The following is a 127481-nucleotide window of genomic DNA, read 5'->3' as shown; positions in this document are numbered from 1 at the left end:
GGTGTAGGTTCTGGAGAGTTTTACAGGGATGGGGAGGTGTGTAGGGTCTGGAGAGTGTCACAGATGGGGAGGGGTGTAGGGTCTGGGGAGTGTCACAGAGATGGCGAGGGTGTAGGGTCCAGAGAGTGTCACAGAGATGGGGAGGGGTGTAGGGTCTGAGAGTGTCACAGAGATGGGGAGGGGTGTAGGGTCCAGAGAGTGTCACAGAGATGGGGAGGGGTGTAGGGTCTGGAGAGTGTTACAGAGATGGGGGAGGGTGTAGGGTCCAGAGAGTGTGACAGTGATGGGGAGGGTTGTAGGTTCTGAGAGTGTCACAGAGATGGTGGAGGGTGGAGGGTCTGGAGAGTGTTACAGAGATGGTGGAGGGAGTAGGGTCGGGAGAGTGTGACAGAGATGGGGCAAGTGTGTAGGGCTTGGAGAGTGTGACCGAGATGGGGAGGGTGTAGGGTCTGGAGACTGTGACAAACATGGAGTGGTTGTAGGGTCCAGAGAGTGTGACAGTGATGGGGAGGGTGTAGGTTCTGGAGAGTGTCACTGAGATGGTGGAGGATGGAGGGTCTGGAGAGTGTTACAGAGATGGTGGAGGCTGGACGGTCTGGAGATTGTGACAGAGATGGGGAGGGTGTAGGGTCGGGAGAGTGTGACAGAGATGGGGAGTGGTGTAGGGTCCTGAGAGTGTCACAGAGATGGGCAGGTGTAGGGTCTGGAGAGTGTTTACAGAGATGGGGGAGGGTGTAGGGTTTGGAGAGTGTGACATAGATGGAGAGGTTGTAGGGTCCTGGAGAGTGTCACAGATGGGGAGGGGTGTGGGGTCCGAGAGCATCACAGAGATGGGGAGGGTGTAGGGTCCAGAGAGTCTGACAGTGATGGGGAGGGTGTAGGTTCTGGAGAGTTTTACAGGGATGGGGAGGTGTGTAGGGTCTGGAGAGTGTCACAGATGGGGAGGGGTGTAGGGTCTGGGGAGTGTCACAGAGATGGCGAGGGTGTAGGGTCCAGAGAGTGTCACAGAGATGGGGAGGGGGTGTAGGGTCTGGAGAGTGTCACAGAGATGGGGAGGGGTGTAGGGTCCAGAGAGTGTCACAGAGATGGGGAGGGGTGTAGGGTCTGGAGAGTGTTACAGAGATGGGGGAGGGTGTAGGGTCCAGAGAGTGTGACAGTGATGGGGAGGGTGTAGGTTCTGGAGAGTGTCACAGAGATGGTGGAGGGTGGAGGGTCTGGAGAGTGTTACAGAGATGGTGGAGGGAGTAGGGTCGGGAGAGTGTGACAGAGATGGGGAAGTGTGTAGGGCTTGGAGAGTGTGACAGAGATGGGGAGGGTTGTAGGGTCTGGAGACTGTGACAAACATGGAGTGGTTGTAGGGTCCAGAGAGTGTGACATATGATGGGAGGGTGTAGGTTCTGGAAAGTGTCACAGAGATGAGGAGGGGTGTAGGGTGGTGGAGAGTGTCACACATGGGGAGGGGTGTAGAGTCCGGAGAGTTGTTTCAGATATGGGGGAGGGTGTAGGGTCTGGAGAGTGTTACAGAGATGGGGAGGGGTGTAGGGTCTGGAGAGTGTAACAGAGATGGGGGAGGTTGTAGGGTCTGGAGAGTGTCACAGAGATGGGGAGGGTTGTAGGGTCTGGAGAGTGTGACAGAGATGCGGAGGGGTGTAGGGTCTGGAGAGTGTTACAGAGATGGGGAGGGGTGTAGGGTCTGGAGAGTGTCACAGATGGGAAGGTGTGTCGGGTCCGGGAGAGAATCACCGAGATGGGGAGGGGTGTAGGGTCTGGAGAGTGTCACAGAGATGGGGAGGGGTGTAGGGTCCGGAGAGTGTTACAGAGATGGGGAGGAGGAGTAGGGTACGGAGAGTGTTACAGGGATGAGGAGGGGTGTAGGGTCCAGAGACTGTCACAGAGATGGGAAGGGGTGTAGGGTCGGGAGAGAGAGTGTCAATGGACATGGGAAGGGGTGTAGGTTCCACAGAGTGTCACAGAGATGGGTAGGGGAGTAGGGTCCGGAGAGTGTCACAGACATGGGGAGGGGTGTAGGGTCCAGAGAGTGTCACAGAGATGAGGAGGGGTGTAGAGTCTGGAGAGAGTGCCACAGAGATGGGAAGGGGTGTAGGGTCCGGAGAATGTCACAGACATGGGGAGGGGTGTAGGATCCAGAGAGTGCCACAGAGATGGGGAGGGGTGTAGGGCCTGGAGAGTGTCACAGAGATGGGGGAGGGTGTAGGGTCTGGAGAGTGTCACAGAGATGGGGAGGGGTGTAGGGCCGGAGAGTGTCACAGAGATGGGGAGGTGCAGCGTCCGGAGAGTGTCACAGAGATGGGAAGGGGTTTAGGTTCAGAGACTGTCCACAGAGATGGGAAGGGGTGTAGGGTCGGGAGAGAGAGTGTCACGGACATGGGGAGGGGTGTAGGTCTCACAGAGTGTCACAGAGATGGGTAGGGGAGTAGGGTCCGGAGAGTGTCACAGACATGGGGAGGAGTGTAGGGTCCAGAGAGTGTCACAGAGATGGGGAGGGGTGTAGAGTCTGGAGAGTGCCACAGAGATGGGAAGGGGTTGTAGGGTCCGGAGAATGTCACAGACATGGGGAGGGGTGTAGGATCCAGAGAGTGCCACAGAGATGGGGAGGGGTGTAGGGTCTGGAGAGTGTCACAGAGATGGGGGAGGGTGTAGGGTCTGGAGAGTGTCACAGAGATGGGGAGGGGTGTAGGGCCCGGAGAGTGTCACAGAGATGGGGAGGGTGCAGCGTCCGGAGAGTGTCACAGAGATGGGGAGGGTTTAGGTTCCACAGAGTGTCACAGAGATGGGGAGGTGTGTAGGGTCTGGAGAGTGTCACAGATGGGGAGGGGAGTAGGGTCTGGAGAGTGTCACAGAGATGGTGGAGAGTGGCGGGTCCGGAGAGTGTTACAGAGATGGGGGAGGGTGTAGGGTTTGGAAGAGTGTGACAGAGATGGAGAGGTTGTAGGGTCTGGAGAGTGTCACAGATGGGGAGGGGTGTGGGGTCCGGAGAGGGTCACAGAGATGGGGAGGGTGTAGGGGCCAGGAGAGTGTGACAATGATGAGGAGGGTGTAGGTTCTGGAAAGTGTGACAGAGATGAGGAGGGGTGTAGGGTCTGGAGAGTGTCACACATTGGGGAGGGGTGTAGAGTCCGGAGAGTGTTACAGATATGGGGGAGGGGTGTAAGGTCTGGACAGTGTTACAGAGATGGGGGAGGGTGTGGGGTCCGGAGAGTGTGACAGAGATGGGGAGGGTGTAGGGTACAGAGAGTGTGATAGAGTTGGGAAGGGGTGTAGGGTCCAGAGAGTGTCACAGAGATGGGAGGGGTGTAGGGTCTGGAGAGTGTTACAGAGATAGGGGAGGGTGTAGGGTCCAGAGAGTGTGACAGAGATGGGGAGGGTGTAGGGTACGGAGAGTGTGACAGAGTTGGGGAGGGATGTAGGGTCCGAGAGAGTGTCACAGAGATGGGGAGGGGTGTAGGGTCCGGAACGTGTTACAGAGATGGGGGAGGGTGTAGGGTCTGGAGAGGGTTACAGAGATGGGGGAGGGAGTAGGGTCCGGAGAGTGTGACAGAGATGGGGAGGGTGTAGGGTACGGAGAGTGTGACAGAGTTGGGGAGGGATGTAGGGTCCGGAGAGTGTCACAGAGTTGGGGAGGGTGTAGGGTCCGGAGCGTGTTACACAGATGTGGGAGGGTGTAGGGGTCTGGAGAGAGTTACAGAGATGGCGGAGGGTGTAGGGTCCGGAGAGTGTGACAGAGATGGGGAGGGTGTAGGGTCCAGAGAGTGTGACAGAGATGGGGAGGGTGTAGGGTCCGGAGAGTGTCACAGAGATGGGGAGGGGTGTAGGGTCCGGAGCGTGTTACACAGATGGGGGAGGGTGTAGGGTCTGGAGAGGGTTACAGAGATGGCGGAGGGTGTAGGGTCCGGAGAGTGTGACAGAGATGGGGAGGGTGTAGGGTACGGAGAGTGTGACAGAGTTGGGAGGGTCGAAGGGTCCGGAGAGTGTCACAGAGATGGGGAGGGGGGTAGGGTATGGAGGATGTCACAGAGATTGGGAGGTGTGTAGGGTCTGGAGAGTGTCACAGATGAAGAGATGTGTAGGGTCCAGAGAGTGTCACAGAGATGGGGAGGTGTGTAGGGTCTGGAGAGTGTCACAGAGATCGGAGGTGTGTAGAGTCTGGAGCGTGTCACAGATGGGGAGGTGTGTTGGGTCTGGAGAGTGTCACAGAGATGGGGAGGGTGTAGGGTCCAGAGAGTCTGACAGTGATGGGGAGGGTGTAGGTTCTGGAGAGTTTTACAGAGATGGGGAGGTGTTGTAGCGTCTGGAGAGTGTCACAGATGGGGAGGGGTGTAGGGTCTGGAGAGTGTCACAGAGATGGGGGAGGGTGTAGGGTCCAGAGAGTGTGACAGTGATGGGGAGGGTGTAGGTTCTGGAGAGTGTCACAGAGATGGTGGAGGATGGAGGGTCTGGAGAGTGTTACAGAGATGGTGGAGGCTGGACGGTCTGGAGATTGTGACAGAGATGGGGAGGGTGTAGGGTCGGGAGAGTGTGACAGAGATGGGGAGGGGTGTAGGGTCCTGAGAGTGTCACAGAGATGGGGAGGGTTGTAGGGTCTGGAGAGTGTTACAGAGATGGGGGAGGGTGTAGGGGTTTGGAGAGTGTGACATAGATGGAGAGGTTGTAGGGTCTGGAGAGTGTCACAGATGGGGAGGGGTGTAGGGTCCGGAGAGCGTCACAGAGATGGGGAGGGTGTAGGGTCCCAGAGAGTGTGACAATGATGGGGAGGGTGTAGGTTCTGGAAAGTGTCACAGAGATGAGGAGGGGTTGTAGGGTCTGGGAGAGTGTCACACATTGGGAGGGGTGTAGAGTCCCGGAGAGTGTTACAGATATGGGGGAGGGTGTAGGGTCTGGACAGTGTTACAGAGATGGGGAGGGTGTGGGGTCCGGAGAGTGTGACAGAGATGGGAGGGTGTAGGGTACAGAGAGAGTGATAGAGTTGGGGAGGGGTGTAGGGTCCGGAGCGTGTCACAGAGATGGGGAGGGGTGTAGGGTCTGGAGAGTTTCACAGAGATGGGGAGGGGTGTAGGGTCCAGAGAGTGTCCACAGAGATGGGGAGGGTGTAGGGTCTGGAGAGTGTTACAGAGATGGGAGAGGGTGTAGGGTCCAGAGAGTGTGACAGAGATGGGGAGGGTGTAGGGTACGGAGAGTGTGATAGAGTTGGGGGAGGGATGTAGGGTCCGGAGAGTGTCACAGAGATGAGCAGGGGTGTAGGGTCCGGAGCGTGTCACAGAGATGGGGGAGGGTGTAGGGTCTGGAGAGGGTTACAGAGATGGGGGAGGGTGTAGGGTCCGGAGAGTGTGACAGAGATGTAGAGGGTGTAGGGTACGGAGAGTGTGACAGAGTTGGGGAGGGGTGAAGGGTCCGGAGAGTGTCACAGAGATGGGGAGGGGTGTAGGGTCTGGAGAGTGTCCACAGAGATCGGGAGGTGTGTAGGGTCTGGAGAGTGTCACAGATGGGGAGGTGTGTAGGGTCTGGAGACTGTCACAGAAATGGGGAGGGGTGTAGGGTCCAGAGAGTGTCACAGAGATGGGAGGTGTGTAGGGTCTAGACAGTGTCACCAGGATGGGGAGGTGTGTAGGGTCTGGAGAGTGTCACAGAGATGGTGAGGGGTGTAGGGTCTGGAGAGTGTGACAGAGATGCGGAGGGGTGTAGGGTCTGGAGAGTGTTACAGAGATGGGGAGGGGTGTAGGGTCTGGAGAGTGTGACAGAGATGGGGAGGGGTGTAGGGTCCGGAGAGTGTCACAGATGAGGAGGTGTGTAGGGTCTGGAGAGTGTCACAGATGGGCAGGGTTGTAGGGTCCGGAGAGTGTCACAGAGATGGGGAGGGTGTAGGGTCGGGAGAGTGTGACAGAGATGGGGAGGGTGTAGGGTCGGGAGAGTGTGACAGAGATGGGGAGGGTGTAGGGTCGGGAGACTGTGACAGAGATAGGGAGGGTGGAGGTTCTGGAGAGTGTGACAGAGATGGTAGAGGCTGGAGGGTCTGGAGAGTGTCACAGAGATTGTGGAGCGTGGAGGGTCTGGAGAGTGTTACAGAGATTGTGGAGGGTGGAGGGGTCTGGAGAGTGTTACAGAGATGGTGGAGGGTGGAAGGACTGGAGAGAGTCACAGAGATGGGGAAGGGGTGTAGGGTCTGGAGAGTGTCACAGAGATGATGGAGGGTCGGGAGAGTGTTACAGAGATGTGGAAGGGTGTAGGGTCTGGAGAGTGTGACAGAGATGGATAGGGTGTAGGGTCCAGAGAGTGTGACAGTGATGGGGAGGGTGTAGGTTCTGGAAAGTGTCACAGAGATGAGGAGGGGTGTAGGGTCTGTAGAGTGTCACAGATGGGGAGGGGTGTAGGGTCCGGAGAGTGTTACAGAGATGGGGGAGGGTGTAGGGTCTGGATAGTGTTACAGAGATGGGGGAACGTGTAGGGTCCGGCGAGTGTGTCAGAGATGGGGAGGGTGTAGGGTACGGAGAGTGTGACAGAGTTGGGGAGGAGCGTAGGGTCCGGAGAGTGTCACAGAGATGGGGAGGGGTGTAGGGTCCGGAGCGTGTTAAAGAGATGGGGGAGGGTGTAAGGTCTGGAGAGAGTTACAGAGATGGGGAGGTGTGTAGGGTCTGGAGAGTGTCACAGATGGGGAGGGGTGTAGGGTCTGGAGAGTGTCACAGAGATGGGGAGGGTGTAGGGTCCAAAGAGTGTGACAGTGATGGGGAGGGTGTAGGGTCTGGAGAGTGTCACAGAGATGGGGAGGGGTGTAGTGTCTGGACAGTGTGACATAGATGGGGGAGGGTGTAAGGTCTGGAGAGAGTTACAGAGATGGGGAGGTGTGTAGGGTCTGGAGAGTGTCACAGATGGGGAGGGGTGTAGGGTCCGGAGAGAGTCACAGAGATGGGGAGGGGTGTAGGGTCTGGAGAGTGTTACAGAGATGGGGAGGGTTGTAGGGACTGGAGAGTGTGACAGAGATGGGGAGGGGTGTAGGGTACGGAGAGTGTCACAGATGGGGAGGGGTGTAGGGTCCGGAGTGAGTCACAGAGATGGGGAGGGGTGTAGGGTCTGGAGAGTGTCACAAAGATGGGGAGGGAGTAGGGTCCGGAGAGTGTCACAGAGATGGGGAGGGGTGTAGGTCCCGGAGAGTGTTACAGAGATGAGGAGGGGTGTAGGGTCCAGAGAGTGTCACAAAGATGGGAAGGGGTGTAGGGTCGGGTGAGTGTCACAGAGATGGGAAGGGGGGTAGGTTCCACAGAGTGTCGCAGAGATGGGGAGGGGAGTAGGGTCCGGAGAGTGTCACAGACTTGGGGAGGGGTGTAGGGTCCAGAGAGTGTCACAGAGATGGGGAGGGGTGTAGGGTCTGGAGAGTGCCACAGAGATGGGAAGGGGTGTAGGGTCCGGAGAGTGTCACAGACATGGGGAGGGGTGTAGGGTCCAGAGAGTGTCACAGAGATGGGGAGGGGTGTAGGGTCTGGAGAGTGTCACAGAGATGGGGGAGTGTGTTGGGTCTGGAGAGTGTCACAGAGATGGGGAGGGGTGTAGGGTCCGGAGAGTGTCACAGAGATGGGGAGGGTGCAGTGTCCGGAGAGTGTCACAGAGATGGGGAGGGGTGTAGGTTTCACAGAGTGTCACAGAGATGGGGAGGTGTGTAGGGTCTGGAGAGTGGCACAGACATGGGGAGGGGTGTAGGGTGCAGAGGGTGTCACAGAGATGGGGAGGGGTGTAGGGTCCGGAGAGTGTCACAGAGATAGGGAGGGGTGTAGGGTCCGGAAAGTGTCACAGAGATGGGGAGGGGTGTAGGGTCCGGAGAGTGTGACAGAGATGGTGGAGGGTGGAGGGTCTGGAGAGTGTTTCAACGATGGTGGAGGGTGGAGGGTCTGGAGAGAGTTACAGAGATGGGGAGTGGTGTAGGGTCTGGAGACTGTCACAGAGATGGTGGAGGGTGGCGGGTCGGGAGAGTGTTACAGAGATGGGGGAGGGTGTAGGGTCTGGAGAGTGTTACAGAGATGGGGGAGGGTGTAGGGTTTGGAGAGTGTGACAGAGATGGAGAGGTTGTAGGGTCTGGAGAGTGTCACAGGTGGGGAGGGGTGTAGGGTCCGGAGAGCGTCACAGAGATGGGGAGTGTGTAGGGTCCAGAGAGTGTGACAATGATGGGGAGGGTGTAGGTCATGGAAAGTGTCACAGAGATGAGGAGGGGTGTAGGGCCTGGAGAGTGTCACATGTGGGGAGGGGTGTAGAGTCCGGAGAGTGTTACAGTGATGGGGAGGGGTGTAGGTTCCACAGAGTGTCACAGAGATGGGGAGTGGAGTAGGGTCCGGAGAGTGTCACACACATGGGGAGGGGTGTAGGGTACAGAGGTGGTCACAGAGACAGCGAGGAGTGTAGGGACCAGGGGGTTTTTCACAGAGACGGGGAGGAATGTCATCACCGGGGGGGTCACAGAGACGAGGAGTGCAGGGACCAGAGGGAGCTCAGAGAGACGTGGATGGGCACAGGGCAGTGATGGTTATAGAGGTGCGGAGGGGTGTCGTGTCTCAGAAACAGCAAGGAGTTTATGGACCGGAAAGGCCAGAGGAAGGGAGAGGCAAAGGGACCACAGGGGGACAGAGACAGGGAGAAGTGTAGGGACCAGACGGGGTCAAGGATAGGCATAGGGACCAGTGGGAGACCGGGAGAGCCGGAAGGACCAGAGGGGGTCAGGGAGAGGTGTAGGGACCAGAGGGAGACCGGGAGTGTCGTAGGGACCAGAGGGAGACAGTAGGAGGTGTTGGAACCAGAGGGGGGCAGGGAGAGAGGTAGGGACCAGAGGGGGGCAGGGAGAGGCGTAGGGACCAGAGGGAGACAGGGAGAGGTGTAGGAAACAGAGGGAGATGGGGAGAGGCGTAGGGACCAGAGGGAGACAGGGAGAGGTGTAGGAAACAGAGGGAGACAGGGAGAGGCGTAGGGACCAGAGAGAGACAGTAGGAGGTGTTGGAACCAGAGGGGGGCAGGGAGAGAGGTAGGGACCAGAGGGGGGCAGGGAGAGGCGTAGGGACCAGAGGGAGACAGGGAGAGGCGTAGGGACCAGAGGGGACAGGGAGATGCATAGGGACCAGTGGGGCTCAGAGACAGGGTGAGGCATAGGGACCAGAGGGGTACCACAGCAATGCAAAGGAGTGTAGAGGGTGAGATTGGTCACAGGGACGGGGAAGGGTGTAGGGTGGGAGGGGGTCATAGTAATGGGGAGAGGTGTAGGAGACGGTGGGTGTTACAGAGATGGGGAGGGTGTAGTCACCGGTGGGGGTTATAACGAAGGGGAGGATTCTACAAGTCCGGACGAGTCACTGTGGGAGAGACGAGCCTCCCAATTCCTCTCACCTGCTGCTCGTGTATCCTGCGTGGTCACTGTCGTCACCTGAGTCGGTTCTGAGGACCCTGTGTAATGAATTGTGGAAAAAAAAAGTTAGAATGATCCCTGGATGTGTCTGGAAAATCTTCAGTTCTTGCTGAGGGATGGTTGGGGTTGTTAGGTAGGAGGAGATAACAGAGATTGGGTTGGGTGTAGGGTCCGGAGAGTGTGACAGAGATGGGGAGGGTGTAGGGTCCAGACATTGTGACAGAGATGGGGAGGGTGTAGGGTTCAGAGAGTGTGACAGAGATGGGGAGGGTGTAGTTGCCCGAGAGTGTGACAGAGATGGGGAGGGTCTAGGGGCTGTTGGAGGTCACAGAGACAGGGAGGTGTGTAAGGGCCAGGAGGTTTCCAGGGATGGGGTGTGTTCTAGGGGTCGGAGTGGTTACAGAAACAGGGGAGGGGGGCGTAGGATCCAGAATGGTTTCGAGTGATGCAGAGGGTGTTGCAGCCAGAGGGGGTTTCTGAGACAGGGAGGAGTTCAGGGGCCGGAGGTGTTGACAGTGATGGAGAGTGGAGTAGGGACTAGAGGAGTACATAGAGATGAAAAGGAATCTAGAGGCCGGGGGGGGGTCACAGAGATGGGAGGGGTGTTGGGTTTAGGGGGTTTTACAGACAGGAGCAGTGGTGTAGTGACCAGAGGGGGTCACATACGAGGAGGGGTGTAGGGGCCAGAGGGGGTTATACAGACGGGGAGGGGTGTTGTGGCCAGAGGGGATTACACAGATGGGGAGGGGTGTAGGAGCCAGAAATTCTACTCAAAAGGTTCAAAGGAACAACTAAACAAGCCTAATGCATTTTGGAAACAAGTCCTGTGGACTGACAAAGTTAAAAGAGAACTTTCTGGCCGCAATGAGCAAAGATATGTTTGGAGAAAATGGGGTGCAGAATTTCATGAAAGGAACCCCTCTCCAGCTGTTAAGCATGGGGGTGGATCGATCAAGCTTTGGGCTTGTGTTGCAGCCAGTGGCACGGGGAACATTTTGCTGGTAGAGGGAAGAATGAATTCAATTAAATACCAGCAAATTCTGGAAGCAAACATAGCTGAAGATGAAAAGAGGATAGCTTCTACAACAGGATAATGATCCTAAACACAGCTCAAAATTCACAATGGACTACCTCAAGAGGTGCAAGCTGAAGGTTTTGCCATGGCTCTCACAGTCCCTTGACCTAAACATCATCGAGAATCTGTGGATAGACCGCAAGAGAGCAGTGCATGCAAGATGGCCCAAGAATCTCACAGAACTAGAAGCCTTTTGCAAGGAAGAATGGGCGAAAATCCCCCAAACAAGAATTGAAAGAGTCTTAGCTGACTACAGAAAGCTGTGATACTTGCCAAAGGGAGTGTTACTGAGCACTGACCGTGCAGGGTACCCAAACTTTTGCTTCGGGCCCTTTACCTTTTTTGTTATTTTGAAACTGCAAAAGATGGAAATTGAAGCACCTTCAATTACTCCAAAAGACTGAGGTTTGGTAAAATACTGAAAGGCTTTTATTCGCTGTACAATACGACCTCCACAGTGAGTGTCTGCCCCCGGAGTGAGGGGGAGGGGCAAGGCGAACACCTTTATACAGGACTCTGTGGGAGGAGCCACAGGGGCAGTCAGCAGAGGGGTGTGTCCAGACAGGTAACCCAGTTACAACATATATACATGGTTTACCACATTCACCCCTCCTTTTTTTAAAAAGAGTCCCGCGGGGTGAAGTGACTGACAATATTTACGAGAAGTATATTTACAGGTTAAGTCTATCAGGCGGTCGAGTCCGTCGCTGTGACCTACGTAGCACCGGCGGTGATTGCACCGGCGATGGCGGTTGTGCTGGCTCCGGCCTGACTTCAGGTGCCAGCACGTTAGGCGTCGGTAATCCCTCGTGCGTGTGCGTCGCGCCCGGTATGGGAGTGTCGTGTGGTGTCTGTATAGGGTTTGGGGTGCACGGTGTGTCGTAGGTACATACATTGGTGGGTACAGGGTCAATAGTCACCACGGAGTGTTCAGGGTAGGGGCCCGGGGCCCGGAGCTCCTGCGGGCGCAAGGTCGCGGATGGAGACCGTGTCCTCCCGCCCATCAGGTAAAACCACGTAGGCATACTGGGGGTTCGCATGAAGTAAGTGAACCCTCTCGACCATCGGGGAGTATTTATTATTCCTCGCATGTTTCCGAAGCAGCACTGGCCCCGGAGACATCAGCCAAGTTGGTAGGGTGGTTCCAGTGGTCGACTTTCTGGGAAAAGAAAAGAGCCGCTCATGAGGGGTGGCGTTGGTGGCTGTGCATAACAGGGAGCGGATGGAGTGGAGTGCCTCGGGAAGGACCTCCTGCCAGCGGGAGACCGGCAGTCCCTTTGACCTGAGGGCTAAGAGTGTGGCTTTCCACACCATGCCATTCTCCTTCTCTACCTGTCCATTCCCCCGGGGATTATAGCTCGTGGTCCTACTGGTTGCAATTCCCCTAGTCGGTTGATATTGGCGCAGCTCATCACTCATAAACGAGGACCCTCTGTCACTGTGGATATAGCATGGGTATCCGAACAGAGTGAAGAGCTTGCGCAGGGCTTTTATAACTGACGTGGTAGTGGTGTTGGGGCAGGGGATGGCAAAGGGAAACCACGAGTACTCGTCAATTACATTAAGAAAGTACACATTGCCGTTGGTGGAGGGAAGGGGGCCCTTAAAGTCAACACTCAGTCGCTCAAAGGGGCGGGTGGCCTTGATGAGTGGTGCCTTTTCGGGTCGGTAGAAGTGCGGTTTGCACTCTGCGCAGACTTGGCAGTCCCTGGTCATCATCCTGATCTCCTCAAGGGAGTAAGGCAGGTTCCGGGCTTTCACGAAGTGGAAAAACCCGGTGATCCCTGGGTGGCAAAGGTCTACGTGTAGGGCATATAGCCGGTCAATCTGCGCGCTGGCACATGTTCCCCGGGATAGGGCATCGGAGGGCTCGTTGAGCTTCCCAGGCCTGTACATGATGTCATAGTTGTAGGTGGAGAGTTCGATTCTCCACCTCAGAATTTTATCATTTTTGATTTTGCTCCGCTGCTAATTATTAAACATGAATGCGACTGAGCGCTGGTCAGTTAGCAGGGTGAACCTTTTGCCGGCAAGATAGTGCCTCCAGTGCCTTATAGCTTCCACTATGGCCTGGGCCTCTTTCTCTACCGCAGAGTGCCGAATTTCAGGGCCTTGAAGGGTACGGGAGAAGAACGCCACTGGTCTTCCTGCCTGGTTGAGGGTAGCAGCCAGCGCAAAGTTGAGGCGTCACTCTCTACTTGGAAGGGAACGGCCTCATCCACCGCATGCATTGCTGCTTTGGCAATGTCCCCTTTTATGCGGTTGAAGGCCGTGTGGGCCTCGGCAGAGAGGGGGAATGTGGTGGACTTGACCAGGGGGCGGGCCTTGTCTGCATAGTTAGAGACCCATTGGGCGTGATATGAAAAGAAGCCCAGGCACCTTTTGAGGGCTCTGAGGGTATTGGGAAGAGGGAGTTCCAACAAGGGGCGCATATGGTCGGGGTCAGGGCCAATGACTCCATTCTCCATGACACACCCAAGGATAGCAAGTCGGGTGGTCCCAAATACACACTTGTCCTTGTTATAGGTGAGGTTGAAAGATTTGGCCTCTTGGAGAAATTTTTGGAGGTTGTTGTCGTGATCCTGCTGGTCGTGACCACAGATGGTGATGTTATCCAGATATGGGAACGTGGCCTTCAGTTGGCACTGGTCCACCATCCGGTCCATTGCCCTCTGGAAGACAGATACACCATTCGTGACACCAAAGGGGACGCGCAGGAATTGATAAAGCCTGCCGTCCGCCTCGAAGGCAGTGTAAGGGCGGTCCTCCACGCAGATGGGGAGCTGATGGTAAGCGGATTTTAGGTCTATGGTCAAGTACACCTTGTACTGTGCTATCAGATTGACCATATCCGCGATGCGGGGTAGAGGGTACACGTCGAGCTGCGTGAACCTATTGATGGTCTGGCTATAGTCCACGACCATCCTATTCTTCTCCCCGTTCTGAACAATGACCACCTGCGCCCTCCAAGGACTTGTGCTCGCCTCAATGACCCCCTCCCTGAGCAGCCGCTGCACCTCCGACTTAATGAAAGCTCTGTCCCCCGCACTGTACCTCCTGCTTTTAGTTGCCACAGGTTTACAGTCGGGGGTCAGGTTGGCGAACAGCGGTGGGGGAGGGATCCTGAGGGTGGAGAGACCGCAAGTGGTGTCGGTAGTGTGGCAGATGGCATGATGTTGGGTGGGATGCGCGGATCGGTGTGTGTGTGAGGTCAGTAGCGGGGTACGTGACATATCTCTACAAAACTGGGGATTTATGACAGTAATTGGCGGGAGGGGCCCATCATACTTCATTGTAACGCTTTTCAGGTGGCTCTGGAAGTCCAACCCCAACAGCACAGGGGCACACAGTTGAGGCAGGACCAGTAACGTAAAGTCCCGATATTCTGTGCCCTGCACCACTAGCGTCGCTACACAACCCCCCCGGATGTCTGTTGTATGTGACCCGGAGGCCATGGTGACCCTCTGACTTACCGGCCGTATCATGAGTCCACAATGCTGCACTGTGGCCGGGTGGATAAAACTCTCCGTGCTGCCTGTGTCAAACAGGCAGCTTGTCCTGTGCCCCTCCACCAGGATGTCCATCACTGACCTTGCGAGCTGGTGGGGAGTGCTTTGGTCAAGGGTCACGGAAGCCAGGGTGGGGTCACTGTCTTGGTCCGGCGTGCTGGGGTGCCCCGTGAGCACCCGTTGATTGTAGGCGGTGGGAGGTGGCGCCGACCAAGATGGCCGCCCCCATGTCTCGCACGTGGTGGTGGCATTCAGGGAAGATGGCAGACCCCCACGTCTCGCACGCGGCGCTGCTCGATCCCGCTCGCGGTTTTGACTTACAGACCTTGGCGAAGCGGCCCTTCTTTCCGCAGCTGGAGCAGGTAGCTTGTCGGGCCGGGCAGCGTTTCCGGGGGTGCTTCTCCAGGCCGCAGAAGTAGCACTTCGCGAACTCACTACTGGCGGCAGCCGAGGTCGATTCGCCGGCGGGCTGCGGGGTCTGCGGCGCCCACGAGGCCATCGGGGGATCGCGTGCCTAGAGAGCCTCGGAGTTATGCAGAGCGGCCTCCAACGTATCAGCCAGCTCCATCGCCGAATTTAGGGTAAGATTGGCTTTTTCCAGCAGCCGCTGGCGCACGTACACTGACCTGGTCCCCGTGACGAAGGCGTCTCTCACTAGGAGTTCTGCACGCTGCGCCGCCGTCAGCTCCTGGCAATTGCAGGCCCGCACGAGCATCCGTAGGGCCTGGACAAACTCAGCACTCGATTCCCCGGACTGTTGTTGCCGTGTCGCTAAGCGATGCCGAGCATAGACGCTGTTTATCAGCCGCAGGTATTGTCTTTTGAGTGCGTTCATCGCGCCGTCGTAGTTCGGCTGGTCTCTGATCAGCGAATAGACCCGTGGACTGACCCTGGAGAGTAGAACTCTGTGCTTCACTACGGGGTCGGTCGCTTTAATCTCCTCTAGATACGCTTCGAAGCAGGCCAGCCAGAGTTCGAAAGCGTTTCCAGCTTCAGGCATTTGCGGATCGAGGTCTAATTTTTCTGGTCTCAGGGACTGTTCCATGTTTGAAAACGTACAGCGAATAAAATTGAAGCACCTTCAATTACTCCAAAAGACTGAGGGTTGGTAAAATACTGAAAGGCTTTTATTCGCTGTACAATACGACCTCCACAGTGAGTGTCTGCCCCCGGACTGAGGGGGAGGGGCAAGGTGAACACCTTTATACAGGACTCTGTGGGAGGAGCCACAGGGGCAGTCAGCAGAGGGGTGTGTCCAGACAGGTAACCCAGTTACAACATATATACATGGTTTACCACAGAAATAAAAAAGTTTTCTTGCTTAAAAAATTAAAGAAATGAGTCATCTTTAACTTTATGTCTTTTGGAAATCAGGTCATCTTTTACTCGCTTAGCTATTCACAGTAACAGAAATTATGACCAGGGGTGCCCAAACTTTTGCATGCCACTGTATATACATGGTATGTGCAAGCTGTACCTCCTATTCACACATCTGCAGTAGTGGCTCCTCCTGGCCCCACCCATTTCAACTCTTGTCATCTACTTACAGGGTCGGGGCGGGGTTGCAGGGAGGCAGGGATATGTCCTAGTGCTCGCTGCTGGAGCTGGCTAAGTTATCTATCTGTGAGTCCTGGGTGTGGCAGCAAAGATTCTGACTGGGATGACTGCCTGGTGATGTTCCAGGGGTTCAGGCCTGGGTAACCAAGGATACGAACATATGGTGTCCATGGGTACCACAGAGGTATTCCTGCACCGTTGGAATCACAGGGGTCATCCTAGATGAGGATAGGAACATTTTAACTTCGTTTGGGTTAGTCTCTGATGTGTTCATTAAGACCATAAGATACAGGAACAGAAGTAGGCCATTCGGCCCATTGAGTCTGCTCCACCATTCAATCTTGGGCTGATCCAAATCTTTCAGTTATCCCGACTCCCCTGCCTTCTCCCCATACCCTATGATGCCCTGACTAATCAAGAACCTGTCTATCTCTGCCTTAAATACACCCAATGACTTGGCCTCCACAAATTCCATAGATTTACCACCCTCTGACTAATTTCTCCACAACTCTGTTTTAAATAGACATCCTTCAATCCTGAAGTCGTGCCCTCTTGTCCTATACTCCTCTACCATGGGAAATAACTTTGCCATATCTAATCTGTTCAGGCCTTTTAAAATTTGGAATGTTTCTATGAGATCCCCCCCTCATTCTCCTGATACGGCTCAAGAGATGCCAGACGTTCCTCATACAGTAACCTTTTCATTCCTGGAATCATTCTCATGAATCTTCTCTGAACCCTCTCCAATGTCAGTATATCCTTTCTAAAATAAGGAACCCAAAACTATACACAATACACACTCCAAGTGTGGTCTCACAAGTGCCTTATACAGCCTCAACATCACATCCCTGCACTTTATTCTATACCTCTAGAAATGAATGCCAACATTGCATTCGCCTTCTTCACCACCGACTCAACCTGGAGGTTAACCTTTAGGATATCTTGCACAAGGACTCGCAAGTCCCTTTGCATCTCTGCATTTTGAATTCTCTCCTCATCTAATTAATAGTCTGCCCATTTATTTCTTCCACCATACACTTTCGAACATTGTATTTCATTTGCCACTTCTTTGCCCATTCCCCTAAATTATCTAAGTCTCTCTGCAGGCTCTCTGTTTCCTCAACACAACCTGTTCCTCCACCTACCTTTGTATCATCGGCAAATTTAGCCACAAATTCATTAATCCCGTAGTCCAAATCATGGACATAAATCGTAAAAAGTAGCAGTCCCAACACCGACCCCTGTGGCACTCCACTGGTAACCGGCAGCCAGCCAGATATGTATTGCCCCAGTATTTAGTATTGAGGCACTATTACAGCTCAGGGTGTTGGAGTTCAGAGTTCATTTCTGGCCACTTTATTCTGTACACCTGTACATGCGCTAATGCAAATATCTAATCAGCCAATCATGTGGCAGCAACTCAATGCATAGAAGCATGCAGACATGGTCCAAGAGGTTCAGTTGTTGTTCAGACCAAACATCAGAACAGGGAACAAATGTGATCTGGGTGACTTTTGATTTAGGAATGACTGTTGGTGGCAGACAGGGTGGTCGGGTATCTCGGAAATGGGAGTTTACACAGGATGGTATGAAAAACATTTAAAAAAACAGTGAGCAGCAGTTCTGTTAATGAGAGAGGTCAGGGGAGAATAGTTGGATTGATTTAAACTGTGTAAAAGGTGACAGTAACTCAAATAACCACACATTGCAACAGTGGTGCACAGAAGAGCATCTCTGAATTCATAACACTCTGAACCTGGCTACTCCAGCTGAAAACCACAAACATACACTCCGTGGCCACTTGGTGTAAAGATTGTCTAAATGTGTACAAGAGACTAGGTCAGTCATAAAGAGTTGGGCTATCATGTCGAATGTGCTGGCGAGACTGCACTGGGAGTATTGTGTGCAGCATAGGAAGGGTGTCATGAAACTGGAGAGAGTGCAGGAAAGATTCACCAGGATGTCACCTGGACTGGAGGGTTTGAGTTATACGGAGAGACTGGACAGGCTGGGACTGTTTTCCCTGGAGTGAAGGAGGCTGAGGGGTGACCTTATAGATCTTTATAAAACCATGAGGGGCAGAGACAAGGCAGATGCTCACGGTCTTTCCCTCAGGGTAGGGGAGTCTAAATCTAGAGGGCACAGGTTAAAGGTGAGGGGCAAAGGTTTAAAAGGGCAAGCATTACACAAAGATGGTTGTGGGTATATGGAACGAACTGCTAGAGGAAGTAGTTTGCACAGGTACATTAACAACATTTAAAAATCATTTGGATAGGGTACATGGATAGGAAAGGTTCGGAGGGATATGGGACAAACGAGCAAATGGGAGCTGGACTTTAGTCAGCAGAGACAAGTTGGTTTGAAGGGCAGTAGATCTCGATGCTCAATTGAATTGGTTAAGTAATGCTGGGAGGGAAATAATGTTGATGACACAAACACAAGAAAATCTGCAGGTGCTGGAAATCCAAGCAACACACACAAAATGTGAGAGAAACTCAGCAGGCCAGGCAGCGTCATTGGAAAAGAGTGAACAGTCAACAATTTGGGCCAAGACTCTTATTCAGGACTGGAAAGGAAGGGAGAAGTCAATGTAAGAAGATAGGGGAGGAGAGGAAGAAGCAGCTGGTGGTAGGTGATACTTGAAACTGCGAGGGGGGGAGGGGGTGAAGCAAAGAGCTGGGAAGTTGATGGGTGAAAGAGATAAAGAGCTGGATATAATACTAATGACAACATGTTTTTGTAAATCAACCCAATCTTCAAAGCAATAGAGTCAGATCACTGTAGGGTGGTACAGTATATACTCAGGCCCTTTGGCCTGGGATCAGACACAGAGTGAAGCTCCCTCCACACCGACCCATCACACACTCCCGTGGTCAGACACAGAGTGAATCTCCCTCCACACTGTCTCATCACACACTCCCAGGGTCAGACACAGAGTGAAGCTCCCTCCACACCGACCCATCACACACTCCCGGGGTCAGACACAGAGTGAAGCTCCCTCCACACCGTCCCATCACACACACTCCCAGGGTCAGAGACAGAGTGAAGCTCCCTCCACACCGTCCCATCACACACTCCTAGGCCACAGAATCTTACCTGCTCCCGTCAAAAGGGGAACGAACAGCATGAGGAACTGGGCAGGACCCCACAATACCATCTTGGCCACAGGTGTGGAGCGGCCCTCTAATTCCACAGCAAGGTCTGACCAAGATGCTCAGTCTCGCCCACACTTGTTGTGCCTCGGACGGACAAGAAGCCCCGCTAGCTCCAGAGGGTGGGACAGTTCTAAACAGATCTGTATTGGCAGAGGCCGGCACATGCTCATGGGTGGGTACGGTGATAACAGCAGCCGCCGCTTATCGCTTCTCTGCACGTTGCATGGACACAAGTGATAGGACGGTGTGGAGGGAACCTCACTCTGTGTCTGACCCCGGGAGTGTGTTAATTTACAACAGCTAGACCGGGGTTTCTCAACCGGGCTTCCGCGAGAGATCGTGATTAAAAAACACAGCTTTTTGAACTTCGCGCAACGCGGGATGCTGCCGCTCACGGTGACCAAGCAACCCCATCAGAGATGTCTCAGCCCAGTTTGGCAGTGCGCAGTAAGACCGTGTTTACTTGCTTGAGTTTATTCTCAGGTTTTGACGCGAGATAGGGGAGGTGGCCGATCATTGGTGAACACCGTATTGCACAGAGGGGAGGATGGTAGGCTGATGAGGGGCGTGGTGCGTTTTCCGAGCATTGAATAGACTCGCCCAATTTGGGCTGTGACTTCAGCTTCTCCCTCCCGAATTACCCCCCTCCCCCCACCTCCAACTTCCCCTTCTGAGGTAAGGAGACGCCGAAGAGAGGGCTTGATGGCAGGACATTGGAAGCGGGATATAGGAGGTGCCGGTAATGCACCATTAAGTTGGGTGCCAATCGTCGTAAAACAAGACCAAGAAGATGAAGAAGAACTTCCCCTTAAGCACTGCCGACCGACTTCTAGGAATGAACAACTCGTAATGAAAGCTACTTATCAATGGGTTTCACATGGACTGGTGAGCAAAGTTGTCTTATTCCATTGTGCCTAGTCTGTGGCCAACAACTTACAAATGCAGCAATGGCTGCAGCAAAATTGAAAAGACACTTAACTACAAATCGCAGCCATATGACACGTAAAAGTGCTGATTATTTTAAACAATTCTCAAAACAAACAGATTAAAGCTTTTGAAAATAAAGTCAGTCAGTAAAAAAGTAGGAGAAACAAGTTATTTAGTACTTTTAAGACCAGTGTCACAGAGATGTGGAGGGGTGTAGGGACCAGGGGGTTTTTCACAGACACGGGGAGGAGTGTCATCACCAGGGGGGGTCACAGAGACGAGGAGTGCAGGGACCAGAGGGAGGTCAGAGAGACGTGGAGGGGCACAGGGCAGTGATGGTTATAGAGGCGCGGAGGGGTGTCGGGTCTCAGAAACAGCAAGGAGTTTATGGACCGGAAAGGCCAGAGGAAGGGAGAGGTGTAGGGACCAGAGAGGGACAGGGAGCGGTGTAGGGATCAGAGGGGGACAGAGACAGAGAGAAGTGTAGGGACCAGACGGGGTCAGGGAGAGGCATAGGGACCAGAGGGATTCAGGGAGAGGCATAGGGAGCAGAGAGGGGCATGAGGAGGCGTAGGGACCAGAGGGGGACAAGAGGAGGCGTAAGGACCAGAGGGCGACAGGGAGAGGTGTAGGGACCAGAGGGGGACAGGGAGAGGCATAGGGACCAGAGGGGGCAGGGAGAGGCATAGGGACCAGAGGGATTCAAGGAGAGGCATAGGGACCAGAGAGGGGCATGAGGGGGCTTAGGGACCAGAGGGGGACAAGAGGAGGCGTAAGGACCAGAGGGGGTCAGGGAGAGGTGTAGCGACCAGAGGGGGACAGGGAGAGGTGTTGGAAACAGAGGGGGACAGGGAGAGGCGTAGGGACCAGAGGGGGGACAGGGAGAGGGGTAGAGACCAGAGGGGGGCAGAGACAGGGAGACACGTAGGGACCAGAGGGGGACCAGGAGAGTCGTAGGGACCACAAGGAGACCGGGAGAGACGTAGGGACCAGAGGGGGACAGGGGGAGGCATTGGGACCAGAGGGGGCAGAGACAGGGAAAAGAGTAGGGGCCAGAGGGGGTCAGGGAGAGGTGTAGGGACCAGAGGGAGACCGGGAGTGTCGTAGGGACCAGAGGGAGACCGGGAGAGGCGTAGGGACCAGAGAGAGACAGTAGGAGGTGTTGGAACCAGAGGGGGGCAGGGAGAGAGGTAGGGACCAGAGGGGGGCAGGGAGAGGCGTAGGGACCAGAGGGAGACAGGGAGAGGTGTAGGAAACAGAGGGAGATGGGGAGAGGCGTAGGGACCAGAGGGAGACAGGGAGAGGCGTAGGGACCAGAGGGGACAGGGAGATGCATAGGGACCAGTGGGGCTCAGAGACAGGGTGAGGCATAGGGACCAGAGGGGTACCACAGCAATGCAAAGGAGTGTAGAGGGTGAGATTGGTCACAGGGACGGGGAAGGGTGTAGGGTGGGAGGGGGTCATAGTAATGGGGAGAGGTGTAGGAGACGGTGGGTGTTACAGAGATGGGGAGGGTGTAGTCACCGGTGGGGGTTATAACGAAGGGGAGGATTCTACAAGTCCGGACGAGTCACTGTGGGAGAGACGAGCCTCCCAATTCCTCTCACCTGCTGCTCGTGTATCCTGCGTGGTCACTGTCGTCACCTGAGTCGGTTCTGAGGACCCTGTGTAATGAATTGTGGAAAAAAAAAGTTAGAATGATCCCTGGATGTGTCTGGAAAATCTTCAGTTCTTGCTGAGGGATGGTTGGGGTTGTTAGGTAGGAGGAGATAACAGAGATTGGGTTGGGTGTAGGGTCCGGAGAGTGTGACAGAGATGGGGAGGGTGTAGGGTCCAGACATTGTGACAGAGATGGGGAGGGTGTAGGGTTCAGAGAGTGTGACAGAGATGGGGAGGGTGTAGTTGCCCGAGAGTGTGACAGAGATGGGGAGGGTCTAGGGGCTGTTGGAGGTCACAGAGACAGGGAGGTGTGTAAGGGCCAGGAGGTTTCCAGGGATGGGGTGTGTTCTAGGGGTCGGAGTGGTTACAGAAACAGGGGAGGGGGGCGTAGGATCCAGAATGGTTTCGAGTGATGCAGAGGGTGTTGCAGCCAGAGGGGGTTTCTGAGACAGGGAGGAGTTCAGGGGCCGGAGGTGTTGACAGTGATGGAGAGTGGAGTAGGGACTAGAGGAGTACATAGAGATGAAAAGGAATCTAGAGGCCAGGGGGGGTCACAGAGATGGGAGGGGTGTTGGATTTAGGGGGTTTTACAGACAGGAGCAGTGGTGTAGTGACCAGAGGGGGTCACATACGAGGAGGGGTGTAGGGGCCAGAGGGGGTTATACAGACGGGGAGGGGTGTTGTGGCCAGAGGGGATTACACAGATGGGGAGGGTTTTGCCAGGATCAGACAGTCACTGAGGGAGGGAGTAATTCCCAACATCTCTCATCTGCTGTCAGTAAACTCGGAGTGGTCGCATCAGGCTGATGTGAGGTCTGCGGGGAAGCTAATGTGGAAAGAAAAGTCAGTGAGAACAATCCCTGTACTGTGTCTGGAAATTCCTCCCTTCCTGTTGGAAATACCCAGCAGGTCAGTCAGTGTCTGCGGAGGGAAGAACATAGGGTAGAATGGGACAGAGGGAGTGAGGGTGAGAGGTACTCCGCAGGAGAAAGATTGAAGGGAGTGAGCGAGTGCGAGAATAGGAGTGAGGAGAGGTGTGTGAGTAAGAGCGTGTGAGGGGGCAAGTGAAAGAAAGGGAGGGAGTGAGAAAGTGGGAGTGAAAGAAAAGGAGAGACAGAGATGGTGAGGGGTCAGATGGGAACATAAGAGCAGGGAGGAGTGTAGGGGCTGGAGAGGAGCACAGAGAAGGGGAGGCGTTGTGGGACCAGAGGGGAGTCACAGAGACAGGGTGGGGTGCAAGGGCCAGAGGAGGTCACAGAGATGACCGGTGTAGGGGCTGGAGCAGGTTACAGACATGGGGAGGGCATTAGGTCCAGAGAGTATCACAAAGATGGTGAGAGGTGTAGGGACTGGTGGAGGTCACAGAGACAGGGAGGTGTGTATGGGCCAGGGGGTTTCCGAAAATGGGGTGTGTTCAAGTGGCCGGAGTGGTTACAGAAACAGGAGTGGGGGTGTAGGATCCAGAATGGCTTACAGTGATCCAGTGGGTGTCGGAGCCAGAGGGGGTTATACAGACGGGGAGGGGTGTAGGGGCTGGAGGAGGTCACAGATGGGGAGGGGTGTAGGAGCCAGAAATTCTACTCAAAAGGTTCAAAGGAACAACTAAACAAGCCTGATGCATTTTGGAAACAAGTCCTGTGGACTGACCAAGTTAAAAGAGAACTTTCTGGCCGCAATGAGCAAAGATATGTTTGGAGAAAATGGGGTGCAGAATTTCATGAAAGGAACCCCTCTCCAGCTGTTAAGCATGGGGGTGGATCGATCAAGCTTTGGGCTTGTGTTGCAGCCAGTGGCACGGGGAACATTTTGCTGGTAGAGGGAAGAATGAATTCAATTAAATACCAGCAAATTCTGGAAGCAAACATAGCTGAAGATGAAAAGAGGATAGCTTCTACAACAGGATAATGATCCTAAACACAGCTCAAAATTCACAATGGACTACCTCAAGAGGTGCAAGCTGAAGGTTTTGCCATGGCTCTCACAGTCCCTTGACCTAAACATCATCGAGAATCTGTGGATAGACCTCAAAAGAGCAGTGCATGCAAGATGGCCCAAGAATCTCACAGAACTAGAAGCCTTTTGCAAGGAAGAATGGGCGAAAATCCCCCAAACAAGAATTGAAAGAGTCTTAGCTGACTACAGAAAGCTGTGATACTTGCCAAAGGGAGTGTTACTGAGCACTGACCGTGCAGGGTACCCAAACTTTTGCTTCGGGCCCTTTACCTTTTTTGTTATTTTGAAACTGCAAAAGATGGAAATTGAAGCACCTTCAATTACTCCAAAAGACTGAGGTTTGGTAAAATACTGAAAGGCTTTTATTCGCTGTACAATACGACCTCCACGGTGAGTGTCTGCCCCCAGACTGAGGGGGAGGGGCAAGGCCAACACCTTTATACAGGACTCTGTGGGAGGAGCCACAGGGGCAGTCAGCAGAGGGGTGTGTCCAGACAGGTAACCCAGTTACAACATATATACATGGTTTACCACATTCACCCCTCCTTTTTTTAAAAAGAGTCCCGCGGGGTGAAGTGACTGACAATATTTACGAGAAGTATATTTACAGGTTAAGTCTATCAGGCGGTCGAGTCCGTCGCTGTGACCTACGTAGCACCGGCGGTGATTGCACCGGCGATGGCGGTTGTGCTGGCTCCGGCCTGACTTCAGGTGCCAGCACGTTAGGCGTCGGTAATCCCTCGTGCGTGTGCGTCGCGCCCGGTATGGGAGTGTCGTGTGGTGTCTGTATAGGGTTTGGGGTGCACGGTGTGTCGTAGGTACATACATTGGTGGGTACGGGGTCAATAGTCACCACGGAGTGTTCAGGGTAGGGGCCCGGGGCCCGGGGCCCGGAGCTCCTGCGGGCGCCAGGTCGCGGATGGAGACCGTGTCCTCCCGCCCATCAGGTAAAACCACGTAGGCATACTGGGGGTTCGCATGAAGTAAGTGAACCCTCTCGACCATCGGGGAGTATTTATTATTCCTCGCATGTTTCCGAAGCAGCACTGGCCCCGGAGACATCAGCCAAGTTGGTAGGGTGGTTCCAGTGGTCGACTTTCTGGGAAAAGAAAAGAGCCGCTCATGAGGGGTGGCGTTGGTGGCTGTGCATAACAGGGAGCGGATGGAGTGGAGTGCCTCGGGAAGGACCTCCTGCCAGCGGGAGACCGGCAGTCCCTTTGACCTGAGGGCTAAGAGTGTGGCTTTCCACACCATGCCATTCTCCTTCTCTACCTGTCCATTCCCCCGGGGATTATAGCTCGTGGTCCTACTGGTTGCAATTCCCCTAGTCGGTTGATATTGGCGCAGCTCATCACTCATAAACGAGGACCCTCTGTCACTGTGGATATAGCATGGGTATCCGAACAGAGTGAAGAGCTTGCGCAGGGCTTTTATAACTGACGTGGTAGTGGTGTTGGGGCAGGGGATGGCAAAGGGAAACCACGAGTACTCGTCAATTACATTAAGAAAGTACACATTGCCGTTGGTGGAGGGAAGGGGGCCCTTAAAGTCAACACTCAGTCGCTCAAAGGGGCGGGTGGCCTTGATGAGTGGTGCCTTTTCGGGTCGGTAGAAGTGCGGTTTGCACTCTGCGCAGACTTGGCAGTCCCTGGTCATCATCCTGATCTCCTCAAGGGAGTAAGGCAGGTTCCGGGCTTTCACGAAGTGGAAAAACCCGGTGATCCCTGGGTGGCAAAGGTCTACGTGTAGGGCATATAGCCGGTCAATCTGCGCGCTGGCACATGTTCCCCGGGATAGGGCATCGGAGGGCTCGTTGAGCTTCCCAGGCCTGTACATGATGTCATAGTTGTAGGTGGAGAGTTCGATTCTCCACCTCAGAATTTTATCATTTTTGATTTTGCTCCGCTGCTAATTATTAAACATGAATGCGACTGAGCGCTGGTCAGTTAGCAGGGTGAACCTTTTGCCGGCAAGATAGTGCCTCCAGTGCCTTATAGCTTCCACTATGGCCTGGGCCTCTTTCTCTACCGCAGAGTGCCGAATTTCAGGGCCTTGAAGGGTACGGGAGAAGAACGCCACTGGTCTTCCTGCCTGGTTGAGGGTAGCAGCCAGCGCAAAGTTGAGGCGTCACTCTCTACTTGGAAGGGAACGGCCTCATCCACCGCATGCATTGCTGCTTTGGCAATGTCCCCTTTTATGCGGTTGAAGGCCGTGTGGGCCTCGGCAGAGAGGGGGAATGTGGTGGACTTGACCAGGGGGCGGGCCTTGTCTGCATAGTTAGAGACCCATTGGGCGTGATATGAAAAGAAGCCCAGGCACCTTTTGAGGGCTCTGAGGGTATTGGGAAGAGGGAGTTCCAACAAGGGGCGCATATGGTCGGGGTCAGGGCCAATGACTCCATTCTCCATGACACACCCAAGGATAGCAAGTCGGGTGGTCCCAAATACACACTTGTCCTTGTTATAGGTGAGGTTGAAAGATTTGGCCTCTTGGAGAAATTTTTGGAGGTTGTTGTCGTGATCCTGCTGGTCGTGACCACAGATGGTGATGTTATCCAGATATGGGAACGTGGCCTTCAGTTGGCACTGGTCCACCATCCGGTCCATTGCCCTCTGGAAGACAGATACACCATTCGTGACACCAAAGGGGACGCGCAGGAATTGATAAGGCCTGCCGTCCGCCTCGAAGGCAGTGTAAGGGCGGTCCTCCTGGCAGATGGGGAGCTGATGGTAAGCGGATTTTAGGTCTATGGTCAAGTACACCTTGTACTGTGCTATCAGATTGACCATATCCGCGATGCGGGGTAGAGGGTACACGTCGAGCTGCGTGAACCTATTGATGGTCTGGCTATAGTCCACGACCATCCTATTCTTCTCCCCGTTCTGAACAACGACCACCTGCGCCCTCCAAGGACTTGTGCTCGCCTCAATGACCCCCTCCCTGAGCAGCCGCTGCACCTCCGACTTAATGAAAGCTCTGTCCCCCGCACTGTACCTCCTGCTTTTAGTTGCCACAGGTTTACAGTCGGGGGTCAGGTTGGCGAACAGCGGTGGGGGAGGGATCCTGAGGGTGGAGAGACCGCAAGTGGTGTCGGTAGTGTGGCAGATGGCATGATGTTGGGTGGAATGCGCGGATCGGTGTGTGTGTGAGGTCAGTAGCGGGGTACGTGACATATCTCTACAAAACTGGGGATTTATGACAGTAATTGGCGGGAGGGGCCCATCATACTTCATTGTCACGCTTTTCAGGTGGCTCTGGAAGTCCAACCCCAACAGCACAGGGGCACACAGTTGAGGCAAGACCAGTAACATAAAGACCCGATATTCTGTGCCCTGCACCACTAGCGTCGCTACACAACCCCCCCGGATGTCTGTTGTATGTGACCCGGAGGCCATGGTGACCCTCTGACTTACCGGCCGTATCATGAGTCCACAATGCTGCACTGTGGCCGGGTGGATAAAACTCTCCGTGCTGCCTGTGTCAAACAGGCAGCTTGTCCTGTGCCCCTCCACCAGGATGTCCATCACTGACCTTGCGAGCTGGTGGGGAGTGCTTTGGTCAAGGGTCACGGAAGCCAGGGTGGGGTCACTGTCTTGGTCCGGCGTGGTGGGGTGCCCCGTGAGCACCCGTTGATTGTAGGCGGTGGGAGGTGGCGCCGACCAAGATGGCCGCCCCCATGTCTCGCACGTGGTGGTGGCATTCAGGGAAGATGGCGACCCCCACGTCTCGCACGCGGCGCTGCTCGATCCCGCTCGCGGTTTTGACTTACAGACCTTGGCGAAGCGGCCCTTCTTTCCGCAGCTGGAGCAGGTAGCTTGTCGGGCCGGGCAGCGTTTCCAGGGGTGCTTCTCCAGTCCGCAGAAGTAGCACTTTGCGAACTCACTACTGGCGGCAGCCGAGGTCGATTCGCCGGCGGGCTGCGGGGTCTGCGGCGCCCACGAGGCCATCGGGGGATCGCGTGCCTGGAGAGCCTCGGAGTTATGCAGAGCGGCCTCCAACGTATCAGCCAGCTCCATCGCCGAATTTAGGGTAAGATCGCTTTTTCCAGCAGCCGCTGGCGCACGTACACTGACCTGGTCCCCGTGACGAAGGCGTCTCTCACTAGGAGTTCTGCACGCTGCGCCGCCGTCAGCTCCTGGCAATCGCAGGCTCGCACGAGCATCCGTAGGGCCTGGACGAACTCAGCACTCGATTCCCCGGGGCGTTGTTGTCGTGTCGCTAAGCGATGCCGAGCATACACGCTGTTTATCGGCCGCAGGTATTGTCTTTTGAGTGCGTTCATCGCGCCGTCGTAGTTCGGCTGGTCTCTGATCAGCGAATAGACCCGTGGACTGACCCTGGAGAGTAGAACTCTGTGCTTCACTACGGGGTCGGTCGCTTTAATCTCCTCTAGATACGCTTCGAAGCAGGCCAGCCAGAGTTCGAAAGCGTTTCCAGCTTCAGGCATTTGCGGATCGAGGTCTAATTTGTCTGGTCTCAGGGACTGTTCCATGTTTGAAAACGTACAGCGAATAAAATTGAAGCACCTTCAATTACTCCAAAAGACTGAGGGTTGGTAAAATACTGAAAGGCTTTTATTCGCTGTACAATACGACCTCCACAGTGAGTGTCTGCCCCCGGACTGAGGGGGAGGGGCAAGGCGAACACCTTTATACAGGACTCTGTGGGAGGAGCCACAGGGGCAGTCAGCAGAGGGGTGTGTCCAGACAGGTAACCCAGTTACAACATATATACATGGTTTACCACAGAAATAAAAAAGTTTTCTTGCTTAAAAAATTAAAGAAATGAGTCATCTTTAACTTTATGTCTTTTGGAAATCAGGTCATCTTTTACTCGCTTAGCTATTCACAGTAACAGAAATTATGACCAGGGGTGCCCAAACTTTTGCATGCCACTGTATATACATGGTATGTGCAAGCTGTACCTCCTATTCACACATCTGCAGTAGTGGCTCCTCCTGGCCCCACCCATTTCAACTCTTGTCATCTACTTACAGGGTCGGGGCGGGGTTGCAGGGAGGCAGGGATATGTCCTAGTGCTCGCTGCTGGAGCTGGCTAAGTTATCTATCTGTGAGTCCTGGGTGTGGCAGCAAAGATTCTGACTGGGATGACTGCCTGGTGATGTTCCAGGGGTTCAGGCCTGGGTAACCAAGGATACGAACATATGGTGTCCATGGGTACCACAGAGGTATTCCTGCACCGTTGGAATCACAGGGGTCATCCTAGATGAGGATAGGAACATTTTAACTTCGTTTGGGTTAGTCTCTGATGTGTTCATTAAGACCATAAGATACAGGAACAGAAGTAGGCCATTCGGCCCATTGAGTCTGCTCCACCATTCAATCTTGGGCTGATCCAAATCTTTCAGTTATCCCGACTCCCCTGCCTTCTCCCCATACCCTATGATGCCCTGACTAATCAAGAACCTGTCTATCTCTGCCTTAAATACACCCAATGACTTGGCCTCCACAAATTCCATAGATTTACCACCCTCTGACTAATTTCTCCACAACTCTGTTTTAAATAGACATCCTTCAATCCTGAAGTCGTGCCCTCTTGTCCTATACTCCTCTACCATGGGAAATAACTTTGCCATATCTAATCTGTTCAGGCCTTTTAAAATTTGGAATGTTTCTATGAGATCCCCCCCTCATTCTCCTGATACGGCTCAAGAGATGCCAGACGTTCCTCATACAGTAACCTTTTCATTCCTGGAATCATTCTCATGAATCTTCTCTGAACCCTCTCCAATGTCAGTATATCCTTTCTAAAATAAGGAACCCAAAACTATACACAATACACACTCCAAGTGTGGTCTCACAAGTGCCTTATACAGCCTCAACATCACATCCCTGCACTTTATTCTATACCTCTAGAAATGAATGCCAACATTGCATTCGCCTTCTTCACCACCGACTCAACCTGGAGGTTAACCTTTAGGATATCTTGCACAAGGACTCGCAAGTCCCTTTGCATCTCTGCATTTTGAATTCTCTCCTCATCTAATTAATAGTCTGCCCGTTTATTTCTTCCACCATACACTTTCGAACATTGTATTTCATTTGCCACTTCTTTGCCCATTCCCCTAAATTATCTAAGTCTCTCTGCAGGCTCTCTGTTTCCTCAACACAACCTGTTCCTCCACCTACCTTTGTATCATCGGCAAATTTAGCCACAAATTCATTAATCCCGTAGTCCAAATCATGGACATAAATCGTAAAAAGTAGCAGTCCCAACACCGACCCCTGTGGCACTCCACTGGTAACCGGCAGCCAGCCAGATATGTATTGCCCCAGTATTTAGTATTGAGGCACTATTACAGCTCAGGGTGTTGGAGTTCAGAGTTCATTTCTGGCCACTTTATTCTGTACACCTGTACATGCGCTAATGCAAATATCTAATCAGCCAATCATGTGGCAGCAACTCAATGCATAGAAGCATGCAGACATGGTCCAAGAGGTTCAGTTGTTGTTCAGACCAAACATCAGAACAGGGAACAAATGTGATCTGGGTGACTTTTGATTTAGGAATGACTGTTGGTGGCAGACAGGGTGGTCGGGTATCTCGGAAATGGGAGTTTACACAGGATGGTATGAAAAACATTTAAAAAAACAGTGAGCAGCAGTTCTGTTAATGAGAGAGGTCAGGGGAGAATAGTTGGATTGATTTAAACTGTGTAAAAGGTGACAGTAACTCAAATAACCACACATTGCAACAGTGGTGCACAGAAGAGCATCTCTGAATTCATAACACTCTGAACCTGGCTACTCCAGCTGAAAACCACAAACATACACTCCGTGGCCACTTGGTGTAAAGATTGTCTAAATGTGTACAAGAGACTAGGTCAGTCATAAAGAGTTGGGCTATCATGTCGAATGTGCTGGCGAGACTGCACTGGGAGTATTGTGTGCAGCATAGGAAGGGTGTCATGAAACTGGAGAGAGTGCAGGAAAGATTCACCAGGATGTCACCTGGACTGGAGGGTTTGAGTTATACGGAGAGACTGGACAGGCTGGGACTGTTTTCCCTGGAGTGAAGGAGGCTGAGGGGTGACCTTATAGATCTTTATAAAACCATGAGGGGCAGAGACAAGGCAGATGCTCACGGTCTTTCCCTCAGGGTAGGGGAGTCTAAATCTAGAGGGCACAGGTTAAAGGTGAGGGGCAAAGGTTTAAAAGGGCAAGCATTACACAAAGATGGTTGTGGGTATATGGAACGAACTGCTAGAGGAAGTAGTTTGCACAGGTACATTAACAACATTTAAAAATCATTTGGATAGGGTACATGGATAGGAAAGGTTCGGAGGGATATGGGACAAACGAGCAAATGGGAGCTGGACTTTAGTCAGCAGAGACAAGTTGGTTTGAAGGGCAGTAGATCTCGATGCTCAATTGAATTGGTTAAGTAATGCTGGGAGGGAAATAATGTTGATGACACAAACACAAGAAAATCTGCAGGTGCTGGAAATCCAAGCAACACACACAAAATGTGAGAGAAACTCAGCAGGCCAGGCAGCGTCATTGGAAAAGAGTGAACAGTCAACAATTTGGGCCAAGACTCTTATTCAGGACTGGAAAGGAAGGGAGAAGTCAATGTAAGAAGATAGGGGAGGAGAGGAAGAAGCAGCTGGTGGTAGGTGATACTTGAAACTGCGAGGGGGGGAGGGGGTGAAGCAAAGAGCTGGGAAGTTGATGGGTGAAAGAGATAAAGAGCTGGATATAATACTAATGACAACATGTTTTTGTAAATCAACCCAATCTTCAAAGCAATAGAGTCAGATCACTGTAGGGTGGTACAGTATATACTCAGGCCCTTTGGCCTGGGATCAGACACAGAGTGAAGCTCCCTCCACACCGACCCATCACACACTCCCGTGGTCAGACACAGAGTGAATCTCCCTCCACACTGTCTCATCACACACTCCCAGGGTCAGACACAGAGTGAAGCTCCCTCCACACCGACCCATCACACACTCCCGGGGTCAGACACAGAGTGAAGCTCCCTCCACACCGTCCCATCACACACACTCCCAGGGTCAGAGACAGAGTGAAGCTCCCTCCACACCGTCCCATCACACACTCCTAGGCCACAGAATCTTACCTGCTCCCGTCAAAAGGGGAACGAACAGCATGAGGAACTGGGCAGGACCCCACAATACCATCTTGGCCACAGGTGTGGAGCGGCCCTCTAATTCCACAGCAAGGTCTGACCAAGATGCTCAGTCTCGCCCACACTTGTTGTGCCTCGGACGGACAAGAAGCCCCGCTAGCTCCAGAGGGTGGGACAGTTCTAAACAGATCTGTATTGGCAGAGGCCGGCACATGCTCATGGGTGGGTACGGTGATAACAGCAGCCGCCGCTTATCGCTTCTCTGCACGTTGCATGGACACAAGTGATAGGACGGTGTGGAGGGAACCTCACTCTGTGTCTGACCCCGGGAGTGTGTTAATTTACAACAGCTAGACCGGGGTTTCTCAACCGGGCTTCCGCGAGAGATCGTGATTAAAAAACACAGCTTTTTGAACTTCGCGCAACGCGGGATGCTGCCGCTCACGGTGACCAAGCAACCCCATCAGAGATGTCTCAGCCCAGTTTGGCAGTGCGCAGTAAGACCGTGTTTACTTGCTTGAGTTTATTCTCAGGTTTTGACGCGAGATAGGGGAGGTGGCCGATCATTGGTGAACACCGTATTGCACAGAGGGGAGGATGGTAGGCTGATGAGGGGCGTGGTGCGTTTTCCGAGCATTGAATAGACTCGCCCAATTTGGGCTGTGACTTCAGCTTCTCCCTCCCGAATTACCCCCCTCCCCCCACCTCCAACTTCCCCTTCTGAGGTAAGGAGACGCCGAAGAGAGGGCTTGATGGCAGGACATTGGAAGCGGGATATAGGAGGTGCCGGTAATGCACCATTAAGTTGGGTGCCAATCGTCGTAAAACAAGACCAAGAAGACGATGAAGAACTTCCCCTTAAGCACTGCCGACCGACTTCTAGGAATGAACAACTCGTAATGAAAGCTACTTATCAATGGGTTTCACATGGACTGGTGAGCAAAGTTGTCTTATTCCATTGTGCCTAGTCTGTGGCCAACAACTTACAAATGCAGCAATGGCTGCAGCAAAATTGAAAAGACACTTAACTACAAATCGCAGCCATATGACACGTAAAAGTGCTGATTATTTTAAACAATTCTCAAAACAAACAGATTAAAGCTTTTGAAAATAAAGTCAGTCAGTAAAAAAGTAGGAGAAACAAGTTATTTAGTACTTTTAAGACCAGTGTCACAGAGATGTGGAGGGGTGTAGGGACCAGGGGGTTTTTCACAGAGATGGGGAGGAGTGTCATCACCAGGGGGGGTCACAGAGACGAGGAGTGCAGGGACCAGAGGGAGGTCAGAGAGACGTGGAGGGTCACAGGGCAGTGATGGTTATAGAGGCGCGGAGGGGTGTCGGGTCTCAGAAACAGCAAGGAGTTTATGGACCGGAAAGGCCAGAGGAAGGGAGAGGTGTAGGGACCAGAGAGGGACAGGGAGCGGTGTAGGGATCAGAGGGGGACAGAGACAGAGAGAAGTGTAGGGACCAGACGGGGTCAGGGAGAGGCATAGGGACCAGAGGGATTCAGGGAGAGGCATAGGGAGCAGAGAGGGGCATGAGGAGGCGTAGGGACCAGAGGGGGACAAGAGGAGGCGTAAGGACCAGAGGGCGACAGGGAGAGGTGTAGGGACCAGAGGGGGACAGGGAGAGGCATAGGGACCAGAGGGGGCAGGGAGAGGCATAGGGACCAGAAGGGGCAGGGAGATGCGTATGGACCAGAGGGAGACAAGGAGAGGCGTAGGGACCAGAGAGGGACAGGGAGAGGCGTAGGCACCAGAGGGATTCAGGGAGAGGCATAGGGACCAGAGAGGGGCATGAGGGGGCTTAGGGACCAGAGGGGGACAAGAGGAGGCGTAAGGACCAGAGGGGGTCAGGGAGAGGTGTAGCGACCAGAGGGGGACAGGGAGAGGTGTTGGAACCAGAGGGGGACAGGGAGAGGCGTAGGGACCAGAGGGGGGACAGGGAGAGGGGTAGAGACCAGAGGGGGGCAGAGACAGGGAGACACGTAGGGACCAGAGGGAGACCAGGAGAGTCGTAGGGACCACAAGGAGACCGGGAGAGACGTAGGGACCAGAGGGGGACAGGGGGAGGCATTGGGACCAGAGGGGGCAGAGACAGGGAAAAGAGTAGGGGCCAGAGGGGGTCAGGGAGAGGTGTAGGGACCAGAGGGAGACCGGGAGTGTCGTAGGGACCAGAGGGAGACAGGGAGAGGCGTAGGGACCAGAGAGAGACAGTAGGAGGTGTTGGAACCAGAGGGGGGCAGGGAGAGAGGTAGGGACCAGAGGGGGGCAGGGAGAGGCGTAGGGACCAGAGGGAGACAGGGAGAGGTGTAGGAAACAGAGGGAGATGGGGAGAGGCGTAGGGACCAGAGGGAGACAGGGAGAGGCGTAGGGACCAGAGGGGACAGGGAGATGCATAGGGACCAGTGGGGCTCAGAGACAGGGTGAGGCATAGGGACCAGAGGGGTACCACGCAAAGGAGTGTAGAGGGTGAGATTGGTCACAGGGACGGGGAAGGGTGTAGGGTGGGAGGGGGTCATAGTAATGGGGAGAGGTGTAGGAGACGGTGGGTGTTACAGAGATGGGGAGGGTGTAGTCACCGGTGGGGGTTATAACGAAGGGGAGGATTCTACAAGTCCGGACGAGTCACTGTGGGAGAGACGAGCCTCCCAATTCCTCTCACCTGCTGCTCGTGTATCCTGCGTGGTAACTGTCGTCACCTGAGTCGGTTCTGAGGACCCTGTGTAATGAATTGTGGAAAAAAAAAGTTAGAATGATCCCTGGATGTGTCTGGAAAATCTTCAGTTCTTGCTGAGGGATGGTTGGGGTTGTTAGGTAGGAGGAGATAACAGAGATTGGGTTGGGTGTAGGGTCCGGAGAGTGTGACAGAGATGGGGGAGGGTGTAGGGTCCAGACATTGTGACAGAGATGGGGAGGGTGTAGGGTTCAGAGAGTGTGACAGAGATGGGGAGGGTGTAGTTGCCCGAGAGTGTGACAGAGATGGGGAGGGTCTAGGGGCTGTTGGAGGTCACAGAGACAGGGAGGTGTGTAAGGGCCAGGAGGTTTCCAGGGATGGGGTGTGTTCTAGGGGTCGGAGTGGTTACAGAAACAGGGGAGGGGGGCGTAGGATCCAGAATGGTTTCGAGTGATGCAGAGGGTGGTTGCAGCCAGAGGGGGTTTCTGAGACAGGGAGGAGTTCAGGGGCCGGAGGTGTTGACAGTGATGGAGAGTGGAGTAGGGACTAGAGGAGTACATAGAGATGAAAAGGAATCTAGAGGCCGGGGGGGGGGGTCACAGAGATGGGAGGGGTGTTGGGTTTAGGGGGTTTTACAGACAGGAGCAGTGGTGTAGTGACCAGAGGGGGTCACATACGAGGAGGGGTGTAGGGGCCAGAGGGGGTTATACAGACGGGGAGGGGTGTTGTGGCCAGAGGGGATTACACAGATGGGGAGGGGTGTAGGAGCCAGAAATTCTACTCAAAAGGTTCAAAGGAACAACTAAACAAGCCTAATGCATTTTGGAAACAAGTCCTGTGGACTGACAAAGTTAAAAGAGAACTTTCTGGCCGCAATGAGCAAAGATATGTTTGGAGAAAATGGGGTGCAGAATTTCATGAAAGGAACCCCTCTCCAGCTGTTAAGCATGGGGGTGGATCGATCAAGCTTTGGGCTTGTGTTGCAGCCAGTGGCACGGGGAACATTTTGCTGGTAGAGGGAAGAATGAATTCAATTAAATACCAGCAAATTCTGGAAGCAAACATAGCTGAAGATGAAAAGAGGATAGCTTCTACAACAGGATAATGATCCTAAACACAGCTCAAAATTCACAATGGACTACCTCAAGAGGTGCAAGCTGAAGGTTTTGCCATGGCTCTCACAGTCCCTTGACCTAAACATCATCGAGAATCTGTGGATAGACCGCAAGAGAGCAGTGCATGCAAGATGGCCCAAGAATCTCACAGAACTAGAAGCCTTTTGCAAGGAAGAATGGGCGAAAATCCCCCAAACAAGAATTGAAAGAGTCTTAGCTGACTACAGAAAGCTGTGATACTTGCCAAAGGGAGTGTTACTGAGCACTGACCGTGCAGGGTACCCAAACTTTTGCTTCGGGCCCTTTACCTTTTTTGTTATTTTGAAACTGCAAAAGATGGAAATTGAAGCACCTTCAATTACTCCAAAAGACTGAGGTTTGGTAAAATACTGAAAGGCTTTTATTCGCTGTACAATACGACCTCCACAGTGAGTGTCTGCCCCCGGAGTGAGGGGGAGGGGCAAGGCGAACACCTTTATACAGGACTCTGTGGGAGGAGCCACAGGGGCAGTCAGCAGAGGGGTGTGTCCAGACAGGTAACCCAGTTACAACAATAGATACATGGTTTACCACATTCACCCCTCCTTTTTTTAAAAAGAGTCCCGCGGGGTGAAGTGACTGACAATATTTACGAGAAGTATATTTACAGGTTAAGTCTATCAGGCGGTCGAGTCCGTCGCTGTGACCTACGTAGCACCGGCGGTGATTGCACCGGCGATGGCGGTTGTGCTGGCTCCGGCCTGACTTCAGGTGCCAGCACGTTAGGCGTCGGTAATCCCTCGTGCGTGTGCGTCGCGCCCGGTATGGGAGTGTCGTGTGGTGTCTGTATAGGGTTTGGGGTGCACGGTGTGTCGTAGGTACATACATTGGTGGGTACAGGGTCAATAGTCACCACGGAGTGTTCAGGGTAGGGGCCCGGGGCCCGGGAGCTCCTGCGGGCGCAAGGTCGCGGATGGAGACCGTGTCCTCCCGCCCATCAGGTAAAACCACGTAGGCATACTGGGGGTTCGCATGAAGTAAGTGAACCCTCTCGACCATCGGGGAGTATTTATTATTCCTCGCATGTTTCCGAAGCAGCACTGGCCCCGGAGACATCAGCCAAGTTGGTAGGGTGGTTCCAGTGGTCGACTTTCTGGGAAAAGAAAAGAGCCGCTCATGAGGGGTGGCGTTGGTGGCTGTGCATAACAGGGAGCGGATGGAGTGGAGTGCCTCGGGAAGGACCTCCTGCCAGCGGGAGACCGGCAGTCCCTTTGACCTGAGGGCTAAGAGTGTGGCTTTCCACACCATGCCATTCTCCTTCTCTACCTGTCCATTCCCCCGGGGATTATAGCTCGTGGTCCTACTGGTTGCAATTCCCCTAGTCGGTTGATATTGGCGCAGCTCATCACTCATAAACGAGGACCCTCTGTCACTGTGGATATAGCATGGGTATCCGAACAGAGTGAAGAGCTTGCGCAGGGCTTTTATAACTGACGTGGGTAGTGGTGTTGGGGCAGGGGATGGCAAAGGGAAACCACGAGTACTCGTCAATTACATTAAGAAAGTACACATTGCCGTTGGTGGAGGGAAGGGGGCCCTTAAAGTCAACACTCAGTCGCTCAAAGGGGCGGGTGGCCTTGATGAGTGGTGCCTTTTCGGGTCGGTAGAAGTGCGGTTTGCACTCTGCGCAGACTTGGCAGTCCCTGGTCATCATCCTGATCTCCTCAAGGGAGTAAGGCAGGTTCCGGGCTTTCACGAAGTGGAAAAACCCGGTGATCCCTGGGTGGCAAAGGTCTACGTGTAGGGCATATAGCCGGTCAATCTGCGCGCTGGCACATGTTCCCCGGGATAGGGCATCGGAGGGCTCGTTGAGCTTCCCAGGCCTGTACATGATGTCATAGTTGTAGGTGGAGAGTTCGATTCTCCACCTCAGAATTTTATCATTTTTGATTTTGCTCCGCTGCTAATTATTAAACATGAATGCGACTGAGCGCTGGTCAGTTAGCAGGGTGAACCTTTTGCCGGCAAGATAGTGCCTCCAGTGCCTTATAGCTTCCACTATGGCCTGGGCCTCTTTCTCTACCGCAGAGTGCCGAATTTCAGGGCCTTGAAGGGTACGGGAGAAGAACGCCACTGGTCTTCCTGCCTGGTTGAGGGTAGCAGCCAGCGCAAAGTTGAGGCGTCACTCTCTACTTGGAAGGGAACGGCCTCATCCACCGCATGCATTGCTGCTTTGGCAATGTCCCCTTTTATGCGGTTGAAGGCCGTGTGGGCCTCGGCAGAGAGGGGGAATGTGGTGGACTTGACCAGGGGGCGGGCCTTGTCTGCATAGTTAGAGACCCATTGGGCGTGATATGAAAAGAAGCCCAGGCACCTTTTGAGGGCTCTGAGGGTATTGGGAAGAGGGAGTTCCAACAAGGGGCGCATATGGTCGGGGTCAGGGCCAATGACTCCATTCTCCATGACACACCCAAGGATAGCAAGTCGGGTGGTCCCAAATACACACTTGTCCTTGTTATAGGTGAGGTTGAAAGATTTGGCCTCTTGGAGAAATTTTTGGAGGTTGTTGTCGTGATCCTGCTGGTCGTGACCACAGATGGTGATGTTATCCAGATATGGGAACGTGGCCTTCAGTTGGCACTGGTCCACCATCCGGTCCATTGCCCTCTGGAAGACAGATACACCATTCGTGACACCAAAGGGGACGCGCAGGAATTGATAAGGCTTGCCGTCCGCCTCGAAGGCAGTGTAAGGGCGGTCCTCCACGCAGATGGGGAGCTGATGGTAAGCGGATTTTAGGTCTATGGTCAAGTACACCTTGTACTGTGCTATCAGATTGACCATATCCGCGATGCGGGGTAGAGGGTACACGTCGAGCTGCGTGAACCTATTGATGGTCTGGCTATAGTCCACGACCATCCTATTCTTCTCCCCGTTCTGAACAATGACCACCTGCGCCCTCCAAGGACTTGTGCTCGCCTCAATGACCCCCTCCCTGAGCAGCCGCTGCACCTCCGACTTAATGAAAGCTCTGTCCCCCGCACTGTACCTCCTGCTTTTAGTTGCCACAGGTTTACAGTCGGGGGTCAGGTTGGCGAACAGCGGTGGGGGAGGGATCCTGAGGGTGGAGAGACCGCAAGTGGTGTCGGTAGTGTGGCAGATGGCATGATGTTGGGTGGGATGCGCGGATCGGTGTGTGTGTGAGGTCAGTAGCGGGGTACGTGACATATCTCTACAAAACTGGGGATTTATGACAGTAATTGGCGGGAGGGGCCCATCATACTTCATTGTCACGCTTTTCAGGTGGCTCTGGAAGTCCAACCCCAACAGCACAGGGGCACACAGTTGAGGCAAGACCAGTAACGTAAAGTCCCGATATTCTGTGCCCTGCACCACTAGCGTCGCTACACAACCCCCCCGGATGTCTGTTGTATGTGACCCGGAGGCCATGGTGACCCTCTGACTTACCGGCCGTATCATGAGTCCACAATGCTGCACTGTGGCCGGGTGGATAAAACTCTCCGTGCTGCCTGTGTCAAACAGGCAGCTTGTCCTGTGCCCCTCCACCAGGATGTCCATCACTGACCTTGCGAGCTGGTGGGGAGTGCTTTGGTCAAGGGTCACGGAAGCCAGGGTGGGGTCACTGTCTTGGTCCGGCGTGGTGGGGTGCCCCGTGAGCACCCGTTGGTTGTAGGCGGTGGGAGGTGGCACCGACCAAGATGGCGGCCCCCATGTCTCGCACGTGGTGGTGGCATTCAGGGAAGATGGCGACCCCCACGTCTCGCACGCGGCGCTGCTCGATCCCGCTCGCGGTTTTGACTTACAGACCTTGGCGAAGTGGCCCTTCTTTCCGCAGCTGGAGCAGGTAGCTTGTCGGGCCGGGCAGCGTTTCCAGGGGTGCTTCTCCAGTCCGCAGAAGTAGCACTTCGCGGACTCACTACTGGCGGCAGCCGAGGTCGATTCGCCGGCGGGCTGCGGGGTCTGCGGCGCCCACGAGGCTATCGGGGGATCGCGTGCCTGGAGAGCCTCGGAGTTATGCAGAGCGGCCTCCAACGTATCAGCCAGCTCCATCGCCGAATTTAGGGTAAGATCGGCTTTTTCCAGCAGCCGCTGGCGCACGTACACTGACCTGGTCCCCGTGACGAAGGCGTCTCTCACTAGGAGTTCTGCACGCTGCGCCGCCGTCAGCTCCTGGCAATTGCAGGCTCGCACGAGTGTCTGTAGGGCCTGGACGAACTCAGCACTCGATTCCCCGGGGCGTTGTTGCTGTGTCGCTAAACGGTGCCGAGCATAGACGCTGTTTATCAGCCGCAGGTATTGTCTTTTGAGTGCGTTCATCGCGCCGTCGTAGTTCGGCTGGTCTCTGATCAGCGAATAGACCCGTGGACTGACCCTGGAGAGTAGAACTCTGTGCTTCACTACGGGGTCGGTCGCTTTAATCTCCTCTAGATACGCTTCGAAGCAGGCCAGCCAGAGTTCGAAAGCGTTTCCAGCTTCAGGCATTTGCGGATCGAGGTCTAATTTTTCTGGTCTCAGGGACTGTTCCATGTTTGAAAACGTACAGCGAATAAAATTGAAGCACCTTCAATTACTCCAAAAGACTGAGGGTTGGTAAAATACTGAAAGGCTTTTATTCGCTGTACAATACGACCTCCACAGTGAGTGTCTGCCCCTGGACTGAGGGGGGGGGGGGGGGCAAGGCGAACACCTTTATACAGGACTCTGTGGGAGGAGCCACAGGGGCAGTCAGCAGAGGGGTGTGTCCAGACAGGTAACCCAGTTACAACATATATACATGGTTTACCACAGAAATAAAAAAGTTTTCTTGCTTAAAATATTAAAGAAATGAGTCATCTTTAACTTTATGCCTTTTGGAAATCAGGTCATCTTTTACTCGCTTAGCTATTCACAGTAACAGAAATTATGACCAGGGGTGCCCAAACTTTTGCATGCCACTGCATATACATGGTATGTGCAAGCTGTACCTCCTATTCACACATCTGCAGTAGTGGCTCCTCCTGGCCCCACCCATTTCAACTCTTGTCATCTACTTACAGGGTCGGGGCGGGGTTGCAGGGAGGCAGGGATATGTCCTAGTGCTCGCTGCTGGAGCTGGCTAAGTTATCTATCTGTGAGTCCTGGGTGTGGCAGCAAAGATTCTGACTGGGATGACTGCCTGGTGATGTTCCAGGGGTTCAGGCCTGGGTAACCAAGGATACGAACATATGGTGTCCATGGGTACCACAGAGGTATTCCTGCACCGTTGGAATCACAGGGGTCATCCTAGATGAGGATAGGAACATTTTAACTTTGTTTGGGTTAGTCTCTGATGTGTTCATTAAGACCATAAGATACAGGAACAGAAGTAGGCCATTCGGCCCATTGAGTCTGCTCCACCATTCAATCTTGGGCTGATCCAAATCTTTCAGTTATCCCGACTCCCCTGCCTTCTCCCCATACCCTATGATGCCCTGACTAATCAAGAACCTGTCTATCTCTGCCTTAAATACACCCAATGACTTGGCCTCCACAAATTCCATAGATTTACCACCCTCTGACTAATTTCTCCACAACTCTGTTTTAAATAGACATCCTTCAATCCTGAAGTCGTGCCCTCTTGTCCTATACTCCTCTGCCATGGGAAATAACTTTGCCATATCTAATCTGTTCAGGCCTTTTAAAATTTGGAATGTTTCTATGAGATCCCCCCTCATTCTCCTGATACGGCTCAAGAGATGCCAGACGTTCCTCATACAGTAACCTTTTCATTCCTGGAATCATTCTCATGAATCTTCTCTGAACCCTCTCCAATGTCAGTATATCCTTTCTAAAATAAGGAACCCAAAACTATACACAATACACACTCCAAGTGTGGTCTCACAAGTGCCTTATACAGCCTCAACATCACATCCCTGCACTTTATTCTATACCTCTAGAAATGAATGCCAACATTGCATTCGCCTTCTTCACCACCGACTCAACCTGGAGGTTAACCTTTAGGATATCTTGCACAAGGACTCGCAAGTCCCTTTGCATCTCTGCATTTTGAATTCTCTCCTCATCTAATTAATAGTCTGCCCGTTTATTTCTTCCACCATACACTTTCGAACATTGTATTTCATTTGCCACTTCTTTGCCCATTCCCCTAAATTATCTAAGTCTCTCTGCAGGCTCTCTGTTTCCTCAACACAACCTGTTCCTCCACCTACCTTTGTATCATCGGCAAATTTAGCCACAAATTCATTAATCCCGTAGTCCAAATCATGGACATAAATCGTAAAAAGTAGCAGTCCCAACACCGACCCCTGTGGCACTCCACTGGTAACCGGCAGCCAGCCAGATATGTGTTGCCCCAGTATTTAGTATTGAGGCACTATTACAGCTCAGGGTGTTGGAGTTCAGAGTTCATTTCTGGCCACTTTATTCTGTACACCTGTACATGCGCTAATGCAAATATCTAATCAGCCAATCATGTGGCAGCAACTCAATGCATAGAAGCATGCAGACATGGTCCAAGAGGTTCAGTTGTTGTTCAGACCAAACATCAGAACAGGGAACAAATGTGATCTGGGTGACTTTTGATTTAGGAATGACTGTTGGTGGCAGACAGGGTGGTCGGGTATCTCGGAAATGGGAGTTTACACAGGATGGTATGAAAAACATTTAAAAAAACAGTGAGCAGCAGTTCTGTTAATGAGAGAGGTCAGGGGTGAATAGTTGGATTGATTTAAACTGTGTAAAAGGTGACAGTAACTCAAATAACCACACATTGCAACAGTGGGGCACAGAAGAGCATCTCTGAATTCATAACACTCTGAACCTGGCTACTCCAGCTGAAAACCACAAACATACACTCCGTGGCCACTTGGTGTAAAGATTGTCTAAATGTGTACAAGAGACTAGGTCAGTCATAAAGAGTTGGGCTATCATGTCGAATGTGCTGGCGAGACTGCACTGGGAGTATTGTGTGCAGCATAGGAAGGGTGTCATGAAACTGGAGAGAGTGCAGGAAAGATTCACCAGGATGTCACCTGGACTGGAGGGTTTGAGTTATACGGAGAGACTGGACAGGCTGGGACTGTTTTCCCTGGAGTGAAGGAGGCTGAAGGGTGACCTTATAGATCTTTATAAAACCATGAGGGGCAGAGACAAGGCAGATGCTCACGGTCTTTCCCTCAGGGTAGGGGAGTCTAAATCTAGAGGGCACAGGTTAAAGGTGAGGGGCAAAGGTTTAAAAGGGCAAGCATTACACAAAGATGGTTGTGGGTATATGGAACGAACTGCTAGAGGAAGTAGTTTGCACAGGTACATTAACAACATTTAAAAATCATTTGGATAGGGTACATGGATAGGAAAGGTTCGGAGGGATATGGGACAAACGAGCAAATGGGAGCTGGACTTTAGTCAGCAGAGACAAGTTGGTTTGAAGGGCAGTAGATCTCGATGCTCAATTGAATTGGTTAAGTAATGCTGGGAGGGAAATAATGTTGATGACACAAACACAAGAAAATCTGCAGGTGCTGGAAATCCAAGCAACACACACAAAATGTGAGAGAAATTCAGCAGGCCAGGCAGCGTCATTGGAAAAGAGTGAACAGTCAACAATTTGGGCCAAGACTCTTATGCAGGACTGGAAAGGAAGGGAGAAGTCAATGTAAGAAGATAGGGGAGGAGAGGAAGAAGCAGCTGGTGGTAGGTGATACTTGAAACTGCGAGGGGGGAGGGGGTGAAGCAAAGAGCTGGGAAGTTGATGGGTGAAAGAGATAAAGAGCTGGATATAATACTAATGACAACATGTTTTAGTAAATCAACCCAATCTTCAAAGCAATAGAGTCAGATCACTGTAGGGTGGTACAGTATATACTCAGGCCCTTTGGCCTGGGATCAGACACAGAGTGAATCTCCCTCCACACCGACCCATCACACACTCCCGGGGTCAGACACAGAGTGAAGCTCCCTCCACACCGTCCCATCACACACTCCCAGGGTCAGACACAGAGTGAATCTCCCTCCACACCGACCCATCACACACTCCCGGGGTCAGACACAGAGTGAATCTCCCTCCACACCGTCCCATCACACACTCCCAGGGTCAGACACAGAGTGAAGCTCCCTCCACACTGTCCCATCACACACTCCCGAGGTCAGTCACAAAGTGAAGCTCCCTCCACACCGTCCCATGACACAGTCCAAGGGTCAGACACAGAGTGAAGCTCCCTCCACACCGTCCCATCACACACTCCCGGGGTCAGACACAGAGTGAAGCTCCCTCCACACCGTCCCATGACACAGTCCAAGGGTAAGACACAGTGAGACTCCCCCCCCCCCCCAACTGTCTCATCACACACTCGCAGAGTCAGACACGGGGTGAAGCACTTTCCACGCCATCCCATCGCACACACCCGGGATCAGACACAGAGTGAAGCTCCCTCCACACCGTCCCATCGCACACACCCGGGATCAGACATAGAGTGAATCTCCCTCCACACCGACCCATCACACACTCCCGGGGTCAGACACAGAGTGAAGCTCCCTCCACACCGACCCATCACACACTCCCGGGGTCAGACACAGAGTGAAGCTCCCTCCACACCGACCCATCACACATTCCCAGGGTCAGACACAGAGTGAAGTTCCCTCCACACCGTCCCATCACACACACTCCCAGGGTCAGAGACAGAGTGAAGCTCCCTCCACACCGTCCCATCACACACTCCTAGGCCACAGAATCTTACCTGCTCCCGTCAAAAGGGGAACGAACAGCATGAGGAACTGGGCAGGACCCCACAATACCATCTTGGCCACAGGTGTGGAGCGGCCCTCTAATTCCACAGCAAGGTCTGACCAAGATGCTCAGTCTCGCCCACACTTGTTGTGCCTCGGACGGACAAGAAGCCCCGCTAGCTCCAGAGGGTGGGACAGTTCTAAACAGATCTGTATTGGCAGAGGCCGGCACATGCTCATGGGTGGGTACGGTGATAACAGCAGCCGCCGCTTATCGCTTCTCTGCACGTTGCATGGACACAAGTGATAGGACGGTGTGGAGGGAACCTCACTGTGTCTGACCCCGGGAGTGTGTTAATTTACAACAGCTAGACCGGGGTTTCTCAACCGGGCTTCCGCGAGAGATCGTGATTAAAAAACACAGCTTTTTGAACTTCGCGCAACGCGGGATGCTGCCGCTCACGGTGACCAAGCAACCCCATCAGAGATGTCTCAGCCCAGTTTGGCAGTGCGCAGTAAGACCGTGTTTACTTGCTTGAGTTTATTCTCAGGTTTTGACGCGAGATAGGGGAGGTGGTCGATCATTGGTGAACACCGTATTGCACAGAGGGGAGGATGGTAGGCTGATGAGGGGCGTGGTGCGTTTTCCGAGCATTGAATAGACTCGCCCAATTTGGGCTGTGACTTCAGCTTCTCCCTCCCGAATTACCCCCCACCTCCAACTTCCCCTTCTGAGGTAAGGAGACGCCGAAGAGAGGGCTTGATGGAAGGACATTGGAAGCGGGATATAGGAGGTGCCGGTAATGCACCATTAAGTTGGGTGCCAATCGTCGTAAAACAAGACCAAGAAGACGAAGAAGAACTTCCCCTTAAGCACTGCCGACCGACTTCTAGGAATGAACAACCCGTAATGAAAGCTACTTATCAATGGGTTTCACATGGACTGGTGAGCAAAGTTGTCTTATTCCATTGTGCCTAGTCTGTGGCCAACAACTTACAAATGCAGCAATGGCTGCAGCAAAATTGAAAAGACACTTAACTACAAATCGCAGCCATATGACACGTAAAAGTGCTGATTATTTTAAACAATTCTCAAAACAAACAGATTAAAGCTTTTGAAAATAAAGTCAGTCAGTAAAAAAGTAGGAGAAACAAGTTATTTAGTACTTTTAAGACCAGTACACTTGAGAATGTTTTAAAAACTGTGTGAAAACCTGGACAAAGAGCACACCAATCTCCTGTAACACACAGAAATCGGGTGGTTTAGCAGAGGAAGAGTTCTCAACAGGGTGTTTGAGCTGAAAGGTGAATTGCAGGAGGATTTTCAAGAAAATAGTAGGCCAGATTTTGTTAAATGCTTTGAAGATGAAGAACGGCTGCAGAAACTAGCCTACCTAACAGACATTTTTCATCATATGAACCAGTTGAACAAGTCTCTGCAAGGTGCAGGAGAAAATGTTTTGACTAGAAATGACAAGATCCTTGGATTTAAAAGGAAACTGAATCTTTGGAAAAATTAAAATGCTACAACTGCTGCTTGGGTTTCAGAGTGAGAAAGGATCAGAAAGTCTTGAGTCTGAGTGAAAACCACCTGGAAGAAGTGCAGAACAAAATTGAACAGTAGTTTTCCTCGAATTTGACACAAGTGTATAACTGGGTGAAGGATCCTTTCTCCGAATCTTCTGCTCAACCTGAGAATTTGACTTTGAGAGAAGAGGAAGAACTTTGTGAGCTGCACTTTGATCATGCACTCAAGATGAGATTTACTAATCGGCTCCTGGACAAGTTCTGGATTTCTGTGAAAGATGCGTATCCTGCCATCCTTAGGAAAGCAGCGAACATTTTCCTGCAGTTTTCAACTTCTTACGTGCGTGAGCAAGACTTTTCCTGTTTAACAAGCATCAACAGAAAGGAAAGAAATCATCTTATTTCAGTTGAATATTAAATCTGTGTGTGCTTTCCTCAAGTTTAACCCAGAATTGAGAAATTTATTCTGCCTTATGAGTTTTTAAAATTTCTGAAAGGGAAAGAGATAAATTTAAAGACAGATAAGCAAATAATTTGTTCTCTACTCAAGAACAATGCCTCTCCATCTCTATCCTTCCCCTCTCTCCTCCCCGTCACCCCTCTCGCTCTCCTCCCCGTCACCCCTCTGGCTCTCCCCCTCCCCTCACCCCTCATCTCTCCCCCTCCCTCGCCACTCCCCTCTCCTTCGCCACCCCCAATCTCCCTCACCCTCCCCAATCTCCCACTCTCCACCTACCCCCTCCTGCTCTCTCACATTCCTCCCACCACTCTCTCTCCCCCTTCCTCCCCCACCCTCCCTCTCTCCCCTCCCCCTCATCCCTCTCCCCTCCCCCTCATCCCTCTCCCCTCCCCCTCATCCCTCTCACCCTTCCCCTCTTGCACCCCTCCACCCCTCTCTCACCACTCCTCTCCATCACCACCCCCAATCTTCCGCACCCCTCCCCCTCTCCCTCACCACCCCCAATCTCCCTCACCCTCCCCCTCTCCCTCACCACCCCCAATCTCCCACTCTCAACCCCACTCCTGGTCTCCACCTTCCCCTCCCGCTCTCTCACATTCCTCCCACCACTCTCTCTCCCCCTTCCTCCCCCACCCTCCCACCAAACCCTCCCCATCCCACCCCCTCTCTCCCTCTCCCCCTCCCCTTCCATACCATACTGCCCTCCTTGCCGGGAGAAAAGCTCCGTTTAGTGCAGGATAATGGACTACCTAACTGGCGGACCACAGAGCTGTGTGTCAGACATGGCTATCAGCAGCACTGTGGCCCCACAGGGAATTGTATTGCCTCCCTTCCTGTACATCTTGACTTTAGATACAACACTGAGTCATGTCAGCTGCGGAAATTCTCTGAATTGTTGGGTGTATAAAGAGAGGACGGGAGGATGAATACAGGGCCCTGGTGGAGGACTTTGTTAAATGGTGCAAGCTGAATCATCTGCAGCTGAACATTAGTAAGAGAAAGGAGATGGTGATGGACTTTAGGAGGACTAAGCCTGCCTGCTCCCTGGTGACCTGGATGACAGACTTGAGTGGAGCACCAGCACAGAGGCTGTGTACAAGAAGAGCCAGAGTCGCCTCTACTTCCTGAGGAGAGTGGGGTCTTTGGAGTATGCGGGCATCATCTTCACATACCCTCCCAGTCTGTTGTCGCCAGGACAATCTTCCACACATGGTGTGCTGGGGCAATGGCATCAACACGGGTGATGCCACCAGACTCGATAAACTGATTAGAAAGGCTGGGTCTCTTACCGGAGTCAAACCGGACACGGTGGAGGCTGCAGTAGAACAAAGGACCCTATGGAAAATCCTGGCAGTTCTGGGCAATATTTCTTACAGTCTGCATGTTACCTTGGCTGGACAGAGGAACACGTTTCAGAATAGAGTAAGATCACTGCGCTGTTTCAAAGAGCGCGATATAAGGTTATTCTTACCCTCGGCCATTAGGCTCTATAATGAGTCAACCTATAGCTGGGGAAGTGATGATCCCCTCCTGTTAGACTGTTCGAAATAGCTTTTTTTGTAATTGTTTCTCAATTCTGTTCTAATATTTGTAAATTAGTGCACTTGTAATGCTACAGTGACACTGTAATTTCCTTTGGCATCAATAATGTATCGGCCTATATCACATAGGCACGCACTGTCACATTCACAACACTATAGGAAAGGGTTATTATCACTGACATATGTCGTGAGGTGTTGTTTTGATCTTAGCCACACACACGAGTCCTGCGGCAGAAATCTACCCCAGGCTGCGGTGTTGGGGGAGGAAGATCAGAAACTACATCTCCCGGCGAGCTCCGGAGGCCCTGCGCAGGCGCAGTAGCGCACTCCCCGCCAAAAGTTTCTGGAATGCTCTGACGCACCGTAACGTGACGTCACAGGCTATAAAAAGAGCGGTCCGGGAGCGGAGGTTTAGTGGGACTGCGGCATCTGGCAGGTGTGTGTGTGTGTCGGGAGCGGGGCGATGCATCCGATTGCATTGGCGGCTGAATGCATCGCAGGGTCCACGCAAGGGGGGAGTTGCGGGGTAGAAGAGGGATGCATTAACTGAGGGAGGAGGTGGGGGGCACGCAGCGCTGTGAGAAATGCCCACGGGAGGGTGGTGGGTTACTGTCTGCGTGCGTGGAAAGGCCGAGCATCAGTGCACTGACTCCGGGGGTGGGGAGACGCGGGGCAAGGGATGGGACGGCCGTATTGCCGGAGCTGCGGCAGGAGAGGATTACAGGGGGAGGGGGTGGTGTTGGGGAGATCTGCAGGGGTGGAGAGTCGCGGAGGGCGGCTGTAAATCGGGGTGACGAGTGGGGCGGTTTGTCCTGCTGTTGCATAACAACTAGCGCTGCGGGGCACCTGTGTCGCTGTTTGTGTTTTGTTTTTGCCCCACGGAGACCCTGCCCCGCCGATGATTCGGAAGGGTGGGGGGTGGAGATGTTCCCGAAACACTGGCTGCAGCCGCCGGCTCGCCCTAAATCCGTTCCCTCCCTCCCCCGGGAGTAGCGATTGGATTGCGGCGGGGGAACTAGGTCACCTCAGAGAGAGAGAGATCAGCCGGGTTGTCAGTCCCTCTGCCTTCAGAGGCAGGGTTAATAGCATAAGAGGTGAAATTTGTTTGCTTAGCGGCAGCACGTTGTTGCTATATCTCCCCTTGATCGTAGAGGGCACGTCCTAGGTACTGGGGGACCTTAATGATGGATGCCGCATCTTTTTTTGAGGCATTGCCTTTTGAAGGTGTCCTTGATGCCCGGGAGTCCGGTACCCGTGACGGAGCTGTGTTTGCAACCTTCTGCGGCTTTTTATTCCCGATCCTGTGCAGTGGCCCCTCCGCACCGACGGTGATGCAACCAGAAAAATCTCCACGGCGCAATTCGCGTGTCTTCGGTGACGCGACAAGTCTCCCCAAACTCCGAATGAAATATAGCTACTGTCGTTGTAAATTGCATCAATATGTTGGGTCCAGGGTGGACCCTCGGAGGTGGTGACACCCAGGAAAGTGAAGCTGCTCACCCTCGGTGAGGTCCGGTGTGTGTGTGCCCCCGACTTCCCATTCCTCACGTCCACAATCAGTCTTACTGACATTGAGTGCAAGGTTGTTATTGAATTATCACTCAACCAGCTAATTTTTGTTTGTGTGTCTGTGTCTGACTCTGTCTCTCCCTCCCCCTCCATCTGGCTACACACTGCCCCCCCCCCGTGTCTCCAATACAGTGTATCCTGTATCAGTTCCTCTGATTCTCAGTATCTACCCCTCTCCCCCCAAAACAGGGGCTACATTGTACTGTATCCACCTTCAGCCCCATGGAGACTGAGACTGTGAGATGTAGGAGCAGAATTAGAGATTCAGCCCATCGAGTCTGATCATGGCTGATTTATTTTCCCCCTCAGCCCCATTCTCCAGTCTTCCCCTGGTGACCTTTGATGCCCTGACTAATCAAGAACCTATAAACCTCTCGTCTTAGATAGACCCAATGACATGGCCTCCACAGCCGTCTGGGAATTCCACAGATTCCTCATCATACTAAGGAATGTCCTTGAATTCTGAAGCTGTGCCCTCTGGTGCTGGACACCCCTGCTATTGGAAACATCCTCTCCACCTCCACTCTCCTGAGGCCTATCAGTATCTAGTAGGGTTCTCATTCTCTAAACTCCAGCAAGTACATAACCCGGAGCCATCAAATGTCCTTGTACATTAACCCCTTCATGCCCAGGATGATTCTACTCAGAGCTGCCTGAACCCTTGCAAATGGCAGCACGTGCTTTCAGAGATAATTACCACCTATCCCCCCCTCTCATTCTCCTCCAGGAGAACGACTCCTGATACTCCAAGGGCAGTCTGACCAGTAGGTATGTTATGCATTTAGGGAGATGAAAACAACCAGTCCTCTTGAAATGGATGCTAACATTACATTTGCCTTCCCATTAGCTACCCGCTTACAGCAATCCCTTTCCATTCCACCAACTCCCCCCCCCCCCCAGATTCTACCCTTCGGGGTGTGGGAGGGGGGGAATTCACGATGAACAATTAACACACACCTCCCTCCACCCACCCGGCATCGGGGATGTGTGAGGGAATGATCCCCCAGGGGAATTCACAAACCAGTTCCCGGGATTGAACCCGGGTGTCCGGAGTCAGAAGGCAGCAGATCTACTGGCTGTGCTGGCCAGCCCCTCCCCTTCCCCCAGGTGTGAACGATGTTAACCCTGGGATTGTGATGGGTTATTCTGATCTGTGCATTCAGGGTTGGGGCGGGGGGCAATTTTGTTACTCATTATAGGATGACCCCAGGTATGGGACTGGAACTCAGCGCATCCAGCAATAGTTGGGAAGGCAGAGGGCACCTTGGTCTTAGTCGGGGAGGGGTTGGAGTTTAGAAGGGGTTGTTCTGTCAAGAAAGGAGACGGTTACAATACTGTCACAACGTTTTAGGCACATATAGGTAACTAAGGTGCCCCAGACTAGCACAGTGCTGCAGTAATTTTGGGCGTTGCATTGTACTGCTGCTGCAAAAGATTTCAATATACATGTGAGCAATGTTAAACCTGACTCTGATGTTGACTGAGAGTGGGGAGGGGAACCATGGTTGGGAAAAGGGGGAAGGGAGTGGGAAGCACCAGAGAGACGTTCTGTGATGATAAATAAACCGATTATTTAGAATTAAATGACCTTGCGTGCTGTCTCCGGGCTGGGTGTGTGTCTGCACCTGTCCCAGACCCCTCCGCAGAGCTGCACCCTCACCATTCCCTGCACCCTTTGCACCCGCCACATTTACAAACTCACTCTCCACTCCACACTGACAAATACAGTACTTTTCAAAAGCCTTAAACACTTCCTATATCGAAATTTTCACTTTACATTTAGACATTTTTATTTCTAGGGCTTTTGTACAATATTGATTTCCTTGGAGTGTACAAGAACGATGACCTTATTCAAGCATACAAGATCTAGGGGATAGGCGAAGTTCAAAACAACTTTATTATCAAAGTGTATATTTACAACTCGGAGATTCTAATCCAAGAAGTGCAATAGAATCAATGCAAAGCTGCACCCAACAGAACGGACAAATTGTGCAAACTGCAAATTCAAAAGAAAATTAAATAATATCAAGGACACTAGATGAAGAGTCCTTGAAAGTGAGTCCATAGTTTGTGGGAATGGGTCGGTGATCGGGCAAGTGAAGTTGTCTTCACTGCTTTAAGAGCCTGATGGTTGAGGGGTAATAACTGTTCCTGAAGCTGGTGGTGTGGGTCCTGAGGCTCCTGTACCTCCTTCCTGATGGCAGCAGTGAGAAGAGAGCATGTCCTGGGTGGTGGGGGTCCCTGATGATGGATCCTGCTTTCCTGCGACGGCACTCTATCTAGATGTGCTCAGTGGATGGGCGGGGGGGGGATGCTTTACGCGTGATGAACTGGGTTTGATACTGAGATATTCTCGTTATTGGGAGAGTCGTGTACAACTGGACAAATCTACTAGATTGAGGGTTAATCGTTTTGAATCTGAATTGTGTAGAAATTTCCCCTTTCAGGGGCCAGTGAAATCCGGGGAATTCTGTGCCCCTGAGGGTGTTGGGGGGGGCTGCAGAGTGACAAATGTAGAGATGGGTGAATATCTAGGAGGTGGGGAGTCTGAGGGAACTGGTAGATGAGGCCCGTGTGGGTCGTGGGGATTTCCTTGGGAGAAAGCCCGCCCCACCCCTCTGCGCAGCACAGACTCACTCCGGGATCCTCACTGTCCTCGTCTCTCAAAGTGTTTTTATCTCCTACCCTCCTCAGGATTTTCTGGCTGTCGTCTCTCATCACCCGTCCAACATGGCAGAGCTGTCAGTCGGAATCAATGGGTAAGGAGGCTCCCTACCCCAAGAGGGAGCTCCCCCAGAGGGGGTCCTTCTCTCTGACCGCCTTCTCGCCCCGCCTACCCAGGGATCCCTGCAGGTGTGGAGGGTATCTGACTCTGCAGTGGGATCTCCTCTCCGCGGGGAAGGACCTCAATGGTGTGCGTGGGGAGGAATCTTCGTCTGGGAGCCGGGGTGGCAGGGGGATCTCCATGGGGATTGGGTGAGGGACGGATCTTGTCAAGGGGGTGTGGGAGGGGGAGCATGGCAGATGAGAATGGGGTGGGATCTCCACAGGATTGGTGGGGTGAAGGTGATATTTGGCCTCATATTTCTGTTTCCGACCTCCTCTCCCCGCCCCGCCCCATAGATTTGGACGTATCGGACGCCTCGTTCTCCGCGCCTGTCTGGAGAAGGGAATCAAAGTGGTGGCGGTGAACGACCCGTTTATCGACCTCAACTACATGGTGAGTGGGGGTGGGGATGATCTGATCGGGCAAAAGACACATTCGACCCCCATCCTCACCCTGGTGTTGGGTTGAACTCATTGGGACCTTCTGGATGTCCCAGCCAAGTGAGGTGTTGCTGGTTCCTGGACTCCCCAGGATCTGATCGGTAAGCTGGCGAAGGGGGTCAGAGAATCAGAAACAGGCCTTTCAGTCCAACTGGCCCACTCTGACCAAGCTCCCCATCTGAGCCAATCCCACTTGTCCGCGTTTGGCCCACGTCCCTCGAAACCTGTCCTATCCACATACCTACCTGAATGTTGTTAATGTACCTGTCTCACCCCTCTGGCAGCTCATTCCACACACAGACCATCCTCTGGGTGAAAAAGTTGCCTCTGGAGTTTAAAGGAAAAACTCTGCCCTCTGGTTTTTGTTTCCCCAATTTTGGGAAAAAGACTGTGTGTATTAACCTTCTGCCCCCCCCCCCCCCCACCGGCCCAGGATTTTATACACCTACAAGGTCTCCCTCAGTCTCCTGCACTCTGAAAAATGAAGACCCAGCCTGTTTATCCTCTCAATAACTGAGTCCCTCGAGCTCTGGCAGCGTCCTCGTGAATCTTTCCTGCACCCTCTCCATCTTAATGACAGAACTACACACAATACCCCCAGTGCGGTCTCACCAACATCTTGTACAGCTGTAAAGTGACGTCCCGACCCCTGTGCTGATGAAGGCCAGTGTGCCAAACACTTTCACCACCCTGCCTACCTGTGACTCTTCATCCAGGAAACCATTTACCTGGACCTAGGCCTGTCTGTTCTACCACGTGCCCCAGGGCCCTGTCGTTTACTGGGAACGTCCTCCCCTCGTTTGTTTTTCCCAAGGTGAATCCCCTCGGGCTTATCTGGAGTAAGCTGTCCACCCTTCCTTGGACCACTCCTCCTTGGATCGGAATTCCCTGCAAATCCCAGTGACTGTCGTCACTGTCTATGATGGCGTTTCATTTTACGGTCACTGGCCTTTTGTATCATTTCATTCCAAACGGCTGGTGGAATTTGAGGCCAGGTCATTCATAGGTACTGGATGGGAGTGGGAATAAGGGGTGCTTTGACCTCCTCTCTCCCCTCACCCACTGCCACCATCTCCCTTCTCCCCTTTCCCCCAGGCTTACATGTTCAAGTACGACTCCACTCATGGCCGTTACCGTGGCGATGTGCAGGTCGAGGACGGCAAGCTGGTGGTGGACGGGAACCCCATCTGCGTCTTCCAGTGGTGCGTACGTGGGTGTGTGGGATGGGGGTTAAGGGTTCTGGGGGGTGGTCTGTCCTTCCATCCCTCCTCCCAGCCTCTGGGGGTAATGGGTGAGGGAGGGGGCTCCTTTCTGCCTCCGTCCTCCAGGCCTCTAGGGGCATCACTGTTGGGCTACCTTCCTCTCTTCATTCCTCCTTCAGGCCTCTAGGGGCTGCCATTGCTGGATTCCTTCCTCCAGGGCTTTGGGGGAGTGGGGGTGACACTGTAGCCTCCCTCTCTCCTCCGGCCTCCGGGGGCGCCACTGCCAAGAGGCCTGTCCTCAGCTGCCTCGTCCCCTTCCCAAACCTCCAGCCACCACCACTGTCATGAAGCATTGCACCTCCTTCCCTCCGTTGAGGGGCCGTGGTGAGGGAGGGGGTCTGGTGAAAGTACCACATTTCCTCCCCTCCCCCTGGGGGGAGGAGGTGTGGCTGGTGGGGAGGGAGGCTATTTGATAGTGTCCACCAGGAACTGCAACTCCTCCCCCACCCCGCGGGGGTTTGGAGCAGGGAAGAGGGTGAGGGAAGTGAAAAGGAAAGAGGGGAGGAAGGAGAAGGTTGGGGGGAGAGGGAGCGGAAGTTGGGAGGAAGACCATAAGACATCGGAGCCAAATTAGGCCATTCGGCTCAGAATCTGCCCTGCTATCCCAATATGGCTGAGTTACTAGACCTCTGAACCCCATTCTGCTGCTTTCTCCCTGTAACCTTTGAGACCCTCACTAATCAAAAGCTATCAATCTCAACTTCAAACAGACCCAATGACTTGGCCTCCACAGCGTCTCTGGCAATGAATTCCACAGATTACCCTCTGGCTAGCGGGATGCCCTCCAGTTCTGAGACTGTGGCCTCTGGTCTCGCACTCCACCACTACAGGGAACATCCGCTCCACTCAGTTTCCCCCTCATTCTGGTGGGGGAGAAAGGGAAGGCGTGGGGCAGGAAGAGTGAGGTGGGGTGGGGGGGAGATGGACTGTGATGGAGGGAGTAACCTTGTGCTGCGGCTCCAATTCCCACGACCTCCGTGATCCCGGCTCTTTGATCAGCGGTCTGTCCACATGGCTGCGCCTGACATCAGTTCCACCCCCCGCCCCCGCACTGCCTCCGCTCCACTGCCCCTTGTGAATAGGAACCTGACATCAGTGACCCTACAATCCCCTCGCACCATTGTCTCTCTGTTTGCTCGGAAGAATGAGACGGAATCTCATTAAATCCCTCGGATATCCTCCTCCCCCCCCCCCCCCCCCGAGGTTCAGTCACTGGGTTCACTCGGGGCAGTGATGGATGGATTCTGTGATTTAGAGATTCAGTGCAGAATTGGGCCCTTCAAGCTGCGGCAGCAGCAGCCCATCGATCTAACCCTGACCGAAGCACAGGAGAGTTTACAGTGACCAGTTAACCTTTCTACTGTGGGAAGAAACCGCAGCACCCGGAGGAAACCCACACATTCCACTGGGAGGGAGTACAAACTCCCAACACTGATCCCCCGAGCTGTAACTGTGTGGCGCTGAGGCAGGGCCTGCGGATGGATTGGAGAGAGTGGGAAGAGATGGGGAGTGGAGTGGAGCTGGATTCGTGGGAGACCGGCACTGAAGGAACGAGGAGGGAGGGACGAGGGAGAGGAGGGAACTGGTTTATTGTTGTCACATGTACGGTGAGAAGCTCGTCTTGCACCCTGTTCATAGAGATCGGATCGTTACACGGTGCATGGAGGTGGAACAAGGAAAAACAGTAACGAACGAGAGATTCTGAAGCTGCTGGGGATCCAGAGCAACACACACACAAAGTGCTGGAGGAACTCAGCTGGTCAGGCAGCGTCTACGGAGGTGAATAAACAGTTGAAATTTCAAGCTGAGACCCTTCTCAGTACTCAATGTCAACTGTTCATCCCCTCTTGTGGAGGCTGCCTGAGCTGCTGAGATCCCCCAGCGCGTTGTGTGTAAAACAGTAATGCAGAAACAAATGTAAAAACTACTGAAAGAGTTCTGTGTGGGTAAATGATAAAGTGCAAGATGGGTTGGGGAAAGGAAGTAGGGAGAAATGGGAGGAGAGAGGGGTGAGAGGGAGACAGAGGCAGTGTGGGGGGGGAGGCGGTGTGGAGGATGAGACCGGGAGAGGGGGACCCACAGAGGTGGGAGATAGACCTATCTGTTTCCATTCCCTCCGCCACCACCTCCCAAATCCCCAGTTACGACGGGTTATTTCCCTCCTCGTCAGTCCTGCGCACAGCAAGATCCCAGAGGCTGGCCTCTGACTGAGACACGATGATTGAATTCATGGGTTTGCCACACGTATCTTGTCACTGACCCCGGAATGTGTTGGTAATGCCAGAGAGGCAAAGCCTTATTTAATAATACAATCATCTCAACAGATTATCACCGCAAGTAGAGTTCAGCAGAATATAAAAACCACTGGCAGGTGGTCACTTGGAAAGAATTGTCAAGTTCATCTCACTCCTGAACTTATTCAGCCGGCTCTGCCCTGTCTTTTCTGACTTTTCACTTCAATGGTTCCTTTTAATATCAGAGAATGTATACAATATACAACCTAAAATTCTTTTTCTTCACAGACATCCACAAAAACAAGATTGCCCCAAAGAATGAGTGATAGTTCAAATACTTGAACCCTAAAGACCTCCCTACTGCCCCCTCCCACGCAAAAGCAGAGCAATGACCATCCCCCTCCCCCAAGGGACAGAGAGGGGAGACTTAACAGGACAAACAAAACGCTGGCTGCTTTACAGTGTTAGTGTCTACCATGTCGCTTCCTTCCCCCACCCCCCGACTACTCCGACTGGAGAATCGGCAAAGAGAGTTCACCAAGCCCCCAACAGCTGATCTGCGTTCCCGATATCCCATTTCCCCCCGCGACGCTTCAGTTGGTGGCACTGGCATGGAATCTGCTTGTTCCCAGGGCCGCAAGGCGTCAGCACCTCGAAGGTGTTCTCGCCTTCTGGGCTGCATCCTCAGGATATTGAAAAGCAGCCGATTAGTGAGTCCCGGGAGCGGATCCCATTGCTGCAAAGAACCCAAGTGTGAGTGTCGCTCTCGATCAGGGTCTTCGACAGAACCCCATCCTCCTTGAGAAGTATCTTAACGAAGTGTCCTAATCTCACTGTGGAAGTTGTGGTAAGGTAGGGGTTAACATAATGTCGAGGCGAGGATGGAGTGCAGACTGCCCAGGCAAGGGAGGTCTTTGCATTGCAGGTTACAGAGCCACTTCACCTCCAGAGACAAGATAAGAATATAAGGGAAGCAGTGACACTAACTGAGGGCCAATTACTTCACAAAGTATCATCGTTGTCAGCTTGTAGCTCCATGGACTTTTAACACCTGCACTGTGAGTGGCGATTGATCTTGCAAGTAAGGAATGTCAACGTAAACAGTTTACCAAATAGCCAGTATCTGTAACTGTGAGTCAATTCTGTGCAAAATGGCATTTTTTTGTTCGTACGTCAAAGCGGTGTGGTGATGGGGGGGGGGCGGCCACGCTGTTCTCCTGGTGCACAGGTAAAATGAAGTGCGGTTGAGGAGTGAGTGTGAGCTTTTCGAGTCCAGTGGCAATGACACCGCACACCGAGGTTAGCCCAGTGGCGCAGGGGGTAGAAGCGTGATCTCCTGGATTCAGATTCAGGTTTGATCCCGACCTGCGGCACAGTCTGTGTGGAGTTCGCACATTCTTCCTGTGACCCTGTGGGTTTCTCCTGCATGCTCCAGTTTCCCCTCACATCCCCCGCCCCCGCCCCGGCAAAAGAAGAAGTAAGGAACAACTTACCCTTAGAGTGTGGTTAACAGGGAACTGACAGGAATAGGTGAAGAAGGACATTACTGATTGACTAGATTGATTGAGCAGCCTTCCAGATAAATTGTGAGGTGATGGACTTTGAGAGGAAGAATAGTGAGAATTGGGTTATTGTGATTTTGTGGACTGAGATACAATGGAAAGCTTTTGTTTGTGTGTCACTCTACATTGAGATGGTACAAATGGACAAACAGAATGCAGAGTAAAGTGTTACAGAAGAAGTGCACTGCGGGCAGATAGTAAGGTACAAGAGGCACGGCGAGGTAGCTTGGGAGATCGAGTCTATCTGGATTGTCTGACAACAGGGTAGAAGCTATCCTTGAGTCTGGTGGGACGTGCTTTCAGGCTTTTGTATCTCCTGCCCAGTGGGGAGGTGGGGGTGGAGAGAGAGAATGTCCAGGGTGGGAGGGGTCTCTGGTTATGCTGGCTGCTTTTCTGGGGGCAACAGGAAGTGTAGACAGAGTCGGTGTTGGGGAAGCTAGTTCACGTGATGTGCAGAGCTGTGTTCACAACTCTCTGCAGTCACAGGCAGAGCCGTTGCCGTACCAATCCGGGATGTATCCAGATAAGATGCCTTCTATGGTTTAAAATTTTCTGAGGGTCTACCTGATGATTTTCCTTAACCTCCTGAGGAAGTAGAGGTTCTGGTGAGCTTTCTTGACCATGGTGTCTCCAGTTGGATGGTAAGAGTGATCCACAAGAAATGAATGGTAGAGGTTGAGCGACAGAGGGACCTTGGTGTACACGGTCAGGGATCCCTAAAGGTAGATAAGATAGGACACTTGCCTTCATTAGTGGAGTCACTGAAAGCAGGAGCCGGAGGATGTGGTTACAACTTCCATCAACGCTGGCTACTGCACGTGAACCTGGTCACCACAGTGCAGGGAGAGGGTGCACAGGAGACACTGCCTGTGATGGGCAAGGAGAGATGGGTGGAGGCTGGGTCTGTTCTCCCTGGAGTGGAGGGGGCTGAGGAGAGACTTGATAGAGGTGGACAGAATCACAATAGGGACTTGTCAGATCATTCCACAGGTAGAATGAGGCAAGGCAATAACAATGCAGAATAAAGAGTAAAAGCTACCCTAAAGAGTGCAGAGCAGATAAAGATCGTAATGAGGCAAATTGTGGAGGTCAAGGCTCCAATCATTGACCAAAAGGTCCATTCAGGGTAACTGTGGGGTAGAAGCTCTCCTTGAGCCTGGTGGGACGTGCTTTCAGGGTTTCGAATCTTCTGCCGGATGGGAGGGGGGAGAAGAGAAAATATCCGGAGTGGGTGAGGTCTTTGGTTATGCTGGCTGCTTTACTGAAGCAGCAGGAAATATAGTCAGAGCCCATGGAGGGGAGGCTGGTTTCCATGATGTGTCCACCACTCTCTGCAGTCTCTTGTCACGGGCGGAGCAGTTGCCGTACCAAGCCGTGATGCATCCAGATAGGATGCTTCCTGGGGTGCATTGATAACAATTGGTGAGGGTCAGGAGGAACATGCCACATTTCGTTAGCCTTCTGAGGAAGTGGGGGAGGGTTAGTGAACTTCCTTGGCTGAGGCATTTCCTTGCACATGAGGTGAACTCTTCAGCCTCTGTCACCAAAGTGTTCTGAAACTTTAGCTCAGAAGTTATAAATTCTTGCACAGGTACTGATCCAACTGAAACTTTATACATTCCTGAATCATGTTATTTTCCTATATAGCCAAAATCATAATGGGCATTAATGACCAATAGAAACTAGGAGTGAAAAGTAAATAACACCATAGAGTTAGTAAGATAATTATCCAAATGCAAATGAGTGTTCTATAATTCAGAAGAATGAGATGGAATCTTATGGAAACAATCATGAAAGGCATAAACGAGAGAGACAGAGAGGAATGTGGATGCTACTGGAACTAGGATAAAGTGTCAAGATTTGGGGGAATAGATTTTGGATGGAGATGAGGAGGAACTGCTTACACCAGAAAGTAGTGAATCTGTGTAAGCAGTGGGGGTGACATCATTAAATACACAAACATTTGTATTGAAGGCACAGTGAGATGGGTTTTTGCAGATCAGGGGAGTTAAGGTTCTGGGGGAAAGGCAGGTAGATGGAGTGGAGTTAATGCCAGATCAGCCATGACCTTGTGGATTGGTGGGGCTGTTGAGCCTGTTTCTGTTTCTTCTGTTCTTATTCTTTGTCAGTATCCTTACCTCGTCCTAGTCTGCCTGGCGACCTTGGCTCCCAGGCTGTGTGAATGGCAGCTGGGTTCGCGAGAGCAGAGTTCAGCATGTATTGACTATACAGTGTCTGTATGCTGTCTCTATCGGATATCTTCTTAATCCTTGCCTTGCAAGTAATCTCCTCAAATGGTCATCTTCCCCATTTCCCACCCCCACCCCATCCACCACCTCAATTCTATTGGAGAACACTTCCTTGCCAGAACCATAACTAAGGAGAGAAAGCTATTTATGTGCAATGATATGGGGTTTGCTGACTGTGAAGGTGTAAATCCAAATGAATACCTTAGGCCTTGTGGAATATAGATAGATAGCCATAAAGGGTAGTTTCACTGGAGTCACCTACTCTTCCAAACACTACCCTCTTCATCCTCCAGTGTGAGTTTAGCAGCCAGTGCTCACCATTTCAATGCTGGGTGCCCTCTCCCTACCAAAGACAACACAGTTCAGTTGTCTTTAGTGATACATGTTGAAATCCAGACAAAACTCTTAAAGCACATCTAAAACTCAGACCATTTCTATCTTTTAAAAAATTCCAAATTACAGTTTCTAAAAAAAAACAAAGGATTTCTAAAATAGAAGGTACAATTCCTGTCAGGTGAAGAGACATGGCAACGAATTGCAGACAAATGAATCGTACATCGTAGAAAGCAAAGACAGAGGAATGGATTTTAGTTCACAATCAGAATCAGGCAAGTGTTGTAAAATTTGTTAACCTAGCAGCAGCAGTTCAATACAATACATAATATAGAAGATAAACCGATTACAGTGTACGTATATTGAGTAGATTTAAAAACATGCAAAAACAAATAATATGCATTAAAAAAAGTGAGGTAGTGTCCAAGGGTTCAATGTCCATTTAGGAATCGGATGGCAGAGGGGAAGAAGCTGTTCCTGGATCGCTGAGTGTGTGCCTTCAGGCTTCTGTATCTCCTACCTGATGGTAACAGTGAGAAAAGGGCATGCCCTGGGTGCCGGGAGTCCTTAATGGAAGCTGCCTTTCTGAGACACCGCTCCCTAAAGATGTCCTGGATACTTTGTAGGCTAGTGCCAACAATAGAGCTGACTAAATTTACAACTCTCTGCAGCTTCTTTCAGTCCTGTGCAGCAGCCTCCACTCCCCTCATACCAGACAGTGATGCAGCCTGTCAGAATGCTCTCCACAGTACATCTCTAGAAGTCTTTGAATATATTTGTTGACATACCAAATCTCTTCAAACTCCTAATGAAGTATAGCCACTGTCTTCCCTTCTTTATAACTACATCGATATGTTGGGACCAGGTTAGGTCTTCAGAGATCTTGACACCCAGGAACTTGAAACTGCTCACTCTCTCCACTTCTGATGCCTCTGAGGATTGGTTTGGTCCACCCCTCATTCCTATAATTTTTTGACATTCTTTAACTAATCCCTGTCTACATTTATACTATTTTTTTGCCTTCACACATACATGATATTTCTTCAGATGTCCTTTTTACACAAATGGTCTCAAAGCTCCTTGGAGATACAGTCCCCTGATCCACTATTAATGTTCTGAAGCTGACACTGAGCATACAAACTTCCCAACTATTAATAGATCACCCATTTAATGCGCTAAGTAATATTATCCATCTGATCTGCAAGCTTCCTTGAACTGAATATAGCCAGCTTGTCTGGTCTGAAACAAGCCCAACGAAATAGCCCATTGTCTTGCACTCCAACTCCTGAGAGGTCAGTCTGGGTGTTGTGAGCTAACATCCTGGGCAGTGCATTTGTTTGCAAAGTTGTTCTTTCAATTTCAAACTGATTACTAATTGCCATTTACATTAAAAACTGAAGACTGGCTCCCGTTTATGACATGAAGCTAAACAAAGAAGTTCCAACTGATTCTGAAACAACAATTTGTTCTTTCCCAGTGACATTGCTGTGTTTAGAGAGTCAAACTTGGCAAAAAAGAAAAGATGAGGCCCCTGGCCCAGGGAGTGAATCTCTCTCGCACGTTTTCCCTGGGCGGGCTCTGGTATGTTTGAGGCTGGCCAGTCCCGGGGTGGGGCAGATCAGCCGTTTGAAAATGGTGCACTATGTCTCAACATCCTGCCTTCCTCTTGCAGCATGAAGCCAGCAGAGATCCCGTGGGCCGAATCCGGGGCACTGTACATCGTTGAGTCCACTGGTGTCTTCCTCAGCGTGGAGAAGGCTTCAGTGAGTAGGCGGAGGCCCCCGTTGGGGAAGGGGGGGTTGTATTGGTGTGGAATGATAGGTGTAATGAGTTAGCCTTCTGTGTCATGGCTTTCCTACTTGTGCTTCTAGATGGCCTATCCTACGCATGTGTATAGACTTGTTCGTTGGTTTATCACTGTCCACAGCACAGAAATGGACACGTTGGCCCATTGGGTCCAAGGTTCCCACCCAAGCTAGACCTATTTGCCCGTGTTTGGCCCTGGCCCATATCCCTCTAAACTGTCAGTGACAGGTAGGGTGCCTCAGGGATCTGTTCTGGGACCCTATCTCTTCGTGATTTTTAAAAATGACCTGGATGAGGAAGTGGAGGGATGGGTTAGTAAGTCTGCTGATGATACAAAGGTTGGGGGTGTTGTGGATAGTGTGGAGGGCTGTCGGAGGTCACAGCGAGACATCGATAGGATGCAAAACTGGGCTGAGAAGTGACAGATGGAGTTCAACCCAGTTAAGTCTGAGGAGGTTCATTTTGGTAGGTCAAATATGATGGCAGAATATAGTATTAAAGGTAAGACTCTTGGAAGTGTGGATGATCAGAGGGATCTTGGGGTCTGAGTCCATAGGACAATCAAAGCTGCTGCGCAGGTTGACTCTGTGGTTAAGAAAGCATGCGGTGCATTGGCCTTCATCAACTGTGGGATTGAGTTTAGGAGCCGAGAGGTAATGTTACAGCTATACAGGATCCTGGTTAGACCCCACCTGGAGTATTATGCTCAGTTCTGGTCACCTCACTATAGGAAGGATGTGGAAACCCTAGAAAGGGTGTAGAGGAGATTTACAAGGATGTTGTCTGGGTTGGGGAGCATGCCGTATGAAAATAAGCTGAATGAACTCGGCCTTTTCTCCTTGGAGCAACAGAGGATGAGAGGTGACCTGATAGAGGTGTATAAAATGATGAGAGGCATTGATCGTGTGGATAGTCAGAGGCTTTTTCCCAGGGCTGAAATGGCTAGCATGAGAGGGCACAGTTTTTAAGGTGCTTGGAAGTGGGTACAGGGGAGATGTCGGGTAAGTTTTTTTACGCAGGGAGTGGAATGGGCTGCCGGCAGCAGTGGTGGAGGAAGATACAACAGAGTCTTTTAAGAGACTCCTGGATAGGTACATGGAGCTTATAAAAATAGAGGGTAATGGGTAACCCTAGGTAATTTCTAAAGTAAGTACATGTTCGGCACAGCATTGTGGGCCGAAGGGCCTGTATTGTGCTGTAAGTTTTCTATGTTTCTAAGTCAAAACATCTTCTCCAGGGCCTCGCAGAGACCGTTGGTCCTGGCTTTTATGCTGCGGTATTGTTTCCCGGATGGTAGCAGCTGGAACAGTTTGCGGTTGGGGTGACTTGGGTCTCCAATGATTCTTCGGGCCCTGTCGCTGTAAATATTCTGAATAGTGGGAAGTTCACATCTACAGATGCACTGGGCTGTCCGCACCACTCTCTGCAGAGCCCTGCGATTGAGGGAGGTACAGTTCCCATACCAGGCAGTGATGCAGTCAGTCAGAATGCTCTCAATGTGCCCCTGTAGAAAGTCCTCAGGATTTGGTAAAGTGGGTGAGGTGTGTACATTAGCATTGTTTAGAAGATATTTGATAGGAAAGGTTTAGAGGGATAGTGGGAAAATGGTGTAAACGTAGACGTGTGTTGTGGCTGGCGTGGACCAGTTAGGCCAAAGGCTCTGTTTCTGTGCTGTGGGATAGGAAATTTCTGCAATTTTCTTCCCCAAGAAGCTCGGTGTATTTGAATCTTTGGTCACAGAAAGGCTCGAGACCGAAGAGAGGCTGCCATGAAGGTCCCTCTTAATCGCATCTGTCTTGCGTTTCAGCTGCATCTGCAGGGCGGAGGTAAGCGTGTGGTGGTGACGGCTCCTTCCCCAGACGCCCCCATGTTCGTCATGGGGGTCAACGAGGAGAAATATGACCCAAGCACCATGAGTGTGGTCAGGTGAGGCCGAGCAGGGACAGGTGCAACTGCAACTGGTAAGGTACTGTCACACATGCAGAGAAAAGCTCTAGTGTTCAGTCAGACATCAGCACACCTGCGGGAGTGCAGGTGGGAACAGAGTGTTACAGTTACAGACAAAGAGCAGGACAGCCAGACAATAAGGTGCAAGGAGAGATAGATTGTGAGGTCGAGTCTCTCTTTGAGTAAATGCTTAGTCTCTTCCCCCCCCCCCCCCAACCTGTGCACTCTCTTACCCGCCCCGCTCCCCCCTCAGCGGCACGTGCACTGTCTCTCCTGCCCCCCTCAGTGGCTCATGCGTGCTCTCTCCTGCCCCCCCCATGCATGAACGCTCCCTCCTGACCCCTCTTCCCCGCCCACCCACTCCCTCCCGGGCCCCCCTCCCACATCTTCTCTTTTGCTCTTGTACGCACATAAGCTTGGGCTCTCCCTGTCGATATTCAGTCTATCTCTCTCTCTGTCCACCTGCAGCAACGCCTCCTGTACCACCAACTGCCTGGCTCCCCTAGCAAAGGTGATCGAGGATAACTTCGGAATTGTGGAAGGTCTGATGGTGAGTTTGTCAACACCTTGGGTTCTCCCTCCTCCCTCCATCCCCACTCCAGGGAAAACAGTCCCAGCCTGTCCGTCCAGTCTCTCCTCATAATTCTCACCGTCCAGTCCCGGTGACGCCCTGCACCCTCCCCAGCTCAATGACATCCTCCCTATCGCTGAGTGGCCAGAACCGCACACACTACTCCAAGTGCGGTCTCACCGTCGTCTTGTACAGCTGTAGCCTGACATCTCAACCCCTGTACTCAGTGCCCTAACTGATGAAAGCCAGCGTGCCAGGCGCTTTCTTCACCGCCCTGTCCGCTTTCATCACCACATGTACGACACCCTCCAGGACCATGTGTAAGTCCTGCCCTGGTTTAACTTGCCAAAGTGCAACAAAACACGTTCTTGTCCGAGTTAAGCTACCTGCTGTTGTTGGCCCTCTCCCCTAGTTGTAATTGTAACCGTCTGGTTCTGTGAGCTGTGTAAGTCTGGAGAAGGCAGTCTCTGGCCCCACCAAATGTGTGAGATTGAGGTCCAAAACCTCCTGTTTGTGTGGATGCTCCGTGATGGCTTTTTCCCCTGAGAGTGGGGGAGATTCAAACAAGAGGACATGAGTTGAGAGTTAAAGGGCAAAAGTTTAGGGGTAACATGAGGGGGAACTTCTTTACTCAGAGAGTGGTAGCTGTGTGGAACGAGCTTCCAGCAGAAGTGGTTGAGGCAGGTTCGATGTTGTCGTTTAAAGTTAAGTTGGACAGCTATATGGACAGGAAAGGAATGGAGGGTTATGGGCTGAGTGCAGGTCGGTGGGACTAGGTGAGAGTAAGCGTTTGGCACGGACTAGAAGGACCGAGATGGCCTGTTTCTGGGCTGTAACTGTTACGTGGTTATATATGTGTTACCCTGTTACTCATCTGTACTACGAAATAACAAACAGTACACCATGTGCAATTAAACAATTTAGCTTTATAATTCTTAATTTGACTAAACGGTTAGTAAAGAAAAACAAAAAGAGAAGGGCCCATTTTAATGGAACATCTATTGTGTGCATTGTTGGAGCTCACGGTTTCCCTTCCGTTGGTCCTCCATTCGATTTCCCCGGGCTTCAACTCCCGGCCCCACTCCAAATCCACTCCGTCCTGGTGTCTTCTGTCCCCGTCTTCGACCGAACACAAGACCCAGATCACCTCGGTCTCAGGCACACGGCAGGGAAAAAACACTCCCTTTATTGGACGGCACACATTCCAAAGCCCCCATTATCCCTAGTCATGACCCAAATATTGCTACTACAGAAGAACCATTACATTAGCACTGAAATCTTTCCCAGGGCATTATGTAACCTTGGACAACTTTCTTTGCCGACTGCCATGCCATCAATTTTGGTGTTATCGGCAAACTTAGTAACCGTACCAATGTCTTGTAACATGATATCCCTACCCCTATACTCTGCTCCCTGGCTGATGAAAGCCAACCTGCCAAATGCCACCTTCACCCTCTATATTTGTGTGGCCACTTTTGGAGAACTAAGTACTTCTACCACTAGGTGTCGCTGTTGTACAACAAGTGCACCCCGGGCCTTGCCCTGGTTGAAATTTCCGAACTATAATGCCTCACATTTGTCTGTGTTAAATTCCCTGACCCACTTTTCCCAGCAGATCTTGATCCATAAATTCCCATCAGCCTTTCCTTGGCCCATTTCCTCAGCTGACCTCGACCCCATTATAATTCCATACAAGCTCTCTTTGCTGTGCACCACACCACCAGTCCTGGTGTCATTGTTAAACGTTCTCTTTGTGAACACAAACGGGGGATGTTTTGTCACAGTGACCTGACAGAGGTGTCAAGATAATGAGAGGCATTGATCGTGTGGATAGTCAGAGGCTTGTCCCCAAGGCTGAAATGGCTGGCACAAGAGGGCACAGTTTTAAGGTGCTTGGAAGTAGGTACAGAGGAGATGTCAGGGGTAAGTTTTTACGCAGAGAGTGGTGAGTGCGTGTAATGGGCTGCTGCTGGCAGTGGTGGAGGCGGATACGATGGGGTCTTTTAAGAGACTCCTGGATGGATACATGGAGCTTAGAAAAATAGAGGGCTCTAGGTAAGCCTAGATAGTTCTGAGGTAGGGACAAGGCACAGCTTTGTGGGCCAAACGGCCTGTATTGTGTTGTAGATTTTCTATATTTCTATGTGAACAGTAGCTCCTGGTGGACTGCTGTAGAACAGAGAGACTTGGAAGAACAACAGCACACTTACTTCAAAATGTAGACACAGGCCAACAAAATTCAATGCGGATAAATACAAGGTGTTGCATTTTGTGAGGGTGTATCAGGTCAGACTTTCAGATTGAGCGGTAGGGATCGAGGCAGTGCTACAGGCCAGTGTGACCTAGGAGTACATAACTCCGTATCATTGGTGTCGCAAGTAGACGGGTTGGTGAAGGACACGTTTGGCACGCTGGCCCTCGTTCGTCGCTCAGGTCAATGACTACAGGAGCTGAGCCATCGCCTTGCAGTTGCACAAGACGTTGGTGGGGCTGTATTTGGAGCACTGAGTTCAGCTTTGGTCACCCTGCTGAAAGGTACCAGGGTTAAGGCATCAAGAACTGAAGGGTACTGGTTTAAGGTGAGAGGTCATAGAAACTCGAGGGGCAACTTTTTCTGTGCTGCATTGCACTGAGAGTCAACGAGGACATGTCTTATTTCTTCTGAGGAAGCAGTGGCATTGGTGAGCTTCCTTGGCTGTGGTGTCCATGGGGTTTGGACCAGGACAGGCTGTTGGTAATGTTCTCTCCAAGAAACTTGAAACGTTGAGCCCATTGACGTAGACAGGATTATGTACACACCTCACCCTTTGCTACAGCCAATAACTAGCCCTTTTGATTTTGACAATGTGGGGGAGGTTGCTGTCGTGACTCCATATCACTGAGCTCTCTGGTTGGACCGGGCTGGGCTGCTCCAAAGGACTCGAAGCTCTCGGCCTCTGCGACCCCAGTGACATGCAGTCTCTCCTTCCTCGAACAGACCACCGTGCACGCCTACACCGCCACACAGAAGACAGTGGACGGGCCCTCTGCCAAGGCCTGGCGTGATGGCCGAGGTGCCCACCAGAACATCATCCCGGCCTCGACGGGCGCTGCAAAGGCGGTGGGCAAGGTCATCCCCCAGCTCAATGGGTAAGCTGCCAGGCTGTTTTATCTGCATAATTATCAAATCAAGCGTAAAGGAGAATTAAATAAACATTGCTCAGAATCCAATGCAGCACCAAAAAACACAACCAGACAATGAACAATAAAGATTTAAAAAAAAAACTGAAGAGGCAGTTGGCTCACAGATAGAGAAAGCTTCGAGACAGTGCGAGAGGGAGGATAGGCAGGTGATCGAGAAAGGACGGGCTCAGACTGGTGGATTGAGATGTGTCTATTTTAATGCAAGGAGTATTATGAACAAAGCAGATGAGCTTAGAGTGTGGATCAGTACTTGGAGCTATGATGTTGTGGCCGTTACAGAGACTTGGATGGCTCGGGGGCAGGAATGGTTACTTAGAGTGCCAGGCTTTAGGTGTTTTAGAAAGGACAGGGAGGGAGGCAAACGAGGTGGGGGCGTGGCACTGATGATCAGAGATAGTGTCACAGCTGCAGGAAAGGAGGAAGACATGGAGGGATTGTCTACTGAGTCTCTGTGGGTGGAAGTTAGGAACAAGAAGAGGTCAATAACTCTACTGGGTGTTTTTTATAGACCACCCAATAGTAACAGGGACATCGAGGAGCAGATAGGGAGACAGATTCTAGAAAGGTGTAATAATAACAGGGTTATCATGGTGGGAGATTTTAATTTCCCAAATATCGATTGGCATGTCCCCAGAGTGAGGGGTTCAGATGGGGTGGAGTTTGTTAGGTGTATTCAGGATGGTTTCTTGACACAATATGTAGATAAGCCTACAAGAAGAGAGGCTGTACTTGATCTGGTATAGGGAAATGAAGGTGTCAGATCTCTCAGTGGGAGAGCACTTTGGAGATAGTGATCACAATTCTATCTCCTTTGCCGTAGCATTGGAGAAGGATAGGAACAGACAAGTTAGGAAAGCATTTAATTGGAGTAAGGGGAAATATTAGGCTATCAGGCAAGAACTTGGAAGCATAAATTGGAAACGGATGTTCTCAAAGAAATGTATGAAAGAAATGTGGCAAATGTTCAGGGGATATTTGCCTGGAGTTCTGCATAGGTATATTCCAATGAGACAGGGAAAGGATGGTGGGGTACAGGAACCGTGGTGTACAAAGGCTGTTATAAATCTAGTCAAGAAGAAAAGAAGAACTTAAGAAAGATTCAAAAAACTATGTAATGATAGAGAGCTAGAAGATTATAAGGCTAGCAGGAAGGAGCTTAAGGAAGAAATTAGGAGAGCCAGAAGGGGCCATGAGAAGGCCTTGGCAGACAGTATTAAGGAAAACCCCAAGGCATTCTACAAGTATGTGAAGAGCAAGAGGATAAGACATGAGAGAATAGGACCAATCAAGTGTGGCAGTGGAAATGTGTGTTTGAAACCGGAGGAGATAGCTGAGGTACTTAATGAGTACCTTGCTTCAGTATTCACTCCAGAAAAGGATCCTGGCGATTGTAGGGATGACTTACAACGGACTGAAAAGCTTGAGCATGTAGATATTAAGGAAGAGGATGTGCAGGAGCTTTTGGAAAGCATTAAGTTGGATAAGTCACCAGGACCTGATGGATGTTGTTCCATTATTCAAGAAAGGGAGTAAAGATATCCCAGGAAATTATAGACCAGTGAGTCTTACTTCAGTGGTTGGTAAATTGGTGGAGAAGATCCTGAGAGGCAGGATTTATGAACATTTGGAGAGACATAATATGATTAGGAATAGTCAGCGTGGCTTTGTCAAAGGCAGGTCGTGCCTTATGAGGCTGATTGAATTTTTTTAGGATGTGACTAAACACATTGATGAAGGAAGAGCAGTAGATGTAATGTATATGGATTTCAGCAAGACATTTGACAAGATACCCCGTGCAAGGCTTATTGAGAAAGTAAAGAGGCATGGAATCCGAGGGGATTTTGCTTTGTGGATCCAGAACTGGCTTGCCCACAGAAGGCTGAGTGGTTGTAGACGGATCATATTTTGCATGGTGGTCGGTGACCAGTGGTGTGCCTCAGGGATCTGTTCTGGGACCCTTACTCTTCGTGATTTTTGTAAATGACCTGGCTGAAGAAGTGGAGGGATGGGTTAGTAAATTTGCTGATGACACAAAGGTTGGGGGTGTTGTGGATAGTGTGGAGGGCTGTCAGAGGTTACAGCGGGACATTGATAGAATGCAAAAATGGGCTGAGAAGTGGCAGATGGAGTTCAACCCAGATAAATGTGAAGTGGTTCATTTTGGTAGGTCAAATATGATGACAGAATATGCTGCTGATGGTAAAACTCTTGGCAGTGTGGAGGATCAGAGGGATCTTGGGCTCCGAGGCCTTAGGACACTCAAGGTTGCTGTGCAGGTTGACTCTGTGGTTAAGAAGGCATACAGTGTATTGGCCTTCACCAACCGTGGGATTGAGTTTAAGAGCCAAGAGGTAATGTTGCAGCTATAGAGGACCCTGGTCAGACCCCGCTTGGAGTACTGTGCTCATTTCTGGTCGCCTCACTACAGGAAGGATATGGAAACTATAGAAAGGGTGCCGAGGAGATTTACAAGGATGTTGCCTGGATTGGGGAGCATGCCATATGAGAACAGGTTTAGTGAATTTGATCTTTTTTCTTTGGAGTGTGGATAGTCAGAAGCTTTTTCCCAGAGCTGAAATGGCTAACACAAGAGGGCACAGGTTTAAGATGCTTGGAAGCAGGTACAGAGGAGATGTCAGGTTTTTATGCAGAGAGTGGTGAGTGCGTGGAATGGGCTGCCGGCGACGGTGGTGGAGGTGGATACGATAGGGTCTTTTAAGAGACTCCTGGATCGGTACATGGAGCTTAGAAAAATAGAGGGCTATGGGTAACTCTAAGTAATTTCTAAGGTAAGGACATGTTTGGCACAGCTTTGTGGGCCGAAGGGCCTGTATTGTGCTGTAGGTTTTCTATGTTGCTAAGAATCTGATCAGAGGGGAGAGTGGATCATTGGAGAAAGAGCTGGAGAAGGGGACCTGGAGGGAGGTAAGAAGAGGTAAGAGGCTAGATTGGGGAATAGACAAATAGGGAATGGGAGGGATTTTTTTATATCGGAAGGAGAAATCAGTATTCATGCCATCGGGTAGAAGGCTACCCAGATGGACTATAAAGCTGGCGTCACTGTGGCACAAGAGGAGGCCGAGGATGGATGTGTCAAAATGGTAACGTGAATAGGAATGAAAACGTTTGGCCACGGGGATGTTCCAGTTTTGGCAGAGTGAGCGGAGGTGCTCGACAAAGCGGTCCCCCAATTTACAACGATGGGTCTCACTAAAGTTGGGGGGAGGGGGCCACACCAGGAGCAGCGAACGCAATAGGCAACCCGAGCAGAATAGCAGGCGAAGTGTCACCTCACCTAGAAGGACTGTTTGGGGCCCCGAATAGATGTGAGGGAGGAGGTGTATGGGCAAGTGTCAGGAGGGAAATTCGTAGGGAGGAGAGAATGGACAAGTGAATCACAGAGGGAGCAATCCCTGTAGAAAGCCAGGGGTGGGGGAGAGAGGTAAAGATGTGGTAGAATCCCTTTGGAGATGGTGGAGATGACAAACTGAGCCACATGGAAGCTGTAACTGGGAAATATAAAAGTCTTTATTCACACAGTTAAGCTCCAGGAGAGAGCGATTCCAGGAGAATCTCACTCTTCTGACAGGATGCTTTATACTTGTTCAACAGAAAGATAACAATGAACAGTGAACCACAGGTTCAATTGCTATCATCACCTACTTAACTTTAACATTTGTAATGTAGTCATGTACATGTACAGAATTGCTTACTTACAATGATAGCACATCCCAACTGGGAGAACCCCTTTGGATATTCAATACTGGTTCTGTTCCGAAAGTCACTGAGTAGAAACTCCAGAGACCTGAGACATACCCCTGTTGTTACAGTGTTGGAGGGTGATTCCTTGAGTGTACAACTAACCAGAAGGTTAAGCGGCTGCTCAGATCTGTCCTGAACTTCACACACGAAATGCCAGAGGAGCTCAGCAGGTCAGGCAGCACCTATTGGATCAACATTTCGGACTGAGACCCTTCATCAGGACTGAAAAGGAGGGATGGGGGGGAGAGGGGGGGTGGGGGTGGGGTTCTGTCCTGAACTGTGTGGAGATGCGGGGAATATGTTAGTAGCACATTCTTTCCTTGTGTAGGTTCAATGGGACAGTCAGAATAATTGGTTTTACTAACCACAGAGTACAGTATCAGTTGGAAGTTAAATTGTGTGCAGGTTTTATTTCCTCAATGGAGACTGACTCACATTTACTTAATCCGTAAATATGCCATCCACAGCTCCCCCGCTTCCCATTGCGACCCACTTCCCTTCTCCTCCTTCCTCTGTCCCCATCTTCGCTGTAGAGACATGCCACGCAGGACACCCAGATACATCTTCTCTCTGCATTAGGGGTTCCCCCACCCTGCACCATGCCTCCCCTCTCCCACCCCATTGCCAACTCCTGCTCCCCTCCCCCATGGGGCAGAGACCTCACTTTCACTCACCCCACCGCCCCCTTGACTATTATAGACTATTCTGCCCATCCAGTCTGGTCTGCCATTTGATCATGGCTGATTGATTATCCCTGTCAACCCCATTCACCCCGTAACCTTTGCCACCCTGACTAATCAGGAGTGTGTCAACCTTCACTTTGAATATACTCTAACTCGGCTTTCACAGCTGTCTGTGGCAGCGAATTCCACAGGTTCCACCCCCCACCCAACCTCCACACAAAAGAAAAATCTTGATGGATAGGTTGGACAGGTCAGCCAGAGAAAGACTGAGATCTTGACCCTCAGTGTGGAGTCTCCTCCTGTCAAGGCACATTGCATCGACTTACCCAACACCAGCAGATTCACCTACCTGGGCAGCATCTTTCGGCAAGATGGTGGGAACAAGGACAACATCCAGTGCACACTCAGCAAAGCTAGAAACATCTTCAGATCAATGAGCGACACAGGGGGATCAACCAATTACAGCGTCCAAAGGTGAAGCTGCACCAGGGCTGTGTTCTGTCCACACTCTTGGGAGGGAACGTCGACTCGGACCATGAGAAGCCTGCATCAGGCATTTTCATGCCTTACAAGGCGCAGATTGGAAGTCTGTGTGGGGCGCCACTCCTCGCACAGACACTAGAGCAATGTGTGGTTAAGTGCCTTGCTCAAGGGCACAAACACGCTGCCACAGCTGAGGCTCGAACTAGCGACCTTCAGATCACTAGACGAACGCCTTAACCACTTGGCCACGTGCCCAACCCTCTTGTACAGGTCAGAATGCTGACCCAAGACAGAGAGTGACCTTTCCAAGGTGTCGTCATTCCACAGCACGAGACTCCGGAAGATCCTCTGTATTTTCTGGCCAAGAAAGATCTGCAAGCACACCATACTCCTTCAGTGTCACTGAGAGGACATGGCCACAATCGTCATGAGGAAAAGTTTGGATTGATGAGAAGGGAGGCCAGCTCCTTCATCAAGACAGAACCTCTCTGGACCCCTGAGGGACGGCGGAAGTGTAGGAGACCAAGACAACTTAACACTGTACCGTAGAGGCAGAAATGAGGACCCTGAACCACACCTGGGGCACAATGGAGAAGATGGCCCAGGACAGACAACGAGGGCTTCATTGTTGACCGAAACAGGGAGTGACTAACCATCCTCTGGCTAAAGAAATGTCTCTCCATCTCTGTTCCAAAGGGATATATCTCCATTCTGAGGCTGTGCCCTCTGGTCCCAGATTTCCCCCGCTATGGGAAACATCCTCTCCATGCCCACTCTATCTAGACCTTTCAATATTCGGTAGGTTTTGGAAGGGGATGCTGGTGTCGTCCAGGTGAGTAACCACGGTCTGTTCTGTAGGTGGTGCTCACTGCAGCCACTGTGAACCGGTGGAGGGAGGGAGTGTTTAGGGGGGCAGGGTGGGTTGCCGATCGAGCAGGTTGCTCTGTCCTCCGAGAGATGTTGGAGCCATGAGAAATGGGGAGTGTTCTATCATACCCCTCAGTGGTGCCTTGTAGATGGGGGACAGGAAATGTGGTGGATGTGGAGTGCATGGACTAACTCTGCCCAGAGAGGTGAGGGGTGGTCCATCACACTGCTAACCTGTAGACAGTGGACTAATAGTAATGCACTCTCTCTCTGTAATTTTCCTTCTCTCTTTGCTTCCCCCGCCCTCCCACCACCAGGAAGTTGACCGGAATGGCGTTCCGCGTTCCCGTGGCGGACGTCTCCGTCGTGGATCTCACCTGCCGCCTGGCCAAGCCTGCCTCCTACGCGGAGATCAAGGAGGCGGTGAAGACAGCGTCCGAGGGATCACTGAGGGGCATCCTGGGGTACACAGACCACCAGGTGTGTGTGGGTGGGGGGAGGCAGGGAGGGTTGGGAATGTCCCATCCTTTGAGGGGAGAGGGAAGTCCAGAATTACAGGGGAGGGGTGGAAATCAAACAGGTCTCTGCCTGTCCCATCAGCCCCTCAATTGTTCTGAGCCAGCCTTCGGTAGTTGGATGAGACAACTTGGGCGCAGGTTCATGCTCCACCTCAGAAAGTGTGGAACTGGTGGGTGTGTGGAGGGGTGGGGGCGTTGGCAGTTCCCCCTCCCCCTGCCCTATACCCTCCCTCCACCCCCTCTTGCTAGAGACATTGGCTTTGTCATCTGACCTACACTCCCGCACAGCCGTACAGTGCAGAATCAGGCCGTGTCTCTGCTGACCCAGTTTATCAGCCTCCAGGTGTGAAATCTTCTGCCTTGATGGAACTCTAAAACAGATCCGGCCCTTCGGCCCATTGTGTCTGTGCTAAACACAATGTGAATTAAACTAAATGCCTTTCTCCCTGCACACGGCCCATATCTCTCCATTTCCTGCTGGGGCTGTTGCTGTTTGTCATCGACATCAACAGTCTGGATGATAATGCAGTTAACTAGATCAGCAGATCTGTAGGTGACATCAGGGTGTCGTGGATGGCGAGGAAGAACAATCGTGGCTTCCAGCAGGATCTGGACCAGCTGGAAAAATGGGCTAAAACATGGCGGATGGAACTTGATGCAGACAAGTGTGAGGTGTTCCACTTCAGTAGGACCAACCAAGGTTGGTCTTACACAGCAAACAGTGGGGCTCTGAGGAGTGCGGTAGAACAAAGGGATCTGGGAATACAGGTCCACAATCCATTAAAAGTGGCATCACAGGTAGGGCCATAAAGAAAGCTTTTGGCACATTGGCCTCCTTAAAGCAAAATGTTGAGTACAAGAGATGGGATGTTTTGCTGAAGTTGGTGAGGCCTAATTTGGATTATTGTGTGGAGTTTTGCTCACCTACCCACAGAAAAAATGTAAATAAGGTTAAAAGAGGACAGAGAAAATTTGCAAGGATATTGTTGGGTCTGGTTATTCATAAAAAAAAAACTTGTTCACACACCTCCTTTGAACTTCCCCTCTCGCCTTAAATGTGTGACCTCCTGTATTGGAAATTTGACCCTGGGGAAAAGTTATAAACCCCAGCTGTGCCCTGACCAGTGTGTTACAGCCTGTCTGTAGTAAGGAAGGTGAATGCAGTGTTAGCATTCATTATGGAGGATGAGAATGTAAAAGGGAGGATGTAATGCTCAGCCTGTATAAGGCCCTGGTCAGGTCACTCTCGAGTCCTGTGTCTGAGGAAGGACGTACTGGGCCCGGAGAGGTTCACGAAAACAATCCCAAGATGAAAGGCTTGGCATACGATGAGTGTTTGGTGTCCCTGGGCGTGGAGTTCATATGGGTGGGGTGAGTCTCACCGATGGAGAATCTCACCAAAACCCACCCGGGGACTCAACGGCCTGGATCAAGCAGATGTTGAGAGGATGTCTCCTATAGCGGGAGAGCTTCAGATCGGAGGACACAGCCTCAGGAAAGAAGGGGGAACAGAGACGAGGAGGAAATTCGTTCAGTTGGGGGGTTGCTGCAGAGGGCAGTTGAACCCCGGTCAGTGGCTGTGTTTGAAGTGGAGGTGGATAAATTCGTGATTAGTAAGGGAGGTTAAGGATTACAATATAAGGTGGGAGAAAGGCAGGGTAGGGGGAAAAATCAGCCAGGATTGAATGGCAGAACAAAGTCGGGGCTTAAATCCATAACTTTGCACCAAAACTTTAAAGTTCTAAGTCATGTAAATGTATGTCACCATATACAACCCAGATTCTCGTTTTCCTGCGAGCATTCACAGTAAAAAGAGGCAACATGATAGAATCAGTGGGAGACCGCACTGAGCAGGATGGACAACACCCAGTGGGCAAGAGACGACAAACTGCAAATACAAAATGAGAAAAAAATAAATAAATAAGCAACAAATAGTGAGAAAATGAGTTGTAGAGTCCTTGAAAATCCAAACCACAGCTGACAAAGTCGGGTATCTGGTGTGCCGTCTTCACCAGTGCCAGTCCATTCTGGGATCCCTCACTGTGTCCCCGACCTGGGTCACCTCAGACTTCTGAGGGATTTGGATCCTGCCTTCCCTCTGCCCTGGGGAGGGTCCTTGGAGGGAGGGATGTGGGCCTGCTGTCTATTTGGGTCAATGGGACTGATCGTGGGAGGGGCTGTTTTCAGGTTGCCCCTGGAAGAGGACCTCAGTGGCAGCAGTGAGAAGGTTTGAGGGGATTAGGGGGTGAGACTTATACGGGCAGTGGGACATTTCACGGTGAGTTTCTGCCCGCAGGTGGTGTCCAGCGACTTCGTGGGAGACCCCCGCTCCTCCATCTTCGACGCTGGCGCTGGAATCTCGCTCAACGACAACTTTGTGAAGCTCATCTCCTGGTGAGTCCACGGCAGATTGGCCGAGTGACCCTTTCACCTCTGACCTCTGCTTATCCATTGAGGTCCAGGTCAGAGACCTTAAAGTCCCTTGACCCTTGAGGGACTTGGACAGTCTATGAACTCCTCGTCTGATGGGGCCTGACTGACCTTTGGCTGAGGTGTCCCAGGGGCCCAAGTTATCTTTGCCCTCTAACTGGGGCCTAAATTCCTCACCTTTTTTTTTCCAGTCCTGCCGAAGGGTCTCAGCCTGAAACATCGACTGTACTCTTTTTCCATGGCCTGCTGAATTCCTCCAGTATTTTGTGTGTGTTGACTGAATAACTCTTGACCCCCTGGCTGGAGTGGCAAAAATGACCCTTGACCCCAGCCTTTTGGGGGGGGGAGAGTGGGTGCCTGTGACCCTTGATCCCTGTCCGAGGTGGTTGAACCCCTGCCTGAAGGACCCCTTGAGCCCTGTCTGAGGCAGCCCCTGGAGTTGCCTGAACAGCTCTGGACCTCTTGCTCCTCATAATGAACCCCTTCACCCACCCATTCTGGGACAGGGACATTTTAACCACTGACTGACTTTTGTTACCCTCCCTCCCTCCCTTTCCCCCTCTCTTCCCCCCCCCCAGGTACGACAACGAGTTTGCCTACAGTAACCGGGTGGCTGACCTCCTGACCTACATGTTCAGCAAGGAGGATTGAGCAGCCTCCGACCCCTCGAGAAGAGGAGAGGCGGGGGGGTGGGGATGGGACGGGAAACTGCCACTCCCCGCTCTCCGAAGCGCCGAATTGGCTGTAGATTAGACCGTGAGCACGGGTCTCCCCGTTACACAACTGGACGCTCCTTCCCCTCTCCTCAACAACCTCGCACACAGCCGCGCTACCCCTCGTCTTGTCTCGTCCTGTGTCGCCGCCCACCCGTCGTGTTCGGAATGATGTGTCCGATGCCGAGGGACTCCGATCAGCAGCAGCCGGTTCCTCCGGGAAGGAGTCGCGATTCCTGCAGTAGTGTCGGTGTTCAATAAAGCAGTCACCAGCTCTGTCAAGTCTCGTCCATTGAGTGAGCAGAGGAGGGAGGCGAGGTGACCTGTGAAGTAGAGGAGTGTAACTGTGGGGTGGGGGAATGAGGGTGAAGGAGATAGGGAGGGTAACAAGGGTGAAGGGTAACCAGGTTGGAGAGTGGGGGGGGGAATAGTTGGAGGATAATGGGAGGGGTTTGAGGGTGAAGGAGAGGTCAAGAGTGATGGGGTTGGGGGCAGAGAGGAAGAAAGAAGCTGTTATGTCAGAGGAGGAAGAGAGGCTGACCCTTTAAACTCCTTTCTGTCCCATTCGGGAGCGTGGACAAGCAGAGTGGGATGGGGGGGTGCAGAATTCGCTGGGGAGGTGTACACTTGGCAACCCCCATCTGTAGAGATAGAAGAGAGTTCCTGAGGCACAGCAAGATCCCAGTGCACAAGGGTTGGTGGGACAGTTGGGGGGGGGGCATTCTTCCTCCTGATTGACTGAGCCGGTTTTGGCCCCACCCAGTCCAGGAGCAAGTGGCACACTGCGGGAGTTCACCTTGTCTCTCCCTCAACCATTCTCCCAGGTGCTCCCTCCTCCATCAGAAGCCCTCTTCGATGGCTTACCCTTCCTCCTCGCTGACCCTCACACAGCAGGACGCTCCCTCCAGTCCTCATCAGTACTCCTCCCACAGCCACTAGCCTCCCTCAACACCTTTCCTGCAGAGGAGGATGATGCCACGCTTGCATCCTCCTCACTCCTCTCTGCCCCTCCTGCAGAGCTCCCTCACTCCTCGCTGCCTATCCTTCAGACCTCCCTCACAACTTGCTCCCTGCAAAGCTCCCTCACCCCTCGCTGTTCCTCCTGCAGAGCTCCCTCACTCCCCGCTGTCTATCCTTCAGACCTCCCTCACAACTTGCTCCCTGCAAAGCTCCCTCACCCCTCGCTGTTCCTCCTGCAGAGCTCCCTCACTCCCCCTACTCCTGCTGCAGAGCTCCCTCACTCTCCGTCCTTCCTCCTGCGGAACTCTCTCACTCCTTGTCGTTCTTCCTGTTCTGCACTTTCTGTGCAGCTGTAACACTCTGTTCTGTTATTTGAAACACTCTTGGACGGGTTGTTTGGCAGGAAAGGTTTTGCAGAATAAGGGCCAGGCACGGGCAAATACATTATATGGACTCCTTGATCAGCCGTGCTGGGTAACTTGGTGATTTTGTGACCCTGGGAGGCTGGGGTGAGGTGCAGAGGGAATTTGTCAGGTTTTGTTGCTGTTTGTGTGATGTGTGTGGGGCAAATCCAGTGGGTTTGGCCGTTCTAACCTGTGCTGCCTGGATTAGAAGGTATGAGGTGTTGGCAGAGTTTGGACTAATTTGGATTCTTTACTCTCGAGCAGCAGAGACCTGATAGAAGTTTGTAATAGTGCAAGAGGCACAAAAGGAGTGGACGGCTGGTCTCTCTCTCACTCTCTGTTGCGTGCAGCACCCACACCTTCATCAATGCAAGAGTCAGGAAGTCACGTTTGCTGCTGGTCACACCACACTTGGAGGACCGTGTGTAATTCTGGTTGAAGGATGTGGGGACTTTGAAGAGGTTCACCAGGATGCTGTCTGGATTAGAGGGCATAAGATATTGGATTTAGGCAAACTTGGGTTGTTTTCTCTGGAAGCTGAGACCTGAGTGGTTTATAAGACTATGGGAGGCATAGATAGAGTAGACAGTCGGTATCTTTTTCCTTTGAAATTTCTAATACTTGAGAGCATGAATTGAAGTTGAGAGAGGGGAGCATTTATCACACAAATAGCTGTGGCTGCCTGGAACTCACTGCCAGGACTTGGAGATGGATGACCTAACGGAGGAAAGTCCCTGGCTCTGTGACTCAGTAGGGAAGGAGGAAGAAGAGGCATGCTGTGGTGATAGGGGAATGGACAGAGGTTCTGTGGGCCAGAATGAGATTCCTGGATGGTAAGTTACCTCCCAGGAGCCAGAGTCTGGAATGTCTCATTCTGAGTCCTCAGCATTCTTAAGTGGGAACAGCCAGAAGTAGGTACCAATGACATGGGTAGGGCAAGTGATGAGGTTCTGCATAGGGAGTTAGGTGCTAAATTAAAGGGCAGGACTTCTGAGGTTGTGATCTCATGATTGCTACCCATGCCATGTGCTAATGATGCCAGAACTAGAAAGATTATACAGTTTAATATATGGCTGAGGAGTTGGTTTAGGAGGGAGGGCAGAAGATATTTGGATCATTGGGCTCTCTTCCAGAGAAGGTAGGACCTGTACAGAAGGGAGGATTTGCACCTGCACTGGAGGTGGACTAATATCTTAGTGGGAAGGTTTGTTAATGCTGCATGGTGGGGTTTAAACTAGAGTTGTAGGGGGATGGGAACCAGAGTGCTAGAACAGTTAGTGGAGAGGTTACAGAGACAGATGTTAGTTAGACCTCAGACAGAGTTAGGAATCTAAAATTTGAGCATGCCGCAACTAGTGTTCTGAGCTGCCTGTATTTCAATGCAAGAAGTATTATGGAGAAGGCGGGTAATAGTGCTGAAGATGAGGAAGCTGGCTTACCATCGGGCAATGAGTAGTGAGAGGAGGCTGCTGATAGGGTAAAATTACAGTCAATAGGATGTGTTGCAACATAAAAGGCAGACAAACTGAAAAAGGTGAATATAGGACTGGAAATGTTATATTTGAATGCGTGCAGTATACAGAATAAGGTCGATGAACTTGCAGTATCATTGCAGATATGATGTAGGCATCGTTGAATCATAGCTGGGAAAGATTATAGGTGGGTTGAAAGGACAGGCAGGAAGGCAGAGGGGGTGGTGTTGCTCCATTGGTAAAAAATGAAATCAAGTCATTAGAGATGACACTGGGTTGGAAGATGCTGAATCATTGTGGGATAGAGCTAAGGAACTGCAAGGGTAAAAAGACTGATGGAATTGTACACAGTAGGAAGGATTTAGCCTTCAAATTACAATGGGAGACAAATGCATGCCAAAAGGGCAATGTTACAATAGTCATAGGGGACTTCAATAGGTAGGTAGGTTGGGGAAAATCAGGTTGGCGCTGGATTCCAGAGGGGGGGGGGGGAATTTGTAGAATGCCTATGAAAACAACAGGAATTCTGCAGGTGGTGAACGCCTACGAGATGGCTTTCTGGAGCAACTCGTGGTTGATCAGCTATTTGGACTGGGTGTTGTGCAATAAACCAGAATTGATTAGAGAGCTTAAGGTAAAAGAACCCTTAGGGGATAGTGATCATAATATGATTGAGTTCAGGGAAGACTCTAGCATAGATAAAGCAGTAGCTGATTGGCAGGAAGTAAAAAGTAGGAATAAAGGAGCTTTTTCTGGTTGGCACCCAGTGGTTTCCACAGGGATCTGTGTTGGGGTGGATTCTTCTGTCAATGATTTGGATGATGGAACTGATGGCTTGTTGCAAGGTTTGCAGACAATATGAAGTTGGGTGGATGATCAGGTAGTAGAGAGGCTACAGCAGGACAGATTAGGGAAATGGCAGATGGAATACAGTGTTGGGAAGTGCGTGGTCATGCACTTCGGTAGAAGAAATGAAAGAGTTGACAATCTTCTCAATGGAGAGGAAATTTTTAAAAAATGAGATGCAAAGTCTTGGAATCCTTGTGCAGGATTCCCTAAAGGCTAATTTGTAGGTTGAGTCGGTGGTGAGGAAGGCAAATGCAATGTTAGCATTCATTCCAAGAGGTCTAGTGTATAAAAGTAAGGATGTAATGTTGGGACTTTGGGAAGCACTGGTGAGGCCTCCCGAAGTATTGCGAGCAGTTTTGAACCCCTCGTCTTAAAAAACGTGCTGAAACTGAAGAGGGATCAAAGGAGGTTCATGAAAATGATTTCAGGATTGAAGGGCTTGTCATATGAAGAGCATCTGATGACACATCCCTGCACCTCCTCCAGCTTAATGACGTCCTTGTACCTGGGCGAGCAGAACTGCACACAGTACTCCAACTGCAGTCTCACCATTGTCTTGTACAGCTGTAAAGTGAATATATACTCCCACCAGCCGGAAAGTGTTCTCGTCTCCCTGCTGCCATAAGGGAAGGGGGCACTACAGCACATACCAGGCCCTTTGGCAGCTAGGATTCTCCACTCAAGTTAGTCCCATTTGCCAGCATTTGGCCCACATCCCTCAAAACTTCCCTGTTCATGTACCTGTCCAAATTTAATGGTGCTAACGTAGCTGCCTCAACCACTTCCTCTGGCAGCTTGACCCATATGCAGACCAACCTCTGGGTGAAAAATATCATCCCTTTAAATCTTTCCCCTCTCACCTTAAACTGGTCACCACCCCTCCTGGTTTTATAAACCTCTATGAGGGTGACCTTTATAAAACCTGTATAATCCCAGCCAGTCCAATCTCCCTTTATAACGCTCACCCTCCAGTCCCGGTAACATCCTGGTGAATCTTTCCTGCCCCCTCTCCAGCTTCACGACGTCCTCTGGTCCCTCCAGCAGAGAGGAGGTTGCTTTGTGAACATCAAACACAGCACACTAGTGCGGGAGATGTACGAAGGGACCAGGGCTTCGTTGGACAGAGCGCCTGGGATCTGGGGAGATGTCCGAGTCCTTTGCTGAGTCAGACAGCTGCACTCGGCCAAACTGCTAAGGGGAGCATGAAGTGGAACAGACAGGAAGAGGAAATGTCAGCTAAGTAGGTCAATAGGCAAGTGTGAACCACTGTTTCCCATCTCACCGTGTCCAAAGAGTGACCACAGGATGTGGTTTGTTCCAGGGTGCCAGGGCTGAGCCATGTGGGGGAGGGAGGTGAAAAAGCGAGAGAGACAGTCAGGCATGATAGGGGAGGGGCAGGGAAACAAGTGTAGTACCCCCTCACTTAGCGCTCCCTCCTCAATCCCTCCCACAGTGTTCCTCCTCACCACCCCCTCTGCATAAAAAAAAAGCAGGGAGAGGGGGAATGTGGAGCTGCCTTCGTTCGGCGGTCTCTATTCAGAAATAACTCAGTCAGAATCATCTGCAGAAGCTTTTTATCACCAAAATACTGAACGAGTGAATTTCCAGGTACTGTCGCAGAAAGGAAAGGAACCAGGTGGGAGAGCAGTGTGTGGTGCGTACAGGAAGACTGGGTACTGCACAGTGTAGAATACATCGCTGCAAATGGTGTGGGTATTACACCACTGCAAATGTGTTACACACAGGGTATTACATCACTGGAAGCATATGTCAAAGAGGATATTCCATAGAGATTGTGGCATACAGGATATTACATTACAAACAATATTTCATCATCTGATGTGTGTTACAGAGGATATTACATCACTAGTAGGTTGTTACATGCTGAATATCACATCACTGGGAGCATTACACCCAGGATTTTACACCATCAGGAGTATGTAATGTTACGTCAGTGTGTGTATTACAGACAGGATATTACATCACAGGGAGCATTAAACACAGGGTATTTACCTCACCGTGAGTATTAAACACAGAATATTACATCATCAGATGTGTAGTACAGAAAGGATATTACATCACCTTGATTATTAAACCAGGACGTTACATCCCCGGGGGTGAGCGACACACAGGTCATCCCCACTGCACCACCCCGCGGGCGGAGGGAGGTGGAATGGACGGTTTTCCAGTGCAGCCTCACGAAGAGACAGGTGTGGTAGAGGGAAAGAGACCACATCGGGTACCAGGAGACACTCCAGGGTGACGTAGCTGTCAGCCTCATCTGCATGCCGGTTTGAGATCGCTGTACACTCCCAGGTCACTGACTTGCAGTTCCTGTGGGGGATGGGTGAGGAGAGGAGGTAAAGGGTGTAGAAATACAGACCCGCTGACACAGCACAATCTGAGAAATACGCCCCTCCCCGTCTCTGTGACACCCTCCAGCCCCAACACCCCTCCCCGTCTCTGTGACACCCTCCAGCCCCTACATCCCTCCCCGTCTCTGTGACCCCTCCAGCCCCAACACCCCTCCCCGTCTCTGTGACACCCTCCAGCCCCTACACCCCTCCCCGTCTCTGTGACCCCTCCAGCCCCAACACCCCTCCCCGTCTCTGTGACACCCTCCAGCCCCAACACCCCTCTCCGTCTCTGTGACACCCTCCAGCCCCTACACCCCTCCCCGTCTCTGTGACACCCTCCAGCCCCAACACCCCTCCCCGTCTCTGTGACACCCTCCAGCCCCAACACCCCTCTCCGTCTCTGTGACACCCTCCAGCCCCTACACCCCTCCCCGTCTCTGTGACACCCTCCAGCCCCAACACCCCTCTCCGTCTCTGTGACCCTCTCCAGCCCCTACACCCCTCCCCATCTCTGTGACCCTCTCCAGCCCCTACACCCCTCTCCGTCTCTGTGACCGCCTCTATACTTGCCCAATACCTGCAATTGGAGATGGAGCACAGTGCAATCCCACAGATGTCTGTGTGACGATAAATCACTGTGTTGACGACATTCTATACAACTGGTCCCAGGAACCGGGGACTATCTCACCTCTCCTCTCTTAGTCAGCATAGGCAATCAGAGAGACAGGGAGGGGAGAAGAAGTCAGAGGGGTTCGTGGGGAGGTGCAGGGACTGGAGGGGGTCACAGACGGTGAGGGCTGTGAGGACCGGAGGGCATTGAGGACACCATGGACACGGACATTAAGCTTATTTCTCCAAACCTACCTGGTAGGGCGATTCGGTAAGAACTACTTCCCCTTTCGATTTTTCCTTTGCGGTGGATCCTGGGACAAAAAAAACCCCTCATTAGACCTCTTGGTCTCCTTTTTCCCTTTGTCCCTCTTCTTCTCCTATCCCCTCTACCCTCCATCACCACTTTCCATGCCTCCTCCTCTCCCCTCCATCCCTTTCCCTCTCCCTGCCCCTCCTCTTCTCCCCATCCCTTCATTTACCATACTCCTCTTCTCTATCCCCTCTTCCTCTCCCCTCCAACCCCCTACTCCTCCACTTCTCCCTTCCTTTCTCCTCTCCTCTCCATCCCTCCCACACTTCCTCTTCTCCCTTCCCGCTTCCTCTCCTCCTTTATCTCTTCCTCCCTCCCTCCCTCCATACCCCGCTTCTTTTCCCTTGCCTCCACTTCCCTCCAACCACCTCTCCCCTCCATCCTCCTCCCTCTTCCTCTCCTCTCCTTCCACCCACTATTGATTTGACTTCTCCTTGTCACTTTCCCCTCTCCTTTCTCATTCATCCTTCCTCTCTCTCCGTCACTCACTCATCTTACTCTTTCTCTGCTACTCTTACAGACACCTCGCTCCACCTCTCTCTCCAGTATGAATCCCATTGGTCTGTGGATGGTGCGAGTGAATAGGAAGGGGGGAGGTCCCATTGGACTGTGGACGGTGGGAGTGAATGGGAAGGGGTGGGTCCCATTGGGAGTGTGGACGGTGGGAGTAAATGGGAAGTGGTGAGGTCCGATTGGGGTGAGGACAGTGGGAGTGAATGGGAAGGAGTGGGTCCCATTGGGAGTGTGGATGATGGGAGTGAATGGGATGGGGTAGGTCCCATTGTCAGTGTGGACACTGGGAGTGAATGGGAAGGGGTGAAGATCCATTTGGAGTGTGGATGGTGGGAGCGAATGGGAAGGGGTGAGGTCCCATTGGGAGTGTGGACAATGGGAGTGAATGCGAAGGGGTGAGGTCCTATTGGGAGTGTGGATAATGGGAGTGGATGGGAAGGGGTGAGATCCGATTAGGGTGTGGACGGTGGGAGTGGATGGGAAGGGGTGAGGTCTCATTCGGAGTGTGGAAGGTGGGAGTGAATGAGAAGGGGTGAGGTCCCATTGGGAGTTGGGAGTGAATGAGAAGGGGTGAGGTCCCATTGGGAGTGTGATTGGTGGGAGTGAATGGGTAGGGGTGAGCTCTCAATGGGGTGCGGATGATGGGAGTGAATGGGAAGGGGTGAGGTCCCATTGGGTGTATGGACCATGGGAGTGAATGGGAAGGGGTTGGTCCCATTGGGAGTGTAGATGGTGGGAATGAATGGGAAGGGGTGGGTTTTATTGGGAGTATGGATGATGGGAGTGAATGGGAAGGGGTGAAGTCCCATTGGGAGTGTGGATGATGGGAGTTAATGGGAAGGGGAGGGTCCCATTGGGAGTATGGACAGTGGGAGTGAATGGGAAGTGGTGAGGTCCCATTGGGTGTATGGACCATGGGAGTGAATAGGAAGGGCTGAGGTCTCATTGGGAGTGTGGATGATGGGAGTGAATAGGAAGGGGTGAGGTTTCATTGGGAGTTTGGAAGGTGGAGTGAATGGGAAGGGGTTGGTCCCATTGGAAGTGTGGACGGTGGGAGTGAATGGGAAGGGGTGAGGTCTCATTGGGAGTGTGGATGATGGGAGTGAATGGGAAGGGGTGAGGTTTCATTGGGAGTGTGGAAGGTGGAGTGAATGGGACGGGGTGGGTCCCATTGGGAGGGTGGACAGTGGGAGTGAATGGGAAGGGGTGAGGTCCCATTGGGAGTGTGGACAATGGGAGTGAATGGGAAGGGGTGAGACCCATTGCGGTGTGGACGGTGGGAGTGAATGGGAAGGGGTGGGTTTTATTGGGAGTATGGATGATGGGAGTGAATGGGAAGGGGTGAAGTCCCATTGCGAGTGTGGATGATGGGAGTTAATGGGAAGGGGTGGGTCCCATTGGACTGTGGATGATGGGAGTGAATGGGAAGGAGTGAGGATCCAATGGGAGCGTGGACAGTGGGAGTGAATGGGAAGGGTTGAGGTCCCATTGGGATTGTGGACAGTGGGAGTGAATGGTAAGGGGTGAGGTCTATTTGGGAGTGTGGATGGTGGGAGTGAATGGGAAGGGTGAGGTCCCATTGGGAGTGTGGACAGTGGGAGTTAATGGGAAGGGGTGAGGTCTCATTGGGAGTGTGGACAATGGGAGTGAATGGGAAGGTGTTGGTCCCATTGCCATGTGGACAATGGGAGTGAATGGGAAGGTGTTGGTCCCATTGCCATGTGGACAATGGGAGTGAATGGGAAGGGTGAGGTCCCATTGGGAGTGTGGATGATGGGAGTGAATGGGAAGGGGTGGGTCCCATTGGGAGTGTGGACAATGGGAGTGAATGGGAAGGGTGAGGTCCCATTGGGAGTGTGGATAATGGGAGTGAATGGGAAGGGGTGGGTCCCATTGGGAGTGTGGACAGTGAGAGTGAATGGGAAGGGTGAGGTCCCATTGGGAGTGTGGGCAGTGGGAGTTAATGGGAAGGGGTGAGGTCTCATTGGGAGTGTGGACAATGGGAGTGAATGGGAAGGTGTTGGTCCCATTGCCATGTGGACAATGGGAGTGAATGGGAAGGTGTTGGTCCCATTGCCATGTGGACAATGGGAGTGAATGGGAAGGGTGAGGTCCCATTGGGAGTGTGGATGATGGGAGTGAATGGGAAGGGGTGGGTCCCATTGGGAGTGTGGACAATGGGAGTGAATGGGAAGGGTGAGGTCCCATTGGGAGTGTGGATAATGGGAGTGAATGGGAAGGGGTGGGTCCCATTGGGAGTGTGGACAGTGAGAGTGAATGGGAAGGGTGAGGTCCCATTGGGAGTGTAGATGATGGGAGTGAATAGGAAGGGGTGAGGTCTCATTGGGAGTATGGACAATGGGAGTGAATAGGAAGGGGTGAGGTCCCATTGGGGGTGTGGACGGTGGGAGTGAATGGGAAGGGGTGGATCCCATTGGGAATATGGACGGTGGGAGTGAATGAGAAGGGGTGAGGTCCCATTGGGAGTATGGACAGTGGGAGTGAATGGGAAGAGGCGAGGTCCCATTAGGGGTATAGACCATGGGAGTGAGTGGGAACGTATAGGTCTCATTGGGAGTGTGGATGATGGGTGTGAATGGGAAGGGGTGGGTCCCATTGGGAGTGTGGAGAATGGGAGTGAATGGGAAGGGTGAGGTCCCATTGGGAGTGTGGATGATGGGAGTGAATGGGAAGGGGTGAGCTCTCAATGGGGTGTGGATGATGGGAGTGAATGGGAAGGGTGAGGTCCCACTGGGAGTGTGGATGATGGGAGTGAATGGGAAGGGGTGAGCTCTCAATGGGGTGTGGATGATGGGAGTGAATGGGAAGGGGTGAGGTCCCATTGGGAGTGTGGATGGTGGGAGTGAATGGGAAGGTGTTGGTCCCATTGCCATGTGGACAATGGGAGTGAATGGGAAGGGTGAGGTCCCATTGGGAGTGTGGACAGTGGGAGTGAATGGGAAGGGGTGGGTCTCATTGGGAGTGTGGACAATGGGAGTGAATGGGAAGGGTGAGGTCCCATTGGGAGTGAATGGGAAGGGGTGGGTCCCATTGGGAGTGTGGACAATGGGAGTGAATGGGAAGGGTGAGGTCCCATTGGGAGTGTGGATGATGGGAGTGAATAGGAAGGGGTGAGGTCTCATTGGGAGTATGGACAATGGGAGTGAATAGGAAGGGGTGAGGTCTCATTGGGAGTATGGACAATGGGAGTGAATGGGAAGGGGTGAGGTCTCATTGGGAGTATGGACAATGGGAGTGAATAGGAAGGGGTGAGGTCCTATTGGGGGTGTGGACGGTGGGAGTGAATGGGAAGGGGTGGATCCCATTGGGAATATGGACGGTGGGAGTGAATGAGAAGGGGTGAGGTCCCATTGGGAGTATGGACAGTGGGAGTGAATGGGAAGAGGCGAGGTCCCATTAGGGGTATAGACCATGGGAGTGAGTGGGAACGTATAGGTCTCATTGGGAGTGTGGATGATGGGAGTGAATGGGAAGGGGTGGGTCCCATTGGGAGTGTGGACAATGGGAGTGAATGGGAAGGGTGAGGTCCCATTGGGAGTGAATAAGAAGGGGTGAGCTCTCAATGGGGTGTGGATGATGGGAGTGAATGGGAAGGGGTGAGGTCCCATTGGGTGTATGGACCCTGGGAGTGAATGGGAAGGGGTGGGTCCCATTGGGGTGTGGACGGTGGGAGTGAATGGGAAGGGGTGGGTCCCATTGGGGTGTGGACGGTGGGAGTGAATGGGAAGGGCTGGGTCCCATTCGGGTGTGGACAGTGGGAGTGAATGGGAAGGTGTGGGTCCCATTGGGAGTGTGTACAGTGGGAGTGAATGGGAAGAAGTAAGGTCCCATTGGGAGTGTGGTTGGTGGGAATGAATGGGAAGGGGTGAGCTCTCAATGGGGTGTGGATGATGGGAGTGAATGGGAAGGGGTGAGGTCCCATTGGGTGTATGGACCATGGGAGGGAATTGGAAGGGGTGGGTCCCATTGGGGTGTGGACGGTGGGAGTGAATGGGAAGGGGTGGGTCCCAATCGGGTGCAGACGGTGGGAGTGAATGGGAAGGGCTGGGTCCTAATCGGGTGTGGACAGTGGGAGTGAATGGGAAGGTGTGGGTCCCATTGGGAGTGTGGACGGTGGCAGTGAATGGGAAGGGGTGGGTCCCATTGGGAGTGTGTACAGTGGGAGTGAATGGGAAGAAGTAAGGTCCCATTGGGAGTGTGGTTGGTGGGAATGAATGGGAAGGAGTGAGGTCTCATTGGGAGTGTGGATGGTGGCAGTGAATGGGAAGGGGTGGGTCCCATTGGGAGTGTGTACAGTGGGAGTGAATGGGAAGAAGTAAGGTCCCATTGGGAGTGTGGTTGGTGGGAATGAATGGGAAGGAGTGAGGTCTCATTGGGAGTGAATGGGAAGGGGTGAGGTTTCATTGGGAGTGTGGAAGGTGGAGTGAATGGGAAGGGGTTGGTCCCATTGGGAGTGTAGACGGTGGGAGTGAATGGGAATGGGTGAAGTCCCATTGGGAGTGTGGATGATGGGAGTTAATGTGAAGGGGTGGGTCCCATTGGACTGTGGTTGATGGGAGTGAATGGGAAGGGGTGAGGACCCATTGGGATTGTGGACAGTGGGATTGAATGGGAAGGAGTGGGTCCCATTGGGAGTGTGGACAGTGGAAGTGAATGGGAAAGGTTGAGGTCCCATTGGGAGTATGCACCATGGGAGTGAGTGGGAATGTGTGGGTCCCATTGGGAGTGTGGACAATGGGAGTGAATGGGAAGGGTGAGGTCCCATTGGAAGTGTGGATGATGGGAGTGAATGGGAGGGGTGAGGTCCCATTGGGAGTGTGGACGGTGGGAGTGAATGGGAAGAGGTGAGGTCCCATTAGGAGTATAGACCATGGGAGTGAGTGGGAACATATAGGTCCCATTGGGAGTGTGGACAGTGAGAGTGAATGGGAAGGGTGAGGTCCCATTGGGAGTGTAGATGATGGGAGTGAATAGGAAGGGGTGAGGTCTCATTGGGAGTATGGACAGTGGGAGTGAATGGGAAGAGGTGAGGTCCCATTAGGAGTATAGACCATGGGAGTGAGTGGGAACGTATAGGTCTCATTGGGAGTGTGGATGATGGGAGTGAATGGGAAGGGGTGGGTCCCATTGGGAGTGTGGACAATGGGAGTGAATGGGAAGGGTGAGGTCCCATTGGGAGTGTGGATGATGGGAGTGAATGGGAAGGGGTGAGCTCTCAATGGGTTGTGGATGATGGGAGTGAATGGGAAGGGGTGAGGTCCCATTGGGTGTATGGACCATGGGAGTGAATGGGAAGGGGTGGGTCCCATTGGGGTGTGGACGGTGGGAGTGAATGGGAAGGGGTGGGTCCCATTGGGGTGTGGACGGTGGGAGTGAATGAGAAGGGCTGGGTCCCATTGGGGTGTGGACAGTGGGAGTGAATGGGAAGGTGTGGGTCCCATTGGGAGCTTGGACGGTGGCAGTGAATGGGAAGGGGTGGGTCTCATTGGGAGTGTGTACAGTGGGAGTGAATGGGAAGAAGTAAGGTCCCATTGGGAGTGTGGTTGGTGGGAATGAATGGGAAGGAGTGAGGTCTCATTGGGAGTGTGGTTGGTGGGAATGAATGGGAAGGAGTGAGGTCTCATTGGGAGTGTGGATGATGGGAGTGAATGGGAAGGTGTGAGTCCCATTGGGAGTGTGGAAGGTGGAGTGAATGGGAAGGGTTGAGGTCCCATTGGGAGTATGGACAGTGGAAGTGAATGAGAAGGGGTGAGGTCTCATTGGGAGTATGGACAGTGGGAGTGAATGGGAAGGGGCGGGGTCCTATTAGGAGTATAGACCATGGGAGTGAGTGGGAAGGTATAGGTCCCATTGGGAGTGTGGTTGGTGGGAGTGAATGGGAAGGGGTGGGTCCCATTGGGGTGTGGACGGTGGGAGTGAATGGGAAGGGGTGGGTCCCATTGGGGTGTGGACGGTGGGAGTGAATGAGAAGGGGTGAGGTCCCATTAGGAGTATAGACCATGGGAGTGAATGGGAAGGGGTTGGTCCCATTGGGAGTGTAGATGGTGGGAATGAATGGGAAGGGGTGGGTTTTATTGGGAGTATGGATGATGGGAGTGAATGGGAAGGGGTGAAGTCCCATTGGGAGTGTGGATGATGGGAGTTAATGGGAAGGGGAGGGTCCCATTGGGAGTATGGACAGTGGGAGTGAATGGGAAGTGGTGAGGTCCCATTGGGTGTATGGACCATGGGAGTGAATAGGAAGGGCTGAGGTCTCATTGGGAGTGTGGATGATGGGAGTGAATGGGAAGGGGTGAGGTTTCATTGGGAGTTTGGAAGGTGGAGTGAATGGGAAGGGGTTGGTCCCATTGGAAGTGTGGACGGTGGGAGTGAATGGGAAGGGGTGAGGTCTCATTGGGAGTGTGGATGATGGGAGTGAATGGGAAGGGGTGAGGTTTCATTGGGAGTGTGGAAGGTGGAGTGAATGGGACGGGGTGGGTCCCATTGGGAGGGTGGACAATGGGAGTGAATGGGAAGGGGTGAGGTCCCATTGGGAGTGTGGACAATGGGAGTGAATGGGAAGGGGTGGGACCCATTGCGGTGTGGACGGTGGGAGTGAATGGGTAGGGGTGGGTTTTATTGGGAGTATGGATGATGGGAGTGAATGGGAAGGGGTGAAGTCCCATTGCGAGTGTGGATGATGGGAGTTAATGGGAAGGGGTGAGGTCTCATTGGGAGTGTGGACAATGGGAGTGAATGGGAAGGTGTTGGTCCCATTGCCATGTGGACAATGGGAGTGAATGGGAAGGTGTTGGTCCCATTGCCATGTGGACAATGGGAGTGAATGGGAAGGGTGAGGTCCCATTGGGAGTGTGGATGAGGGGAGTGAATGGGAAGGGGTGAGGTCTCATTGGGAGTGTGGATGATGGGAGTGAATGGGAAGGGGTGAGGTTTCATTGGGAGTGTGGAAGGTGGAGTGAATGGGACGGGGTGGGTCCCATTGGGAGGGTGGACAATGGGAGTGAATGGGAAGGGGTGAGGTCCCATTGGGAGTGTGGACAATGGGAGTGAATGGGAAGGGGTGGGACCCATTGCGGTGTGGACGGTGGGAGTGAATGGGTAGGGGTGGGTTTTATTGGGAGTATGGATGATGGGAGTGAATGGGAAGGGGTGAAGTCCCATTGCGAGTGTGGATGATGGGAGTTAATGGGAAGGGGTGAGGTCTCATTGGGAGTGTGGACAATGGGAGTGAATGGGAAGGTGTTGGTCCCATTGCCATGTGGACAATGGGAGTGAATGGGAAGGTGTTGGTCCCATTGCCATGTGGACAATGGGAGTGAATGGGAAGGGTGAGGTCCCATTGGGAGTGTGGATGAGGGGAGTGAATGGGAAGGGGTGGGTCCCATTGGGAGTGTGGACAATGGGAGTGAATGGGAAGGGTGAGGTCCCATTGAGAGTGTGGATAATGGGAGTGAATGGGAAGGGGTGGGTCCCATTGGGAGTGTGGACAGTGAGAGTGAATGGGAAGGGTGAGGTCCCATTGGGAGTGTAGATGATGGGAGTGAATAGGAAGGGGTGAGGTCTCATTGGGAGTATGGACAATGGGAGCGAATAGGAAGGGGTGAGGTCCCATTGGGGGTGTGGACGGTGGGAGTGAATGGGAAGGGGTGGATCCCATTGGGAATATGGACGGTGGGAGTGAATGAGAAGGGGTGAGGTCCCATTGGGAGTATGGACAGTGGGAGTGAATGGGAAGAGGCGAGGTCCCATTAGGGGTATAGACCATAGGAGTGAGTGGGAACGTATAGGTCTCATTGGGAGTGTGGATGATGGGTGTGAATGGGAAGGGGTGGGTCCCATTGGGAGTGTGGAGAATGGGAGTGAATGGGAAGGGTGAGGTCCCATTGGGAGTGTGGATGATGGGAGTGAATGGGAAGGGGTGAGCTCTCAATGGGGTGTGGATGATGGGAGTGAATGGGAAGGGGTGAGGTCCCATTGGGTGTATGGACCCTGGGAGTGAATGGGAAGGGGTGGGTCCCATTGGGGTGTGGACGGTGGGAGTGAATGGGAAGGGCTGGGTCCCATTCGGGTGTGGACAGTGAGAGTGAATGGGAAGGTGTGGGTCCCATTGGGAGTGTGGACGGTGGCAGTGAATGAGAAGGGGTGGGTCCCATTGGGAGTGTGTACAGTGGGAGTGAATGGGAAGAAGTAAAGTCCCATTGGGGTGTGGACGGTGGGACTGAATGGGAAGGGGTGAGGTCCCATTGGGTGTATGGACCATGGGAGTGAATTGGAAGGGATGGGTCCCATTGGGGTGTGGACGGTGGGAGTGAATAGGAAGGGGTGGGTCCCAATCGGGTGTGGACGGTGGGAGTAAATGGGAAGGGCTGGGTCCCAATCGGGTGTGGACGGTGGGAGTGAATGGGAAGGTGTGGGTCCCATTGGGAGTGTGGACGGTGGCAGTGAATGGGAAGGGGTGGGTCCCATTGGGAGTGTGTACAGTGGGAGTGAATGGGAAGAAGTAAGGTCCCATTGGGAGTGTGGTTGGTGGGAATGAATGGGAAGGAGTGAGGTCTCATTGGGAGTGTGGACGGTGGCAGTGAATGGGAAGGGGTGGGTCCCATTGGGAGTGTGTACAGTGGGAGTGAATGGGAAGAAGTAAGGTCCCATTGGGAGTGTGGTTGGTGGGAATGAATGGGAAGGAGTGAGGTCTCATTGGGAGTGTGGATGATGGGAGTGAATGGGAAGGGGTGAGGTTTCATTGGGAGTGTGGAAGGTGGAGTGAATGGGAAGGGGTTGGTCCCATTGGGAGTGTAGACGGTGGGAGTGAATGGGAATGGGTGAAGTCCCATTGGGAGTGTGGATGATGGGAGTTAATGTGAAGGGGTGGGTCCCATTGGACTGTGGTTGATGGGAGTGAATGGGAAGGGGTGAGGATCCATTGGGAGCGTGGACAGTGGGAGTGAATGGGAAGGGGTGAGGACCCATTGGGATTGTGGACAGTGGGATTGAATGGGAAGGAGTGGGTCCCATTGGGAGTGTGGACAGTGGAAGTGAATGGGAAAGGTTGAGGTCCCATTGGGAGTATGCACCATGGGAGTGAGTGGGAATGTGTGGGTCCCATTGGGAGTGTGGACAATGGGAGTGAATGGGAAGGTGTGGGTTCCATTGCCATGTGGACAATGGGAGTGAATGGGAAGGGTGAGGTCCCATTGGGAGTGTGGATGATGGGAGTGAATGGGAAGGGGTGAGGTCCCATTGGGAGTGTGGACGGTGGGAGTGAATGGGAAGAGGTGAGGTCCCATTAGGAGTATAGACCATGGGAGTGAGTGGGAACGTATAGGTCTCATTGGGAGTGTGGATAATGGGAGTGAATGGGAAGCGGTGGGTCCCATTGGGAGTGTGGACAGTGAGAGTGAATGGGAAGGGTGAGGTCCCATTGGGAGTGTAGATGATGGGAGTGAATAGGAAGGGGTGAGGTCTCATTGGGAGTATGGACAGTGGGAGTGAATGGGAAGAGGTGAGGTCCCATTAGGAGTATAGACCATGGGAGTGAGTGGGAACGTATAGGTCTCATTGGGAGTGTGGATGATGGGAGTGAATGGGAAGGGGTGGGTCCCATTGGGAGTGTGGACAATGGGAGTGAATGGGAAGGGTGAGGTCCCATTGGGAGTGTGGATGATGGGAGTGAATGGGAAGGGGTGAGCTCTCAATGGGTTGCGGATGATGGGAGTGAATGGGAAGGTGTGGGTCCCATTGGGAGCGTGGACGGTGGCAGTGAATGGGAAGGGGTGGGTCCCATTGGGATTGTGTACAGTGGGAGTGAATGGGAAGAAGTAAGGTCCCATTGGGAGTGTGGTTGGTGGGAATGAATGGGAAGGAGTGAGGTCTCATTGGGAGTGTGGAAGGTGGAGTGAATGGGAAGGGGTTGGTCCCAATGGGAATGTAGACGGTGGGAGTGAATGGGAATGGGTGGGTTTTATTGGGAGTATGGATGATGGGAGTGAATGGGAAGGGGTGAAGTCCCATTGGGAGTGAGGATGATGGGAGTTAATGTGAAGGGGTGGGTCCCATTGGACTGTGGTTGATGGGAGTGAATGGGAAGGGGTTAGGATCCATTGGGAGAGTGGATAGTGGGAGTGAATGGGAAGGGGTGAGGACCCATTGGGATTGTGGACAGTGGGAGTGAATGGGAAGGAGTGGGTCCCATTGGGAGTGTGGACAGTGGAAGTGAATGGGAAAGGTTGAGGTCCCATTGGGAGTATGCACCATGGGAGTGAGTGGGAATGTGTCGGTCCCATTGGGAGTGTGGACAATGGGAGTGAATGGGAAGGTGTGGGTCCCATTGGGGTGTGGACGGTGGCAGTGAATGAGAAGGGGTGGGTCCCATTGGGAGTGTGTACAGTGGGAGTGAATGGGAAGAAGTAAAGTCCCATTGGGGTGTGGACGGTGGGACTGAATGGGAAGGGGTGAGGTCCCATTGGGTGTATGGACCATGGGAGTGAATTGGAAGGGGTGGGTCCCATTGGGGTGTGGACGGTGGGAGTGAATAGGAAGGGGTGGGTCCCAATCGGGTGTGGACGGTGGGAGTAAATGGGAAGGGCTGGGTCCCAATCGGGTGTGGACGGTGGGAGTGAATGGGAAGGTGTGGGTCCCATTGGGAGTGTGGACGGTGGCAGTGAATGGGAAGGGGTGGGTCCCATTGGGAGTGTGTACAGTGGGAGTGAATGGGAAGAAGTAAGGTCCCATTGGGAGTGTGGTTGGTGGGAATGAATGGGAAGGAGTGAGGTCTCATTGGGAGTGTGGACGGTGGCAGTGAATGGGAAGGGGTGGGTCCCATTGGGAGTGTGTACAGTGGGAGTGAATGGGAAGAAGTAAGGTCCCATTGGGAGTGTGGTTGGTGGGAATGAATGGGAAGGAGTGAGGTCTCATTGGGAGTGTGGATGATGGGAGTGAATGGGAAGGGGTGAGGTTTCATTGGGAGTGTGGAAGGTGGAGTGAATGGGAAGGGGTTGGTCCCATTGGGAGTGTAGACGGTGGGAGTGAATGGGAATGGGTGAAGTCCCATTGGGAGTGTGGATGATGGGAGTTAATGTGAAGGGGTGGGTCCCATTGGACTGTGGTTGATGGGAGTGAATGGGAAGGGGTGAGGATCCATTGGGAGCGTGGACAGTGGGAGTGAATGGGAAGGGGTGAGGACCCATTGGGATTGTGGACAGTGGGATTGAATGGGAAGGAGTGGGTCCCATTGGGAGTGTGGACAGTGGAAGTGAATGGGAAAGGTTGAGGTCCCATTGGGAGTATGCACCATGGGAGTGAGTGGGAATGTGTGGGTCCCATTGGGAGTGTGGACAATGGGAGTGAATGGGAAGGTGTGGGTTCCATTGCCATGTGGACAATGGGAGTGAATGGGAAGGGTGAGGTCCCATTGGGAGTGTGGATGATGGGAGTGAATGGGAAGGGGTGAGGTCCCATTGGGAGTGTGGACGGTGGGAGTGAATGGGAAGAGGTGAGGTCCCATTAGGAGTATAGACCATGGGAGTGAGTGGGAACGTATAGGTCTCATTGGGAGTGTGGATAATGGGAGTGAATGGGAAGCGGTGGGTCCCATTGGGAGTGTGGACAGTGAGAGTGAATGGGAAGGGTGAGGTCCCATTGGGAGTGTAGATGATGGGAGTGAATAGGAAGGGGTGAGGTCTCATTGGGAGTATGGACAGTGGGAGTGAATGGGAAGAGGTGAGGTCCCATTAGGAGTATAGACCATGGGAGTGAGTGGGAACGTATAGGTCTCATTGGGAGTGTGGATGATGGGAGTGAATGGGAAGGGGTGGGTCCCATTGGGAGTGTGGACAATGGGAGTGAATGGGAAGGGTGAGGTCCCATTGGGAGTGTGGATGATGGGAGTGAATGGGAAGGGGTGAGCTCTCAATGGGTTGCGGATGATGGGAGTGAATGGGAAGGTGTGGGTCCCATTGGGAGCGTGGACGGTGGCAGTGAATGGGAAGGGGTGGGTCCCATTGGGATTGTGTACAGTGGGAGTGAATGGGAAGAAGTAAGGTCCCATTGGGAGTGTGGTTGGTGGGAATGAATGGGAAGGAGTGAGGTCTCATTGGGAGTGTGGAAGGTGGAGTGAATGGGAAGGGGTTGGTCCCAATGGGAATGTAGACGGTGGGAGTGAATGGGAATGGGTGGGTTTTATTGGGAGTATGGATGATGGGAGTGAATGGGAAGGGGTGAAGTCCCATTGGGAGTGAGGATGATGGGAGTTAATGTGAAGGGGTGGGTCCCATTGGACTGTGGTTGATGGGAGTGAATGGGAAGGGGTTAGGATCCATTGGGAGAGTGGATAGTGGGAGTGAATGGGAAGGGGTGAGGACCCATTGGGATTGTGGACAGTGGGAGTGAATGGGAAGGAGTGGGTCCCATTGGGAGTGTGGACAGTGGAAGTGAATGGGAAAGGTTGAGGTCCCATTGGGAGTATGCACCATGGGAGTGAGTGGGAATGTGTCGGTCCCATTGGGAGTGTGGACAATGGGAGTGAATAGGAAGGTGTGGGTCCCATTGGGGTGTGGACGGTGGGAGTGAATGGGAAGGGGTGGGTCCCATTCGGGTGTGGACAGTGGGAGTGAATGGGAAGGTGTGGGTCCCATTGGGAGTGTGGACGGTGGCAGTGAATGGGAAGGGGTGGGTCCCATTGGGAGTGTGTACAGTGGGAGTGAATAGAAAGAAGTAAGGTCCCATTGGGAGTGTGGTTGGTGGGAATGAATGGGAAGGGGTGAGGTCCCATTGGGTGTATGGACCATGGGAGTGAATGGGAAGGGGTGGGTCCCATTGGGGTGTGGACGGTGGGAGTGAATGGGAATGGGTGAAGTCCCATTGCGAGTGTGGATGATGGGAGTTAATGGGATGGGGGGGGTCCCATTGGACTGGGGATGATGGGATTGAATGGGAAGGGGTGAGGATCCAATGGGAGCGTGGACAGTGGGAGTGAATGGGAAGGGTTGAGGTCCCATTGGGATTGTGGACAGTGGAGTGAATGGGAAGGGGTGAGGTCTGATTGGGAGTGTGGATGGTGGGAGTGAATGGGAAGGGTTGAGGTCCCATTGGGATTGTGGACAGTGGGAGTGAATGGGAAGGGGTGAGATCTGATTGGGAGTGTGGATGGTGGGAGTGAATGGGAAGGGGTGAGGTCCCATTGGGGTGTGGACAATGGGAGTGAATGGGAAGGGGTGAGGTCCCATTGGGAGTGTGGACAGTGGGAGTGAATGGGAAGGTGTAGGTCCCATTCAGAGTGTGGACAATGGGAGTGAATGGGAAGGGGTGAGGTCTCATTGGGAGTGTGGATGGTGGGAGTGAATGGGAAGGTGTGGGTCCCATTGGGGTGTGGATAATTGGAGTGAATGGGAAGGGGTGAGGTCCCATTGGGAGTGTGGACAGTGGGAGTGAATGGGAAGGGTGAGGTCCCATTGGGGTGTGGACAATGGGAGTGAATGGGAAGGGTGAGGTCCCATTGGGAGTGTGGACGGTGGGAGTGAATGGGAAGGTGTTGGTCCCATTGCCATGTGGACAATGGGAGTGAATGGGAAGGGTGAGGTCCCATTGGGAGTGTGGATAATGGGAGTGAATGGGAAGGGGTGGGTCCCATTGGGAGTGTGGACAGTGGGAGTAAATGAGAAGGGGTGAGGTCCCAGTGGAAGTATGGACAGTGGGAGTGAATGGGAAGAGGCGAGGTCCCATTAGGAGTATAGACCATGGGAGTGAGTGGGAACGTATAGGTCCCATTGGGAGTGTGGACAATGGGAGTGAATGGGAAGGGTGAGGTCCCATTGGGAGTGTGGATGATGGGAGTGAATGGGAAGGGGTGAGCTCTCAATGGGGTGTGGATGATGGGAGTGAATGGGAAGGGGTGAGGTCCCATTGGGTGTATGGACCATGGGAGTGAATGGGAAGGGGTGGGTCCCATTGGGGTGTGGACAGTGGGAGTGAATGGGAAGGACTGGGTCCCATTGGGGTGTGGACAGTGGGAGTGAATGGGAAGGTGTGGGTCCCATTGGGAGTGTGGACGGTGGCAGTGAATGGGAAGGGGTGGGTCACATTGGGAGTGTGTACAGTGGGAGTGAATGGGAAGGGGTAAGGTCCCATTGGGAGTGTGGTTGGTGGGAATGAATGGGAAGGAGTGAGGTCTCATTGGGAGTGTGGATGATGGGAGTGAATGGTAAGGAGTGAGGTTTCATTGGGAGTGCGGAAGGTGGAGTGAATTGGAAGGGTGAGGTCCCATTGGGAGTGTGGAAGGTGGAGTGAATGGGAAGGGGTTGGTCCCATTGGGTGTGTAGACGGTGGGAGTGAATGGGAAGGGGTGAGGTCCCATTGGGTGTATGGACCATGGGAGTGAATGGGAAGGGGTGAGGTCTCATTGGGAGTGTGGATGATGGGAGTGAATGGGAAGGGGAGAGGTTTCATTGGGAGTGTGGAAGGTGGAGTGAATGGGAAGGGGTTGGTCCCACTGGAAGTGTGGACGGTGGGAGTGAATGGGAAGTGGTGAGGTCCGATTGGGGTGTGGACAGCAGGAGTGAATGGGAAGGGGTGCGTTCCATTGGGAGTGTGGATGATGGGAGTGAATGGGAAGGGGTGGGTCCCATTGGGAGGGTGGACAGTGGGAGTGAATGGGAAGGGGTGAGGTCCCATTGGGAGTGTGGACAATGGGAGTGAATGGGAAGGGGTGGGACCCATTGCGGTGTGGACGGTGGGAGTGAATGGGAAGGGGTGGGTTTTATTGGGAGTATGGATGATGGGAGTGAATGGGAAGGGGTGAAGTCCCATTGGACTGTGGATGATGGGAGTTAATGGGAAGGGGTGAGGATCCAATGGGAGCGTGGACAATGGGAGTGAATGGGAAGGGTTGAGGTCCCATTGGGATTATGGACAGTGGGAGTGAATGGGAAGGGGTGAGGTCCCATTGGGAGTGTGGACGGTGGGAGTGAATGGGAAGGGGTGGGTTTTATTGGGAGTATGGATGATGGGAGTGAATGGGAAGGGTGAGGTCCCATTGGGAGTGTGGATAATGGGAGTGAATGGGAAGGGTGAGGTCCCATTGGGAGTGTGGAAGGTGGAGTGAATGGGAAGGGGTGAGGTCCCATTGGGAGTGTGGACAATGGTAGTGAATGGGAAGGGGTGAGGTCCCATTGGGAGTGTGGACAGTGAGAGTGAATGGGAAGGGTGAGGTCCCATTGGGGTGTGGACAGTGGGAGTGAATGGGAAGGTGTGGGTCCCATTCGAGTGTGGACAATGGGAGTGAATGGGAAGGGGTGAGGTCCCATTGGGAGTGTGGATGATGGGAGTGAAGGGGAAGGGGTGAGGTCTCATTGGGAGTGTGGACAGTGAGAGTGAATGGGAAGGGTGAGGTCCCATTGGGGTGTGGACAGTGGGAGTGAATGGGAAGGTGTGGGTCCCATTCGAGTGTGGACAATGGGAGTGATTGGGAAGGGTGAGGTCCCATTGGGAGTGTGGACAATGGTAATGAATGGGAAGGGGTGAGGTCTCATTGGGAGTGTGGATGGTGGGAGTGAATGGGAATGTGTGGGTCCCATTGGGGTGTGGACAATGGGAGTGAATGGGAAGGGGTGAGGTCCCATTGGGAGTGTGGACAGTGAGAGTGAATGGGAAGGGTGAGGTCCCATTGGGGTGTGGACAGTGGGAGTGAATGGGAAGAGTGAGGTCCCATTGGGGTGTGGACAGTGGGAGTGAATGGGAAGGTGTTGGTCCCATTGCCATGTGGACAATGGGAGTGAATGGGAAGGGTGAGGTCCCATTGGGAGTGTGGATGATGGAAGTGAATGGGAAGGGGTGAGGTCCCATTGGGAGTGTGGACAATGGGAGTGAATGGGAAGAGTGAGGTCCCATTGGGAGTGTGGATGATGGGAGTGAATGGGAAGGGGTGGGTCCCATTGGGAGTGTGGACAATGGGAGTGAATGGGAAGGGTGAGGTCCCATTGGGAGTGTGGATAATGGGAGTGAATGGGAAGGGGTGGGTCCCATTGGGGGTGTGGACGGTGGGAGTGAATGGGAAGGGGTGGATCCCATTGGGAGTATGGATGGTGGGAGTGAATGAGAAGGGGTGAGGTCCCATTGGGAGTATGGACAGTGGGAGTGAATGGGAAGAGGCGAGGTCCCATTAGGAGTATAGACCATGGGAGTGAGTGGGAACTTATAGGTCTCATTGGGAGTGTGGATGATGGGAGTGAATGGGAAGGGGTGGGTCCCATTTGGAGTGTGGACGGTGGCAGTGAATGGGAAGGGGTGGGTCCCATTGGGAGTGTGAATGATAGGAGTGAATGGGAAGGGGTAAGGTCCCATTGGGAGTGACGTTTGTGGGAATGAATGGGAAGGAGTGAGGTCTCATTGGGAGTGTGGATGATGGGAGTGAATGGGAAGGGGTGAGGTTTCATTGGGAGTGTGGAAGGTGGAGTGAATGGGAAGGGGTTGGTCCCATTGGAAGTGTGGACGGTGGGAGTGAATGGGAAGGGGTGAGGTCTCATTGGGAGTGTGGAAGGTGGAGTGAATGGGAAGGGGTTGGTCCCATTGGGAGTGTAGACGGTGGGAGTGAATGGGAATGGGTGGGTTTTATTGGGAGTATGGATGATGGGAGTGAATGGGAAGGGGTGAAGTCCCATTGGGAGTGTGGATGATGGCAGTTAATGTGAAGGGGTGGGTCCCATTGGACTGTGGTTGATGGGAGTGAATGGGAAGGGGTGAGGATCCATTGGGAGCGTGGACAGTGGGAGTGAATGGGAAGGGGTGAGGTCCCATTCGGATTGTGGACAGTGGGAGTGAATGGGAAGGAGTGGGTCCCATTGGGAGTGTGGACAGTGGAAGTGAATGGGAAAGGTTGAGGTCCCATTGGGAGTATGCACCATGGGAGTGAGTGGGAAGGTGTGGGTCCCATTGGGAGTGTGGACAATGGGAGTGAATGGGAAGGTGTGGGTCCCATTTTGAGTGTGGACAGTGGGAGTGAATGGGAAGGGGTGAGGTCTCATTGGGAGTGTGAATGATGGGAGTGAATGGGAAGGCGTGAGCTCTCATTGGTAGTGTGAATGATGGGAGTGAATGGGAAGGGGTGAGGTCCCATTGGGAGTGTGGATGATGGGAGTGAATGGGAAGGGGTGAGGTCCCATTGGGAGTGTGGATGATGGGAGTGAATGGGAAGGGGTGAGGTCTCATTGGGAGTGTGGACAATGGGAGTGAATGGGAAGGGGTGAGGTCCCATTCGGAGTATAGACCATGGGAGTGAATGGGAAGGCATGAGGGCTCATTGGGAGTGTGAATGATAGGAGTGAATGGGAAGGGGTGAGGTCTCATTGGGGTGTGGACGGTGGGAGTGAATGGGAAGGGATGAGGTCTCATTGGGGTGTGGACGGTGGGAGTGAATGGGAAGGCGTGAGGTCTCATTGGGAGTGTGAATGATGGGAGTGAATGGGAAGGGGTGAGGTCCCATTGGGGTGTGGACAGTGGGAGTGAATGGGAAGGTGTGGGTCCCATTCGAGTGTGGACAATGGGAGTGAATGGGAAGGGGTGAGGTCCCATTGGGAGTGTGGATGATGGGAGTGAATGGGAAGGGGTGAGGTCTCATTGGGAGTGTGGACAGTGAGAGTGAATGGGAAGGGTGAGGTCCCATTGGGGTGTGGACAGTGGGAGTGAATGGGAAGGTGTGGGTCCCATTCGAGTGTGGACAATGGGAGTGATTGGGAAGGGTGAGGTCCCATTGGGAGTGTGGACAATGGTAATGAATGGGAAGGGGTGAGGTCTCATTGGGAGTGTGGATGGTGGGAGTGAATGGGAATGTGTGGGTCCCATTGGGGTGTGGACAATGGGAGTGAATGGGAAGGGGTGAGGTCCCATTGGGAGTGTGGACAGTGAGAGTGAATGGGAAGGGTGAGGTCCCATTGGGGTGTGGACAGTGGGAGTGAATGGGAAGAGTGAGGTCCCATTGGGGTGTGGACAGTGGGAGTGAATGGGAAGGTGTTGGTCCCATTGCCATGTGGACAATGGGAGTGAATGGGAAGGGTGAGGTCCCATTGGGAGTGTGGATGATGGAAGTGAATGGGAAGGGGTGAGGTCCCATTGGGAGTGTGGACAATGGGAGTGAATGGGAAGAGTGAGGTCCCATTGGGAGTGTGGATGATGGGAGTGAATGGGAAGGGGTGGGTCCCATTGGGAGTGTGGACAATGGGAGTGAATGGGAAGGGTGAGGTCCCATTGGGAGTGTGGATAATGGGAGTGAATGGGAAGGGGTGGGTCCCATTGGGGGTGTGGACGGTGGGAGTGAATGGGAAGGGGTGGATCCCATTGGGAGTATGGATGGTGGGAGTGAATGAGAAGGGGTGAGGTCCCATTGGGAGTATGGACAGTGGGAGTGAATGGGAAGAGGCGAGGTCCCATTAGGAGTATAGACCATGGGAGTGAGTGGGAACTTATAGGTCTCATTGGGAGTGTGGATGATGGGAGTGAATGGGAAGGGGTGGGTCCCATTTGGAGTGTGGACGGTGGCAGTGAATGGGAAGGGGTGGGTCCCATTGGGAGTGTGAATGATAGGAGTGAATGGGAAGGGGTAAGGTCCCATTGGGAGTGACGTTTGTGGGAATGAATGGGAAGGAGTGAGGTCTCATTGGGAGTGTGGATGATGGGAGTGAATGGGAAGGGGTGAGGTTTCATTGGGAGTGTGGAAGGTGGAGTGAATGGGAAGGGGTTGGTCCCATTGGAAGTGTGGACGGTGGGAGTGAATGGGAAGGGGTGAGGTCTCATTGGGAGTGTGGAAGGTGGAGTGAATGGGAAGGGGTGAGGTCCCATTCGGATTGTGGACAGTGGGAGTGAATGGGAAGGAGTGGGTCCCATTGGGAGTGTGGACAGTGGAAGTGAATGGGAAAGGTTGAGGTCCCATTGGGAGTATGCACCATGGGAGTGAGTGGGAAGGTGTGGGTCCCATTGGGAGTGTGGACAATGGGAGTGAATGGGAAGGTGTGGGTCCCATTTTGAGTGTGGACAGTGGGAGTGAATGGGAAGGGGTGAGGTCTCATTGGGAGTGTGAATGATGGGAGTGAATGGGAAGGCGTGAGCTCTCATTGGTAGTGTGAATGATGGGAGTGAATGGGAAGGGGTGAGGTCCCATTGGGAGTGTGGATGATGGGAGTGAATGGGAAGGGATGAGGTCCCATTGGGAGTGTGGATGATGGGAGTGAATGGGAAGGGGTGAGGTCTCATTGGGAGTGTGGACAATGGGAGTGAATGGGAAGGGGTGAGGTCCCATTCGGAGTATAGACCATGGGAGTGAATGGGAAGGCATGAGGGCTCATTGGGAGTGTGAATGATAGGAGTGAATGGGAAGGGGTGAGGTCTCATTGGGGTGTGGACGGTGGGAGTGAATGGGAAGGGATGAGGTCTCATTGGGGTGTGGACGGTGGGAGTGAATGGGAAGGCGTGAGGTCTCATTGGGAGTGTGAATGATGGGAGTGAATGGGAAGGGGTGAGGTCCCATTGGGGTGTGGACAGTGGGAGTGAATGGGAAGGTGTGGGTCCCATTCGAGTGTGGACAATGGGAGTGAATGGGAAGGGGTGAGGTCTCATTGGGAGTGTGGATGGTGGGAGTGAATGGGAATGTGTGGGTCCCATTGGGGTGTGGACAATGGGAGTGAATGGGAAGGGGTGAGGTCCCATTGAGAGTGTGGACAGTGAGAGTGAATGGGAAGGGTGAGGTCCCATTGGGGTGTGGACAGTGGGAGTGAATGGGAAGAGTGAGGTCCCATTGGGGTGTGGACAGTGGGAGTGAATGGGAAGGTGTTGGTCCCATTGCCATGTGGACAATGGGAGTGAATGGGAAGGGTGAGGTCCCATTGGGAGTGTGGATGATGGAAGTGAATGGGAAGGGGTGAGGTCCCATTGGGAGTGTGGACAATGGGAGTGAATGGGAAGAGTGAGGTCCCATTGGGAGTGTGGATGATGGGAGTGAATGGGAAGGGGTGGGTCCCATTGGGAGTGTGGACAATGGGAGTGAATGGGAAGGGTGAGGTCCCATTGGGAGTGTGGATAATGGGAGTGAATGGGAAGGGGTGGGTCCCATTGGGGGTGTGGACGGTGGGAGTGAATGGGAAGGGGTGGATCCCATTGGGAGTATGGATGGTGGGAGTGAATGAGAAGGGGTGAGGTCCCATTGGGAGTATGGACAGTGGGAGTGAATGGGAAGAGGCGAGGTCCCATTAGGAGTATAGACCATGGGAGTGAGTGGGAACTTATAGGTCTCATTGGGAGTGTGGATGATGGGAGTGAATGGGAAGGGGTGGGTCCCATTTGGAGTGTGGACGGTGGCAGTGAATGGGAAGGGGTGGGTCCCATTGGGAGTGTGAATGATAGGAGTGAATGGGAAGGGGTAAGGTCCCATTGGGAGTGACGTTTGTGGGAATGAATGGGAAGGAGTGAGGTCTCATTGGGAGTGTGGATGATGGGAGTGAATGGGAAGGGGTGAGGTTTCATTGGGAGTGTGGAAGGTGGAGTGAATGGGAAGGGGTTGGTCCCATTGGAAGTGTGGACGGTGGGAGTGAATGGGAAGGGGTGAGGTCTCATTGGGAGTGTGGAAGGTGGAGTGAATGGGAAGGGGTTGGTCCCATTGGGAGTGTAGACGGTGGGAGTGAATGGGAATGGGTGGGTTTTATTGGGAGTATGGATGATGGGAGTGAATGGGAAGGGGTGAAGTCCCATTGGGAGTGTGGATGATGGCAGTTAATGTGAAGGGGTGGGTCCCATTGGACTGTGGTTGATGGGAGTGAATGGGAAGGGGTGAGGATCCATTGGGAGCGTGGACAGTGGGAGTGAATGGGAAGGGGTGAGGTCCCATTCGGATTGTGGACAGTGGGAGTGAATGGGAAGGAGTGGGTCCCATTGGGAGTGTGGACAGTGGAAGTGAATGGGAAAGGTTGAGGTCCCATTGGGAGTATGCACCATGGGAGTGAGTGGGAAGGTGTGGGTCCCATTGGGAGTGTGGACAATGGGAGTGAATGGGAAGGTGTGGGTCCCATTTTGAGTGTGGACAGTGGGAGTGAATGGGAAGGGGTGAGGTCTCATTGGGAGTGTGAATGATGGGAGTGAATGGGAAGGCGTGAGCTCTCATTGGTAGTGTGAATGATGGGAGTGAATGGGAAGGGGTGAGGTCCCATTGGGAGTGTGGATGATGGGAGTGAATGGGAAGGGGTGAGGTCCCATTGGGAGTGTGGATGATGGGAGTGAATGGGAAGGGGTGAGGTCTCATTGGGAGTGTGGACAATGGGAGTGAATGGGAAGGGGTGAGGTCCCATTAGGAGTATAGACCATGGGAGTGAGTGGGAAGGCATGAGGTCTCATTGGGAGTGTGAATGATGGGAGTGAATGGGAAGGGGTGAGGTCTCATTGGGGTGTGGACGGTGGGAGTGAATGGGAAGGTATAGGTCCTGTGTTAAGATCATCTCTGACTCTGCCATCTCCTCCCTCAAGAGCCGACCGTCAACAAACAGGCTTCCCACCTTTTTTGCCTAGCGATCGCCTGGTTAAGTAGTACGTTGCTGCGGCAATGAGGATGGTGATGGCCACGTCACCGACGATGATCCCAATGAGGGCTCCTGTTCCAATCCTGTAGCAGGCCTCACACACTGGCAGGGTGGAGAAGGAGGGAATGAAAGTCTTGTACATCCCCACTCCATCAGGCCCAGACAGTAGCTGAGCACAGTGGTGCCGCAGGTAGTGTTGCCATGTCCCACCCGTGTAGACCTGTGCTTAGTTTCAACTTCTGTCCCTGTGTGTGTGTGTGTGTGTGTGTGTGTGTGTGTCTGTGTGTGTGAGTGTCTGTCTGTCTGTGTGTGTGAGTGTGAGTGTCTGTGTGGGTCTGTGTGTGTGCGTGTGTGTGTCTCTGTCTCTGTGTGTGTCTCTGTCTGTGTGTCTGTGTCTGTGTGTCTGTGTGTGTGTGCGCGCGCGCAAAGTCCTGGGGGGAGTGGGTGAGATTAGGCCACAGATTCAGGGTTATTATCGCTAAAAACTGATGTGGCAGTGCAAAAACATAAAAATTACTTTAAACTAAATGAATAGTGCAAACGGGTAAAATAATGAGGCAGTGTTCACGGGCCAATCACAAATCTGACGGCAGAGCGGAAGAAGCTGTTCTTGAATCATTGATCAAGGGGGATAGGATAGTTTGATGGGCTTAATAGCCTCCATCTCTGCTGTGTGGAAAGCTTGGGGGGTTTGTTATTGACAAATGCACTGAGACAGAGTGAAAACATTTGTTGTCATCTCAAAGGAGTCCATTAAGGTAGTACAAGGGGAAACAATAACAATACAGAATAAAGTGTAACAGCACAGAGAAAGTGCAGTGCAGACAGACAATAAGACGCAGGATGCAAGATAGATTATGAGGTCAGGAGTACAACTTGTTGGCGCGTGGCCAAGTGGTTAAGGTGTCCGTCTAGTGATTTGAAGGTCGCTAGTTCGAGCCTTGGCTGAGGCAGCGTGTTGTGTCCTTGAGCAAGGCACTTAACCACACATTGCTCTGTGACAACACTGGTGCCAAGCTGTATCGGCCCTAGTGCCCTTCCCCTGGACAACATCGGTGGCATGGAGATCGGAGACTTGCAGCATGGGCAACTGCCAGTCTTCCATACAACCTTGCCCAGGCCTGCGCCCTGGAAACCTTCTGAGGAGCAAATCCATGGTCTCGTGAGAGTAACAGATGCCTAAAGTACAATCTATCGTACTGGGGGATCATTTAAGAGTCTTGGAACAGTGGGGTAGAAGCTGTTCTTGGGCTTGGTGGTATGTGCTTTCAAGCTTTTGTATCTTCTGTCCGACGGGAGAGGGGAGAAGAGTGAATGTCAGTGGTGAGTGGGGTCTTTGATATTATGCTGGCTGCTTTACTGTGGCAGTGACAAGAGTCCATGGAGGGGAGGCTGGTTTCTGTGATGTTCTGAGCAGCGTCCACAACTTTCTGCAGATTTTTGTAGTCATGAGCAGTGCAGTTGCCAACCAAGATGTGATGCATTGGTGAGAGCCTTCAGGGAGTTGCCAAACTCCCACATCCTCCTGAGGAAGTAGAGGTGTTGGTGAGCTTTCTTGGCTGTGACGTCTAGAACTGGCTATGGGTGATGTTCACACCAGGGAACTTGAACTTCTCAATCTCTCTTGCAGACAGATACAGGCAGAGGTGTGTGATCCATCCCCGTTCCTGAAGTCAATGGCCTGCTCTTTTATTTGACTGAAACTAAGGGAAAGATTGTCACCATGGCAATGTGCCACAAGGTTCTCTGCCTCCTTCCTGTATTTCTACACATCCTTGTTTGAGATTCAGCCCACGACTGGTGGTGCCATTTACAAACACATAGATTTGCACAACTGCTTCCTGCTAGCGTTTTAAACCTTATATAGAACCATAGAAAAGTACAGCACAGAAACAGGCCCTTTGGCCCGTCTAGTCCATACCAAATCATTTAAACTGCCTAGCCCCGTCGACCTGCACCAGGACCACAACCCTCCGTGCCCCTGCCATCCATTTTCCTATCCAAACTTCTCTCAAGCATTGAAATTGAGCTTGCAGCTTGTTCCACACTCTCATGACTCTCTGTGTGAAGAAGATCTCCCTCATGTTCCTCCCCACCTTTCACTCTTATACCATGACCTCTAGTTGTACTCCCACCCAACTTCAGTGGGAAAAAATCTGCTTTATCTATAACCCCTCATAATTTTGTATATCTCTATCAAATCTCCCCTCAATCTTCTATGTTCCAAGGAGCAAAGTCCTAACCTATTCAATCTTTCTTTATAACTCAGGGCTTCCAGTTCTGGCAACATCCTTGTAAATTTTCTCTGTACTCTTTCAGCCTTACATCTTTGCAGTGACCAAAACTACACACAATACTCCAAATTGGGCCTCACCAATGTCTTATACAACTTCTGTACTCAATACTTTGATCTATGAAGGCTAATGTACCAAAAGCTTTCTTTATGACCCTCTCTACCTGTGCCACCACTTTCAATGAATTATAGGCCTGTATTCCCCAGATCTCTTTGCTCTACCGCACTCCTCAGTGCCCTACCATTCACTGTAAGTCCTACCCTGGTTGGTCCTACTGAAGTTCAATACTCGCACTTGTCTGCATTAAATTCCATCTGTCATTTCTCAGCCTATTTTTCTAACTGGTCCAGATCTTGCTGCAAGCCATAATAATCCTCCTCACTGTCCACTGCACCCCCAACATTGATGTCATCTGCAAATGTGCTGATTCGGTTAGCCACCTTACCATCCAGACTGTTGATATAGATGACAAACAACAACGGAGCCAGCACCGATCCCTGTGGCACACCACGAGTCAGGGGCCTCCAGTCACGGAGGAAACCATCTACTACCAGTCTCTGGCTTCTCCCACAAACCCAATGTCCAATCCACTTTACTACTTCATCTTGAATGCCAAGTGACTGAACCCTCCTGACCAACCCCCCCCCCATATAGGACCTTGTCAAAGTCATGTGGACAATATCCACTGCCTTGCCCTTATCAACTTTCCTGATGACTTCTTCCAAAACCTCTATAAGATTGGTTAGACAATACCTACCCCACACAAAGCCATGTTGACCCTTAATCTGTTCATGTCAATCCAAATACTTATATATCTGGTCTTGCAGAATACCTTCCAACAACTTTCCCAAAATTGTCAGGACCAATTTTGTTCCTTGTAATCCTTTTGTTCTCAACATATCTGTAGAATCCCTAAGGAATTTCCTTCACCTCATGCCCTCTTTCAGCCCTCCTAATTTCTTTCTTAATTGTTATATGTTTAGACATTTCAGCCCACCTTACCTGGGCTGGCCTTCACACCAACTGTGGAGTTGTGGACATAGTCCTCTCCATCACACAGAGAAGCCTTCCCTCCACAGACCCTGTCTACATCTCCCGCTGCCTCGGTAAAGCAGCCAGCAAAATCAAAGACCCCTCCCACCCCAGACGTTTTCTATTCTACCCCTTTTCCTGCCTGCCATCAGGTAGGAGATACAAACCCTGAAATGACACACCGGCAGGCTGAAGGACAGCTTCTATCCCACTGTAATAAGACTATTGAATGGTCTTGCAGTCAGGAGGACACACACCAGTCCTCATTGAGGTACCAGTAGTGGAAAGTCGCTGAGTGTCAACACCTCAGGGGACTCAACAAATCGTCACAATCACAAAGAAGACACAATAGATGCTCTACTTCAGTAGCCTATGGGGAGATTTGGTAAGTCACCGAAGACGCTAGCGAATTATACAAATGTGCAGTGGAGAGCATTCTGACCGGTTGCATCGCTGCCTGGGGTGGAAGCTCCAGTGTTTAGGGTCACAAGGAATGGCAAGGGGTTTTCTAGACTCATCCAGCTCCATCACGAGCAGAACCCTCCCACCATAGAGGACATCTTCAAAAGATAGTAAGTCAAGAGGCTGGCATCCATTGCTGAGGACCCTCACCATCTGCATCATGCCCCCTACTCACCATACTGCACATTTATTGAGATACAATGTGGAACAGGCCCTTCGGCCCTTCTAGCTGTGCCGCCCAGCAACCCCAGATTTAACCCTAGCCTAATCATGGGACAATTTACAACGAGCAATTAACCTACATCTTCAGACTGTGGGAGGAAACCGGAGCACCCAGAGGAAACCCACGCAGTCACGGGGAGAACGTGCAAACTCCTTACAGACAGCAGTGGGAATTGAAGCCCAGTTACTGGATCTGTAAAGCGTTGTGCTAACCTCGACACTACCCCACCACCCCCACTACTACCATCAGGGAGGAGACTCAGGAGCCTGAAGACACCCGTTCAATGTTTTAGAAACAGGCTTTTCTCCTCACCAAAAGGTTTCTGAACTCCCAGTGAACCACGAGCAACATCTTTCGCACTATTTACTTTCTGTAACGTGCCTTACACTGTACTGCTGCTCACAAAACAACAAATGACAAATGGCACAAGTAATTAACATGATCCTGATTCACGTCCCCTAATATGACCAGATGGGCCCCCTGACCTCACAATCCACCTCACTGTGAACTTGCACCTTATTGACTGCCTGCACTGCACTTGCCATCTAACTGTAACCCTCAGTTCTGCACTCTATTTCCCTCTGCCCTACCTTGAAGCGCTGATGTATGGAATTATCTGTCTGGAAGGCACACAAACAAAACCTTTTCACTGTACACGTGTCAAAAATAACCCCGTTCCTGGTTCACCGATCCCATTCAGTCCGGCCCTTGCTCTGCATCTCAGCCTGGCTGAAAGTGGTCGGAGTAGATGCCAGGGTGCCAGATTCACAGGAGCTGGAGGCTGCACTCCCTCCTCCTTTCCAAAACCGGAGGATTAGGGTGTGAAGGGGACCCAGGTGAGATTTCCACCTCCTCAGAGAGAAGCTGGAACCTGGGACACAGGCTGAGAGGGTGGTGGGGGCAGAAACCCTGAGAAAACTGAAGGTGTCTCCGGACAGGCACTTGAACGGCCGTGGAACATGACAAAAGGGTTTCCTACAATCCACCCTGTCTGTCCCTACCATGATTCTGTCCACCCCTATCAGGATCCTTCCCCCCTCCACCCCCCGCAGACCCAGTCTTTCCCATCTCTCCCCATCCCAGACAACATCCAGGGAATCTCCTCTGCCCCCCTCTCCAGAGCAATCACTTCCTCCCCACAGTCAGGTGACCAGAACTGTACACAATACCCCTGCTATGGTATGCCCAGTTTTGTATAAATCTGTACCTTCTTTTGTATTCTGATTCAGAGACTTATCGTGGTGTATAGCACAGAAGCAGACTGTTCAGCCCATCTCATCCATGCTAACCTCCTCCACATACACCAGTTCTATTCATATTCGCTGGGACTGTATTCCCGTACTCGTTGTCTATTAAGGTGTTGGTCTACATGCCTCTAACTGTAAAGATTGTTGCATGTGCGTTGAAACTTGCAGAGAAATGCACTGTTTGTGACAACAGCCAACACAGTCCGAGGATGTGCTGGGGGCAGCCCGCAAGAGTCGCCGTGCTCCCTGCGCCAACTTCGCATGCCCACAACTTACTGAGTATAACCCACATGTCTTTGGACTATAGGAGGAAACTGGAGCAACAACCAATAACCAATACCAGTAAACAACAGGAATTCTGCAGATGCCGGAAATTCAAGCAACACACATCAGAGTTGCTGGTGAACGCAGCAGGCCAGGCAGCATCTCTAGGAAGAGGTGCAGTCGACGTTTCAGGCCCAGACCCTTCGTCAGGACTAACTGAAGGAAGAGTGAGTAAGGGATTTGAAAGTTGGAGGGGGAGGGGGAGATCAAAAATGATAGGAGAAGAGGGGGAGGGATGGAGCCAAAAGCTGGACAGGTGATAGGCAAAAGGGGATACGAGAGGATCATGGACAGGAGGTCCGGGAAGAAAGACAGGGGTAGGGGGGACCCAGAGGATGGGCAAGGGGTATATTCAGAGGGACAGAGGGAGAAAAAGGAGATTGAGAGAAAGAATGTGTGTATAAAAATAAGTAACAGATGGGGTCCGAGGGGGAGGTGGGGCCTAGCGGAAGTTAGAGAAGTCGATGTTCATGCCATCAGGTTGGAGGCTACCCAGACGGAATATAAGGTGTTGTTCCTCCAACCAATACCAGTAGCCATCCTGTGGCAACCTGACACTGCACGAATACAGTTGCTAAATTAGTTCATCATTGTCACATGTCACATGGACCGAGGTATAGTTTTGCCATCCACACAGACCATTTCATCACAACAGTACACTAGTACAAGGAAAACAATAATACAATGCAGAATAAAGTGTTACGGTTATAGAGAGAGTGCGGTGCAAGGTCATAAAGAGGTAGATTATGAGGTTAAGGGTCCAATTTATTGGAATATACATATATATAGCCATCCGTTAGTCTCGTGAGACCATTGATTTGTGCCTTGGAAGGTTTCCAGGGCGCAGGCCTGGGCAAGGTTGTATGGAAGACCGGCAGTTGCCCATGCTGCAAGTCTCCCCTCTCCATGCCACCGATGTTGTCCAAGGGAAGGGCACTAGGGCCGATACAGCTTGGCACCAGTGTCGTCGCAGAGCACTGTATGGTTAAGTGCCTTGCTCAAGGACACAACATGCTGCCTCAACTGAGGCTCGAACTAGCGACCTTCAGATCACTAGACCGACGCCTTAACCACCTGGCCATGCGCCAACACATTGTAATGGGAGACCATTATAACAGTGGAGTAGAAACTGTCCTTGAGACTGGGGACTCTGCACTCTCAAGCTCTGGTATCTTCTGCCTGATGGGAGAGGGGAGGAGAGAGAATGTCAGGCTTGGGGGGGGGGTCTTTCATTACGCTGGTTGCTTGACTGAGGCAGAGAGAAATGTAGGCAGAGTCCATGGAGGGGAGGTTGGTTTCTGTGATGTGCTGAGCTGTGTCCACAACTCTCTCTCTTGTGGTCATGGGCAGAGCAGTACCAAGCCGTGATGTTTTCTGTAGTAAGGCCAGTGTCGGTCAACAGGAGCATGCCAAATTCACTCTGCCTCCTAACCAGTGTTCTGTAAGGTTCACTAAAACTCATGCCTCTTCCACCACTCCCTAACTTACATAAATGTAGCACTGTTTCTGGGTTGGCACAGTCACACTGTGGGTCGAGCCACTGACTCCTGGCTCGTGGGTTGGAATCGAACATCTGACGCTGTGTGTGTGTGTGTGTGTGTGTGTCTGTGTGTGTGTGCGTGTGTGTGTGCGTGTGCGAGAGAGTGTGTGTGCACGTGCGTGCGAGTGTGTGTGTGTGTGTGTGTGCGAGTGTGTGCGTGTGTGTGCAAGTGTGTGTGTGTGTGTGTGTGCGCACGCGAGAGAGTGTGTGTGCGCGTGCGTGCGAGAGTGTGTGTGTGAGAGAGAGTGTGAGTGTGTGAGAGAGAGTGTGAGTGTGAGTGTGTGTGTGTGTGTGTGTGTGTGTGTGTGTGTGTGAGAGAGAGAGAGAGAGAGAGTGGGTGTGTGTGAGAGTGTGTGTGTGATAGTGTGTGTAAGTTTACACATTTTCCCTGTGGGTTTCCAAAAAGATACGGTGAATGGGTTAACGCGCAGGTGAGGGTAGAATCCAGCGGGGGTTAATGGGGGAGGGAGGGGAAGAGAGACAAGGTCTGGATTTTGGGGGGTGGGGTAGACGATGCCTGGGGAGGTGATTTACAGCTTTCCGGGTGATAAATAAAACTGACACTCACCATCATTTGCAGTCACGTCCCCTGGAAGGAAATCAAACCACAGTGGTTATGGGAGAGGCAGATCAACAATCCCTTTACCGTCGCCATTCACACACAATGCCCTCCATCCGCTCTGCTTCTCCAGCATTTAACCAACAAAACTGCTGGGAATTCTGGGGCACCACAGTAGCTTAGCGGTTAATGTGACACTGTTACAGCTCACGGTACTGGAGTTCAGAGTTCAATTCTGACAATACCTGTAAGGAGTCTGTTCATTTTCCAAAATTTCAGAATATAAATTTACTTTGTTTCCAAACTACAAATATGTCACCATATATAACCCTGAGATTTTTTTTCTTGTAAGCATACTGAATAAATCCAGTAACAATAATAGAGACAAAGAAACAGGCGGACAACTAGTCTGCATAAGGAAACAAACCGTGCAAATACAAAAATTAACAAAAAAAATGATGATGATTTGGAAAATTTACAAACAAAAATAAGAACTGAAGTGACAAATTTCAGAAAACATTATGTACACACGAACGTGCTTAGATTAACAATAGCTAGGATAGAAGGTCAAAGAGGAATAACAGACATTAAAGATCTACACAACAGTCAGATAAAAATGTTTAAGGATATATTTTCATCAACAAAAACAGCTTTTGCACTCCACCCCAGCATATGCAATTCTGATAAGCAGTACACTAACTCTAACCCAAACCACTACATTTATATGAGAACACACCCCAGAAAAGTGAAGAAATTATCACTATTGAAGAAAAAGTTAACCAATGGAAGACATCCCCATGATCTGAGCAGACTAAACATCGACAAGGAAGTATCAAACACCCGGCTCAGAGTTGGAGACTTCTTCCCAGAAACAGAAGGGTTCCTTCTGCTAATAAAGGACCATGTGGTTAACACAAACAATGATCAAAAATACAGAATAAAAGACCAACAAATTCAAGAAGATAAATGTAGAAAATACCAAGAGAAAACAGAAACAATCCAACACATTACAGGATCCTGCAGTAGTTTAACTCAATCTGATTACTTATATGGGCACAATCAAGTGGCAAACATCATTCACCAAAATCTTGCTTTAAACCACAAACTCATAAACTATAAATACAAGTCTGATCCAGTTTTAGAGTCAGAATACCGCAAATTATATTACAACCAATCCGAATTATATTACAACCAATAGGACAATCCATAATAACTCTCCGGATATAATAATACAGGATAAACAAGCAAGAATAACTTGAATAGATATAACAATTCCAAACACATATAACTTACAGAAATCAATAAGTGAAAAACACCAGAAATATGCTGAATTAAAAGAGGAAATTGAAAGACTATGGAACATGAACAGGGTATATGTTGTCCCAGTAGTAATATCTGCAACTGGTAACATCCCAAAGTCACTACACAATAGCATTAAACAATTAGGGCTACACAGTAATATCTATGTAAATCATCAGAAAGCCACAATTATAAACACTACTAGAATAGTCCGAAAGTTCCTAGTAACTGAGAAATGAGCGTGTTTGGCTATGCCCAAACCTGAGGTTTTACCAGCTTGAGCTGAGAAAAAAAATAAAGATACAACAATCAATCAATAAGTAAATAAGCAATAAATACTGAGAACACAAGATGAGGTCCTTGAAAGTGAGTCCATAGATTGTGGGAACAATTCAGTGGTGGGTTTCCTCTGGGTGCTCTGGTTTCCTCCCACAGTCCAAAGACGTACTGGTTGGTAGGTTTTTTGGTCTCTATAAATTGTCCTGTGATTAGACTAGGGTTAAATTGGGGGGTAGCTGGGCAGTGTGGCTCTGTAAATTGTCCTGTGATTAGACTAGGGTTAAATTGGGGGGTAGCTGGGCAGTGTGGCTCTGTAAATTGTCCTGTGATTAGACTAGGGTTAAATTGGGGGGTAGCTGGGCAGTGTGGCTCTGTAAATTGTCCTGTGATTAGACTAGGGTTAAACTGAGGGGTAGCTGGGCAGTGTGGCTCTGTAAATTGTCCTGTGATTAGGCGAGGGTTAAATTGGGGGGTAGCTGGGCAGTGTGGCTCTATAAATTGTCCTGTGATTAGACTAGGGTTAAATTGAGGGGTAGCTGGGCAGTGTGGCTCTGTAAATTGTCCTGTGATTAGACTAGGGTTAAATTGGGGGGTAGCTGGGCAGTGTGGCTCTGTAAATTGTCCTGTGATTAGACTAGGGTTAAATTGAGGGGTAGCTGGGCAGTGTGGCTCTGTAAATTGTCCTGTGATTAGACTAGGGTTAAATTGGGGGGTAGCTGGGCAGTGTGGCTCTGTAAATTGTCCTGTGATTAGACTAGGGTTAAATTGGGGGGTAGCTGGGCAGTGCTGCTCGTCGGGCCAGAAGGGTCTGTTCCGTGCTGTGTCACAATAAATAAAAGGGATCATTGGGAGTGACCTTGACGAGGTTCGTAAAACCACAAGGGGTGAAAATGGTCACAGTGTTTGCCCCTGGGTGTTGAGAACACAGAACAGTATAGCACAGGAACAGGCCCTTTGCCACACAATGTCTCTGCTTCACTATGCTCAATGCAACTTGCTCTCGACCAGAGGGGGTAACTTCACTCAGCCCAACACTGAACGGACTCACTTTTAAGGACCCTACAATTCACAGTCGATATTTATTGTTGATTTATTATTATTATTTTTACTATTAATTTTTTTAAATATTTGCACAGTTTGTTGTCTTTTGCACATTGGTTGTTTGTCCATCTTGTTGCGTATGGTTTTTCCATGTTTCTTTGTATTTACTGTGCCCACAGGAAAGTGAATGATGACTATTACACAATAAATTTACTTTGAAATTTGAACTTTCCTTCTGCCTACACAATGTCCATACGCTTCCATTCCCTGAACGTTCATCTGCCTATCTATCACATCTGCCTCCACACCACCCCCAGCAGCACACTCCAGGCACCCACTGTGCCCTTCTTTTCCAAAAAACCTTGCCTTTCACATCACTTTTCAACTCCCCCCCCCCTTAAATGCAGGCCCTCTGGTATTAGACATTTTGACCCAGGGGAAAATGAGTGTCACTGAGTACTCCTCTCTGTGCTTCTCATGACCTTATAAACTTCCTATCAGATCTCCCCTCAGCTTCCGCTGCTCTAGAGAAAACAACCTGTTTGTCCGACCTCTTCTTATACCACATACCCTCTCCAAAGCCTCCACATCCTTCACGGGGTGACCAGAACTCGATGTAATACTCTAAAAGTCAGCTAACCTGCATTTTACAAAGCTGCAATGCGATTCATTGACCCTTGGAACTCAATGCCGCAACCAATAAAGGCAAACGTGTCACACGCCTTCCCTGGTTGTACAGCCACGTTCAGGGAGTTGTGGGCTTGCACCCCAAGATCTCTCTGTATATCAACACTGTTAAGGGTCCTATCATCAACAATCCTTCGATCTCACACAGTGCAACACCTCACACTTGCCAGCACCTCACATCTGCCCATATCTGTAAATGTTCTATATCCCACTGCATCCTTTGACAACCCTCCACACTGTACACAGCAGTTTAAAACTCGAAGGCAGGTTTAAGATGAGGGTAAAGGTTTGAAGGGGTAAATATCCAGAAATTAAACTGGAAGGACTTTAAGACTGGAAAGATTTGTATTAAGCTGGAACCAAGGAAGATGATTACTCATACCACTAGACACAGTTGTCAGAGGTCAAGAGAACTGCCCCAGTGAAACAGCTTGTTCATTTTTAAAAAAACACTGTCATTGTTGGATACAACAGACAACCAACAAGCTGGAAAGAGTGCAAAGGGAATTTACAAAGATGTTGCAGGACTTGAGTTATGGAAAGAGGTCAGGACTTTATTTATTGGAGTGTTGGAGAAAGAGGGGTGATCTGATAGATGTGTATAAAATCACGGGGGCATAGTTAGGGAGAAGGTGGGTAATCTGCTTCCCAAGGTTGGGGGATTAGGTTTAAGGTGAGAGGGGAGGGCTTTAACAGGATCCTGAGGGGCAACTTCTTCACTCAGAGGATGGTGGGTGTATGCCAGAGGAAGTGGTTGAGGTAGGTGCATTCACAGCATTTAAAAGACACTTTGGCAATTACATGGATAGGAAAGGTTTACAGGGACCAGCTCTGGTAGACAATGTGGATGAGATGACCTGAAGGACCTGTTTCCGTGCTGTATGTTTGAGGAATTCTGGCCCTTCTGGGGCAATGGGTGAGAAAGGAATGGATTGTAGTGATGCCACCAATGTACAGCCAGTCTTAAATAAATTTAATTCTCCTCTCCTCCATTTCCATAACCAGTTTTTCACACATTTCCTCATCTCTTAAAAAAAATTGCTCTGAATTCAAAACCCTATTTCAACCATATACAGTACCACCCAAAACGTTCAGATATGACACACTGAACATTGTAGTTTCAGATTGACTCATGGAATACAGGACGGACACAGAGTGAAACTCCCTCCACACTGTCCCATCACACACCCCCGGGGTCAGACACAGAGTGAAGCTCCCTCCACACTGTCCCATCACACACCCCCGGGGTCAGACACAGAGTGAAGCTCCCTCCACACTGTCCCATCACACACTCCCGGGGTCAGACACAGGGTGAATCTCCCTCCACACCGTCCCATCACACACTCCCAGGGTCAGACACAGAGTGAAGCTCCCTCCACACTGTCCCATCACACACCCCTGGGGTGAGACACAGAGTGAAGCTCCCTCCACACCGTCCCATCACACACCCCCGGGGTCAGACACAGAGTGAAGCTCCCTCCACACTGTCCCATCACACACTCCCAGGGTCAGACACAGAGTGAAGCTCTCTCCACACTGTCCCATCACACACCCCCGGGGTCAGACACAGAGTGAAGCTCCCTCTGCACCATCCCATCACACACCCCCGGGGTCAGAGACAGAGTGAAGCTCCCTCCGCACCGTCCCATCACACACCCCCGGGGTGAGACCAAGAGGAGGCAGAGTCTGTGAGGGAGAAGGGGAAGTGTATAAATTGCACAAATTGTGTGGAACTGATCGGAGTCAGTTTTGACATCTCCTGTTTTCAGTACTTCTTCTCTCCCTTCTGCTCTCAAACCAATGTGCTGATGGTATCAAACCACTGGGTAACTGACCACAGTTCTCTGGTCACTAAGTCCTAACCTCTGTGACTACAGTAGCATAACAATTGTGAGCTTTAGGGATCATTAAGTCACCTGCAGGACCCTTAGGGAGATCGTGAGACATAGGAGCAGAATTTGGCCATTCAGCCCATAAAATCATGAGTGATCCCAGATCCCACTCAACCCCATACACCTGCTGTCTCTCCATATCCTGTGATGCCCTGACCAATCAGGAAACTATCAACTTCTGCCTTAAGTGTACCCATGGACTTGGCCTCCACCACAGTCTGTGGCAAAGCATTTCACAGATTCACTACTCTCTGGCCAAAAAAAAAGTCTCCTTACCCCTGTTCTAAAAGGTTGCCCCTCAATTTTGAGGCTGTGCCCTCTTGTTCTGGATACCCCCTCCATAGGAAACATCCTCTCCACATCCACCTTAGGTAGTCCCTTCAACATTCAGTAGGTTTCAATGAGATCCTCCCCCACATTCTTCTAAATTCCATTGGGTACAGGTCCAAAGCTGCCTAACGCTCCTCATTCTGGATCATTGGGACCTCTTTGGGGGCAAGTGTGACCTGTACAAAAAGGACCGGTTGCACTTGAATCCAAGGGGGACCAATATCCTGGTGGAGAGGTTTGCTACAGCTATTAAGGAGAGTTTAAACTAGAATTGCTGGGGGGTGGGAGCCGAACTGAAGAAACTGAGGAAGAGGCGGTTGACTCACAAATAGAGAAAGCTTGGAGACAGTGTGAGAGGGAGGATAGGCAGGTGTTAGAGAAGGGACACGCTCAGTTGGTTTGAGATGTATCGACTTTAATGCAAGGAGTATTATGAACAAAGAGGATGAGCTCAGAGCATGGATCAGTACTTGATCCACGCTACAATGTTGTGGCCATTACAGAGACTTGGATGGCTGAGGAGCAGGAATGGTTACTTAGAGTGCCAGGCTTTAGATGTGTCAGAAAGGACAGGGAGGGAAGCAAAAGAGGTGGGGCATGGGACTGATGATCAGAAATAGTGTCACAGCTGCAGAAAAGGGGGAAGTCATGGAGGGGTTGTCTACAGAGTCTCTGTGGGTGGAAGTTAGGAACGGGAAGGGGTCAATAACTCTACTGGGTGTTTTTTATAGACCACACAATAGTAACAGGGACATCAAGGAGCAGATAGGGAGACAGATTTTGGAAGGTGTAATAATAACAGGGTTGTCGTGGTGGGAGATTTTAATTTCCCTAATGCTGATTGGCATCTCCCGAGAGCGAGGGGTATAGATGGCGTGGAGTTTGTTAGGTATGTTCAGGAAGGTTTCTTGACATAATACGTAGATAAGCCTACAAGAGGAGAGGCTGTACTTGAATCTGGTCAGGTGTCAAATCTCTCAGTGGGAGAGCATTATGGATCACAATTCTATCTCCTTCACCACAGAGGGATAGGAGCAGACAACTTAGGAAAGCATTTAATTGGAGTAGGGGAAATATGAGGCTAACAGGCAGGAACTTTGAAGCATAAATTGGGAACAGATGCTCTCGGGGAAACGTACAGCAGAAATGTGGCAAATGTTCAGGGGATATTTGTGTGGCATTCTTCATAGGCATGTTCCAATGAGACGGGAAAGGATGGTAGGGTACAGGAACTGAGGTATACAAAGGCTGTTGTAAATCTAGTCAAGAAGAAAAGAAAAGCTTATGAAAGATTCAAAAAACTAGGTAACGGTAGAGATCTAGGAGATTATAAGGCTAGCAGGAAGGAGTTTAAGAATGAAATTAGGAGAGCCAGAAGGGAACATGAGAAGGCCTTGGCAAACAGGATTAAGGAAAACCCCAAGGCATTCTACAAGTATGTGAAGAGCAAGAGGATAAGATGTGAGAAAATTGGACCAATCAAACATGACAGTGGAAAAATGTGTATGGAACTGGAGGAGAGAGCTGAGGTACTTAATGAATACTTTGCTTCAGCATTCACTACGGAAAAGGATCTTGGCGATTGCAGGGATGACTTACAGTGGACTGAAAAGCTTGAGCCTATAGATATAAGAAAGACGATGTGCTGGAGCTTTTGGAAAGTATCAAGTTGAATAAGTTACTGGGACCGGATAAGATGTACCTCAGGCTACTGTGGGAGGTGAAGGAGGAGATTGCTGAGTCTCTGGCGATGATCTTTGCATCATCAATGGGGACAGGAGAGGTTCCAGAGGATTAGAGGGTTGCAGATGTTGTTCCCTTACACAAAAAAAGGAGTAGAGATAGCCCAATAAATTATAGATTTACTTCAGTGGTTGGTAAGTTGATGGAAAAGATCCTGAGAGGCAGGATTTATGAACATTTGGAGAGGCAAAATATGATTCGAATGTCGTGCCTTATGAGCCTGATTGAATTTTTTGAGGATGTGACTAAACACATTGATGAAGGTAGAGCAGTAGATGTAGTGTATATGGATTTCAGCAAGGCATTTGGTAAGGTACCCCATGCAAGGATTATTGAGAAAGTAAGGAGGAATGGGACCCAAGGGGACATTGCTTTGTGGATCCAGAATTGGCTTGCCCACAGAAAGCAAAGAGTGGTTGTAGATGGATCATATTCTGCATGGAGATCGGTCACCAGTGGTGTGCCTCAGGGATCTGTTCTGGGAACCCTACTCTTTGTGATTTTTATAAATGACCTGGATGAAGAAGTGGAGGATGCATTAGTAAATTTGCTGATGACACAAAGTTTGGGGGTGTTGTGGATAGTGTGGAGGGCTGTCAGAGGTTACAGTTGGACATTGATAGGATGCAAAACTGGGCTGAGAAGTGGCAGATGGAGTACAACCCAGATAACTGTGAGATGGTTCATTTGGTAGGTCAAATATGATGACAGAATATAGTATTAATGGTAAGGCTTGGCAGTGTGGAGGATCAGAGGGATCTTGGGGTCCAAGTCCATAGGACACTCAAAGCTGCTGTGCACGTTGACTCTGTGGTTAAAAAAGCATACGGTGCATTGGCCTTCATCAACCATGGGATTGAGTTTAGGAGCCGAGAGGTAATGTTGCAGCTATAAGGACCCTGGTCAGACCCCACTTGGAGTACTGTGCTCAGTTCTGGTCACCTCACTACAGGAAGGACATGGAAACTATAGAAAGGGTGTAGAGGAGATTTACAAGAACGTTGCCTGGATTGGGGAGTATGCCTTATGACAATAGGTTGTGTGAACTCAGCCTTTTCTCCTTGGAGCGATGGACGATGAGAGGTGACCTGATTGAGGTGTATAAGATGATGAGAGGCATTGATCGTGTGGATAGTCAGAGGCTTTTCTCCAGGGCTGAAATGGCTAGCATGAGAGGGCACAGTTTTAAGGTGCTTGGAAGTAGGTACAGAGGAGATGTCAGGTGTAAGTTTTTTTACACAGAGAGTGGTGAGTGCATGAAAAAGGCTACCAGTGATGGTGGAGGTGGATACGATAAGGTCTTTTAAATGACTCCTGGATAGGTACATGGAGCATAGAAAAATAGAGTGCTATGGGGAACCCTAGTAATTTCTAAAGTATGGACATGTTTGGCACAGCTTTGTGGGCTGAAGGGTCTGTATTGTGCTGTAGGTTTTCTATCTTCTATATGCCAACCCCTTCACTCCTGGAATCATCGATGTGAACCTCCTCTGGATTCTTTCTAATGACAACACGTCCTTTCTGAGACATGAATCAGAATCAGGTTTATTATCACTGGCATGTGATGTGAAATTTGTTAACTTAGCAGCAGCAGTTCAATTTCAATGCAATACATAATACAGAAGAAAAAAATCAAAATAAAATAATAATAAATACATTAGTAAATCAATTACAGTATATGTATATTGAATAGATTAAAAATTGTGCAAAAAAACAGAAATAATAATCCTTGAAGATGTCCTGGGTATTTTGTAGGCTAGTACCCAAGATGAAGCCAACTAAATTTACGACCCTCTGCAGCTTCTTTCGGTCCTGTGCAGTAGCCCATCCATACCAGACAGTGATGCAGCCTGTCAGAATGCTCTCCATGGTACATCTATAGAAGTTTTTGAGTGTATTTGTTGACATATCAGATCAATCCAAAACAGTTGACAATACTCCAAGTGTATCTTGACTAGTGCCTCAGCATTATCTCCTTGCTTTTATATTCTATTCCCCTTGAAATAAATGCCAACATCGCATTTCCTTCTTTACCACAGACTCAACCTGTAGATTAATCTTCTATGCATCTTGCATGAGGACTCCTAAGTCCCTCTCTGATGTTTGAGCCTTCTCCCCATTTAGATAATAGTCTGCACTACTTTTCTTTTACCAAAATGCATTATCATACATTTCCCAACACTGCATTCTATCTGCCACTTTTTTTGCCCATTCTTCCAAGTTGTCTAAGTCCTTCTGCAATCGCATTGCTTCCTCAGCACTACCTATCCCTTCACCTGTCTTCATGTCATCCGTAAACTTTGCCAGAAAGCCATCAATTCTATTATCGAAATCACTGACAATGTGAAAAGTAGCAGTCTCAATACTGATCCCTGAGGAACACCACAGTTACTGGCAGCCAACCAGAAAAGGCCCCCTTTATTCCCACTCACTGCCTCCTGTCAGTATCCATGCCAGTATCTTTCCTGTAACACCATAGGATTTTATCTTGTTAAGCAGCCTCAAGTGTGGCAGCTTATCAAACACCTTCTGAAAATCCAAGTAAATAACATCCACTTCCTCTCCTTTGTCAACCCTGCTTGTTAATTCCTCAAAGAACTCGAACAGGCAAGATTTCCCTTTATAGAAACCATGCTGAATTTGACTTATTTTATCAAGTACCCCAAGACCTCATCCTTAATAGTGGATTCCAACACTTTCCCAACCACTGAGGTTAGGCTAACTGGCCTATAATTTATTTTCTTTTGCTTCCTCCCTTCTTACAAGAGTGGAGTGACATTTGTAGTCCTCCAGGACTGTGTCAGAATCAAGTGATCCTTGAAAGATCACGACCAATGCATCCGTTATCTCTTCAGCAACCTCTCTCAGGACTCTAGGATGTAGTCCATCTGGTCCAGGTGACTTAACCACCTTAAGAAAATTGAGTTTGCCATGCACTTTTTCCTTTGTAATAGCAACAGCACTCACTCCTGCTCCCTGACATTTATGGACCACTGGCATATAGCTAGTGTCTTCCACAGTGGAGACTGATGCAAAATACCCATTCAATTCATCTGCCATTTCTTTGTACTCTCACCAGCATCATTTTCCAGTGGTTCAATATCAACTCTCACCTTCCTTTTACGCTTTATATATCTGAAGAAACTTTTGGTATCCTGCTTTATATTATTGGTTAGTTTGCCCTCATTTCATCTTTTCCTTCTAATAGCTTTTTTAGTTGTCTTCTGTTTGATTTTAATAGCTTCCCAATAATCCAACTTCCCACTCACTTTTGCTACCTTATATGCTCTTTCCTTGGCTTTTAACCCAACTTCTCTTGTCAGCCACAGTTGCCTACCCCGCCACTTCTGTGGGACAGATCTATCCTCAGCCTTGTGAACTATTCCCAGAAACTTCAGCCACCTCAGTTCTGCTGTCATCCCCGCCAGCATGTGACTTATGATTATGAGCATATTATGATCACTGCCTCCTAAGGGTGCCTTTACATTAAGCTCCTTAATAAGATCTGGGTTATTACACAACACCCAATCCAAGATAGACTTTCCCCAAGTAGGCTCAAGCACAAGCTGCTCTAAAAAGCCATCTCGTAGGCATTAAACAAATTCTCTTTCTTGCGATCCAACTCCAATCTGATTTTCCCAATCCCCTTGCATATTGAAGTCCCCCATTACAATTGTGACATTATCCTTATTAAGTGCCGTTTCCAGCTCCCTTTGCAATCTCAACCCCACATCTTGGCTACTATTTGGAGGCCTAAATATAATTCCCATTATGTTTATTTTTTATCCTTGCAGTTCCTTAACTCCACCCACAAGATTCAACATCCTCTGACCCTATGTTACCTCTTTCTAAAGATGTAGTTCCATCTCTTACCAGCAACACCACAACACCACCAATACCTTCCTGCCTGTCCCTTCGATACTAAGTATATCCTTTAATGTTAAACTCCCAACTACGGCCTTCTTTCAGCTATGACTCAGTGATGATCACAACGTCATACTAACTGATCTCTAATGGCGCCATGAGTTTGTCGACCTTATTCTTAAAATACAGCACCTTCAGTCTTGCTTTCTTCACCCTTTTGAATTTTGCCTCTGTGCTACATTTTAACTCTTCGTTCTGTCGGCATTTGTACCCAGTCATTGACTTGTCCTTCCTTATGTTATGTCGTCTACCTGCAAACCTGCTGGTTCATCCTCAGCTCTATCATGTTGGTTCCCATCCCCCTGCCATATTAGTTTAAACCACTCCCAAGAGCTCTAGTAAAACTATTGGTCCCCCTCAGATTCAAGTGCAACCTGTCCCTTTTGTATAGTTCCCACCTGCCCCACAAGAGGTCCCAATTATCCAGAAGTCTGAATCCCTGCCCCCTACTCCAATTCTCCAGCCACACATTTATCTGCCACCTCATTCTATTCCTATCCTCATTGTATCCCGAGATTACTACCTTTGAGATACTGCTTCTCAGCTTCTTTCCTAACTCCCTGTATTCTGCTTTCAGGACCTCCACCCTTTTTCTACCTATGTTGTCGGTAACAATATGTACTGGCTGCTCACCCTCTGCTTTCAGGATATTGTGGACACACCCAGAAACATCACAAACCCTGGCACCTGGAAGGCAAACTACCATCCTTGCTTCTTTTTAGAATCGCCTGTCTGTCCCCCTGACTATAGTGTCTCCTATTACTGCTGCCATCCTCTTCGGTTCCCTACCCTTCTGAGCCACAGGGCCAGACTCAGTGCCAGAGGCACGGCCACTGTTGCTTCTCCTGGGAGGGCTCAGTGGTCTCATTCAGTTCTGGCACAGATCTATCAGAAGATAATTGAACTGACATTCCAACTTTCAGTCATCGAGGGAGGGTTGTAAGGGAGGAGGTCGAGGAGTGAAGAGAGTGAAGGAAGGAGGTGTAAAGACACAACTGTTAACAAAGGAGTAATGGGGTCATTTGTTAGGGAAGAGTGTAGGGGCCACGGAGACCGGGAGGGGTGTAGGTGCCGGGAGGGATGTAGGGGCCAGAAGGGGTTTACAGAGACTGGGAGGGGTGTAGGGGCTGGAGGGGTTTAGGGGCCGAAAGGGGTTACAGAAACAGGGAGGGATGTAGGCGCCGGAGGGGTTGACAGAGACTGAGAGGGGTGTAGGTGCCGGGAGGGATGTAGGGGCCAGAGGGGTTGACAGAGACTGAGAGGGGTGTAGGTGCCGGGAGGGATGTAGGGGCCAGAGGGGTTGACAGAGACTGGGAGGGGTGTAGGTGCCGGGAGGGATGTAGGGGCCAGAGGGGTTGACAGAGACTGGGAGGGGTGTAGGTGCCAGGAGAGATGTAGGAGCCAGAGGTGTTTATAGAGACTGGGAGGGGTGTAGGGGCCGGAAGGGGTTACAGAAACAGGGAGAGATGTAGGGGCCAGAAGGGGTTACAGAAAGAGGGAGGGATGTAGGGGCCGGAGGGGTTGACAGAGACTGGGAGGGGTGTAGGTGCCGGGAGGGATGTTGGGGCCAGAAGGGGTTACAGAAACAGGGAGGGACGTAGGGGCTGGAGGGGTTTACAGAGACAGGAAGGGGTGTAGGGGCCGAAAGGGGTTACAGAAACAGGGAGGGATGTAGGGGCCGGAGGAGTTGACAGAAACTGAGAGGGGTGTAGGTGCCGGGAGGGATGTAGGGGCCAGAGGGGTTGACAGAGACTGGGAGGGGTGTAGGAGCCAGAGGTGTTACAGAGACTGGGAGGGGTGTAGGGGCCAGAAGGGGTTACAGAAAGAGGGAGGGATGTAGGGGCCGGAGGGGTGGACAGAGACTGGGAGGGGTGTAGGTGTTGGGAGGGATGTTGGGGCCAGAAGGGGTTACAGAAAAAGGGAGGGACGTAGGGGCCGGAGGGGTTTACAGAGACTGGGAGGGATGTAGGGGCCAGAAGGGTTTACAGAGACTGGGAGGGATGTAGGGGCCAGAAGGGGTTTACAGAGACTGGGAGGGGTGTATGGGCCAGAAGGGGTTACAGAAACAGGGAGAGATGTAGGGACCAGAAGGGGTTACAGAAACAGCAAGGGATGTAGGGGCCGGAGGGGTTGACAGAGACTGGGAGGGGTGTAGGTGCCGGGAGGGGTTACAGAAACAGGGAGGAATGTAGAGGCCAGAGGGGTTTACAGAGACTGGGAGGGGTGTAGGGGCTGGAAGGGGTTACAGAAACAGGGAGGGATGTAGGGGCCGGAAGGGGTTACAGAAACAGGGAGGGATGTAGGAGCCGGAAGGGGTTACAGAAACAGGGAGGGATGTAGGGGACAGACAGAATCACAGAGATGGAGAAGGATATCATACAGGAAGGAATGACCTTACCCAGAAGGGTGGAGAAGATAACCAGGACTGGGAAGCTGGTCCTTAACATGACGGTGAACTCGATCGTCGCCGTTGCTTGACCGAGGTTTCAGGCAGAATAGTCAGCGGTCCGGCTCTGTGCAAGTCACAGAGCACACAAAGGAAGTCCTGGGCGGAGACTGTCAGCCTCGGCAACTAACTTCTCCTTTCCCAACTGCGGGGAAATCCAAGGCTAGCATAAACTCCCTAAGCCCACCGGGGCCCGTTTCCCGCTGCCTAAACGTACCGGGACCCCATTTCGCTCTTCGCCGGGATATTTTTATATTTGCAAAATAGACTTTATTTGCATTAAAACAGATATATCAAAGACGAAACTGCGTGTAACC

At 51.5% G+C, this 127481-nt stretch overlaps 2 protein-coding genes and 2 long non-coding RNA genes across 10 annotated transcripts; 1 reads left to right on the top strand and 3 right to left on the bottom strand.

Annotated features, from left to right (window-relative positions):
- Nucleotides 1–9371: 9371 nt before the first annotated feature.
- LOC140201699 (uncharacterized) lies at nt 9372–31523 on the bottom strand. Its single transcript, XR_011886939.1, has 3 exons — nt 31330–31523; nt 21225–21281; nt 9372–9432 (listed from the first exon to the last, which is right to left on the bottom strand). It is a non-coding gene; the product is annotated as an uncharacterized lncRNA (long non-coding RNA).
- Nucleotides 31524–32050: 527 nt separating this feature from the next.
- Nucleotides 32051–77075, top strand: LOC140201697 (glyceraldehyde-3-phosphate dehydrogenase 2). 7 transcript variants are annotated; one of them, XM_072266239.1, is made up of 11 exons: nt 32051–32273; nt 51624–51688; nt 52053–52149; nt 53292–53398; nt 61509–61599; nt 63450–63568; nt 64058–64139; nt 67138–67289; nt 73456–73618; nt 75953–76050; nt 76665–77075. In XM_072266239.1, exons 1-11 carry the CDS (start codon nt 32091–32093, stop codon nt 76735–76737), a joined length of 1230 nt encoding a protein of 409 aa, XP_072122340.1. In that variant the 5' UTR covers nt 32051–32090; the 3' UTR covers nt 76738–77075. The 7 variants fall into 7 exon arrangements, with proteins under 7 accessions (XP_072122340.1, XP_072122344.1, XP_072122339.1 ...); XM_072266243.1 differs by lacking the exon at nt 32051–32273 and adding an exon at nt 44225–44347; XM_072266238.1 differs by lacking the exon at nt 32051–32273 and adding an exon at nt 44533–44778.
- On the bottom strand, nt 65067–71669 carry LOC140201700 (uncharacterized). The gene is made up of 2 exons (XR_011886940.1): nt 71061–71669; nt 65067–67311 (listed from the first exon to the last, which is right to left on the bottom strand). It is a non-coding gene; the product is annotated as an uncharacterized lncRNA (long non-coding RNA).
- Nucleotides 77076–82041: 4966 nt separating the features above from the next.
- On the bottom strand, nt 82042–127263 carry LOC140201698 (TYRO protein tyrosine kinase-binding protein-like). The gene is made up of 5 exons (XM_072266246.1): nt 127117–127263; nt 113533–113553; nt 105819–105944; nt 83706–83764; nt 82042–82818 (listed from the first exon to the last, which is right to left on the bottom strand). Exons 1-5 carry the CDS (start codon nt 127163–127165, stop codon nt 82762–82764), a joined length of 312 nt encoding a protein of 103 aa, XP_072122347.1. The 5' UTR covers nt 127166–127263; the 3' UTR covers nt 82042–82761.
- Between the last annotated feature and the right edge of the window lie 218 nt (nt 127264–127481).

The sequence above is a fragment of the Mobula birostris genome, chromosome 8 (assembly GCF_030028105.1).
Source record: "Mobula birostris isolate sMobBir1 chromosome 8, sMobBir1.hap1, whole genome shotgun sequence".
Taxonomy (NCBI): Eukaryota; Metazoa; Chordata; class Chondrichthyes; order Myliobatiformes; family Myliobatidae; genus Mobula; species Mobula birostris.
This window is presented reverse-complemented; position numbering and strand designations above follow the sequence as displayed.

What these genes read in the sequence shown, in the direction of transcription:
- LOC140201698 (XM_072266246.1), bottom strand. Translation starts at nt 127,165, where the DNA reads ATGTTAAGGACCAGCTTCCCAGTCCTGGTTATCTTCTCCACCCTTCTG. An exon ending in GCGATCGCTAGGCAAAAAAG is followed by an intron (nt 83,765 to 105,818) that starts GTGGGAAGCCTG and finishes TTTTTGTCCCAG; the next exon opens with GATCCACCGCAAAGGAAAAA. An exon ending in TTACCGAATCGCCCTACCAG is followed by an intron (nt 82,819 to 83,705) that starts GTAGGTTTGGAG and finishes CATCCCCCACAG; the next exon opens with GAACTGCAAGTCAGTGACCT.
- LOC140201697 (XM_072266237.1), top strand. Translation starts at nt 46,969, where the DNA reads ATGCGGGCATCATCTTCACATACCCTCCCAGTCTGTTGTCGCCAGGAC. An exon ending in CCCATCTGCGTCTTCCAGTG is followed by an intron (nt 53,399 to 61,508) that starts GTGCGTACGTGG and finishes TTCCTCTTGCAG; the next exon opens with CATGAAGCCAGCAGAGATCC. An exon ending in GAATTGTGGAAGGTCTGATG is followed by an intron (nt 64,140 to 67,137) that starts GTGAGTTTGTCA and finishes TTCCTCGAACAG; the next exon opens with ACCACCGTGCACGCCTACAC.